The sequence below is a fragment of the Pan troglodytes genome, chromosome 16 (genome assembly GCF_028858775.2).
Source record: "Pan troglodytes isolate AG18354 chromosome 16, NHGRI_mPanTro3-v2.0_pri, whole genome shotgun sequence".
Taxonomy (NCBI): domain Eukaryota; kingdom Metazoa; phylum Chordata; class Mammalia; order Primates; family Hominidae; genus Pan; species Pan troglodytes.
The window spans coordinates 44,176,278-44,284,601 of NC_072414.2; the positions used below are offsets into that span (position 1 = coordinate 44,176,278).

General features: G+C 45.0%; 1 protein-coding gene and 1 non-coding gene across 8 annotated transcripts; both read right to left on the reverse strand.

The window, feature by feature from the left end:
• Positions 1-5,138: 5,138 nt before the first annotated feature.
• On the reverse strand, positions 5,139-106,571 carry MYO5C (myosin VC). 7 transcript variants are annotated; one of them, XM_063794951.1, is made up of 41 exons: positions 106,375-106,571; positions 95,158-95,260; positions 91,885-92,050; positions 91,250-91,394; positions 87,939-88,095; positions 84,970-85,113; positions 84,153-84,234; positions 82,127-82,234; positions 76,570-76,676; positions 73,242-73,507; positions 69,007-69,088; positions 65,676-65,816; positions 63,754-63,879; positions 61,061-61,144; positions 59,817-59,951; positions 59,275-59,372; positions 58,312-58,398; positions 57,710-57,821; positions 56,712-56,923; positions 54,404-54,569; positions 52,110-52,256; positions 49,865-50,029; positions 48,054-48,147; positions 45,341-45,404; positions 41,921-42,101; positions 38,225-38,318; positions 37,883-37,946; positions 37,709-37,789; positions 36,352-36,532; positions 33,967-34,060; positions 32,565-32,628; positions 31,325-31,493; positions 27,410-27,497; positions 25,993-26,091; positions 24,535-24,689; positions 21,359-21,448; positions 18,615-18,765; positions 17,664-17,946; positions 9,113-9,287; positions 8,190-8,270; positions 5,139-6,866 (listed from the first exon to the last, which is right to left on the reverse strand). In XM_063794951.1, the coding sequence occupies exons 4-41, from the start codon at positions 91,375-91,377 to the stop codon at positions 6,714-6,716; spliced, it is 4,908 nt and encodes a 1,635-aa protein (XP_063651021.1). In that variant the 5' UTR covers positions 91,378-91,394; positions 91,885-92,050; positions 95,158-95,260; positions 106,375-106,571; the 3' UTR covers positions 5,139-6,713. The 7 variants fall into 7 exon arrangements, 6 of the variants coding, with proteins under 6 accessions (XP_063651021.1, XP_009427412.3, XP_510411.5 ...); XM_009429137.5 differs by having other exon boundaries at positions 54,404-54,485; positions 95,158-95,268; positions 106,375-106,569; XM_510411.8 differs by having other exon boundaries at positions 95,158-95,268; positions 106,375-106,569.
• Positions 89,497-89,579, reverse strand: MIR1266 (microRNA mir-1266). The gene has a single exon (NR_035620.1). It is a non-coding gene; the product is annotated as a microRNA mir-1266 (primary transcript).
• Positions 106,572-108,324: the final 1,753 nt, after the last annotated feature.

Sequence of the window (108,324 nt, forward strand, 5' to 3'; positions counted from 1 at the left end):
GCCCTCCAGAGCCTGGCCCATGGTGGGGCTTGGTAACTATTGCATCCCACTCCCCAGCCCTGTAAAGGCAGCCAGTAACAAGGTTGGGCTGAACACTCCCAGTAATAGCATTAGGACGGTGAGCCACAGGCTGTTAAGCAAGGGAGCAGTGTCATCCACGTGGATTATTCCAGCATTTGTGCTTCCAGAAGTAGGTCAGAGAGAGAGAGAGAAGGGACGGCAGGAAAACAAACTAGGTTAAGAGATTGCTATGTTCTGGAGAAGAGGAAATGAGCTGTGGACAGAGGAGCAGCTATGGGAATGGAAGGCGAGAGGAACCTATGGCACCAAGTGGAGGAGGAATAGAAGGATGGCTGGGAGGCACGGGAGAGAAAGACAAGTTGAAAAGATAGCCGATATTCCATATCTAGATAGAGGCAATGTTTTTCTTCTCAAACTAAATTTTGAATTTTTTCAAATTATAAAAGATGCTGATAATGTTCATTATAAATAACTGGAAACAGGGCCAGGCGTGGTGGCTCATGCCTGTAATCCCAGCACTTTGGGAGGCCAAGGCGGGTGGATCACTTGAGGCCAGGAATTTGAGACCAGCCTGGCCAACATAAGGAAACCTCATCTCTACTAAAAATACAAAAATTAGCCTGGCGTTGTGGTGCGCACCTGTAATCCCAGCTACTCGGGAGGCTGAGGCAGGAGAATCACTTGAAGCCAGGAAGCAGAAGTTGCAGTAAGCTGAGATCACGCCACTGCACTCCAGCCTGGGTGACAGAGTGAGACTCCATCTCAAAGAAAATAAAAAATAAAAAATAAATAAATAAATAAGTGGAAACAGAAGGACACAAAAAGGGGAAAGTAAATCGCCCACATGCCCTACACCAACAACTCACCTGTTGGCATTTTATGTTTTCCGCTAGTATCTTTATAAGTACATATGTGTGTACTTTTTAACAAATTGGAATTATATGCCATACACTACTTTATATAATAGCATTTTCATCTTCACGTCATTGCATATTACTGGAAAACACCATTTTTTAATGGAGACTCCAATTTTTGAGTCATATGGGCCTTAAGTCATATCACATAGCTAGCATTTTAGACCTCACTGGTTAAACATGGGCAAGCTACAAACTAAATTTAAAGCATTTTTAAACTGTAAATATTATACATATGCATTGTAGAAAGTTTGGGGGAAAAAAGATATAAGGAAGAAGATAATCACCTATAATCCCACCACTCAGAGAAACTTCTTTTTACATTTTGGTGTAGCAAGAATAGATTTGAGACCACTGAGGTCATACTGTTCATGTATACTGATTACATTTCTATATCTTGATGTTTTTCACTTAGTATTTATATCAGCTAAATTTTAGTACTTTGTTGTACTTATTGTCAATATCCTTTTTATGATGACAGAATTTTTCACAGCTAGAGCCAATGTTTCGATGAGCATTTTGACAAGAAAGACAAAAATGCCCCATTTAACAAATTTTGACATGAAGTTGCTCTGCAGTAGTTCATAGAACTTCTCAAACCTTCCCCTAATAACTTTATGCCAAGCACAAACTTTCTTTGATATGTTTTACCTAAATATGTGACTTTAAAAATTACCACAGAAATACGTGTTTATTTTAAAAAGAACCAGTACCAAAGATGAAAAAGTAAAACTTGAATCCCCCATCACATGCCCTGCATTTTCACTGCCCTTAGTTTGTTGTTTATTCTTCCAGACTTTTCTGGCACAAACACATAGATACAGCTTTGGTAGTCATGCAAATAGGGCTACTTGCTTTCTTCATCTAACTTATTCTGTTAACACTTATAGATCTACCTTGTTTGGTAATAGGTTCAGCATTATTCTATACTGTGGAGTGTCATAATTTATTAAACCAACTTCCGTGTTTGGATACATAGGGTATATCCAGTTTTTACTTTTAAAATACTGCTTCATTAACTCAATTAAAAATGGACAAAAGGACCTTCATACATTGCTGGTGGGAAGGTAAAGTGGGGTAGCCATTTTCCAATGGTGCAGCTGTGGAAAACGGTTTGGCAGTTATTCAAAACTTAAATATACAGCTGTTACCATAAGACCCCGCAATCCTACTTCTAGATATATATCCAGGATACTTGAAAATGTATGTTCACTGGCTGGACGTGGTGGCTCACGCCTGTAATTCCAGTACTTTGGAAGGCCCAGGCGGGTAGATCACCTGAGGTCAGCCTGGGCAATATGGTGAAACCCCATATCTACTATACAAAAATTAGCCAGGCGTGGTGGCAGGTGCCTGTAATCCCAGCTACTTGGGAGGCTGAGACATGAGAACTGCTTGAACTTGGGGGATGGAGGTTGCAGTGAGCCAAGATCGCGCCACTGAAATCCAGCCTGGGCAATGCAGTGAGACTTCGTCTCAGAACAAAAAAAAAAAAGAAAATATATGTTCACATAAAAATGTACATACTAATTTTCATGGCAGCATTATTAGCCAAAAGTGAAAGCAACCCAAGTGTCCACCAACCAACAAATGAAAAACAAAATGTCTATCCCTCCAGTAGACTGCTATTCAGCAATAAAAAAGAATGACGTTCTGACACATGCTACAACATGGTCAAACCTTAAAAACGCTATCCTATGACAGAAGCCAGACACAAAAGGCCACATATTGTATGATTTATTTATATGAAGTGTACAGGATCAGCAAATCCATAGAGACATGAAGCAGATGAGTAGTTGCGAGGTGGAGGGAAGAGAGAATAAGGGGGAAGGAGGGAGCTGAGAGTGGCTGCTTAAGGGGTATGGGATTTCTTTTTCGGGGTGATGAAAATACTCTGGAGTTAGTGGCAATGGTTGCAAATCCTTGTAAATAAACTTAAAAAACACTGAAATATATGTTTTAAAATGATGGGTTTTAAAACATGAAACAAAACGTGGACATCATATCTCAATAAAGTTTTTTTTTTTTTTTAGACAGTCTTGCTCTGTCACCCAGGTTGGAGTGCAGTGGAACAATCTCGGCTCACTGCAAGCTCCGCCTCCCAGGTTCATGCCATTCTCCTGCCTCAGCCTCCCAAATATCTGGGAATACAGGCGCCCACCACCTCACCCGGCTAATTTCTTGTATTTTTAGTAGAGATGGGGTTTCACCGTGTTAACCAGGATGCTCTCGATATCCTGACCTCATGATCTGCCCGCCTCGGCCTCCCAAAGTGCTGGGATTACAGGCATGAGCCACCGCGCCCAGCCCAAAGATTATTTTTAAAATGGACAAAAGGCTTGTGTAGTCACTTCACAAATGAGGATACTTATATGGTCAATAAACATATAAAAAGGTGCTCATTATCATTAGTCATCATAGAAATACAAAGTAAAACTACGATGTGATACAACTACTTACCCATCAGAAAACCTAAAAAGCCTGACAACACAAAGTGTGGGCAAGGATGCAGAGACTGGAACTGCCTTTCTCTGCTAGTGGGAGTATAAGTCGGTATAACCACTGTAGAAAACTGGTTGGTAGGAGCTACTAAAGTGAAACGGATATAGTCTATGACCAAGCAATTCTACTCGTGCATACATACACCACAGAAAATAATGCTTATTTCCTTAAAAAAAACAAAAACAAAAACAAAAACATAAATGTCATAGCAGCTATTCATAGAAGGCCTAAACTTGAAAGACCCAAATGTTCACCAGTCACAGACGAAACTGTGAAATGAGCATAGAATAAAAAATAACTGATACACACAACAATGTGGATGTATCTCAGACTTACAACTAAAAACCTCTTTCTAACCCCATAAGCTGTACCCAGAGGCTCATGTTGCCATGTGTCACCTGGATCAAATTTTAAAACTGACTTAGTGATTTTAAGTATGCTTAATCTCTTTCCTGATGCCAATATTAATGTAAAAAATATTGAAATATTTCAATTTGAAATATTTGAAATTTACTATTTCAAAATAAATTCATGTGTATTGTAGAAAAATTAGATTCTACAGATTAACAACAACAAAACCCCTCACCCATGCTCCCACCGCACAGAAAGACCTGCTAACACTGTGCCCTGTACTCATCTGGATGCTTTTCTGAGCATTTCAAAAGCTGGAGTATTTTAACCGAATGTCAGCATGCACATACCTTCCAGAGTCAGCACTGGGAGCCACAGAGCAGATGGTGAGAGGTGAGGACCAGCGCGCAGCTTGAGGTGTGAAGCACGTCTCCCACTGGCTAATCTCCTTATCTTCTCTGGAGTGCTGCTCAGCTTGCTTCCTTCCTCCACAGCACTTCCATGCTCCCTGCTGGGCACGCACTGCCATCTGCATCCCTCACTCACCCCTGGAACCTGCCCAGCCCCTCTGTGGAGGGAGACCTTGGCAGGTTTGACCTCTGTGTCTGCGCCCACTCACTGAGCAGCCCTCACATTCACCTGGGCCGCATGTTCTTAACATTTCTCTATTTTGGTCTCCTTGCCACTGTCAGCTCTGTAGAACTGATCAAGACTGTGGGATGAGTGCCTCCCTTTCCCCATTTTTCCACACATAAACTCCTCAGCCTCCACAGGTCTCCCTGTCCCCAAACATGACCTACTTTTTCCCATGGTTGACTCCCCACCACACACACACAGTCCTCCAACGGGACTTTGCTCCTTCAGTTCTCTTCCCACCTCATCAGCAGTAGGATGAAGGCAGGGATGAGGAGGATGTGGCACCTGCCCTCTGGGGCTCACAGGCCTACAGAGGAAATGGGCAGCATTTCTGGATTCCAGTCCAGGGTAAGTGCTATAAAACAGGCATAAATCCTGAGTTATGGAAGCTGAAAACCAACAGTGATGGCTCCTCATGGTGTGGGGAAGGTCTAGAAAGGGCATGGAGGCCGCAGCTCAGGATCAGAAACCCTGCCACTTCTCTGCCAAGTAGCCCCTCATTCTGACAGTGTGGAAGCGTCCTGGAGACACAGCCTAAGCCAGCACTTATGACATATTTACTTCTTCTCTAAACATTTTAATATACTTTAAATGAGATATTATGAATCTATAAAGATTCTAGCATCTTTCAGTATGACCGTAAAGAAAGGCATAAAACTTGTACACTTAAGAGACATGTCATCTCCTCGCAATGAAAGAATCTGACCCAATTCATTTGGTAATTAATTTTATTGATTAAAGTATTACAAAGTTCTACTTTTCATTTTTTCATGTACAATGTATTGAAATGAACTAAACTCAATCACTTATAATATAAAAAGACATTGTTATGTATTAGCAGGGTGATGCTTCATAATCATGTATTATTCCTACCTCTAAGACACCAGTCTGTATTATAGAATCACAGCTGTCACCTGTGACTGTCAGAAACAGAAGGTGCAATTGGGATTCTTAGGTTGGTGACAGAATAGCACTGGATCCACAGGCCAGAGACTAGGAGTGCTTATCAAATGAGGTTTTAGGCTCTGAAAGGAAGGAATGAGAAGGTGTGCCGGGACAAGGAATAGCCAGTTCCCATAAAACTTGGGAAACATAGATTTCTCAAAAGGAGGGTCCGACACAATTTTTTAGTTACTTTTTGAGAAAATTTAAAAATAAATACATTGAAATGCTGATTAGAGAGCGAAAGTAATTTAGGTTGCTTTTTCAATCTGAGGTTTTTTAAAAAAAGTTATTGTATGAAAGGTATTAAAAAATAAAAAAATTATGGTGAATATGTTGGCAGGTAAGATTTGAAGTTCTTTCAGAGAAGATAAACGGCATGGCAATTAAGCTTTAATAATATATTAGTTTTAAATAGATATACATATAAAAATACTTCAAATGATTCATCTCGGATTGAACACTCTTAAAAATTAAAAGGGTCAGCCGGGCACGGTGGCACACGCCTGTAATCCTAGCACTTTGGGAGGCTGAGGTGGGCGGATCACGAGGTCAAGAGATCGAGGCCATCCTGGCCAACATGGTGAAACCTGTCTCCACTAAAAATACAAAAATTAGCTGGGCGTGGTGGCAGGTGCCTGTAGTCCCAGCTACTCAGGAGGCTGAGGCAGGAGAATTGTTTGAACCCAGGAAGCGGAGGTTGCAATAAGCCGAGATCATGCCACTGCACTCCAGCCTGGCGATAGAGCCAGACTCCGGAGTCTCAAAGAAAAAAAAAAAATTTAGAAGGGTCTAAAATAAACATTTTTAAATGCAGGGCATTTTCAGTAAAAAGAGTTCATGAAAACCTTCTGTCCCCAGCAGGCAGGGGGCAAGAGAACTTTTGGCAGGCCACGGTGGCCAAACGGGATTTTTTCCTGGAAGACTCAGCACTAGAATCCACTTGCAGCTTTGTAAATGTACTCAGGTTTCACATGAACCTTAGAAAACTTGGAAGCCACTGTGTCCCCAGATCTCACTCCCTCCTGGTAGAGCCCTGCCACAAGACAGAACAGATCAAGAGGCACGTGGAAGAAAATATGAGCCCTCCAGGAATTTCAGTGAAAACCAGCTGAGATTCGAGAGTGAGACATGGCTTTTCCAAATACAGCTGGTGTGTGTGAATTCTTACAAAATTACAGCAGCGGCATTGTCACTGTGAGTGAGAGATGATGTGGTCCATTTGAGAAAAGTCTGTTTTCTACCTTAAATCACATTCCAATTTCCATTGCCAATTAATAAAACACATCCCTCATATTGAACCTTCACTTAGCTTTTGAAGAAAAAGTGCACTGACTTTTTCTCCTGCTATAACCTGTTCAGAAAGCCTAGCTTGAAACTGCTGGGGATCTGAATCATTTCCAGAGCATGTGGAGAGGGGGTAAAAGGAAATGTGACTTGAAAGAGATATTTGGTATCCAACATAAGCTGTGATGAATCCTCCCGGCTATTTAGGAGAACCTGAAATTAGAATCAGAGGAAAAATGAGTAAGGAAACTAACATGTTCTGCTTTACTGCTACCTGAAAGTCAAGGCAAAACACAGCTATCTCTAGTGGAGAGCTCCTTGCACCATCACATGAAATGACATACATGAGAACTTTTTAACAACAGCACAATTCCAAAGTCTATCCAGGGCTTCCAGATCAGCTCTCAGGAACAATTAACTTGTCCTGTTTCACTTCAGAAGTTAATTTCCCATGGGATGAGTTGACCATAAATCTGTTTTCTATTCTAATCTATTCTCATGGCATAATTCTAAGGTCAAACATGAGTAGATTTCAAGTATTACATTTTTATTGAACCCATCTTTCTTCTTCATTCATGGGTTTGCAACCTTTTTGGTCTCAGGACCGCTTTATACTAAAACATGACTGAGGCCCCAAAAGCTTTTGTGTATATGGGTATATTGGTATTTGCCATATTAGTAATTAAATATACATTGTGTATATGTGTATATCGGTATTTGCCATATTAGTAATTAAAATGATTTATTAATTCATTAAAATAAGCTCTACACATGTTAAACATAAGTTTCCAAAACAAAGAAAATTTAGTGAGAAGTGGTATTTTCTATTTTTGCAAATCTCTTTCATGTCTGACTTAATATATTATCATATATAACCATATATTATATACGCCATATTTTAATATATATGCTATATTATCATATATATGATATATCATATATATCTGCTTCTGCATTCAATCTGTTGTGATATGTTATTTTGGTTGAAGTACACGAAGAAAATCCACAGATAACTATTGAGAAAATCCACAGATACCTATTTAGAAAATCCACAGGTACATATTTAGAAAAAGGAAGAGTTTTGCAGACCCTCTTGAAAGTGTCTCAAGGACTCCCAGGGATCCTTGAGCCAAACTTGGAGAACTGCTGCCCTAGAGTTCCTTAGGGGAGAAACTTTAGGGATTATATAAGAAAAAATGGTTATACAAATGATTATAAAAGAAAAATGGTCTCTGTTTCCATTCAGCCTCTGCCCACTTGCACAGTATTCAACGATCAGTAAGAAATAAGATATATTGACAGAATACAGCACGGGAGACATGATTTTGGTGCTTTCATTCCCTTCCCACCTGGACTAAGGTGGATTCTGAAAATTTCACAGGAAGATTTCCTGCTTACCTTTGAGCTGGGTGCCTTTCATTTGTATATGTGGGTAAATGTACTTTAATCCTGGATTTCTATAATGTTAATTAAGTATCAACATCTTATACCATAGTTAGGAAGTAAAATTAAAAGGCACATCCTTAAGAATCTCACCTGTACTTTGCGAACAAAGGATGGAGTCACTCTCTTCTCAAAGTCATCTATAGGTGTGTATGAATTAAGGATCTTTATGATCTGCAAACGGTACATAACATGGTGTTAGACCATGCAAAATAATAACTCTGTTCATAAAATAATGGTTCTGGTTATTGGGAACCATTGGGAAGCACAGGTGGTTCTTTTAGCCTATAATTTGGTTCAGGAACTGTATGTTACCTATTTCCAAGAAAAGAAAACAAGGGGAGAAAAGTGCCATAGGGAGCAAAGGCAAATCAGATAATCAGAAAACAGTAAGAGGAGCCCCCTTCTAGCCTCCCCACCTCCCACATGGCCACCCCTCCACATACACATTTGTAAGTTTAATGGGCAGGGAATGAATGCATCATAGACATTTGTGTGTATGTGTGTGTGTGATTATTATTATTTTTGAGATAGGGTCTCCCTTTATTGCCCAGGCTGGGGTGCAGTGGCATGATCATGGCTCACTGCAGCCTCGAACCCCTGGACTCATGCAATCCTCCCGCTTCAGCCTCCCAAGTAGCTGGGACCAAAGGTGTGTGCCATCACACCCAGCTTTTTTTTTTTTTTTTTTTTTTTTTTTTTGGTAGAGCATCTTGTTATGTTGCCCAGACTAGTCTCAAACTCCTGGGCTCAGGCAATCCTCCCACCTTGGCCTCTCAAAGTGCTGGATTACAGCTGTGAGCCACCTCGCCCAGCCCATTTCTATGTTTTTAAGACCTAGTGTTAGTATTTAATAAATATTTATTAGATAAAAGGGTGGGCCATGGGTGATAGGTATGCTCCCGAGAGTACACACAGAATCAGGGTGCCCACAGCTGGCTAAACCAAGAAAGGCAATGCCCACTGCACTGATGTGTCAGGGAAGAGCCAGGGAGACACTAAGCAAGCCTGGTCACCTGCACAGCAGACAGTGAGGTGCAGCGTTCGTAGATCTCCTTGGCATCACTGTCTGTGGTCTTCTTGACCTGAAGCAACCAGGCTGCCTGAGAGAGGGGCTCCAAAGTTTCCTTTGCTAAGCTGTTCTGCAAGTTCTTATCTTTAAGCCATTCTTCTAAGTAGCTGATATTGCACCTGGAGGGAAAGGCAGAAGAACAGAGAATACTTTAGGGAAGGGTGCCAGATACTCCTGTGTGTCCCGAGAGGGTACCAGAGTTCGCTGAGATCCTTAAGACCACAGCTCAGCAGTTACTCATCTGCAAAATGAGGGAGTTGGATTGATGATCAGCTCTCCTAATCCAGAGTTCTAAGACTCATGGTGGTCTAGGCTGAGGGGCCGGAACAGCTACAGACTTTGGGGAAAATCTGAGCAAAGAACAGTGATTGCAATCACTTACGAAATACAATTTTGAAAATTGATTAAAGGAAAGAAACAGTGATATCTGAAGAGAAGACTTCCATAAGTATAAAAAACTGTTTTCTTTTTCCTGAATTGGCAGAAATCTTTCAATTAGTGAAGGCTTTCGGTCGACTGCAGTTTTTATTCTTATTTCTGTCACTAATTGCCACATGGGTTTATGAGTTAAGAGGCATGGGTTTTAGTCCTGCCAATCCACTGTGTGAGCCTGGGAAGTTAATCGACCTCTCTGGGCACAATGAGAGTGTTGAGAACCCTCAAACATTGCTAGTGGGAACGTAAAATGGTACAGCTGTTGTGGAAGACAGTTTGGTGGTTTCTCAAAATTGAATACAGACTTACCATATGACACAGCAATTCCACTCCTAGACATGTACTCAAGAGAAGTGAAAGCATGTCCAAACAAAACTCTGTACACAAATGTTCACAGCAGCATTATTCATAATAGCCCGAAAGTGAAAACCACCCAAAATATCCATCAACTGATGAATGAATGAACAAACTGTGGCATTATCCATGCAATGGGGTATTATTCAGCAATAAAAAGGAATGAGGTGCTGATATTTGCTACATGGATGAACCTCCCAAACATTACGTAAGTGAAAGAAGCCATCCACAAAAGATAACATTTTATGATTTCATTTATTTTTAAATGTCCAGAATAGGCAAAATCTGTAGAGAAAGAAAACATATTAATGGTTTCCTAGGCTGGGCAGGGTAGGGAGTTGGGGTGGGGGATGAGAGTGGCTGCTAATGAGTATAAGGTTTCGTTCTGGAGGGATGAAAATGTTCTAAAATTACATTACAGTGATAGTTGCACAACTACGTAAATATATCAAAAACGATTGAACTATACACTTTATTTACTCATTTATTTATTTTTGAGATGGAGTCTCCCTCTATCACCCAGGCAGGAGTACAGTGGCCCAATCTCAGCTCACTGCAACTTCCACCTCTCAGGTTCAAGCGATTCTCCTGCCTTAGCCTCCTGAGTAGCTGGGATTACAGGCACCTGCCACTACACCCGGCTAATTTTTGTATTTTTAGTAGAGACAGGGTTTCACCATGTTGGCCAGGCTGGTCTTGAACACCTGGCCTCAAGCAATCTGCCTGCCTCAGCCTCCCAAAGCACTGGGATTACAGGTGTGAGTGACTGTGCCTGGCCTGAACTATATACTTTAAACAGGTAAACTGTATGGTATATAAATTACATACCAATGAAACTGCTAAAAAAAATTGAGTGTTGAATAAAGTGATCTCTAAAGTCAGTTCCAGCTCTGGGCCAGGCATGGTGGCTCACGCCTATAATCCCAGCACTTTGGGAGACTGAGGCAGGCTGATCGCTTGAGGTCAGGAGTTCAAGACCAGCCTGGCCAACATGGCAAAACCCTGTCTCCACTAAAAATACAAAAAAATTAGCTGGGTATGGTGGTGGACGCCTATAATCCCAGCTACTCGGGAGGCTGAGACAGGAGAATCACTTGAACCCGGGAGGCGGAGGTTGCAGTGACCTGAGATTGCACCACTGTAGTTCAGCCTGGGCGACAGAGTGAGACTTTCTCAAAATAAATAAAGTCAGTCCCAGCTGTGACCTTAAGGATTAGCAATGCCCCATGTGGGTCTTCTTTCTGGCTGTAACATTTGGACAGTGATGCTGAATTAATGTTATTCCATAGGATAGTGGGTGTGAGATGATATATCTTGGGTTGGTTCTCACTATCCCTCATTTTTGCATTGCTACCTTTGTCCTACTAGTTTGAGTTCTTATTACTTTTGCTTAGTTTTTGTTGTTGTTGTTGTTGCTTTTTGTTTGTTTGTTTGAGACAGAGTCTCACTCTGTTGCCCAGGCTGGAGAGTAGTGGTGCGATCTCAGCTCACTGCAACCTCCATGTCCTGGGTTCAAGAGATTCTCCTGCTTCAGCCTCCCGAGTAGGTGAGACTACAGGCGCCTGCCACCACGCCTGGCTAATTTTTGTATTTTTAGTAGAGATGGGGTTTCACCATATTGGCCAGACTGGTCTCGAACTCCTGACCTTGTGATCTGCCCACCTCAGCCTCCCAAAGTGCTGGGATTACAGGTGTGAGCCACCGCGCCTGGCCTACTTTTAGTTTTTTGTTTTTGTTTTTGTTTTGAGACGGAGTCTCGCTCTGTTGCCCAGGCTGGAGTGCAGTGGCACGATCTCGGTTCACTGCAAGCTCTGCCTCCCCGGTTGACGCCATTCTCCCGCCTCAGCCTGCCAAGTAGCTGGGACTACTGCCACTGCCACCAAACCTGGCTAATTTTTTTGTATTTTTAGTAGAGACGGGGTTTCACTGTGTTAGCCAGGATGGTCTTGATCTCCTGACCTCGTGATCCGCCCACCTCGGCCTCCCAAAGTGCTGGGATTACAGGCGTGAGCCACCACGCCCGGCCCTACTTTTAGTTTTTATTACAGGTTTCTAATGGGGCTCCCATCTCAGCCCTTCTAATTCACCCTATTCAAATACTGCCACAGTCCTTTCTAAAATCTGAATTTTGAGCACATTAATTCTCCCACTCAAAGATGTGTGGTGGGTTTCCAGTTCCCGGTGAGATGGAGTAACCACACTCCATCTTGTCTGTCCCACTGAATGCAGCTATAAAGCCTGAATGGAATGCATTCGGCAGCTATTTGAGGACTTGGAAAAGTAAATAGTAGCAGGTGTATTGGGGAAGATGACCAGAATTTGAAGTCCTTCCAAGTCAAAAGTGAGATCATCACTTTTCCCCTCTGCTATTCACTGGCCTCTACTCGCCACAGTTTGAAACTCAGAGGTGGGCATCAATGCCAACAAAGACCTCCAGGGGAGCTCTCTGATTCTAGCTCAAGGAGCTGAAAAGGGGCCTCCTAATGCTCAATGCCCTACCTTTTCCCTCTCCTTTTTCTCTATTCTCTCATGCTCAAGTTCCAATCCCATGTCGACAGCAGTGGTGGCGAAGGAGGCCAGAAGGAACCTAAAACTCGAAGAGAAGGGAAACTTCCCTTCCAATTGGAGGATCTGTGGTTCAAGGTTCTCTCTTTGCCCTCACCATTTGGCCCCAGATAGAGACATCTGCAGTAAGTACACTGCAGAGCAAGTTAAGGAAAGCTCCAGTTTTCTAGCTGAAGCACCAAAAAGGGGGCAGAAAGTAATAGGAATGCCACAGAAAGGGAGGAGCCTGGGAAAGTTGGGAAAAGCAGTTTGTTAAGTTCTTTATTAACTCCTGGGTTTATCCCTGAGCCCATGCATGAATCTGACCCTAAACAGCATATACAGAATTTAAGAACTGAACTATGAAACATACCATTACCCAAGTTCCAAGCTGGCCACCATTTTTCACACATATGAAACGGACCCAAAGAGCACCACAAAACCCTTACACATGGAAATGGCATGAGAACCACAAAGCATAGAGGGTGGTCAGAACTTGCAGTATGACCCAAGTGCATTGTCCACCTGATGAAAATATTGACATTCTCCATATGATTTAAAGACTTAGAGTCTTGGCCAGGGATGGTGGCTCACACCTGTAATCCCAGCACTTTGGGAGGCTGAGGCGAGTGCATCACTTGAGATCAGGAGTTCGAGACCAGCTTGGCCAACATGGTGAAACCCCGTCTCTACTAAAAATGCAAAAATTAGCCAGGTATGGTAGTGGGTGCTTGTAATCCCAGCTACTTGGGAGGCTGAGGCACGAGAATCACTTGAACCCAGGCAGAGGTTGCAGTGAGCCAAGATTGTGCTGCTGCACTCAAGCTTGGGTAACTAAATAATAATAATAATAATAATAATAATAACATAAACTAAAAAATGAAGACCTAGAGTCTCATAATACAGTATTTAAAAATATCCAATATTCAATTCAAAATTGGCACATGAAGAACCAGAAAGATCTCAACTCACATTAAACAAAACAACTAATAGAAGTCAACACTGAGATGACACAGATATTCAAATTATCTGACCAAGACTTTAAAGAAGTCATCATAAAAATGCTCTAAAAAGTAAAGCCAAACTCTCTTGTAATGAATCAAAAGATATAAAGTCTCAGAAAAGAAACAGAAGATATAAAGAAAAACCAAATGGAAATTTTAGAATTGAAAAATACAATAATAGAAATAAAAGAACTCACTGAATGGGCTTACTAGCAGAATAGAGATGACAGAGGAGAGTCAGTGAACTTGAAAGGATTAACAGAGATTATCCAATCTGAACAGCACAGAAGAAAAGAACTAAGAAAAAGGAGCAGAATTTTATGGACCTGTGGGACAATAACAAAAAGTCTTTAACAGCTGGTTCACTGAAGTTCTGGAAAGAGAAGACAAAGAGTATGATGCAGACAAAATATCTGAAAAAACAGTGGCTGAAAATGTACCAAATTTGGTGAATGGCCAGATTCAAGAAGCTCAGGAAATTCCAAACAGGCTAAACCAAAGAAATCCACACCCAGACACATCACAAACTATGGAAAACTAAAGACAAAGAAAAAAAAAATCTTAAAAGTAATCAGAGAAAAATTATGCATTATTTATGGGGAATAATTCAAATGACTATGGATTTCTTATCTGAAACCACAGTAGCTAGAAAAAAGTAAAACATTTTTAAAGTGGTGAAAGAAAACAACTGTCAATCCAGAATTCTACATCCTACAAACATACCCTTTAGGAATAAAGGTAAAGTGAAGACATTTTCAACTGAAAGAAAACTAATAATTTATTGCCAACAAAACTGCTCTAAAAGGAATACTAAAATACTTTCTTCAGGCAGAAGGAAAATTATATCAAAATGAGACTTGGAAAAAAATGAGACTTGGAACATTAGGAATGAAGAAACAACAGAAATGGTAAATACCTGGTTGACTATAATAGACTATTCTTCTCTTATTGAGTTCTTTAAAATATGTTTGATGGTTGAAAACTAAAATTATAATATTGTATGGTACAGTTTTTGATGTATGTAGATCTAATATATAAGACCACTGCAACATAAAGTAGGGAGGCTAAAGGGGCCTACATGATGGTAAGATTTCTGCATTCCACTTGATGTGGTAAGATATTGATTCTAAATAGACTGAAAAGTTAAGTATATGTACTGGAATCCCTAGAGCAACAACTGAGAAAAAAGATCAAAGGGATAATACTAAAAAAAAAAAAAAAAAAAAAAAAGATAATTTAGAAAGGGATACTAAAAAATTTCAAATAACCCAAAAGAAGCAGATAAAGAAAATGGAGAAATGAAAACCAGAAGCAACAAGCAGAAATTAATAAAATGGTAATCCTAAATATAAATATTATATTACATTAAAATGATCTAAACGTCCCCATTTGGAAGCATAGATTCCAGCCTGAGCAACATAGTGAGACTCTGTTTCTACAAAAATGGCATATGCCTGTAGGAGTTCAAGACCAGCCTGGCCAACATGGTGAAACCCCGTCTCTATTAAAAATACAAAAATTAGCCGGGCATGGTGGCGCATGCCTGTAGCCACAGCTACTCAGGAGGCTGAGGCAGGAGAATTGTTTGAACCCGGGAGGCGAAGGTTGCAGTGAGCCAAGATCGTGCCACTGTACTCCAGCCTGGGTGACAGAGTGAGACCCCCATCTCAAAAAAGAAAACGAAAAGGATGGCCACTTCCACCTGGTGGAAGGGAAAAAGTACTGGGTACCTGGGGGGCAGGTGTTTGCCTGTCCTCAAAGAAGTTGTTCTAAGACCTGGAGTCATGTGTCTCCCTCATGATCCTTTTCATTCATGTCTCTACTCAGTCTTGGGGGATCCACTGAGGGAGTGAGAACTGAGTTTAGCAAAGGCTCTGATGTGGCTTTACTTTAGGGCTGAAACCTACTACAGAGGACTACAGGATCTGCTTGGAGCTTGTGAAATAAACATAACTCATTTCTCAATGAAGACATAAAGATCTGCAAAGACTAGTCCTTCTGAATACCCCTTTCTATCTGAAAACCATGCCCTGCTGTCATGAGAATTTGTGGGAATGGTCTATGGGGATTGACTCCAACTCCAAAGTTTCACTAATGCTAAAAAGGTGTAAGGGATACCTCTCACATGTATTTTTTGACTTAAGATACTCAATTTTTAAAAAATTTTTCTGGGTACATAGTAGGTATATATATTTATGGGGTACATGAAATTTTTTGTTTTTTTTTTTTTTTGAGACGGAGTTTCGCTTTGTCCTCCAGGCTGGAGTGCTGAGGCGCGATCTTGGCTCACTGCAACGTCTGCCTCCCCAGTTCTAGTGATTCTCTTGTCTCAGCCTCATGAGTAGCTGAGATTACAGGTGTGCACCACCAGGCCTGGCTAATTTTTTTGTATTTTTAGTACAGACAGAGGTTTCACCATGTTGCTCAGGCTGGTCTCGAACTCCTGACCCCAAATGATCCACCCGCCTCAACCTCCCAAAGTCCTGGGATTACAGGCGTGAGCCACTGTGCCTGGCCCATGAAATGTTTTGATACAGGCATGCAATGTGAAATAAGCACATCAAGGAGAATAGGGTATCCATTTCCTCAAGCATTTATTGAGTTACAAACAATCCATTACACTCCAAGTTATTTTATCTTTTTTATTATTTATTTTTTTGAGGCAGAGTCTTGCTCTGTCGCCCAGGTTGGAGTGCAATGGTGTGATCTTGGCTCACTGCAACCTCTGCCTCTGGGGTTCAAGCGATTCTCCTGCCTCGGCCTCCCGAGTAGCTAGGATTACAGGCATGTGCCACCACGCCCAGCTAATTTTTGTATTTTTAGTAAAGACGGGGTTTTGCCATGTTGGCCAGGCTGGTCTCAAACTCCTGACCTCAGGTGATCCACCCACCTCGGCCTCCCAAAATGCTGGGATTACAGGCATGAGCCACCCTGCCCGGCCTCTAAGTTATTTAAAAATACACAATTAAGTTATTATTGACTATAGTCACCCTGTTGTGCTATCAAATAGTAGGTCTTATTCATTCTTTCTCTCTTTTTTTTTGTACCCATTAACCATTTCCACCTCTACTCAGCCCCCCACTACTCTTCCCAGCCTCTGGTAACCATCCTTCTACTCTCCATCTTTATGAATTCAATTGTTTTAATTTCTAGGTCCCACAAATAAGTGAGAACATCTGATGTTTGTCTTTCTATGCCTGGCTTATTTCACTTAGCATAATGATAGATACTTTCTTTGTCACCTTCCCTTACGTCATTACCATCATCACTACCCCAGGTTCTCATAACAGATACAGGTATCAAATTTCTGCACACACTATAAGAAACTTAAATATCCTATATTATGTGTTTTCCAATCACTTGATCAGTGTTAATTCAAATAGTGGCTCAGGGTCCATGGTGTCTCAATTAAGAGATAGTAGACACACCTCAAAACTAGATTCCCAAGTCTTCAGGATGAACTCCAAATGCCTTAGCCTGGTATTCCAGACCCTCCCAGTGTGGATCCAACCTAGCTCTTTACCTTGGTCCTGCTGCTCCCCACACCAGCCTCTGCTTACTCCACATGCAGCCTGAGCAGAGGTCCTCACTCACTCCCCGCAATGCCTCTGACCGTTTCTCCTGCTTGGAACGTTCTTCTCCGTTTCCTTTATCACTCAAGGCACAACTCTCTGGCTTCCCCAACTGTTCCGTCTGCAATGTCTCTCCTCTCTGATACATTTCCTGCACCACTTGTTTGTGATTTAATCATAGTTGCCTTTAATTATTTAGCTATTCTGAGCTTCTCAAAGGCAGGGATCAGATCGACTTTTCCTTGTTTCCTGTGTTCTCCCCCTGGCAGTGCTATTCAGAGAAGGTAGTCACTACTGGTTGAGTGCATGACCACCCTAGAGGGCCAGAATTTAAGATGAACATTTACTGGTTCTGGGTTAAAGCGGCTAGGCCAGTCCATCTAGTTGGCAGGGTGTGGCGTGAGGGGAGTAGGCCCTGGGCGCCAGCATCCCGGGGCTCCTAGGGTGACTCGAATATCCCTACAGCAGTAGGGCCTAAACAGGGGTTTGACGCCACAGCAGGGAGGGTCAGGCGCGTGGGGCCTCGGACTTCAAGAGCATCCTTTCTGCAGGCCTCTCCGCGTGAGCGGAGGTTTCTGGGTTTTACCTGATCTGCATCCCTTTTCTGCAGGAGCACATGTCCTTGCGCAGGAAGAGGCTGTTCAGCGTGACCGCCCCGATCAAGAAGAAGAGCTGCTTCACCGCCTGCCTCACAAGCTCGGGGTCCAGGCCGTTCTGGCACATGGTGGTGTAAAAGTAGCTCAGCTGTTGCAGGACGGAGGTCATGGTGTAGCCGTCCGTGTCGTCTATGCTGGAGGAGCGCTTCCGGAAGCCTGTGGGCTTCAGGCCGGAAATGCCCTGCAGGCTCTCATACTCCAGCATTCCCGGAACTGCGGAGAGACAGGGAGGCTGTGCTGACACGCGAGGAGACACACGCAGAACGTTCCCGACGCTCTTCGGTTTGTTTCAGGAGATGGGACATTTTTCTACAAGAGTCAGTGGATGTACTTATGATAGAGAAAGCAAAAGAATCAAGGGTTTGGGACACCAGGGTGTGTGTCAGGGTTAGGGATGGACGGCTGTTTCCAGCGGGGCTGCAGCTCCTCTTGTAGGTTTGAAGCAGCACGTTTTTCAGCTTCACAGGAAAGAAAGCTGCTTAGCATGACAAATCATGGCCTGGGCATTAAAGCCTAAAGTATTTAAATTTCAGGAAATTAAGGAAAGTATACAAGAATTCGAATGGGGCTTTAGGATTTCAAAAATACTTGGCTACGCCAAGAAGTAGAAGTACCACATAAATAGCAGTAGTAGAAGTTTCCCCAAGTTTTTTCCTTCAGGATAAATCATCCTTATAGAAAGAAAACTACCAACAGCGTACTATTATTTATGGAATCATTATAAGCAAGCAAAGAATTAAAAGGCAGATATCTACATGATTATATTTCCTTGGCTTTTTAAACAATGTTACACATAATCACACATTACACATACCAAGTTTATGTTTTAAAATGTCTTAATGTTACTATAAATATTTTTTGGTCATCCATTCTCTTCTTACCTATTATCGGTTGGATATTCTTTTCCATTATGATAATAAATTGATGATATATTCGTATAGCCACATCACTGAGAATCTGTCTGTATTCTGAAAGGTCAAAATTGTTCAAGCAATTCTTATTCTGCTGTGGACTACTATGCTTCATGAATTCCTAAAAGTAATTTTAAACATAAAATATTAGAATAATACAAACATGTAGGAAATTAATAATCAGCTACTATAACTCTTTTACCTTAAAACTTAATGTCTGATTTATATCAAATGAGTTCATGATGCTTGGGGTAGCATGTACCTTCTATAAGAAAAAAATTGCACTGATTTCCTGTATGATCACAGTCTATCATACTATCATTGTCCCACCCACTTCCCTACAAACATTGTCCCTGGAACCTATAGACTAAATAGAAAAGCTCATAGAAGGCCCATGGAAGCGCATAGGAAAATGAAACAAAACTGCAGAGCATTCAAGGAAACAAACTGCTATGAAGAGGTAAGTGGATACAATAAATGAGATTCATAACCTTATAATTTACAGGGTACAGACAAAGTTGAAATATTTTAAAGTGTGTGTTATGGATTTTATGTGTCTTCCTAAAAATCATACATTGAAGCCCTAACCCCCTAGTGTGGCTGTATTTGGAGATGGGGCCTTTAGGGAGGTAATGAGGTTAAATGAGGTCATGAGGATAGGGCCGTGATCTAATAATAAGATTGGTGTCCTTATAAGAAGAGACACCAGAGAGAGCTTGCCCTCTCTCTCCCTCTTCCTGACCCATGCACCCAGGAAAGGTCCTGTGAGGACACAGGGATGGAGAAAGTGGCTGTCAGCAAGCCAGGAAGAGAGCCCTCACCAGGAAGTGACCATGCTGGCACCCTGATCTCAGATGTTTAGCCTCCAGAACTGTGAGGAAACAAATCTCTTGTTTAAGCCACCCAGCCTGCGGTATTTTGTTATAGTAGCCTGAGTGAACTAATGGAATATGTTTAACATGTTCAAAGAGACTAAAGAAAAAGAAAAAATTAAGAATAGAACATTATAGGGCTGGGCGTGGTGGCTTACGCCTGTAATCCAGCACTTTGCGAGGCCGAGGCAGGCGGATCACTTGAAGTCAGGAGTTCAAGACCAGCCTGGCCAACATGGTGAAACCCCATCTCTATTAAAAATACAAAAATTAACCGGGCATGGTGACGCATGCCTGTAGCCACAGCTACTCAGGAGGCTGAGGCAGGAGAATTGCTTGAACCTGGGAGGCGAAGGTTGCAGTGAGCCAAGATCGTGCCACTGTACTCCAGCCTGGGTGACAGAGTGAGACCCCCATCTCAAAAAAGAAAAAGAAAAAAAAAAAGAACAGGACATTGTGGTAAGAGACAGAGGTGAAAAGGAACAAGAGAAATTTTAGAAATAAAAATATGGTAACTGAAAAAGCAGTCAGACAGGGAAAAGAATATTCTATACATGGCTGAAGGGGGCAAAGAAAGGATCATAAAACAGTGCTGAATAATACATTCTTCCACTGATGTCTCACAGATGCCAGTTTGTTGTAAACGGACTAGTCTGTGCCTCCTCCTGTTTTGGTATTCCTTTTAGTCAGAGGTTGGATTTTCTTTACTTCTCCTTTTGTTCTATAGTACTAGTCAGATTGCTGTTATATTTTATTTTAACTTCCTTCCATTGGGACAACTGGTTATCTATATGGAAGAGGATATTAGATCATTACCTTACATACCAATTTTGGATAGGTAAAAACATAATTAATTGTGAACTCTAAATGTGAACTACAAAAGTTTAGAAGAGGATCTTCATGATCTCAGGGCAGAGAAGAATTTCTTAAGACACAAATCATAAAAGAATAGGATTGACAGATTTAAGCATATCAAAATTCAAAAACTGTGTGACAAGGGACTTCATAAGGAAAATTAGAAGCTAAGCTACAGTCTATCCATATGATATAAAGACCTCCTACAAATCAGTAACAAAAAAACCAACCCTAAGAAAAAGAAAGGAAGGATGTGACTAGGCAATTCAAAAGGAAACCCAAATGACCAATAAACATATAAAATTATGCTTGACTTCACTAGTGACCAAATAAATGCAATTTAAGTCAACAAGATATAATTTTATACCCTGACACTGGTAAAGGATAAAAATGTCTGTCAATACCAAGTGTTGGTGAAGAAGGTATGAGACACTGGAAACATCATACACTGCCGGTGGGGCTGTGCAATGGTACAGCCATTTTGGAGAGCACTGAAAACCCTGAAAGCCACTTTGTTATTTTAGTTCAATGAAATTTTTCTCTGTGAGTACTTGAAGGTGGAGAATTCTTTTATGACATCAGCCTCCTGGAAGCAGAGTCGGAATGGCAAAGGAAACATATTTATAGATTATGGAGGAACAGTCAGGGTCCTGTAGAGAGAACAGCTGTGAAGAAACAGGCATTTTAAACCAAAGCCTGTATTTTAGAGTCATAATGCTAAACATCTTACAGCCAGAAGGAAACTTAAAAGTCATCTTATCTACCTATTGATTTAAAAGTAATGGAGACCTAGGAGGCCTAGTACCATGCCCAAAATCTAAGCTGCTTCCAGAAGTCTCCTGCCTGTGGTGTATGCCCAAGAGTCCAACAGATAATGTGCTGCTGGCCTCCTGGTGGAGAGGATAGAGGCTCTATTGAGCTCTGGCTCAGGAGGAGGTTATAGACTGGCTGTCAGCACAAAACAACAAGCAGGTGGGCGCCCCCTACCTCTTCTCCGCTGTACTGCTTCAGGCAATTGAGAAAATGACAAGTGTTGGAAAGCCAAAAGGACAGCATTTCAAAGTCTTCTAAATGTTCCTTAGAAAAATAAGAAAAGACAAAATTGGTCTTGATGATTACTTGTACCTCTGAGCATTTACCTGTTTGGTTATTTGTAGCTTTTGACCAAAATTAGTTTTTCTTTTATTCACTAAAGCCTTTATCCAATTCATATTATACTTATAAGAACTTATATTTATTTAATAGGTCACAGTTTGTAACATGTTTCTGTACAGGTTGTGTCACTCATTATGAAGTGTGAAGTGGGTCCTGAAGGAATGCATGAGAAATGCAAGTTTCACTTCTTGCTCTCCTAAGTTCACACTCTCACTGGGAAGATAGAACAGAGTTTTAGTAGGTGGTCAAGAGCCCATACGATGGCTGTAGACTGTGCTACCAAAGCTCAGAGGACGAGGAGAGAGGATAGGGAGGCAGAGCAGCCAGGGAAACCTCAGAGAGGCAGGAGGTCTAGCCTTTGAGGGAAATGGGTGGAGAGACAAGAGCTCAGGACTAGGACTGTTGGGGAGAAGGCCTCCACTTACAGGGCAGGAAGAAGAGGAACAAGCAGTGAAGGCAGAGCTACAGTGATCAGAGGGGAAAACAGAGAAAATCCTGGGATTTAAAAGACAAGGGAGGAAGCTTTCAAGGAGATGGTGCTAATGCTTTGGTCAATTTAGAGAGAATAAAAAGTAAAGAAACACCACTGGTTTTAGTAAGAGGAGTTACTGGTGATCTCTCTGTAGAGTGATGGGTTAGAAGCCAGATTGCAAGGAGTGACAAAGAGAATTGGTGGAGAACGCTAGTTTAAGCACTTTGGCAGTCCGGGGTGGAGGGAAAGGAATAGTGGCTGAAGAGGGTATGTGGGCACATTGCTGTAACTGCTGTGTGCTGGAGGTGGGGAGAGGCAGGTCCTGGGCACATGCAAAGGCAGAGGGAGGGGGACACAGAGAAGTTGAGACTGAAGATGCTGGTGAGAAAGGGGTCTTATAGTCCTCATACCACACATCTCTTGATTTATGAATATTTGGCGAAACATTCCAGAGCATCAAGGGGAGGCAAATACTGTGTGTCCTGGGCTGGAACACAATGCCAGCTTGTCTTAAGAAAACCCAATTTATGCAAATATGGACAGGGAAAACATCAATTTATGGGAGCCCCTTCCAAAAACACTCTGGTGGCTCCTGTGAAGATGGTGACTATAAAGTATCCAGCACCAAACAAATGTGAATTTTCTATTCCTAACTCCAGATAAATAATGAATTCATGATATTTTTGGAAGGAGAGGAGAATTACCATACTCTGATCTCTCACAAATCTAGTTTTTATGTTTCTTTCTTCCTAGAGTTTATTAATTAATTAATTTATTTATTTATTTTTGAGACAAGGTCTGGCTCTATCACCCAGGCTGGAGTGCAGTGGTGTGATCTTGGCTTACTGCAACCTCTGCCTTCCGGGCTCAAGTGATCTTCCCACCTCAGCTTCCTGAGTAGCTGGGACTACAGGCACACACCATCGCACCTGGCCAATTTTTGTCTTTTTTGTAGAAACAGGGTTTTGCCATGTTGCCCAGGCTGGTCTTGAACTTGTGAGCTCAAGCGATCTACCTGCCTCAGCCTCCCAAAGTGCTGGGATTACAGGCGTGAGCCACCACACCTGGCCTTCCCTAGAGTATTTAAAATAGAATTTAATTCCCCATTACTCTTTAGAACACATATTTTACTAAAAATGAGGTAGGGTCTCCCTAACTAAAAATTCAAATATATCCTAATATCAAACATCACTTCTCTTTTGGAGGGGCATGGAAAACACTGTTATTTTAGTGTTATTTATGTCTTATTGCCCCCTTCCAATATGGATCAGTACATTGTAATTCCCAGAAACGGGTACTTTTTAACATAACTGTAAACTGGTCATTTCCTAGAAAAACAGAGAGAGAGAAGGTTTTTGTACTAACTCCACTGTGGCTAATGGAATTTCCACACTCAGGGTAGCACCAGGTCTGGCTTAGAACTAAGTCAACCACCCTACCCACACCCAAGATTCCAGAATGCGCCAAGCATTACCAGAGAACTGTTTTTACAAAGCAACTATCCCTGTAAGCAAGGATCCAGGTCTGTTTAAAAAAATCTTCAATGCTTAGATACAGTTATTTACTCATTGATCACTTATGGAGTTTCCAGGAAAAATAATCAGTATGCTAAGAATGATTTTAGGATTACGTTTCAGTTGGAAAGGAAATTAGCAATAAACTTTATGTTACTGTTAGCCTTCACAAAATCCCGCCCTTTGTCATTGTCACTTTTGATCATTATCCACTTGTCACACCATGAAGAGATGATTGCTCATAAAGAGTTCAGTTGGTGACTTCTGATATGTATACCATACACACATGGTCTGTGTCCTATGGTAGGTTCCCTCTTGCCCAGTGGTAAACTGCTGGCTGCCTGCTTGTCCAATCATTCCAATAAGGACACCGACTTAGGGAATGGCCAACAGCAAGTTGGAAGGAACCTGGGTCCCTTCATGATCACCTAGAACAGAGCCACCTTCCAACCTAGATGGCTCATTATGGAACCGCTATCAGCAAAGAAAAGTCCTCCATCTTCTTTAAGACACTGTATATTGGGCAAAGGGAGGTGGCAGGTGTCTCATAGCTACAATAGCTTAACTTTACTAAGTAACTAACCTAACTAATACACAGTTGATCTTCATTTGTGGACTGGGAATAAAAATACACAATGTGCTTTTAGGAAGAAGAATTATATAATTGCCAAGGGAAGAGATGAATAATTTTTCACTCCATTTCATTTCTCATGATTTACCCTTGTTACAGAGATAGAACCTATACCCCTCACAGCTGATAACTTTACACCCTAAGGGGATAGCAGTGGTGGGGCAGTGGCTACCAGGTTGCAGTCTCGCCGGTAAGGCTTTGAGGCCTATGGCAGATGCTCATCCATTTATCTTTCCCTAACAGCGTGGCTCCCTTCACTAGTTGGGCCTCAAACTTGTTTGAGGAATCATGTGGCTCACCACACAATGGAGGCTCAGGATGGGCAAAGACTGGGCATCTGGTCATTCCCACAGATGTGATACCAGGGGCCAATGTCAAAGGCATTTCCTACCTTAACCACCTGCTTGATGCCATTAATGGTGCTGTTCATGAGGGACTTCAGCATGTTGGCATCATTCAGAGAGTCTGCGTAGCGCACACACATGAACAGGATATGAGCCGGCAGCCCGGGGATCATGTTCACCACCACGCCACGGGGCTTCAAGTCTGAAGCAGAGAGAGCCAATGAGGATTACAGCTGACAGGTCAGCTCTTCTCCTAAGGAACCTGTGACTAGGGGCAGGGGCTTGTTTGCTTTTCTGTGCTTGACACAGTGCCTGAATGTATATGGATTTATTTCCTCTTTGAGGAATTCCATCTGGCTCCTTTCTTGGCACAAGATACACAGGTGTCACTTGTTCCTCTTCTTGTTTACAAAGGACTTTCTCTTTCTTAAAAGGTTGAATAAGAGACAGAATCTTTATTTTTCCCTGGTGTGGAAACCCTGGATTTCAGACCCCCATTGTAAGAAAGAAACTCCATTCCATGCACCCCTACTCCAAGCGCTTTGATGAGGATGGCGTACAGTGTCCACAGTCACATGAAGCTGCCTTGAATAGGGAAAGCAGGCACACCCAGTGCAGCAGAGGATGTCTGGCTGGCCTTGAGGAGAACAGAATGGTGGAAACGCTCAGTGAGGATGAAGGGGAGAGAGAAATCTTACAAAAAAAGTTAAGATAAGCAAACAAGGATGTCCCCTGGCTGCAGGAAGACAGAAGAACAAAGAAGAGGCTCACACTGCATGACACCAGTGATGAGGGGAAAGAAAAGGGTAGAAGTGCTCATATGAGCCAAGGGGGTCACTCGCAGAAGAGGAAGGAAGGCTACACGTTGGCTTTCTGTTTTGAGATCTTGGGGCCAGCTGACAGGGAGGCAGATTTTTCTCCCTATGCCAGAAAACCACGTGGAAGGTCACAGTGAAGACAGTGCAGTAAGATTGGTTCTATGACCACCAACTCTTGAGCATGCACATGGGACATTCCTGTAACTGAGGCATGGCTGGGAAGCCCCATCACATTGCCCGCAGAGAAATTTCTCAGAAGTCAAATGGAGCACAGAGCCACAATTACTTCCATGATGGCTCCTGTGCTGAGACACAAAAATGAGGTGATGTTTCTCTTCTACCCTGGTCCTACAATTTGGAAAAGGTCAGGGCAGTGGTTCTCAACTGAGGACAGTTTTGGCCCCCACAGGACATTCGGCAATACCTGGAGATATCTTTTATTGTCATCACTAGGGGTTGCTGCTGCCTTCTAGTGAGTAGAAGTCAAGGATGCTGCTCCATCCTTTGTTACTCCCCATTCACAGAGTTAACAGGTCAACAGTGCTGAGGTTGAGAAACTCTGGGCTGGGGGAAGCAGCAGTGGAAGAAAAAGTAGAAAAAGGACCACCCCTGCCCAGGACTTTGGCACTGACTGATGTGCAAGTTCTCAAAGAGAAAGCAAAAATCCAGAGTTCCAGGTTTCACTACCAAGAATGAGGTTCTGAATGAGCTTGGCCTCGTCTTCTCTCTTGTACTGCAGCATTCCAAGGTACTCCTTGGGTCCTGAGGACGAGTGCACATCATTGGCTGTAGACAGAGGCAAACAATCAGCTAAATACACAAAAGCAGCTTTCACAGGTCTCACAATGTGACTACTCTCCTACCCCATTCTGGCTGGTTTGCACGTAAATGTCTGTGGCTTTCAGATACATTAAAACTGTACTGTATTGTATCCTGAAGAATTTCTCCAAGTAGTGATTCCTCTTTATGAGTACATCAGTGAGTACAGCTGCTGCTGAAAAGGCCCAATTATCCTTTGAAGAGCCTTATGAGTGCCTGATATGTATCCAGCACATGGTAACAGGAAAGAAATCCAAGATGTTGCCTTGTCTTCAAGATGCCAATGCTACTGTGAAAGAAGACTTGTGAAACATTTGGTGTGCAAAGTACCAATGTGCATGATCCTTACTGAGACAGCTGTATTAGTTTCCTATGGCTGCTGTAAAAAGTTATCACAAACATAGAGGCTTAAAACAACACAAATGTTTAATCGTACAGTTCTGGAAGTCAGAAGTCTGAAAGGTGAGCCAGGGTGGTGAATGGTGGTTCATTCATTCATCCCAGCAGTGGGGATGCAGCGGGGGCTGGGAAGCACAGACCTGGGCCCTGCTCTCATGGGGCAGACTGCCATTTGTCATTTATTACTGAAGGAAAAGGATCCTCAGTTTGCTTGTGGACGTTTCAAATTTGAGGTGAGAGTTGGATAAGTAAGAATAAAGCTGCTCTTCAAAGAGATGAATATAGAAAAAGAAACAAGATACAGCCTTGGCAGTAAGGCTGGGAGGAAGGGGAAAAGGTAATAAAGAATGAAAGAGTGAGAAATGTGAGCAGGAGCTGAACACAGAAAAGTTCAGTGACAGAAGCGGAAGGAGGGAAGAAGGGAGGAGGGTCCCTTTCACAGAGGCTCACGAGGATGCTTTATGTGTGCCGTGCAGTCCATGTTCAGGATGTCTGCTTCTTAGCTCTCTACTTTTCTAATAGAAATTTGGATACTTACTGATCCTACATATGTAACAGGGAGAGAAGGTGAATTTCAAAGCAGTTAATTGAAAACTTGTTCACAATTTCATTTTTTAAAAAAGGGAGCTAACAGAGGAAGAGGTTAATGTGTTAATTATAGGATGTCTCTTGCGAGTACATGAATGTATCTGGTATCATCTGAGTGGGAGGGAGCTGTCTTCCTGACCCAAAGGATCTTTTCGTTAGCCCAGCACTAGGTCACAAACCTCACCACTTGAGAATCATTCCTTTGGGTTTCATAAGCTTTGGACCAGAAAGAAAATAAACACTTGAGTGCATGTTAGCCTTAGCTCAAAAGAATAAGAAAACAAGTATTGTTTCTTACCTTTTCCAATTGTCTTGCTTAGTGTCTTGACTTGATCTTGTAGCTTTTTAATCACTCTGTCTTTCATGTCTAATTCTTCTTCAAGATCCTACAGCAATAAAAAGAAACCAGGATTTAGCTTAGAAGCACTTTAATCTATTTTTTTTTTGGGGTAACAGCTTTATTGACATACAATTTGCATACCGTACAACTCACCCATTTAAAGTGTAAACTCAAAGGTTTTTTAGTGTAGTCAGAGTTGTGCTACAATCATCATTATTTAATTCCAGAACATTTTATTACTCCAAAAATAAAACTAACCTTTAGTGTCACTCTCTAGTTCCTCATTACCTTCCAGCACCTGGCAACCACTCATCTACTTTCTGTCTCTATGGATTTGCCTATTCTGGATATCTCATATAAATAAATTCATAGAATAGGTTTTTTGTGTGTGTGTCTGGCTTCTTTCACTTAGCATAAGGTTTTCAAAATTCATCCATGTCGTAGCATGTATCAGCATTTCATATATTCGTATGGCTGAATAATATCCTATTGTATGCATATACTACATTTATCTTGCTCTTATTACATAGGAGTGCCCATCATAGAGAATTTAAAAATATGAATGTGGGAAAATGGGCTTTCTAGATTTCAGAAGCTGGAGCTAGAGAAATGTTCAGAGATTTGGGCCTGGTTTTGCCTTTCTTTCCTGATAAGGAGGTGGCCTTGCCCATGCTGAATTTGGCTCAAGAACCAGAAGAGTCCTTGGATACCTAGAAATATTTCCTATAAAGGACATAGTGTTTAAGTTCTTCCACATCTGAGCATTTGACACATATAGAATTCAGGCTTCTCTGACCCAGAAAGACCCACCATGCAGGGTCACTGCAGCTGTGTGCCCTCTAGGGACTCTTGGGGCCGAGGGACATTGTGCTGTTTCTACTCTGTGCGGCCACCTCTCTCCCTGCCACCATTCTGTGTCCCTGGCTAGACATGTTAGGAACTCTATTGACCTCAGAAGTGGAGGTGTCAGTATAGCTTCTTCCCTCCAATTCAAGCCCATCTTATAATATATCTAATCAAATGGGTCACCCATCAACCCATAACCCAGAAAAAAACCACTCTTCACATTTTGATTTCATTCCTTTTTTCCCAATATGGTAAATGTACATTTTATAAAATTGGGATCATATTACATGCAAAATTTCAAATCCTACATTTTTCTCTAGTTATACTGCAGACGTTTTCCCATGTCATTGATAATATACTCAAACCATCATTTTAACAGCCAAGTCATATTATATCATACAATAATTTAACCTTTGCTCTATTGTTAGGTATGCATTTGTCTCCTTTGGGTTGCTTTTTTTCTCTATGATTAATAACACTATGATGATCACTCTGAACAAAAATCTTGTCCACATGTTCAAGTATTTACTTAGGATAGAACCTTACAAGTTGTGTTACTGAGTCAAAGGGAATGTACTTTCCAAAGGTTCATGATCCGTACCTTCAAATAAGCCCTCAAGAAAGTTTATACCAATTTATATTCCCAGCAACCATGTATGACAGTGCCCATTTCAAGATGTTCTCTCCAGCAGCATAAGATCTCTATTAATTATTATTATTATTAGTAGTAGTATTTTTAGAGACAGGATTTTGCTCTGTCATCCAGGCTGGAGTGCAGTAGTGTGATCATAGCTCACTGCAGCCTCAATCTCCTGGGCTCAAGCAGTCCTCTTGCCTCAGCCTCCTGAGTAGCCAGAGCTATAGGCATGCACCACTATATATATATTTTTAAAGTTTTCCTTGTAGAGATGGGGTCTCACTACGTTGCCCTGGCTGGTTGAACTCCTGGCCTCAAGTCATACTTCTGCCATGACATCTTAAAGTGCTGGGATTACAGGCATGAGCCACTGTGCCAGGCCCAGGTCTCTGTTAATTTGACAGGCAAAAATAGTACCTAGTTTTGATTTTGAATTTCTTTGATAAATAGTGAAATGATTACTAAAAGTTTTTTTTTTTATCTCTTAATAAGAATTTCTTTTCAGTGACAAAAGAGTCTGGAAAAAAAAAAGAAATTTCTTTGACTCAAAGCATCACATAGTGGTTTGAACAGTGTCACCTTGAAATTCATGTCCAACCCAAACTCCAGAATGTGACTTTATATGGAAATAGGGTCTTTGCAGCTGTGGTAAGCTAAGGGTCAGTATGAGAGGTGGCTACTACAATTTAGGGTGGGCTGTAAATCCAATGCAGGTGTCCTTATAACAGATGGAAAAGAACACAGAGACAGGGAGAAGGCCAGGTGCAGAGAGGCAGAGGCTGGAGTTACACTGTTCCAAACCAAGGAATGCCTGGAGCCCTCTAGAAGCTGGGAGAAGCAAGGAAGGGTCTTCCTTAGAGACTTCGGAGGAGTGTGCCCTGCTGACACCTTGACTTCAGACTTCTGACCTCCATAATTGAGAGAACACATTTCTGTTGTTTTAAAGCACCTGGTTTGTGGTCATTTGTTACAGCAGCCCTGGCAAACTAATACAGATCAGGTCTCATTTGTGGGTAGAATCCGCCGGCTAATGTATAGAGATGATACTCTTGTTGCGTGTCCGTCTGCTTCTATGTAACAGTGAGGCTACTCCAGGTTCAGAAAGAGCTATTGAAATGAGCATGTCAGGCCTGCCAGCTCCCTAGCTCAGCGCACCTGTGGGGAGCAGAGCCAGACACTTGGAGGAGCTCCAGAAGAGGGCGCCAGGACCGAGCTGTGCTCCAGGGCACCAGGAACGAACTCATAAATCCGTCACAATGCACAGGGACAGTCAGAGTAAAGGATCACATGGGATGACATGCGCAGCACACACATGACCCACCCATGTAGCTTCTCCCTGACCGCTGACTCCACTGAGATCCCAGGGGCCCACAGGAGGCAAGGCAAGGCAGCCTCACACATGGACAACAGGCGGTTGCTTCTCTGTTGTAACACGAGGATTCCAGTCTCTGAGAAAGTTGTATCCACCTCAGAAAAGGCAGCTGTCATGTAGGTGTCACTGATTGGAATTTGTTACTTCCTATTAAATGTTAAACTCCTGGAATTTCTCTTTTTGGATGTAACCACTCTTCAAAGTTAAACCCTGACACTCAAAATATGTTTTTCCTCTATCAAGGTTTTCCTGTGAGATTGGAAATGGGGGCCCTGTCAGCAGGGAGAAGGGTACGTGGGCATGTCCACACTGACCCACTGGACTCGTCAGCCCTCCTGCGTTACCCTCTTGGAAGCTGGAAGCTCTCAGGTCTCGAAGGGGCCCGAGAGGGTCCCAGCTCCTAGGAAAGTGGCCTGTCACTTCAGCACTTCTCAGTCTTCTGGGTTCCACACAGCATCACAATTTCAAAATAATTGCTGGGAATTGATGTAAGGTTACACGATTTCATTTTGGTAAGGGCATTTAAAACTCAGAAAAGACCTTAAACACTTTTTAAAAGTTTTTAAGCCTTCCATCGACATCATGATCATTTCATACAAGAACATTTTGACTCTAAAAATTATAGGAAGGCCATACCCCCAGAAGAAAGCATGGGCACTTATATGGGGTGAGTTTTGCTGGGTAAAGCACTCACACGTAGGCCTTGCTATCCTCAGTGTGTTCCAGAGCACAGTGACTCCATCCTGGATGGTGCCATGCACTGATAGTGCTGGGGAACTACGGCCTGCACCTCTCTGTCTCTCCTCCTTCACCCTCCCCAGGCGGGCCTGTAAGTCCCCAAGGCCTTCCCAAAGCCAACCTCAGAGACCACCTGTCTTTTGGGATAAGAAAACAGACTGCTCTGATGGAAGGACTTTTGGTCTATAGATGTTAATCATATGCTCTAGGTGGCATGTCCCCCCTTTCAGCAACATCTGCACACAGACAGTCTTTATCACCAAGTTAGAAGACTTCTCACCCTGTTTTCCAAAGTGAGCCGGGATGCTTCCTGCCGGAAGTTACACTTGACTTCACTTTCAGTTTCAAATTGTTTCTTCAAGTGGTCACTGGCCTCCTGCATTTCTTGAATCTTATCAATCAGCTTCTCCTTCTCTTTGGTATGTATTTCATTTTGGGCTTCCAAGGCCCTGAGAAAGGGAGGGAGGAATGGCTGGTATCAGTATGACGGTCATGGAGAAGTCACTCACTGTCATAGCAAGTGCTGATATTTCCAAAGATGGAAGAACACCTTGGCCAATTTCTGTGTAAAGCAAATAGTATTCGAATAGGGGTGTCCTTCCAGGGGAAGGAAAAGAGACCAGGACTGGCTGGGATAGAAAACTGTCCATGGACTGCTCTGGTCTCCTTCACCCAATAAGAGTTCCATTCTCCACCCAACCTCAGCCCCACTTACTGTTCCCATGGGACATCCACGCCCACCATACGCTGTGACAGCTAAGCAGTCATCCCCTTTGTGACCAGCCTGGGGACCAGACACTCACAAAGCCAGGGATCAGACAGAAGAGAGGAGGAGAGACCATGAGAAGAGTTCCAAAATGGTGCCTCGCTCCTTTTCCACTACTTTGGGTCCTCATCCTACTGATAAAGTCACATGACTAAAGATGCTCTTGGGGATGTCAAGTGCCCATTTATTATTTTGGAAAAATAAGTGTCTCAACAAGTTGGCAACAAAACAGAACATTCTCCCCACAAGGCTCTGCCAGGGCACGAGGCCCTTTATTGGTCTCGTGATGGAAATTTAGGGGGATTAGCAATGAAGATTTTCAATCAACATGGGCTTTTAATTCTTACCCTAAATAGTCTGCTAATAGAAACCGTCCTCTCTCACACACTCTTATCTGTTGTTTGAACAGATAATTCAAGTGCATGGTATAGCATTTCAAGGGTACAAAAGTGTACGCATATAGTGAAAAGTACATGTCCTCCCCTCCTCTGTGTATCAGTCACCAAGCCTGAAGGCAACTAACTGCCTGGAGGCAACCAATGTTTTGTTCCTTAACAATCTCCCAGAGATGCTGCTGCTGCTTAGTGTGTTGTACATACACATATTTCTTTCCTTCCCATCAGAATGGCAATATGTCATATATATTAATTAGCATCTTGCTTTTTGGCATTAATAACACATCTTGGTATATTCTGCAGTTTCAGAAAAGCATTACACGAGCATGAACTTGAGGTACACACATATTTACACTTACTTTCTTTGTGTTCCTTCCTCCTCTTGACTGCGATGTAACTGATTAGACAATTCTTCTAGTTTTCCTATAATGAGAAGAACTGTCAGTACTTTGGGGGGGCACATATCACTGCATTCTGATTTGGGTTTGGTATTATTTTCAATTTTTAGAGGTCCTAAACTAGGGGTGTCCGATCTTTTGGCTTCTCTGGCCCATATTGGAAGAAGAATTGTCTTGGGCCACATATAAAATACACTAACACTAACAATAGCTGATGAGCTGAAAAACAAAACTGCAAAAAAAATCTCATGTTTTAAGAAAGTTTACGAATTTGTATTGGGCCTCCCTGAAAGCTGTCATGGGCTGCATGTGGCCTATAGGCTGCAGCTTGAACAAGCTTGTCTTAAACTGTATCCAGACAGAGATTAACTTTTATTTGGTCTGAACAATGTTTAAACATTTTTAAACCATCATTTAAAAATTGTAATATTCCACATAAAAATCTGGATTCCTGGGTTTTCTTTAAAAATAGGAATCTCTAGCAATACTGGGCCCACATTCCCACTGGGCAACAATCAGTGGAGCTTGGAGGCAGCAGCCTGTTTATTTTTTTGTTTTTTTTTCAGAGACAGGATCTCACTCTGTCACCCAGGCTGGAATGCAGTGGCACAACCACGGCTCACTTCAGCCATCACCTCCCGGGCTCAAGTAATCCTTCCACTTCAGTCTCCCACATAGCTGGGACTACAGGCGCATACTGCCAAGCCTGACTTATTTTAAAAAAATTTTTGGGCTGGGTTCAGTAGCTCATGGCTGTAATCCCAGAACTTCGGGAAGCCAAGGTAGGCGGATCACCTGAGGCCAGGAGCTCAAGACCAACCTGGCCAACATGGCGAAACCCCATCTCTACTAAAAATACAAAAAAAAAAAAAAATTAGCTGGGTGTGGTGGTGGGTGCCTGTAATTTGATATACTCAGGAGGCTGAGGCAGGAGAATCGCTTGAACCCGGGAGGCGGAGGCTCCAGTGAGCCGAAATCGCACCATTGCACTCTAGCCTGGGCAAGGGCGAAACTCAGTCTCAAAAAAAAAAAAAAAAAAAAAAATTTTTTTGTAGAGATGAGGTTTCATCATATTGCCCAGACTGGTCTCAAACTCGAACTCCTGGCCTTAAATGATCCACCCATCACCGCTTCCCAAAGTGCTGGGATTACAGGTGTAAGCCACTGCACTCAGCCTGCACCTCCTTTAAATGTCCTACATACCTTCCCATATCTTTCAACTAGCCCCCTTCTCACATTTGTTACCTGCCCAGCCCCCTAGAGAACCAGAGTTTAAAACCCCTGAGTACAAGGACATTTCAATGTCATTTCCGGGGTACAGGAAACCGTTTTCTAAAAGCAGGTTAATGAGGGTTTCAGTTACCTTTCATTTTCTCAGCTTGTTCATTCAGGCGGATTTCAAGATCTTGCTTCTGTTTCTCCAATTTTGAAATTTGCTGTTTAAAGTCTGGGATCATCTTTAGAGAAGAATTAGAAATATTAGAATATAAAATACTTTGATCTATGAACTTTAAAATCTTAGAAGCAAACTGAACTATCTTGGTGTTCAGCCTGCAGAACAGATAGCTGTGTAAAAGAGCTAGCCATGACATTAGACTGGATTAACATTTTTTTTTAACCTCAAAACCTATATAGTCTCAGGAAACACCAGTATGCTCAGAGGAAGCAGTTCTCACACAGCTACGACAGGGAGAGAAGGATGTGTACATGTATAGAAATCCTATGCTGAGTTGAGGGAGGAATTAGGTGAAGAAATGGCAGCCAGTGTCTTTGGTCCAAGCCCAGAGCCATCGTCTCCTCATCTAGGAACAGGAAAAGCCATCTCAAAGGGTCCCACTGCAACTTTTGAATTCAAGGACATGCACTGCTCTGTTAGTGGAGGTCTGGAATCACCCGGTAAGTTTCTCAATCCTTTGTCCCTATCTGTATATTTCTTTACATGTCCATCGCCTCCACCCCTAGTTAGGTTAAAACAGGGTCTTTTTCCTTCCCCAAGTTTATAAACACGCTCATTTTAAAACTGAGTGGCTGAGATCCAGGCCTCTGAAGTCTAAATGAAGAATACAGACAGCCCCTGATTTACGATGGCTCAACTTACTGTTTTTCGAGTTTGTGATGGTGTGAAAGTGATATGCATTTAGTAGAAACCATACTTCAAGTACCCATTCAACTATTCTGTGTTTCACTTTCAGTATAGTATTTGATAAATTACATGAGACACTCAACACTTTATTATAAAAATAGGCTTTGTGTTAGATGATTTTGCCCAAGTACAGGCTAATGTAAGCATTCTGAGCACATTTAAGGCAGGCTGGGCTAAGCTACGATGCTTGGTAGGTTAGGTGTATTATATGCATTTTCAACTTACAATACAATACTTCCAGCATACGATGGGTTTATTGGGACGTAGCCCCATGGTAAGCTGAGGAGCATCTGTACTTGTTTGAATGTGCAATTGGGTCTCACTGCAAATTCCTCATTAAAGTTTCATCCAAGGAATAAACAAAGATGTAAAGGTCCCCCACTACCGTTCCCTGTGTCCACCCCTGGTCCTCAACTGCTGCTACAGCCCCGAGATTTCCTAACACTCTCAGTTTAGGGAGAGGAGGGGGTAGTAAGGAAGTAGGGGAGCAGCAGCCAGTGAGGTGGGACAAGAATGCTGGGAGAGCGGGGCGTCCTGGAAGCCAAGAGAACAAGGCGGAGAGGGCAAGATTAGTATCGCCAGAGGCTGCTGAGACACTGAGTAAGATGAGGGTGCAAAGGAACCCTTAGTGCTCAGCTCTGTGCAGGCAGAGTCAGCCAGTGGTGGGGACACACGACAGAATGGGGTGGTGGGCAGTGAATGGGAGGTGTGCGGAGGAAGTATGCCTAGAGGGTCTTTGTAAGTGTGACTAAGTCCCCAAAGAAATGGGTGATGGCCACAGCAGTGTGGGGTTAAGACAGAGATGGCTTTTTGAATGAGGAGATTCCTAAAGCATTTCTCCAGGCCAGTAGGCATGAGTTGGAAGAAAGAATGAGACAAATGCAGTGGCTAGGAATGCACGTCATGGAAGAGGAAGCCCTTGAAAAGGTGAGATTTGAAGGCCGGGCACGGTGGCTTATGCCACTTTGGGAGGCTGAGGCAGGCGGATCACGAGGTCAGGAGTTCGAGACTAGCCTTGCCCACATAGTGAAACCCTGTCTCTACTAAAAATGCAAAATTAGCTGAGCGTGGTGGTGGGCGCCTGTAATCCCAGCTACTCGGGAGGCTGAGGCAGGAGAATTGCTTGAACCTGGAAGGCGGAGGTTGCAGTGAGCTGAGATCATGCCATTGCAATCCAGCCTGGGCAATAGAGTGAGACTTCATCTCAAAAAAAAAAAAAAAAAAGGTGAGATTTCAGGCATGAGCAGGACTGGCCTTCTGACACACTCCTGTCTCAAGAGCTACCCTTCAATTTTGTGGTCACTTTCCAAGGGCTAAGTTAGGGCTTGATTTAAATATACAGGCTTTAAAACATACACACTTACGTGCACACACAGACAATCACAGCACCTGCAGCCATCCTGTGGTGAACACACACACTCTTGTATCAGAGTGCTCTCTGGTCTGCAGTCATTTTATAGTTTAATCACCAGACCAAGTTATTTCACTTCTGGAAAAAGTAATTTATATCCACTCTTTTACTGCCAAGAAACTGAATTTGACTCCACTGACAAAGAACAACTCTAGTATGATGGCCACGACTGGGGCCCCTGGCTGAGACCATACCATGTTCTCTGATGTTAGCCTGGTAACTTCATGACGGATGCTTTCATTGATGTCATTTTCTTCTCTGAATAACTTCTGCAGGTGGTTGATTTCCTGACTGAGATGCACCACTTTGAAGTTCAAAGCTTCAATCTCCTTTTCATAGCAATCCTTCTGAGACTGGAAATGGCTCTCCAAAACACTATTAAAGGAGGGGTCAAGAAATAAACCACATGGCCTTTGTTCTGTTTTATGGACTGCTGGGAGGCAGTTATGAAGACCCACAACAAGAGCCGTGCACGAAGTACATCAAGTTTACTTATGCACTCACGGTTACAGGCTACAGAATCAGGAATGCCTAATTATAAAATCTTCTAGCTAGTTAGGAAGCATTATGTGGGGGTTAATATGTAGTTAACAATGAAGAAAATTTTAGAAGTTATTATATTTTTACATTCTTAATAGTTTAAAAAATACTGGCCAGACGCAGTGGCTCACGCCTGTAATCCCAGGATTTTGGGAGGCCGAGGTGGGCGGATCAGTTGAGGTCAGGAGTTTGAGACCAGCCTAGACAACATGGTGAAACCCCGTCTCTACTAAAAATACAAAAATTAGCCAGGTGTGGTAGCGCATGCCTGTAGTTCCAGCTACTTGGGAGGCTGAGGCATGCAAATCGCTTGAAACCTGGAGGTGGAGGTTGCGGTGAGCCAAGATCTTGCCACTGCACTCCAGCCTGGGTAACAGAGCGAGACTCCATCTCAAAAACAAAACAAAACAAAACATGTTCTGTATGATACTACAGTTGTGGATACGAGTCATTATACATTTGTCAAAACCTACAGAACGTACACCAAGAGTGAACTCTAATGTAAACTATAGACTTGAGGTGACAGTGGCGTGTCAGTGTTGGTTCACCAGTCATAGTAAACACATCACTGTGGTTTGGGAAGTTGATAGTGGGGGAGGTTGTGTGTGTGTGGTGACAGGGATATATGGGAACTCTCTGTATTTCTGCTCAACTTTGATGTGAACCTAAAACTGCTGTGAAAAATAAAGTTTATTAATTTAAATAAATGCAGCACATGCCTTAAATTTAAATGTATCTACATATCTCTGGCAACATTAACTAACTTATTTGATAATCAGTTTTCACTGTATGGGTTATGGGGTTTTTTACTAGGCATTTTATCCCACAAAGAGATTGCTCTTCATGAATAAGCTAATTACTTACTTCTCAGAGAAATATTTCTAGTGGTTATTCAGTCATTCTACTATAAGGAATTTGTGTATCAATCTATGTAAGGTAAACTTTGGACTTTCCAATAGTCTATTTATTATCTCTGAAAAATAAAGAAGATCCCTGAGGAGAATTTCTAACCGTGTTGCTTTCTTTAGTCCTTCATAAGCAAACCAAAGTTCTCCATCCTCATTTAAATGTTCCAGATCTTCCACAGAGAGCCTGCAAAATAAGGAAGATAAGAAAATCTATCATCTCTGTCACGTTTTACATGTTTACATGTCTTAAAATGTTTGATAATGCAAAAATGATTACCTGCTTCTTACATCTTCAATGTCATAGCTTTCGAGAAGTTGTTTGGTGATCTCTGACATCTTTTCTGAAAGGGAAAGGCAGAGTTGTATACATTACATTTGTGGATGATTTATCTTTTCCCATTCCCTTTCCAGGGCCCAGTTTTCTAGCTTCACAGTCTCCAGCTAAATAACTCACCAGCTATCCAATCAACCAACTAACCAATCTTCCAGGTATTCAACCAACTAGCTATTCAACCTATCAAATAAGCAATCTACCATATGTCCAACCAAATTCATACCAAAGGACACGTTTCCTTAGCAGCGACACAGCTATGGACTAAGAGACTCATATTTTTATTACCTCTCATTTCCCGTTTTTGTGACTGCACATGTTTCTCCACATCTATCTTCTGTGCCTGAAGTAGTTCTATCTCTTTTTCGAACTCAGAGATTGTCTGAATCACAGCAATGACGGAATCAGGTAAAGAAAAAACAACGATTATGCTTTATATAAGACAAAGGGAACACAATTACGGCGTTGCGTGTCTATGCAAGACGTCCTCACTGCAGTTTCTTTCTTAGCTAAAATCTTGTTAAACCATCACTGCCTACACAGCTTGGCCTTGAAGCATGCTTAACTACTCAAAATGCCAGATCTAATGGGTTGTATCAGTAGAATTAACTTCCCTGGGCCAGGCATGGTGGCTCACACCTGTAATCCCAGCACTTTGGGAGGCTGAGGCAGGTGGATCACCTGAGTTCAGGAGTTTGAGACCAGCCTGACCAACATGGTAAAATCCCATCTCTACTAAAAATACAAAAATTAGCCAGGCATGGTGGCAGATGCCTGTAATCCTAGCTACTTGGGAGGCTGAGGCAGGAGAATCACTTGAACCCGGGAGGCAGAGGTTTTAGTGAGCTGAGACTGCACCATTGCACTCCAGCCTGGGGAACAAGAGCAAAACTCCACCTCGAAAAAAAAAAAAATAACTTCCCTGTTACATAAAGAAAAAAAAAATACCTACTATAAGCTTGGGGTGGGGTGGAACAGGGGGAAGACTGAGAAAGGTAAAATCACAGGGGCTAAAATTCTCTTTTAATGGATAATAAAATATTGAGTGCAAGGACATGGGCAAAGTTGCCACCTTCATAACTGTGGGTTTTGGCTTCAGCTCAGCTTAGATGTGGAGCAGTGGCAGAGACTGGTGAGTCCAGGAGGTCTGGGAGTTAGCTGGCTGTTGGGAAGGAGGTGGCCTGGGCAGCTCTGGTTGTGGGGAAGAGGCAGTATTCTGCCTTTATTCTCCCTTGTGAGCTCAGCTTGAATAAGAATCACAGGTCTGTGCTTTTGCTTTTGTATCTGAGGGAGATATAAGGACTTTCAGGGACAGCAGAGGTGAATAAACTCTCCTTGATATTTTTTCAGTTACCCTGAGTATTTAAGGGCTCCAGCCCCTGTTTCTACAGAGAGTAAGCAGGAGAATCAAACTGATATGTGCTGAGCACTTTACCTAGAAGACCTAATCCTCCTAACAGGCCTATGAGGTAAGTAGAGTGATCTTTTCTCAATTAGCAAACAGCAGCTACATTTAACTGAAGGCTGACTGGCACGTTCAGGGTCACATGCCAGGTTTATGGGGGACTCAGGACTATCCAAATCCTGAAGGCCATGCTTTTCTTTGTAATGTTTCAGTAAATGTTCCAAGTCAGATTTGCATTTACTTAGGCTTTTAAGACTGACTATAACACATATAACTTGATGATCATGAGTTATTTTCTTTGAAGACCAGAGTAGGCTGGGCACGGTGGCTCACGCCTGTAATCTCAGCACTTTGGGAGGCTAGTGCGGGTGGATCACCTGAGGTCAGGACTTCAGGACCAGCCTGGCCAACATGGTGAAACCCTGTCTCTACTAAAAATACAAAAAAAAATTAGCCAGGTGTGGTGGCAGATGCCTGTAATCCCAGCTACCTGGGAGGCTGAGGCATGAGAATCGCTTGAACCTGGGAGGCAGGTTGCAGTGAGCCAAGATGGTGCCATTGCACTCCAGCCTGGGTGACAAGAGCAAAACTCTGTCTCAAAAAAAACCCAAAAAACAAAACACAAAAACCCAGAGTAATTTTTTTTTTTTTTTTGAGACAGAGTCTCGCTCTGTCACCCAGGCTGGAGTTCAGTGGTGCAATCTCGGCTCACTGCAACCTCCACCTCCCAGGTTCAAGCGACTCTCCTGCCTCAGCCTCCCGAGTAGCTGGGACTGCAGGTGTGTGCTACCTCGCCCGGCTAATTTTTTTTTTTTTTTTTCTAGTAGAGACGGGGTTTCACCGTGTTAACTAGGATGGTCTTGATCTCCTGACCTCGTGATCCGCCCACCTCAGTCTCCCAAAGTGCTGGGATTACAGGCCTGAGCCACCGCGCCCAGCCCCAAGTAATCTTAATAGATCACATTGGAGAGTGAACCAGTCTTAGCTACCAAAGAGGAAGTGAGTGACACCTACTGGTACCTCTCTGCAAGCGCAGTCTCACAAGTTCCTACATTTAAGATACAGACCTCAGACCTCAGCCAGATGACAGGACTCCCACAGACTGACTGACATCAGGCTCATGTGGCTGCTAAGAGTGAAGCAGTCACAGGAATGAAAGTGACCCTTCCTGATCATGTGGTCTGACCTCCTACTTTTAAACAATAGGGGACGGGGCCCAGAAAAGACAGACACTTCAGTTGTGGAATTCAGTGGCCACCCGGATGCAATTCCAAAAGCTCTTCTAAACCACGCATGGCTAGTTCATGACAATTACAGAGACTATTTCCATAATCCTACAAATACTCTACTAATATGTATTTCACATATTTAGTAGAAGCTTAAAAGCTTTCCAACTTAATGATGAAATGTCTTACATTTAAGAACATAGGTACACTCAGGTTTAACTTTTCTGGTAGGGAAACAATTCACTTAAGCCTTGATTGTCCAAGCATGGATCATTACTTCATCCATTCATTCATTTTTCTCAAGAGCATTTTATTAAATTGCCCAGGAATATTTATATATTTTTAATGATAAATACAGGTAACAATTTTTTTTTTTTTTTTTTTTTGAGACGGAGTCTCGGTCTGTCACCCAGGCTGGAGTGCAGTGGCGCGATCTCGGCTCACTGCAACCTCCCCCTCCCAGGTTCAAGCAATTCTCCTGCCTCAGCCTCCTGAGTAGCTGGGATTACAGGCACCTGCCACCACGCCCAGCCAATTTTTGTATTTTTAGTAGAGACAGGGTTTCACCATGTTGGTCAGGCTGGTCTAGAACCCCTGACCTCATGATCCACCTGCCTTGGCCTCCCAAAGTGCTGGGATTACAGGCGTGAGCCACCGTGCCTGGCAGGTAACAATATTTTTATATATGATTATGCAGTTTTAAAAATTCTATGTGATTTTTCCTTCTCAGCTTTATAAAAATTTACTTAAAAATTTCTACCATTGAAAATTTATAGCTTTATTGATGTTATAATTTATGAATATATTGTGGAATAATTCAAGCTGATTAACATGTTATCACCTCAAATACTTGTCATTTTTTGTGGTGAGAACATTTAAGATTTACTCATAGCAATTTTGAATGTACAATATGCTCTTATTAACTACATTCACCACACTGTGCATTGGATAATTGTTTTAGTAAATTTTCTAATAACAGTTTAAATGAAAGATTTTGATAATAAGGTAACAACTTTAATGCAGGTGTTTATAGATTTATAGTGATGGATTATATAATAAGGATTCACCTCAATTTACAGTCTAATTTGGGAGTATTCTCTACATCGACATATTTAAATAACTTTACATAAATGTAATTTCAAAAAAGTTAGAAAGTTGACTTAAAATATGGAATACAATGATTGCTAAATCAAAGGCAGCCTGGAGGTGCACAGTTGGAAGGACTGAAGGAATCAGGCTCCAGTTGCCTGTGGCCTTTACACAGATGCTTTTAGCTGTCTAATCTGTGGGAACTTGGAATTGCAATCAAATGACGTAACCAGAGGGCGGGGCTGAACGTGAGAGCCGCTCTACCTTGACCTGCTTGCTCAGGTGGGCCACTTCCGCCTTCAAGCCATCAGAAGTGACGTGCTCCTCCTCCACCAGGTGTTGGAGTTGCATCTTCTCATCCTTGAGAGCTTTAATTTCTTCTTTCAAAGACTGAATCTGCTTCTCATAGTCTTGTGTTTTCAGTTCAAAACTTTTTTCAAGAAGCCTAGGCAGCAAAAGAAGAAAATAATTTAGAGCTGAGCATGGTGGCTGAAACCTGTAATCCCAGCACTTTGGGAGGCCAAGGCAGGCGGATCCCTTGAGCCCAGGAGTTCGAGACTAGCCTGGGCAACAAGAGAGACCCCGTCCCCACTAAAAATACAAAAATTAGTCAGGTGTGGTGGAGCACGCCTGTAGTCCCAGCTACCCAGGAGGCTGAGGTGGATGAATCGCTTGAGCCCAGGAGGTCCAGGCTGCAGTGAGCTGAGATCGTGCCACTGCACTTCAATCTGGGTGACAGAGTGAGACCCTCCCCATAACACCCCCTAAAAAAGAAGAAAATAATTTAGAATTGTCTCTACAGTCTTTACTTTGAATTAGAATACATCATTTTGAAAACAACAAGAGGAGACAAGTTAATTAGAACCTACTGTGACAGTTCCAGCAGGTAATGGCCTTATTTTTAGCAAACTGTTTCCTCTTCCCTTAGGTTAAAGACAACTTCTTACACCTCCTGATTTGAAAGGTGTGGCTTTACAGTGATCACGCACAGGGCACACTGGCTAGGGAGGCTGAACTTAAAAGACACACTGGGTTTTGGGGCACTGTATTCCCAACCCCCCGGGTTCCATGCAGTCCCCTGGAAGGGCCAGTTTCCTTCAGCGAATACCTTGGCGTGCTCTGCTAAGTCCTGGCTCCTTCCTCGTTCCAAGGATCCTGCTGGAGGTTTGTCTGATCCTAAACAACAGAGCTATCTGCTATGTCCAGGGGTCTAGCCCTTCAAAAATTCTAGAATAAATGGCAGCAAATCCACGTGCCCAAAAGTGCATGTAAATCCAACTGCTCTAGAAGGTTGCTCAATTAAAAATTTGATGATTAACTAAGAAAATAATTGAAAAGAGATACATAACCTAGACAAGCCCAACACAGCCCACAGGGGCCCTTGAAGCAGTGCCAGGAGCTCTATGAGTTTACTAAATGATTCTACCTGCTGAGCTGTCATTTCAGTTCCTTTTATAACTTGCTTTTATAGCACAAAGGGAAAAACTCTGAGAAAGAGAGCCACATTCCTAATAAATTTGTTTGATTTCTTTTTTATAATTTTTTTTTTTTTGAGATGGAGTTTTGCTCTTTTACCCAGGCTGGAGTGAACTTCAGTGGCATGATCTCAGCTCACTGCAACCTCCGCCCCCCGGGTTCAAGTGATTCTCCTGCCTCAGCCTCCCGAGTAGCTGGGATTATAAGGTGCCCATCACCACACCCAGCTAATGTTTGTATTTTTAGTAGAGATGGGGTTTTGCCATGTTGGCCAGACTGGTCTCAAACTCCTGACCTCAGGTGATCTGCCCGCCTTGGCCTCCCAAAGTGCTGGGATTACAGGCGTGAGCACTGCACATAACCTCTTTTTTCTACAGATATTAACGAACTTTGTTTCCAGGTTTTTAAAAAAAAAAAACTGCAGTGCTCCCAAGAGACCAGTAAAATGCCTTTGAAAAAGGAAAAGGCAACCAGAAGTCTTCCTTTTTTTTTTTTTTTTTTTTTTTGGAGACAGGGTCTCACTCTGTCGCCCAGGCAGGAGTGCGGTGGTGCAATCTCAGCTCATTGAAACCTCCGCCTCCCAGTTTCAAGTGATTCTCCTGCCTCAGCCTCCCAAGTAGCTGGGATTACAGGCATCTGCCACCACGCCCAGCCAATTTTTGTATTTTTAGTAGACACGGGGTTTCACCATGTTGGCCAGCCTGGTCTCAAACTCCTGACTGACCTCAGGTGATCTGCCCACCTTGGCCTCCCAAAGTGCTGGGATTACAGGTGTGAGCCAGTACGCCTGGCCCAGAAGTCTTATGTAAAAAGAATCTTAGACCCACAGCCTGAGCTGGTCAGGAGGGTGCCCACAAACTGCAGGCCTCTTGGAGCCTCCTGAGAATTTTGACAGGGGCCAGGAATTCCCCCCTTGGCTGACCAGGGACTAAACCAAGCTACAGATGAGTGCTAATGAGGAGGCAGAACACGGGCCTAGAGAGGGTGAAGAGTTTTACTCCCTTCACTGGCCTGCCTCGCCCTGACCCAGTTAGGATTGCAAACAGCCCAAAATGACCTGGCCTCAGCCTGGCTCTCCAAGACCCCTGCTTGAAATGATCACTCCCAAGTGGTCCCTGCACGTGGACAGATGCCGAGAGCCGAGCTCTTCTCCTCACATTAAAAACTCATCGACAATTATATTTTTCTAGGTAAATGAGTTAATTAGACATATTTAAAAACTGATGGAGGATCATGAAACACTTCATATATTTGTTAACTCCTGGAGCGATTCTGTGATATTCCCTCCTCTCTTTAGAATCCTGCTTCCTCACCCAGACGCAGGCTGTCCTGCTCACTGCATGGGGAAGTTTTGTATCCTACCACCACAGGCAGCCCTGAGCTTCCTAGCCCCCAAAAGAGATGTGCCAAGCATGTTCTATCTCTTTCCGGGACCCTGCCATGTACCCCAACTTTGAGATCTAAAAACCTTTGACTCCTTAAGAGAAGGGAAGCCCAGATTGGAGTCCTTGGAGGTTAGCAAAGGGTTTGCTATTGAGATAGGAAAGGTGGGCTGGTACAGTACAAGGTCAGGCACCTGCCTTAATTTCTGTGAGGTCCATTACTTACCTTATCTTTTGGGATAAAAGACAAACTAACAAGGACAATAGGTGGGGAAGGAAAGGAGGGAGGTTTATTTCCTAGGCAAGAATCTTAATTCTTGGATTTGGTAGAAGTTGAAGGTGGTGGTAGTCTCTGAATTTTGCACTGTCTTAGCAATAAAGTAAAAAAAAAGAAAAGAAAGAGAAAAGAAAGAAAAGAAGGAGAGGAAGGAAAGGAAGGGAAGGAAGGGAAGGAAGGGAGGAAGGAAGGGAGGAAGGAAGGAAAAGAAAGAAAGAAAATGAAAGAAAGAAGAAAGAAAGAAGGAAGGAGAGAAGGAAGGAAAGAGAGAAAGAAAGAAAGAAAGGAAAAGAAAAGAAAAGAAAAAAATTCCTGGTGGTCCACTGTACCCACCCAGCAGAAGCTTTATGGACTACTCTAGAATGTGTTCAGTATCTGACAGTACACATTGTGGAACTTAGCTCTCATAAATCTCTAATCTCACTTCCTAAAAACAGTCACACCCCACTTTCTTGTATCTGTGTCTGCTATATGCAAACTGAGATGGAAAACATAAAACAGCACAGACAGAAGAAAGAAAGTAGCTTTAAGGCAAACTAGATTCCATACATTCTTTGCCGTTCTTCCTTTTGTACATCATCAAAGAGCTGCTTGGTGAGGTTGTCCATTTTTTCTGTAAAAAGAGAATGCTTTTTGAGATATGTCTGCCAAATCAATGCCTTGATTGTTTCATGTTATGTTTAAGAAAGTGAGAATGTCAGGACAATCATGTGATGTTTATTATTAACAGGACTTACAATGAGAGTATAGCTCATTTTTTATGAACAAGAAATAAAGATGAGGGGGTTTCAAAATAATAATTCTCACAAATTTGTCAGATTGGAATTATCAATAAATAGTTTCATTTATAGTACTTTTGTTGGTCTGTTATTTATTAAAGTAGATATTGGCTTTGAGACAATGAATATTATTAAAAATAAATAGAAACCCTTTGGGAAGAAAATGATCCATTTGTGACAAGGTTTCTCAGTCTTGGCACTATTGCTACTTTGGGCTGGATAATTCTTTGCTGTGGAGAGGGGGCTGTCCCATGCATTGCAGGATTTTGAGCAGCATCCCTGGCTTCTACCCTCTAGAAGCCAGTAGCACCTCTGCTCCAGTTGTGACAACCCAAATTGTTTCCAGACATTGGCAAATGTCTGGGGGGTGAGGTGGCAGCAAAGCTGAGAACCACTCATCTGTGATAACCAAGAAAATAATCAAGTGTCTGTCTTTATCTGGGAAAGAGGAAGTACAAAAAAGGCAGCTGTTAACACTGAAATACAAGAGTCGCAAACACAAAGTCTGCAGGCCGAAGGGCAGGACGTTCCATGGCTATGACAACCCCACATTCCCAACACACCCATATGCCACAGGGGCCATCAAAATGGGAGAATGGCAGTGCAGCCCCTCAAACGGTGATGTCCCTATTTGCACTAAGCTGATATCTCATCCTTGAGCTCTACCTCACCTCTGAGCCCCGCCCCAGAAGGAGTCCTCAGGGTGCAGTGTCGATAGCAATTCTCCAAATTACTTTTTTTTTTTAAGCCAACGGTTTAATAGTTTGTCTAACATAGTGCCAAATGTTTCTGAATCAAAATGACTGCTTCAGAACATTGTAAGGCAGCCAGGAAATACTGGGGGAAATGCTCAAGCTTTAATTTAGAAGCCAACACATTTTATATAACTTCAATTTTCAATTAACCAAAAGCATTGGCTTTAATTCTGGTGCTTACCATCTTAGGCCATTTGCAGATGCGCTAAAGAAGCTGCTCGAATGTGATTTACTTCTCAAGAGGAATGGGATTATGTCCATGTTAAGTTAGAATCTCAAAAAGGGGAAACAGCATTTGATAGCATCCCTGGGTCTTAGGTCACAAGCATAGGTAAAGGTTGGTGCTATTCACAAAACACTGTTTGCCATGTCGGGGGAGGCGTACAGGATAAGCAGTTTATAAATATTACATTGAAAGTTTTCATGGACTTTTTGGAAGAGGATGTAAAATTATTCACCCAAACATGACATGGTCTCAGAAACATAATTTTCAGGTTATATTCCTGAGAATTTAAACGCCCTTGTGGGAAATTCTATTTGAAATTAGGGGGGAAAAAGCCAAAACAACCACCCAAGAGGAGTGTGCTGTAATAAAAAGGGTGGAGATGAGGAAACCCTTTCCTAACTCAGGTTCAAGGTTTACTCCCGGACCTCTGACATGCTCCTGTTCATCTCTGACATTCACATGGCTTCTGTGCCCACACCATCAGCCCTACAGAGACAGGGTGGAGGGCACGCAGCACCTAGAACAGGAGGGCATGGCCTGCTCCTCGTCAGCACCTGCACAGCCTTTCCTGCCCCAGTGCCCTGGTGTCAGGCTGTTTACTCCCTCTTCACCAACATTCGCTCCTCCCACTCTCCGCCCTGAACTCCCAGGGCTCTGCACTCCTCTGGGTCCCATCATATCCACCATTTGCTGGGCTGGAGGTGCGTGTAGAATCCCCAGGCCTGAACCCTTGTGTTCCTGCTGCCCCCACGTTGGAGCTCAAGGAAGAGATCCCTAGGCAAGATCACTGAGAGTGGTGATTTAAACTATCTGGTCAGGGACCACCAGGCTCTGTTGCCTGTTGCCTTTTCTGGGGTACAACAAGTATTGTCAAGTTGAATTTGAGCTGAAAAGCTCAAATGTATAGAGCTAGGCTAAGCGTAGCTGTTCCACAGCCCTAAAGGAAGTGATACCTACTGGTTCCAGGGTCTGCCCTTCATTCAGGGCAGGACAGTAGCAGAGGACATGGGTGTCACTTAGGCTAAGTAACTCCGACAGATCAGAATTTTTTCTGCAAATCTTTGGTGAGCACCAAACATGACTGCAGCATTACTCTGACTGTACATCAGGATTACCGTAAAGGTTTTCTAAAATTACAGATGTCTGAACCACCTCTGACACCACCACACACGAATGCGCACACACAGACACACACACACCCATTTCCTGATGCAAAAGCTCCGGGCTCATGGTCTGACCATCTGTACTTTGCAAAGGGCCCAGGAGGTTCTGAGGCACAGAGAGGAAATGCTGTGCTGTCTGACAAAAGACAGAAATAAAATAGACGAATCTGTGGGGCAAAGTTACCACGACTTAAATATGGCTATTCCTTGTGAGCAAAAATTGCCTCACTAAACTAAGAGTACACCAGAGACCCCTGGTTCTAAAACTGGTCAACCCCAGTATTGTTTACTGAGTGACTAAATCAGTGAATGTCTGGATTTGTGCCCCCTGAGCTTTACCTTTCAACTCTTCAGTCTTCTCTTGAAGCTTCAGCTGTATTTGTTCTTTCTGTGTTTCCAGTTCTGAATTATGCTTCTGAAGCTTTGCCAATTTCTAGCAGAGGGAAGGGGGAAAAACAAACTTTTTTGAAAACCTCACTTCAAGTTGTCACCATTGCCTTTCTTCACAAAAAGATGTATATTCTTAGTTTATTTTTTCTTAGCTCCTGTCTATAGATAACAGCGAGCACCAGCCACTGTAAGACGCTGCCATTTGTTTCACATGCAAGAGCTCAACGTGACTTCAAAGGTGACACTATTCCCGACCTGGCCAGCAATGACTGAAACAAGGAGAAAGGACACATTCAAGGGCTCCTCAATGTCAAGGACGTACTTCTTCCTTTTGTCGAGCTTCTCAATAGCCAGGGGACTTTATATGTCGAATATGCTATATTACACAGTTGATGGCGTAAAGGGGATTCACACTTTGCAACTGTTATGACTCAGGAAGGATGTGTGAGCACAGCAGGATTCCTATCATTTCAACTTCTCCTGGTAAAGTGTCTGCTGGGCTGGCAGCAGGCCCCGTGGTGCTGACTGATGGTGACTGGCAGCTGGCGATGCCCACGGCAGCAGTGTTGGTGCACCCAGCACCGGGTCACAGGGAGGGCAAAGGGATGTCTTCTGGGCCTCCAAGCCACCAACCCTGGGTGCTAGGACTTTGAAAATGCAGCAGAGGCTGGGCACGGTGGCTCACGCCTGTAATCCCTGCACTTTGGGAGGCCAAGCGGGGGTGGATCACTGGAGGTCAGGAGTTCGAGACCAGTTTGGCCAACATGGTGAAACCCCACCTCTACCAAAAATACAAAAAATTAGCCGGGCGTCATGGCGCATGCCTGTAATCCCAGCTACTCGGGAGGCTGAGGAAGGAGAATTGCTTGAACCCGGGAGGTGGAGGTTGCAGTGAGCCGAGATTGCGCCACCGCACTCCAGCCCGGGTGACAGAGCAAGACGCCGTCTAAAAAAAAACAAACAAAAAAAACCAAAATGCAGCAGAGTGGATGATAATAAAGATCACCTTCTTAGAACACACTAGCTCATACTTTTGCAGGGACTCACCGTAGGCATTTGGCTACATTATTTCATCTGACCATTTTATTCTCACAACAATTCTGTCAATCTCTTTTTGTTATTCTCATTTTATATAGGAGGAAACTAAAATTCATTATGGTAGGCATTTGGCTAACGTATTTCATCTGATGATTTTATTCTCACAACAATTCTGTCAGTCCTTTTTTGTTATTCTCATTTTTCTATATGAGGAAACTAAAATTCAGAGAGGGTAAGGGACTTTAGCCAAGGCTGCCCAGCCAGACAAAGGCAAGATTTGAATCTAGGGCATCTGGTTTTTATGCTGACTGCTCTTTTCACCACACCAGAGATGAAAACCCTACCCTAGCTTTGCATCGCTGTTCAGGGGAAGACATTTCCAGGGCATAGACCTTAAGGACAAGTGATAGGAGACCAAGGTCATCCTGGAAGAAAGGGAAGCAGCCAGCCAGGGCTCTTTGGGCCTGTCATCATTTTGCAAAACTTGAAAGAAAGAGAAAACCTATGTTGCATTTCTCTCATTATTAACCTCCTCCCTTCCCCTAGACTCTAATCCTCTGATCTCGCTTTTCCTAAAAGGTAGGCTCCCTTTGGTAATGGAAGTTGATAGCAAAATCTGATTTGCTCTGCAGAAATCCACTTCATAGGAAAAGCTGGCAGCGCTCATCTTTTCCACAGAGAGTCCGCATATTTCCATCCCGTCTCACACGCCCGCAGCTGACCTCTTCCACAGCATCCCTGTATCTCTTCCCCTTCTCCTCGTAATTTCGCCTGTGAGTGGCTGCTTTTTCTAGTTCTGCTTCCAGCTTCTGAATCTTTTCCACATCCCCAGCTCGAAGAGCAGCCAGGCTAGTCAGCTTCTCCACCAGCCCATGGTTTTCTTTGTTCTAGAGAAAAGAAAATTCAGATGTTTAGAGGTTTATCCAAACAAAGATGCTGTTCCATTTAATTCTCATAGCCTTTGACACAGCATCCAAATTTGAGAGGTTGCTGTACGCTGATCACACTTATCACTGCACTGACATTTGTTAGCATCTTCTTTGTGGTGAAACAGTATGGCAGATCTTGCTGGGTACACATCTTCCCAAACTGGTGGCTATTTTAATGTGGGAAGTTTCCAATTCTGGCAAACCAGGACAACCCTAGTGTTATGAACTGTGCCCCCCCAAAATTCATTTGTTGAAGTCCTAACCCCTGAATTTAGGAATATCGCTGTTTTGAAGACAGGGTCTTTAGAGAGGGAATTAAGGTAAAACCAGCCCTCAGGGTGAGCCCTAGTCCAATAAGATTGGCGTCCTTAGAAGGAAAGGGGATTAAGACACAGACACAGGCACGGAGGGAAGATCATGTGAAGACAGAGGGAGGTGGCAGCCATCTACAAGCTAAGGAGAGAGGCCTCAGAAGAAACCAACCCTGCCAAAACCTTGATATGGGACCTCCAGCCTCCAAAACTGTAAGACACTAAATTTCTGTTGTTTAAGCCACCCAGTCAGTGATACTTTGCTATAACAGTCCTAGCAAACTAACACACCTAGGACAGAGCTCAGGCAGCGTCGGGACTCCCACCAGGCATTGCTCCTGGCTGGCTGTGGCTATTTTTAAGTGCTATTCTGCACAAGCTGTGTAGCAAGCATGCAGGCTTGTTACACAACAGCACAATGAGCGAAACCCCACCAGACACCAAGTCTATTTGTTCACCCACTCACCCTTTCATTCAGGACCCCTATGATATAGCTTAAGGCTAAGTTTAAAGCTCACCTTAGGAGAGCCTCAGAATTAGTGGAGACAGGCCTGAGAGTGAGTTTTACGGATCTAGACACTGTGTGTTCCATAGCCCTCCCCACCAGCTGAGAGCATATGGATGTTTCTTTTCTTTTCTTTTCTTTTTTGTCTGTTTTTTGAGATGGAGTCTCGTTCTCTGTTGCCCAGGCTGGAGTGCAGTGGCGTGATCTCGGCTCGCTGCAAGCTCCGCCTCCCAGGTTCATGCCATTCTCCTGCCTCAGCCTCCTGAGTAGCTGGGACTACAGGCGCCCGCCACCACACCCGGCTAATTTTTTGTATTTTTAGTAGAGACGGGGTTTCACCATGTTAGCCAGGACGGTCTCGATCTCCTGACCTCGTGATCCACCCGCCTCAGCCTCCCAAAGTGCTGGGATTACAGGCGTGAGCCACCACACCCAGCTGGATGTTTCTTTTCTTTTGTTTTTTTCTGAGATGGAGTTTTGCTCTCGTTGCCCAGGCTGGAGTGCAGTGGCGCCATCTTGGCCTACTGCAACCTCTGCCTCCCAGGTTCAAGCGATTCTCTTGCCTCAGCCTCCAGAGTAGCTGGGATTACAGGCATGCATCACCACGCCCGGTTAATTTTGTATTTTTAGTAGAGACGGGATTTCGCAATGTTGGTCACGCTGGTCTCGAAGTCCCAACCTCAGGTGATCCGCCCCGCATGGCCTCCCAAAGTGCTGGGATTACAGGTGTGAGCCACCACGCCCGGCCTTGGATGTTTCTTTTCATACCAGTGGGAATGGTATGGGGAATCTTCCCAAACTAGGCAGGGCTGCAGCTAGACCCTAAGGCACCTGTGGGAAAATTAGAAATGGCAGCTCCTCTGAGCTGATGTCATCCCAAGGCAGCACGCTTGGCATGCGGACAGCATCTTTGAGCAAATTAGGAGGTACCTTTGCCTCAAGGCAACACAGCTTCACACAGGAACACCTGCCTTGGCAAGCGGAGCCAGGCTGGATCTCAGCCCCACCTGCCCTCTGAGGTAGGCACACTTGTGCAGTATACAACCTACACCACCATAGCAACCCTTTACAGTGTACTTCTGTTTCCTAGCTCAGGTGGTCCACGTAAACTGAACCTCCTAACATGGCATAAATTTTAATAGCACAGCTAAGGAACTGCTCCAGAACAAACTACAGCCATGTAAGAAAAAGTAAATGTAAAAGATGCACTATGAGCACCTACCTGATCTTCCAGCTTTTTCTGCAAACGCTGGACCCTGTAAGTAAGCTGAATATTAAGCACGAATCGTCGGATACTCTGGAATCTGCGTCTGGCCAGCCACGCCCGTGCGTATTTCTGTAGGATCACAGCCTTATGTTCCTCCAGCATCTTTAAAACAAGATTTTGTGAAACATAAACTGGATCCCAAGTGCTTCTCTAACCAACTCCTTCAACACTGGAAGATGCAACTACCACGGTGTAGAAAATGAGTTTCTTCTTGTCAACCTGCACAGCCGTATTACACCTAGACTTTTCAAACAATAACCAAATCCTACCTGTAGCAGGTGTATATGAACAGACACTCTCATTCTAGAATCCCCTGTCTCCAGGAAGGTCTTTATGCAGAAAAACAGTCTTACTATTGTTGGTAAAAAATGGCATGAGAAACCCATGTCCCAAGAAATTGGTCTCTGCCATAACTTTCTTTTTTTCTTTTCTTTTTCTTTCTTTTTTTTTTGGAGAGACTAGTTATTTCAAAAAGATACTTGTCATATTCAACATCAAAACAGTTGCACTAGGGCTGGGCCTATGGCTCACACTGTAATCCCAGTGCTTTGGGAAGCCCAGGAGGGAAGATCGCTTGAGGCCAGGAGTTCAAGACCAGCCTAGGCAACATAGCAATACCTCATCTCTACAAAAAAATTTTAAAAATTAGCCAGGTGTGGTGGCACGTACCTGTAGTCCTAGCTACTCAGGAGGCTGAGGCATGAGGATCCCTTTAGTCTAGGAGCTCAAGACCAGCCTTGGCAATATAGAGACTCATTCTCTACAAAAAAAAAAGAAAAAAAGAAAAAAAAGAAAAATTAGCTGGGCATGGTGGCTCACGCCTGTGGTCCCAGCTACTCAGGAGGCCGAGATGGGAGGATTGCTTGAACCTGGGAGGCTGAGGCTGCAGTGAGCCATGATTGTGCCACTGCACTCCAGCCTGGGCAACTGAGTGAGACCTTGTCTCAAAAATAAATAAATAAATAAATTTTTTTAAAAAGGTGATTCCAGGAGTTAGCCAGAATGAAATCCCCCAAAATATAATGTTCAGGTTTTCAGCTTTAAAGTATCTTTGGACAACTTTACTTTTTCATCAGAAGTGACCGAATTAAGATTGTGAAATCTCTGAGACCAAACTTTTGTCCTATCTCAACCCCTTTCCCATCCACTCACAGGATGGATCAGGCACCCCTTGTGTTGAAGTGAACACTTATTGCTCTCCTGCCTCCTTGAAAGAAAGAAAATTATTTTTTTGCCGTATGAAACTCATCTCATCACCCTTTTCTGAGTCTAAAGCTGCTGCCTCTAAAAGAGCCATCTCATTGTGCTTTGTATTAGTCAGTGCTGGAGAAATCTTGAATAGCTTATGTAGAAAACTTGTTCAATTTTATATTACTTTGAATTCGTTTCTTTGGAGTTGGACACCCTGGACATCCCATCTGGCTGTGAGAGCTCTCTACAGTCTGTGGGGTGGCAGTGGGCTAATCTTTTTTTTTTTTTTTTTTTTTGAGACGGAGTCTCACTCTGTCGCCCAGGCTGGAGTGCAGTGGTGCAATCTCGGCTCACTGCAAGCTCCGCCTCCCGGGTTCACGCCATTCTCCTGCCTCAGCCTCCCGAGCAGCTGGGACTACAGGTGCCCGTCACCACACCCGGCTAATTTTTTGTATTTTTAGTAGACACAGGGTTTCACTGTGTTAGCCAGGATGGTCTCGATCTCCTGACCTCATGATCCACTCACCTCGGCCTCCCAAAGTGCTGGGATTACAGGTGTGAGCCACTGTGCCCAGCCAGTGTGCTGATCTTTTAAAGTTTCTTTCCCCAACCCAGTCTCTGCTTTAGGTGAGGTTTGTTAGGTGTATATCCTGTCTGTTAGGTGCACATTATTGGCTTAAAATGTACTTTCCTTTGGTGTGGTCTCTTTGGGGCCAACTGGGAGAAAGAGAAACCAACAGTGCAACTGGTGTGTGTGTCTGTGTGTGAGAGAGACAGGGTCTCCCTCTGTCACCCACGCAGGCTGGAGTGTACTGGCATGATCATAGCTCACTGCAGCCTCGAACTCCTGGGCTCAAGGAACCCTCCCATTTCAGCTCCCTGAGTAGTTGGGACTACAGGCATGAGCCACAGCACCTGGAAGAATCTCCTTTCTGGCTTGGCTGACACTTTGTACAAAGTGAGGTTGCCCATAGTGAAGTCTTTCCCTGGGCCCTGTTTTGTTCTCAGTAAGGAAGGCCCGTACACCCTCCCTTCCTCTAGACAGAGGTTGGCCTTACCTTTCGATACCTCCTCCTTGCCAGGAATCCTCGGGTGTAGGCCTGCATTGTGATGGTGGCCATGCGAATCAGCTGATACAGGCTGCGAACAAGATACCCGCGGCAGTGCTTCTGAATGATTATGGCTGCCCAGGCTTCTTTTAAGGCCACTGCAGTAATAGCTTTCCTTGGTTAACAAGGATGAAGAGTGAGTCTGTTATCCACAGAGCATCAACTTCCATAATAGAGCTGCAAGCTTGGCTAGCATGTGTTTATAAGGAAGGTTCAAATATTTTGCACCTCTCCACATTAAACTCTGTGGGCAGTTTATTCTAATGCCTACTTGAGGCCAGTCCCCAGTTCCCTGTCCTTGAGGAACCACATGGGAACTTTCACTCTTTTCATTCAGGCCAGTCGATTCACCTCCACTCAGGTACCCACAGAGACGATGATGAGACTGTGCACTGGTGCTGCACTTGCTCAATCACGTACTATTTACATATCCCCCGCGGCTGCTTTCATGACACAGCAGCAGGAGAGACTGCAAGCCCCCAATGCCTTAAATAGTTATCATCTCATCCTTTACAGAAAAAGTTTGCTGCCCCTGTCTAAATGACTAGAGGTGAAGATAATGTCCTTATCTTTAGAGTTTACAACCTCATGTACAGAAAGACTAACAAATGGCCAAGAAAGAGGAAAAATAAAATACCACCTAACTAGATCTGTAAGTGAGAGGGGAAAAAAACAGTTATTCTGCTTGGGGAAAGTGGGTATGTGAGCCAGCCCCCAATGCAGTAGGATGTCTGTACACAGTGAAGGCTGGAAAAGGCTTTCAGGATAAGGGACCAGCATGAGTAAAGGCATGGAGGCTCTACAGTGCCTGAAATACTCAGAAAAGGAGTTTGTTTGGAATCACTAGAATAAGATGGATGAAGAAAATTAGATGTCAATGAGGTTAGAAAAATAGATGTGCACCATTTGTTATTTTAAAAACATATTTGTTGAACACCTTCTATGACAGCCACCATGCTAGGTCTGGGTATGAATGACTAGACAAGTGTGGCCCCCGCCCTCATGGAGCTTCCATTCTTATGAATGCACCCAGGCTATGGAGGGCTTTGAATATCACGTCAGAGACTGAATGCTATTCTGTAGGAAACACGGGCCTTAAAGGCAGGTGCAGGGCAGTGGCTCAATCAGGCTCTGATGTAGGAAGATGGGAAGGAGGTGGGAGGTGGAGCATGGTGCCATCAGAGTGCAAGGCAGGTGATGCCGTGAGCCTAAACTGGGGGCAGGAGTGGGATGAAATGAATGGGATAGGCAAGAGGCGAGCAGGGCAGGATGATCAGGCTCTGGTGAGCCCCAAATGGGAAGGGAGCGTGGCCTTGGCGGGTAAGATAACTGTGATTTCCTTCCCCAAAGACTGCTGTTATCAACTGGGCCCAGAAGCACAGGAGGGCAAGCCAGCCCAGCTGTGTGATCCATGCCACACCATGCTGGTCATGCAGAGAAGGCCAGATGCTGCCACAGTTCAGCCTCCAGCTCAGGAAGAAGTCAGGCTTGCAGACGCAGCCTGACCCTAAACGCCGGCCTTCTCAAGCATCCTCACAGCATCCCAAAGAAGGGGCAGAGCAGGCAGAGAGAAACACAAAGTTTATCTAGGGGCACCCTGGTCTTGTGCTTTCCAGCAGGTACACCAAAGCCCTGGAAGTCCCAGAATGACCGTGGTCCTTCAGTGGGCTGGCAGGGTTGTGTGGACTCTCAGGACCCCTCGAGGCAGGTAGGATCAGCGCAGCTGGTGGACCACCCTCCCCTCAGCCCTTGGCTTGGCTGGGGCTGCTGTGGTCTTCCTGCTCAGGGGTTCTGTGATTGGTTTGCTGCCAGGCCTTGCAGGGACCCCCTCTGCCATGGTGCACCCCACCGGTTGCTGGCAGGCTGGTCGCTGGCTATTCTTGACATCTGTCCTTTGGATCTTCACTAGGGCCTTGCTGATCTTACGCATTTTCAGTTCCCATAGGAAAGGGGCCCCGGGCCTCTCCCTGAGCTTCCGGAACCCTGACTCTCCTTAGTAACACTCTCACCAGCGCTTCCTCCCTGCAGGGCCCTGGGTGTCGGCTCACCACACAGACACCAGGCAGAGCCAGCACTACCTGCCCCTGAGAGACGGACCTTTCTTGCCCTAATGCTCATGACCACAAAGGGGACCCATGCACGTCTGCACCCTGGGTCACAGGAGAAAGGTCCCTTGTCCTTGATGAGTCCTCCCCGCCAGAGATGATCAGCACAGAAAGCCCCACAGTTCCACATGTGTTCCTTGATTCTAACATACCTCACAGTTTGCTGACCCCGGAAGTACTGCTGGATTATCAGGGCGGCTCGTCTCTCTCGGAGGAATTTTTTCCTCTGGAGCCAGCCACGCATGTGCTTTTGTACCATAACACAACTCTGCCTCAGTTTATCCAATCGAAGTTTCTCTAAATAAGCCACTTGTCCTGCTCTGAAGAAAATTTTGGTTTTACCAAACTGGTACTGATTAGAATCCTGGAAGAGAAAAATGATATAGTTAGAATTAAAATCTGTCAGATTTTCTATAATACAGTATTTGGAAAAGAGCTTTAGGGATTCAAAGGTGCCAGAAATATTGTGATTTTGACATTTAAGGCAGAAAACTCACATCATGATCTAGAAATGTATACTTTGAGTTGTTTGTTTAAAATTACCCTGGAGGAAGAAATGGGACTTAGGCTGAGGAATCCATCTGTGGGTGAGAAGGGGAGTGAGTGTCATTTGCGGCGATTCTCAGTTGGGCTGCCAGAGAACCTCAGCCACTCTCTCGTGGTCTCCACATTGGAGTAGAAGAAACTGGGGAAGTTTGGTTTTCTGTCTCCATTTTGGGTTCTCTTCACCATCCCCTTTGCTGGACCTTATAACTCCCCATCTCTTTCCCATCACAACTCATCGCTGCAGCAATGATGTCAATCCACACAAGGCACCATGCCTGGAGCCCATGTGGCTTGGTGACAACCCCAGTTGACCATATCCTATAAGCCTGGTCCACAGAGGACTGGGTTAGATCGTGGGAGAGCTAAACAGGATACGAGGACACTGGGGAGGCCGGAGTTCGGATGTGGGTCCCTAACGGGGACTCATGGCCCAGTGAGTGCTCTGCTATGGTCTCTTCAGCAGACAAATGCTCGGGGCACATTTTCTTTCCTTGCAGGTGTTCATGATTACAGTCCTGAGCATCCAAGACAAAGATGAAACAGCATGTTTGGGAGATGTGCTTCCAGGAAGGAGACCATGATCCCAGGAGGTGGGGAAACTGACCTGGATGAGTCTGTGTAAAACCACCTTGCACACCTCCTTTTTATCGCTGAAGGAAAGCTCTTGCTTGGTCATGAGAATGCCGTAGCGACTGTAGAACTCAATGTATGTCCACCTGGAAAATCAAAGGGGATCAAAGCCAGGAGTGTCAGAGGAAGCACATTGTGTCTGGGGACTCCGCTGCCTTACCTGCCACTGTTGTCATAGGGCGGGGGTGGTGCAATCTGTCCTGAGGATAAAGGCACTGATCTTTGATACCCTGCCTGCCTGGGACACTACCAAGACCACCCTGAGCACTCCTGTCTGCCCCAGCAATTGTGCTCTTTCTCCCACTCAGCGTCTTCCCTAGTACACGGGGGAGGCAGTGGGGCTGCCACCAGCAGCCGAGATGCAGTGATGGGGTGAGGAGGTGGTGGTGGCCTCCGTTCCCCACAAAGCCTATTTCTTACCCTCTTCTGGACTTCCACAGGGCAGTGGGAAAATCTTGGGGGCACTTTACAGAAGCCAAAAGTATGTGACAAAAATCATGGCAGCCATGTCCTTGGTTCTCAGCATAGCTCTGATGTCAGGTACTTTTCCCTCCAAGACAAGGACGGACAACATACCTGGAAGGGTAGCTCTGTGCACTAATGCGAATCGTTTCTAAAACACCGCAGGCTCGCAGCTGCTGAACAATTCTTTTGGAGTCAAATCTTTAAAAAGACAATGATATTATGTGTTAAGGCATCGTAATTGCTCAACATGCCCATAAACAGGCACAGCAGACCTGGCTAGACTGTGACCCTATGCCAGGTACCCAGCAGATACTTAATAAGTTTCTATTGCATGACCAAGAAAAATAGCACCTCTGCAAAACAGTCCATAAAGGTGCAGTGGGATATAGAGAAAGGAGCAGCTGACTCTGATGGAGGTGGCATTGAGAAGGCCATGGGGGAACTGGCCTTTGAGGTGAGCTTCAAACGACAACCAGGTGGAAAGAAATATGCTAGCTCGCCTGGCCCAAGCACCCACTGATGCTTGAATTTCCTCTACAGAACACCCAACAGGTAGCTCTGCAGCTTAGGTCTCACCCATCTGGTGACCCACACACACACTCACCACCTCCATAGACAGCTCATCCCCCTTTAGGCACCTCTTTCAGCTCTAGCAAGCTACAAGGGACTCGTTACACCTTATATTCACAAGCTTTGGGTCTCCTCCATGGGTCCCAGAGAACAAGAATAATGCCTCATGCCATCATGTCTGAGGACAAATGTTCTGACCTTCTATGACCTTCTACAAACACACATACTCATTCTTCTTTTAATCAAGCAAAAGGTTCAAGTTGCAAAAACTTTAGTTGTAGAAGATTCTTTCAAATCTAGCCCTTTTGCTTAGCCCTGGAGATGAGGGGGTTTAACCAGAGGGGCTGAGCTAACATTTTATGTAAAGGGCAGCATTGTTCTGAATCATTAAAAAAAAAACCCAGAAACAGGGTAAATCTCAAGACAATTGGAAGCAAATTCTCCAACTTTATGGCAGAAACTGCCTTCCCACGTCTTCGCTGTGTGTTGCATAAGAACACTTACTCAAAGGGTAACTTCTCATCATTTGGCTTGATGCATCGAACGTAGTGGGGCGTCGTCGCATTGAGGGTCTCCATGAGCAAGTACAGAGAGCTGCGGAACTATGAAACAAAGCTAGAGGTCAAACATGGCTCTGAAATAATTTACTGCTTACATCACGGTAAAAAGCAGCCCAACCTTGTTAAGTTACTCAATAGGAAGAAAAGTTAACCTCATGCATAAACACCTATTATGAAAGGTTTCAGTCCGTAACTGTGGTTTATCAGCATGTCCTACTGTTGTGGACAGAACACCTAATACTCCCAGACAGCAGAGAGCTGAATAAACCATGTTATTGTGCAAGAGCGTGGTTTGCTCCAGTGCGTGCTGCCTTGGAGGTGGACGTATGACGACGATGAACTTTTTGCAGTGGAGTCCATGTTAGATTGGAAGAGCCCCAGCATCCGTCCATGTCCAGGCCTGGAATGCGGGTCCCCTGAGTGCCCTGGCTCCCCAGGGCCTGGCCCTGCCTTTAGACCCCTCACTCTCAAACACCTTCTCAGTACCTTGCTCCCAACTGTGGTCCGGAAATGCTTGCTGTTTGGCTTGATGACTTGCTTTGCAGATTTAACTGTAATCATTGAACCAAAAGGAGAAGGAGGAGTTGGATTTTCTTGAAAAAAGTTGGCACAGAGATGAAACTGGAAGGAACAGAGAGGATCTCAATGTCCAAAAGCAACTGCCCACAGTCCTCACTCATACAAGCCACGTAAATGGTGACAACAACTCAGCTAAACTAGTGGGCGCTTAACAACCTCACCAACATCTACAGCCAAATCTCAATTCCACAAGAGGATCGTCTTTCATAGGGATGGCCCGTGACTTCTTTCCCGAGAAGGGGAACAGAGAAGAAAAGTGTGTAAATGTCTGTATGTGGGTATCACTCTAAGTGTCAGAAAGTGGAAACATCTACTATTCTCACCTCCGTGCCTGGCTCACACTGTGTCTCCACCTGCAATCTCCTCCCTCCTACTCCACATTCTCATCCCTGCAGATCCAAACCCTACCCAGGAATCTCTTAAAATGTTTTCCAGCCCCACCCACTTCGCAATGAATGAATTAATCCCAACTTCTCTGAACCGTCTTCATCTTGTATTTGTACCTCATTTAAAACACTTACTACCTTCTGCTTTGTATCAGTTATTTCTTTAAATGTCTTATCTTCTCTCAGAGTGAATTTCATATTTTGTTTTGTTTTGTTTTGTTTTGTTTTGAGACAGGGTCTTGCTCTGCTGCCCAGACGAAGAGTGCAGTGGCGCAATCATGGCTCACTGCAGCCTCTATCTCCCAGGGCCAAGCAGTCTTCCCCACCTCAGCCTCCCAAATAGCTGGGACTACAGGCATGTCACCACTCCCTGCTAATTTTTTTTATATTTTTAGAAGAGACAGGGTCTTGCCTTTTTGGCCAGGCTGGTCTCAAACTTCTGGCCTCAAGCAATCCACCCGCCTCCGCCTCCCAAAGTGCGGGGATTACAGGCGTGAGCCACCACGTCTGGCTGGAATTGTGATTCTTTAATGGTTCTATTAGCTGTCCTTCCTGTCATCTGCATGTTTGATTTCTGATTTTGCATATAGTAGAGATTTACAGTAGTTATCTTTTTGTATCTGTGAGCTACAACTTACCACTGTCCAGAGAGTTCACACACACACACACACACACTCTCTCTCTCTCTCCTTACTCTTTCCTTATATACATCTAGATCCATGTCAATTATATAATAACTTTAGTTACCCCTAGGACTTTACAGACCTTGCTTGCTCTCAGGATTTCAACCAGCATGTCATAGACGGTGTCTCTGTTTTTCTCCAGGAAACCTTCACATTTATACTCTACCTATACAGAGAAAGCAATTAATTATTCCCAAAGAGGCCAAAGAATATAGCCTCTAAGCACAAGTTTCATCTCTTTTTTAAGAAAGATTAATAAAAAAGGCTACAGAGGCAATCTTACAAAAAGACGTCTGGCTTCTGTGCATCATGGCAGCAGCCCCATTATGTATAAGCTGGGAATGTGTCTTCTCTCCCACCACCTGGGTTTCTCACCTGCCTGCTGATCACTCTGCACTCACCTGTTGGCTCCCTCGGGCCACAGGGGTCCAGTTGCTCCCTGCGGTATGTGCAGTTCATACAAGAACACCTGACTTAGGTCTCCCTTTGCCTTTGAAGCCACCAGGAGGAGGAAAAAGCTTAGTGGTGTTCATTGGGTTCAAACAGACATCGTTTCCTAAATCAACATTAATGTGGTAGAAAGGATAGAAAAACCGACCAGCTGACCACCAAGCCTTCAAGAGCCACCAAGCCCTCAGAATCAGGTTTAGAGTGGGTCAACCTTTGCACTGCTTGAATCTAGCTTAGAAAAACTCTCCATGCTGCCCTTTCTGATGAAGAAGGCTTCTTGAATGCCTCAAACCATGGCATATCCAGGGTGGCTGCTTCAACATTCAACCTCCCCCTAGTTTATGCCTCTGGATTGCGTATCTTAATATGTGATAATTTATTTTTCATAAATTAAAAACGTATATTAAAATTAATTTTAAAAATTGACAATGAGGAAACAGGGGAGAGTGCTGGAATCCGGAAGCAGAGGGTTCCCTGGGCATGGCCTCTGCTTTGTCCCCCAGGTAAGGAAGTATCCTTGCCGGTAGGTAGGTTAAGATCCAGGAACACCGGCTGTTTGCAAACACTTCTTTGTGAATGAAGTACCTGGATTGTTGTACAAATTCTTCCAGAATGGTGGTGTGAGCCACTAGGACAGATAGACAAAGGTGGCAAATACAGAGCTTTCCTGGTCTGGGCGAGCATCTGTGGGGACAGTGTCACATGCAGCTGGTGCCTCTGTTGGGGACTCTGGGACCAAGGGAAGATGTGCTGAGTTGCTACATCTAAGCTCAACTGACTTGCATTCAATACGACCTGATTTCCCTGGCCAATGAGATTGAAAACCTAATCTAACCCCATAGTGCGTGTGGGTTCTTCCCACCAATCAATCCATAGTCCAGCCCAAACGCTGCCTAGTTCTTTTAAGGGAGACTTCTTGGAAGTGGCAGGTGAGAGAATTACATGTCCAGAAACTACATCCTATAAAGAGAGACCCTTGAAAGAAATCCCATATGTGCTTTTTATGGAGTCTGGTCTTTCCCCCTCCCTTTTCCTATGGGACCAGAACCCTGAAATTATAAGACAATAGCTAGAAAATATAATTGACATATGATCATTTCATTTCATAGGCATCTTTTCAGGAGCCCATCTGAAAAAGTCTAAGCACTAAAAACTTATCTTTTTTTTTTCCTTTTTCTTTCTTTTTTTTTTTTTTTGAGACAGGGTCTCACTCTGTCGGCCAGGCTGGAGTGCAGTGGCGTGATCTTGGCTCAATGCAACCTCCGCCTCCCAGGTTCCAGCAATTTTCCTGCCTCAGCCACCTGAGTAGCTGGGATTACAGGTGCGTGCCACCACGCCTGGCTTATTTTTGTATTTTTTAGTAAAGATGGGGTTTCACCATGTTGGCCAGGCTGGTCTCAAACTCCTGGTCTCAAGCGATCCACCCGCCTCAGCCTCCCAAAGTGCTGGGATTACAGGTGTGAGCCACTGCACCCGGCCAATCCTATATTTTAATATTTTACAGTACTCTGCTAGCACACAAAGGTGATCACAGCTTTCCAGGTTGCTGTCCCCTCCCTCCACCATCAGTCACTCGGGAGTGACCAGCTCTGACTCACAGCACCAGCCTCTGCGATAAACATAGACAAGCACAAGCCATTCCCGTGAGCCCTGGCACTGGGCTAGGCCACCAAGGCAACACCCAACCAGGACATGGGAGGAGGTAGGAGCTCCCTTAAGGAAGGAAAACAAATAAGAATGTACATTTAGGGCAGGTGGTTATGGCAATTTTTTCCTTCTGTTTTCTAAGCTTTCTATAATGCGATTTTAACAAAAATTTTTCATTTTAGACAAGTAACATTTGTTTAGTAAAAAGAAAAAGGAGACGTATAAAGAAAAAAAAGACACAAAAGATGAAAAAAAGCATGAAGATAACCCATCATCATCTTGAGTTAACCTATGTTGCCACTGTAATATAGTCCAGTTTAATTAAATAGAACTTCAGAAAAAAATATAGCTTTCATCATAAGAAAGAATTATGCTGTCTTGATTATCACAATTTCATATAGAAAATAAACTGATTAGAGGTTAATGAAATTCAGTAACTTCAGTACATCCAAAATCAGAAGTGTGGTCTTCTAACAACACATTCGTCTTTAAAGTAGTACAGTTGGAACTCATGTATCTCGCCACAAAAACAAATCAGGAACTGTTAAACACACACTCATCAAAGCTACATGTTAAGTATGACTTGAATCTGATCAGAAACATTCCTGGCCTGCCTACTCCTTCTGGAGGCTGTCCAGGTTCCGGGGTTGACAGCATTGATGGAGACCTTCACAGTACCTTATCAGCAAAGTGCTGGATGACAAAGGATGTGTTTGACATTCTAGGCTTTTCAAACAAAGGGTTCCTGTTGACAAAATTATTATACAGCTTTTGAAGCCAGTTTTCATCAGTTCCATGTGGTAACTGGAAAAGAAAAATAAACCAAATAGCAAGGAAGAAAACCAGAGATTCATACAGGTGAGGAAAAGCACTAATTCTAAGAAACCAAGGTGATTTGGCACTTAGTGAACTGCTCTCAATTAGAGGCATTTATTTATTTATTTATTTATTTATTTATTTTTGAGATGGAGTCTGGCTCTTCCACCCAGGCTGGAGTGTGATGACGCGATCTTGGCTCACTGCAACCTCTGCCTCCTGGGTTCAAGCGATTCTCCTGCCTCAGTCTCCTAAGTAGCTGGGATTACAAGTGCCTGCTACCATGCCTGGCTAATTTTTGTATTTTTAGTAGAGACGGGGTTTCACCATGTTGGCCAGGCTGGTCTCCAACTCCTAACCTCAGGTGATCCACCCACCTTGGCCTCCCCAAAGTGCTGGGGTTACAGGCAAGAGCCACTGCGCCTGGCCTTAGAGGTTTTTAAAAAAGCAACTTTAGGCATTAATTTATCCTTGATCTTAATCTTTAGGACACTTTAAAAATTATTATTAATTGACAAATAACAATTATATATATTTGTGGGGTATTTGATGTGATATTTTAATGGATACATCAATGTCTCTTTAGAAGAACAAAACTTTAAAAAGAAATGGTCACACAATGACTTTAGAATGAAGAATTTTATTTCTATAAAATAGGCAGTATTTTATTTCTTCCCAAAGAAATCTAAAGGTTCAGGAAAAAATAGTGTGGGTTCCATTACATGAACATGACCTTTATTCAAGGGTGAATGGGAAAAGACTGGCACCTGAATAGAGAGTCCTCCCCTTCCCCTGCCTCAGGAAAATAGTTTTTCTTATTTTACTTCCTAATTAACTCATTCCTTGAAATAAGGGCATATCTCCTTGTACTAAGCTAGTTGCGAAATTTGTTCTTGATACATGTGATTCTTTTTTTTTTTTTTTTTTGAGATGGAAACCCCATCTCTACTAAAAATACAAAAATTGGCCAGGCGCAGTGGCTCATGCCTGTAATCCCAGCACTTTGGGAGGCCGAGGCAGGCGGATCACGAGGTCAGGAGATCCAGACCATCCTGGCTAACATGGTGAAACCCCGTCTCTACTAAAAATACAAAAAATTAGCTGGGCATGGTGGTGTGCGCCTATAATTCCAGCTACTCCGGAGGCTGAAACAGGAGAATCACTTGAACTCAGGAAGCGGAGGTTGCAGTGAGCCGAGATGGCACCACTGCACTCCAGCCTGGGTGATAGAGCAAGACTCCGTCTCAAAAAAAAAAAAAAATCCTTTAACCCCGAAACCTTATTAATCCTCACTTTGGGATTATTTGTTCTTGTGCCCCCATGAGAGACACTGCCAGGCTGGCCTACTTCAGAGTTTCCCAGAGGGAAATGGTAAGAAGAAAACTCTAGAAAGCTCTTCTGGTGAATCATACGATGTTGATTTTTCTTGATGACTCACAAGAATCAGGATGTAAAAGAAAATTCTTATTAGTCACCGACAACTTGAGTGGAGTCACTTGCTGTTTCCATGCACGTTTCTACATACACTTTGGGACAGCCTCCATGCTGGACGTCAGCTAAAAGAGGTGGTGCAGCTCCCCAAGCGTGGTCTACACAGGCTGAGGGCAAAAGGCCCAGCGGGCCCTCTGGGGTCCCTGCTGTGGATGCTGTCCCAGCATTAATATCCATCCAACCAATTGGATAAACATCAGGACTTCACAAGCACACTTCAAAAAAACTGCTTTGCAAAATGCTCATCTGTTACTACTTAAAAGCTGAAAAAAACAATTATGCTTAAAAGTTACCAAACATTCTTCATCCAGTAACTCCAGAATTCCCATTTTTGCTTCAATCAGGTCAATAACTGGTTGATTGTCATAAAAATCTATCAGCGTCCAAGGTATATCTTCCTTCACGTATTCTTCTTGTTCCAGTTTGAAGACATGCTGGGAATCCAAAGTTAATACAGAAAGTAAAACAGAATATTAAAATATGTTTCCAAAGAGCAGGATGTAAGCATTTGGAAAATGTAAATGGTTGATCTGTAATATTTATGTTTAAAAAGAAGGACCCTGAAGTATAGACAAGGCCCATACCGTGATCAATACCGCCGAGTTCCTAAAGCGAGTCTAGCTGTCATCCTCCCACCTAGTCTGAGTGGGTCTCTACCTCCTAGGACATGGCTTGGGCCAGCCTGTGTCACCACCAGCACCACATGGTACTCAGTGTGGTCCTACAGCCCCTTCCTGCTAGCAGCTATCCAAGGACAGATCCAGCCTCTTTGGCCTAATGCAGCCTGGCTGGGTGGAGCCAGCTACCTGAGAATGCTAGCTGCGGGGCCGGTGGGAGAAGCCCACTGCTTAGAGATCTTTGTGCACTACTCACTTGGGCTGTAAGGGTATCAAGGAGGCTTCCCAGAGGATGTACTCAGGCTTACCATGGAGGATGAAAGAAAGTTTGGCTGGCAGGTGGTGAGGTGGGGTAGGGTGGGGTGGGGTGGGGCATCAAGAAAACCCTCCTATGGAGGAATCCCAGTGGGAACCACATGAAAGCTCAATGGGTGCTTGAGAAACGCACCTCAAGCAGGTTAGAAATTACAGGAGGACAGCAGGCAATGTGGTGGCAAAGAATGGTACAGTCAAATCACCCGAGACCTTCACACCCTCCTTAGAGAATTCTGGGCCTATGGCCTTTTTCTAGGAGCAGTGAGGACCCGCTGGAGGGCGGAGGGGTTATGATGAGACCTGGAGGATGGCTCAGAGGAGGGAAGAACCGGAGGCAGTGAGACCAATGAGGACTCAGCCCGATGCTCTTGATGACTGGGACTCAGGGAGGAGGAAGAGGAGGGAAGAGGTCAGGATGAATGTCAGGCTCAGGACATGGGGTCCATGGTGTGACTTGACCACAGAAAGTCACGTGGAGGGTAAGCGGGCTGAGAGGAGAAGGTGGCACCAGCACTTCTACACTTGCTACTGCTGAGCTCCCTGGGGGCACCAGGTGCAAGGCCCAGTGGCAGCCAGAAGAGGGGGACTGGAGATCAGGAGAGTCCTACCCAAAGCTTTCTGTGCCGACAATTGAAGATACTACCCCTCCTGGGAGGATCTACACATTGATGTATGACTCAGAAAAAGGAGAAGAGGAAAAAGGAAGAGAAGGAGGAGGAAGTGGAAGAGGAAGAAGAACAGGAGAGGAGAACAAAAGCAAAAAAAAAAAAATAGAATTACAGCCTCTGATTTGTGATTTTTGGCAAGACATCTGGTATAAGTGTCACTTTGAGGTTAAGGTGGACATGTTGGGGAGCAGCACGCCATTGCAGCCAGGGAACAGGGTAGCAGCCACAGAGAGTTTGACTTCAGGTGAGTTATACTGAATATGCACTTGGAATAAACCTCAGCCGTAGTTATTAATGTTAAACTTCCAGGAAAGCCTTGCAAATGCTAAAGAAATGAAATTTACAATGGAATGAAATTTAATGGTTATACATGAATTAATTCTGGGCCAAAAAAAAAAAAAAAAAGAAACTTCTACTGAGTAGGATTCAATGTTAGGTCTTCTCACAATATTAGACAGTTATTATTGACTCTTTTTAAATTGATACATAATAGTTGTACATAGTTTTGTGGTACATGTGATATTCTGACACATACATACAATGTGTAATGATGACTCATTTTTAAAACAAGGAAACAGAGGCTCAGAGAGCCCAAGGTCCCAGAGGGAGGTGGTAGAGCTGAGATTCAAACCCAATTTAGTTTGAGCCAAAGCCCACGCTCTCCAAGACGTCATGCTATGTTTTCCTCAGGGGTTCTGAGGGAGCATAAGACTGGACACTAACAAAGGTATAACCTTTCCTTGGAGTAACTGTTAGGGTATTAAAGTGTGATTTCTATTATGAACTGGAATCACCATTCTTCCCATGAACATGTAGCCAAAGTTTAGGATGTAAGCTAAAAGGAAAATGTGAGTTAGTAAAGCATTTTAGCTTTCATGGCTTTTCAGAAACAGAGCCAAATATAAATGTTAAGGAGGCAATTATAAAAAAAATATGAGAGTAGTTTCATGGTAGGGCCAATGTAGAAAGATGTCCAATCAACTTTTAATTTCATCGACTTCTGTTAGGAGCAGAAAGGCGTCAGTACTGTTGGGAATTCAAAAGTGAATTCAATAAAGTTCTTGCATCTAGGGAACTGATTTAAGAGGTTGAAATTGTATTCAATACACATAGCAATAATAAATGCCCAAACAGCCACAAGTAGCATTTAGTCAACATTTTTTAAATTGTCTTATTCATCTTTCTACCTCAGCACTTAACTTGGTACCTGGTATACACAGTATACACTCAAAAACGTCTTTTGAATAAACAAATCTTCCCAGTGGAAAAAAAAAATTGGAATCCATCTCCTGCCTGTTTCCATGGGAGGATACATTTGATCTTATTGTTAGTTAGGAAGGTACCATATATGTCTTGTTCTAAATTAAGGTTGGAGAAACTCATTCCCATAATCCATTGGCCATCTGCTGTTTAGTGCTGCATGTGCCGAGATAAGCACTGGGCTGAGAGAGACAAAGAATGCCAGTCCTGGCCTCTCCAGGTGACCAAGTCTATTTGGAAACTTGCATGCAAATGATGATAATTCCATGTGACAGGCCTGCGATAAGGAAGCACATAGGAAGAGGCCAGGAGGTATCGCAGGAGGCTCTCAGGGAAGCTGGATCTCAAAACACAAGCTGGAGTTGACCACGTGAAGATAAAGCAATGGGGAAATAACAGGATCACGTGGGTTAAGGCAGAGAAAGCCGCAGGTGCAAAGACAGAGAGGCTCGAAAGAAAGTGGAGGCCTCAGGCAACCAACTAAATAGTTTTGCCTGGCTGCACAGAGGGTCTGTATCCAAGAAGGGCAGTGAGGCTCACACATTGGCAGGTGATTCAAAAAAGATGAAATAGATGAGAGGGTGTGATTTCAAGATTTGGCCACAAGGTGGTGCAGTGACCCAGCGTGAGGCTCCTTGCATAAAAATTTGCAACCTCAAGAAAGAAGAATGCCTCTTTCCACGAACACACACACACACACACACACACACACACACACACACGCGCGGCTGAGAACTAGTCAAGAAGGCAGAAAGGTCACCTACCATGTTAAACTGTTGTTGCAGTTTTTCATTAGCGTAATTGATGCAAAATTGTTCAAAGCTGTTCACATCAAAGGTTTCAAAACTGAAATACAATTTAAACAAGTTAAAATATAACCTGAAGCAAGACATATGCATTTGTTTATAGATATTTTTTGACACTTAAAAGCTTAAACGTTTGCTATGTCTTCTACAAGTTTTAAATACCCCTCAAAGCTTCTGGTTTTAATGATATCCTAGTAGTCAGTTTATAAATAACCCTTTTCCTGGTTGTCCCCTGGAAGAAATCTGGTAGGTATAAAACACCTACCTCAAGCCAGGCATTAAAATAAGCATGTCACCATATGGTGTAGTCCGCACAACAACAGTGATATTGGCAATTATTATTCTGACTTTATAGGTCAGAAAATAAGCCCGAAAGGTTAAGAAACTTGCCAAAGGTCACACAGCTTGTGTCAGAACTTAGCTGCGAAGCTGCCTGACTGTGATGCCTGTGCCTCCAATGAGAAGGCAATGTGGTTTCCTATTCTCTCCTTGTCTGTTGAGGGGAGGAGCAGCACAATTGCAGCACAATTTTGCCTCCCTAAGGGGTGCTTTCATAGTTCCTAGAGGAAAAGGGCAAAGTCATTTCATATCCTACAGCCCAGCACACCCCATCAGGGACGAGACAGACATGGCTGGCTTCCATATTCAGACTTTCATCAGCTGCCTCTGCAGTTGCCTTGGAGTTGCAAGCTCAAGAACTGAGAGGAGCCCTTGGGGAGGCAGCTGCTACTCAGCTCCTGCCGGATGTAGCCATGCATGAATGCGGCCCAGGATGTTAGATTAATTGATTCTTAAGAAAAGTCAGAAAACTGGGACTTTTAAGTGAATAATCCCACTCTGCAAAACATGGCGTGGGCCGAACAAAACAGAGGCACCAAATTTACCACCTGGCCAGATGAGCTCCTGCTGGAAGGCAGCTTGCTGAGCACTTTTAAGGTGTCAGCATTTATGCACGTCACCTCCTATAACCCTAACACAGCCCTATGTGAAGGGCTCCTGTGACTCCACTGTCACACACGAGGGTCAGAGAAGGAGTGACCATGGTGAGGACCAACAGCCAGCAAGTGGTGCCAGAAATGCAATTCGACCCCAGTGCTTGGTGCCTCCAAAGCTTTGTTCTTAATCGCTCTAATCCTGAGAGGTTCCTGCCAGCTCCTACCACAGGTCCCCTGGGAGTCTCACTTGACTGAGCTGGTTTGGCTCAATCTGGAATTCCTGGGCAGGGTAAGAACCTGGACTGTCCTCTAGACAGCTCCAGGGTGATTCATAGCAGCTCTGACAGCCCCATTCCACACGTAGCCTTGGTGGCTCAGAGATTCGGAGGCTGGTCTGCTCATGGAAGCAAGGCCAGGGCTGGGCCTGGGGGAAGATTCAAAAGGGTCTCATTGAGCTCTGCAGCTCACAGCTGGGGCCAAGGGCAGGGCTTTCTAGATCCTGGCAAAATGTCAAACATCAATGCATTATTTTGGGGCACAAAAATCTGAAGTTTAGGACCCATGGAAAGACCTAGATCTGTGACTTAAAATGCTAGAGGCACATTGGCTATGAAAACACTTCACACTGGAACCATGCTTATGGTTTTCAAGGTACCTGCATAATTTCTTCCATCGTATGTTCAAAATCACCCTGCAAGAGAGGCCCCATCTTGTAGATGCAGAAACTAAGGCTTGGAGAGGTTCTGTGACTTTCTTGAGGTCACGTAACGGTATGCTACGGAGCTCATTCCCAGGGGTCTGACCCCCAGACCCGGGTTTTTCCAACTCTGGGTCCAAAGAACATAAATACACGACAGGCTGGGGAGTCACCAGCCTTCATTCACTCTCAGCTTAGACCTTGAAGCTCACAGCTTCAGCTTTACTTGCTTTCAAAGATGCTAAGTCTTCCTTTGAGGCTTCCTTATTTCCAAGTCAAAAAGAGCTTTCTCAAAAGTTGCAGGTATGCCTAGGCGAGGGTTAGCCTAGAAGCGAGGCTGCTGGAGGGGGCAGGAAAGGCTTGGCCCCTGGCTGCAGCCCTGCTGCCTAGAGGAAAGCTGATTTTTTTGGAGGCGTATCATGAACTTAAGGGTGGCAGCAAACAGGCTATTGTTAGAATTTTTGAGAGGAATCTTAAAATAATTTACTCTAACAAGTCTTTGTGAACTTATAAATACTCTTGTCTCAGGTTTTTCCACATAGCTGAAAAATTCAAATTCCTTATTACAGTGGTTCTGGATCCTGCCTGGGGGCCACCGTCCAGCTCACTACTCCTTGCACATGGCTGCCCTTGCTCTGTCCCCACCCTCTGCTACCCTCCAGCACACCTTCCTCCCTTCCCAGGACTCATCCTAACCTCTACTGCCGGCCTGCTGCCCTCACCAGTCTCAGTCCCACGGTGGCAGGAGCCGTACATCTATGCTGTTCAACCACTGCCTCCAACACAGTGCCTGGGACATAAACATCTGTTAGATAAAAATATGAAATAATGGCTGGGTGCAGTGGCTCACGCCTGTAATCCCAGCACTTTGGGAGGCCGAGGTGGACAGATCACAAGGTCAGGAGATCGAGACCATCCTGGCTAATACGGTGAAACCCAGTCTCTACTAAAAATAAAAAAAATCAGCCGGGCGTAGTGGCAGGTGCCTGTAGTCCCAGCTACCCAGGAGGCTGAGACAGGAGAATCGCTTGAACCTGGGAGGCAGAGGTTGCAGTGAGCCGAGATGGTGCCACTGCACTCCAGCCTGGGCAACAGAGCAAGACTCTGTCTCAAAAAACAAAAAAAAAAAAAAAAGAAAGAAAGAAATAATATACTGTTAAAATAAAGGACTGTCATTTAAAAATACATTTTAAAAACACCCAAAAGAACAGGGAATAACAGAATAATTACGTATTTCCACCACAATGAAACAGGACTATTTTTAATGAGGACTATCCATTTTTAAAAGTTCACTTAAGCTTTTAACTGGCTGCTCAAACACTTTCTGGGAAGAAGACAAGGTAAATAATTGACTAGGCTATCCCAGTAATGTATTAAGCATTTTATAACTGTTGACACGTACTATTAATTGGGAGCCATATGTATTAACTTAGGATCTAAATTAAACAAAGCAGCTCCCTTGAGGCACTGTCTCCCATTTGACAGCTATGGGAAAAGCTGCCTCTCCACCTGGGTGCAAGTCCAACAGCGTGGTGTGGCCCTGTCCCCCTCCTCCCCAGGAGGCAGCAGCAGGGCCGTGAAGGCCAGGGCTCAGCTCTCCCCTTTGCATGGGGAATGGGGTTGAGCTGCTTTTTGCCATGGTGTGGGGAAGATCCCCCAATCCAGGTGGAACACTCCAGGATGCCTTTCATGGGTCAATCTTCCCCTTCTCCTGTTAAGAAACCAGGGTGGGTCCCAGGAGAGGGGCAAGGGCTGGGCACTGGGGCCAGCTGCTAGAAAAGCCTGAAGGATAACAATCTCTGCAGAGCCCTTCATGCCAGCTTCCACTCTGGTTACTCCATAGCTGTTTCAGCATGAGCTGAGCCTGGGGTTTAGAAAAGGAGGCCCAGGCAGAGAGAATGAAAAAGAACCCAACTCCAGGGTGGGATGAAGGGTAAGACCTCCTGGAGGAGGGCTGGGGAAAATCCAAGACCTTCTCACCCAAGAACGGAAAAGGATTGGGGTAGGGGGGTGGTTGATCAGAGACCTGGGTTCAGTCCACCTCTGGCCGCTGGGCTTGGGCAAGGTGCAAGCCTAGGTGACTTGTCATCCCCTGTGATTCGAATGGGAAGGGACCTTGGGGCTCCACACCTCAGGGGCCTTTGGTGGGAAAAGCAAAAGCAGGAGCCTCACAACTGTGCTGGGTTCTCCCACCAGCGGAGCAATTGTGACGAAGTTATTGAGTCTTTCTAAGCCTTGGTTGTTGCAGCTCTACAACGGGGATAGTTATAAGGTTGTTTAAGAAATTAAGTGAGAAAGCCCATGGAAGCCAAGCAGCCTCAGAGCTGGCACACAGTAAGCTCTTGACATTGGTCATTCCTAATTCAGCATCTCTTTAATGCACTTTGAATGAATGGCACCATAGCCCAGGAGAGTGTACTTAGCATCTATAGGGGCAAAAGCAGAGAATGTTATCTTTCTAATCATGTGAAATACAAAAGAACCAGAACAAAATGATCTAAAAACCATGGGGCTCTCAACATTTAAAGGAGGAAAGACAGGCTCACTGAAGAGAATCTTACCCATAAATGTCCAAAACACCAATAAAAGTGTGCTGCTTGCCTGAAAACTGCAACGCTTGGTTAATTCTCTCCACAATGAAGTCGAACAGGTGAGCATAGATCTTTTTGGCCAGTGCATCCCTGGCATTGACAGCCTGAGGCCTGGTCATGGGTTTTACCACCGTCTCAGAGCTTGTGACGATTTTGCGATTGCACAGCCACTGAGCAACTCTGCCGCTCTCCAGGCCCAGGAGCTCACAGAACACCTTCAGGTGACTGTCATCCTCCTTCAAAAACAAGCACAAGCCCCGTCAGGTGGCCCAGCCATCCAAAGACACACAATCCCACCCGGCCAAGGCCCCCGTGCCCACACTCAGGCCTGTGCAAGAGCTGAGTAGTAGCTGGCACAAGGACGCCCAGCCTCAGGAGGTGGAGATAGACCTGGGAGTAGAGCAAGGGGGCTACAGCAGCACGGGTCCTGCACCTGGCCCTTGGCAGACCACCCCTGCAGCAATGCCAGGGAGTCCAGGGCTGCGTCCCACGTTGATTTTTCATTTTAACCAAAGAATGTCAGCGGTGACTAAGGCCATAGAGGCCACCCTCTCTAGACCCTGCCCTGTTCCTGTGGATGTGGATGCAGCCCCCTCTCTTCCCTTTGAACCATCCTGGGCCACTTGTCAGAGTGTGCACTCACCCTGCCCCACCTCGTGTGGCCAGGGGTTTGCCTGGATGGTTGGTCCAGGAGGTACCCAGGTGTTGCTGCCAGGCAGAAGCTGGTGGGAGTCCCATGGCTGAGCTAGTGCCTCAGCTGACACGAGGGCTGGGGTGGGACTTTTCCTGAATACACAAAGTGAAATCTTGCTTCTCCCCCAAGCCAGGGCATGAGAGCTGCCCCGCTGGTCAGCAGATGAAAAAAGGGAAGAGGTGCTCCCATTTCCCTTCAGCCAGTGTGGACAAAGGGTTCCTGTCCTCAGGCAAGGATGTGACTCCCAGCTCCTCTCTCAGGCAGAAGAACTCCCAAGGCAGGCTCCCCTGCGGGCACCATTCCAACCCACCAGGAAATCTACACGATTGCACTAAAAAGCCTCAGGACACAGTGTAGGAAGCCATGGAAACAGTCCTGCCCCTCCCTGCGCTCTACCCACACCCCCTGCTGACCAATATCACAGTAACACAGAGCTGGCTTTGACGTGCCTGACCTCATAAGGGAAGGGACTGGCGGTGGCATCTGGTTTCCTTCCTTCTAAGAAAGAATGAAACCTTCTGAGTCAAAAACAATTCAGCTGCAGGTGCTGCTATGGGAAAAAAATGCAAAGGGGCGGCAGCTTTTCAAAAAGTCCGATGGCTTCGTCCAAATTTAACGCGTCCAACATTTCAAGTTCCTGATACAAATGGGTGGAGATGGATCCCAAATCTAGGACCAATAATTATAGGACTGGGAATTTTCTACAAATATTCTTAGAAGACTTTCCAAAGGATTTTCAGTCAATCAATTTTAATTCCTCCTCCAAAATGCTACCTTAATAAGAAGCTTCACGGGAGAGGGCTCAGTGTGATGGCATTTGTTGGGTAGAAATCACATTTTTAATCTATGGGGGTTTGGGGAAAAAAGGGCAGAAGCCCAGCTTCTCTGAGGTAACTGAGCAAGGCAACAGAGGGGGATCTGCCACTTCAGACACACCACACTCTCCCCCAGGCCTCTCGTCACCTCTCTCCCTGCTTTCCCACTTGGGGAATTGACTCATTCTGGGAGGTCTGGACACTGCAGGCAGGATGGGATGGACGCTGAGGTGAAAGCTGGAGGAGAGGAAGGAGAATTACTTCCTGGTCATGGCAAAAGGTCTAAAACGCTAAGCCCAGGAGCTCATGCTCCACTCAGCTCTGCTCTCTCCCCAAACCGTTGGTAGCAGACAGCCAAGAACTCACCGGTTACACAAAATGATCAACTATTCCCATCAGTTATTTGAGGGACATGAAAACAGACATTGTTACAGACTGAATATTTGTGTCCCTCCAAAACTCATATGTTGAAGTCCTAACCCCCAACGTGACCATATTTGGAGATGGGGCCTTTGGGAGGTAATCAGGGTTGGCTAAAGTTGAGAAGGTGATGCCTGCCATGATGGGATTAGTGTTCTCGTAAGAGGCATCACAGTGTCTGCTCTCTCTCCACCATGAGGACACAATGAGAAGGTGGCTGTCTAGGAGCCAGGCAGAAAGTCCTCACCAGAACCGACCAGGCTGACACTCTGCTCTCAGACTTCCAGCCTCTAGAACGGTGAGGAAACAAATGTCTATTGTTTAAGCCACTCAGCCTGTGGCATTTTGATATGGCAGTCTGAGTTGACTAGGACAGACATGTTATTGTTAATGCAAAGCTTTACAGGTGTGCAGATTCTGCGTTTCATAGAAACATTTTTTACTTGTGTTTGTTTTCTTCTTTACATGGACATTGATGAGACTACTTAAACACATACCCCTCCCCCAAGAATCACTACTCATAGTATGTGTCACAGAAGAAACACATATCAAATTAACTTGTGCCCATTAAATAAAGAAATCTTTCACAAAACTTACAATACATTCCCAGGAAGCCAGCACCACTGATGCCTGATTCAAGCAGGTGTAAGGAGGTAGTGGGTGTCCTTCTGCTGAAAACTACCCAGTGCCCTTAAGGTCCTATGTGGTCTGCAATCCCCCTCCCTTCTCTGGTCTCATCCACACCCTCCCTGTCACTCACCCTCTGGATACATGGACCTTCGTGCTGTTTTTCAAATGACGTCTCCTGCCTGCGGGTTTCTGCACTTGCTGTTCTTCCCCCATCCACAGGCACAACCTGCTTCTTCATCCCCTGCAGGCCGCCGCCCACCACCTTCTCAGAAAGTCTTTCTCTGACCACCCCACATGAAAGACACAGCGCCTCTGCATGCCCCCTCTGCTTTACTTTCCTCTGTGCCAGCCGTCAGCTGCCGGAGCCCATATTTGCTTGTTGTGTCTCCTCCCTACCACTGATCATAAGCTCTCTGAAGGGCTTCTTGCTTTGTTTTGTTCACTGCTGTTTCCCCAGATGCTATGACAGTCCGTGGCACTTAGTAGGTGCTTCATACATACTTTTTGAATAAAAGAAAAGCACACAGAAGATCCATTTCCCCTTCTCTACTGTTGCAAGGGGAGGAGGCTTTACTCTTTGAAGGCAAGCCCTGGAAACCCTTGCCGCCTGCCTCCTGTTAAACCAGTCTACCCAGGAGGCCGACTATATCTGGTGCTAAAAAGCAAAGGCAGGTCAGCTGCGAGCCAGTTCCACTATGACCCTTAGACAAAGGAAAAGTAAAACAAATGAGCATCTCACACTAACTGAGGACCTCTCGTTGCCCACCGCAGTGATCTGCACGTTGCCCAGATGTAGGATGGCTGCCAGGATTTTAAAAACGTCCATCTGAAAATCCTCCTTGAAACCTAAAAACAAACATTTTCCCAGATTAGAATACTGCATCTCTTCTCTGACTAGTAAGACGGGCACCTGGATTCATTCAAGATATGCAGGTAGCATCAGTGCCAAGCTCTGGGACAGGAATGTGAAGTGGGCCCCAGGGGCATCTGGGGCACTGTTCCTTCTAGTCGACCTCTGTAGACACATACCATATGTGTCTATACACAGGTTTCCCCTTTGCCATGGCTGCTAGGAAGTCAACACAAAAATTAATATCCCAGTAATCATTTCACATTAGGTTCCTCGGAGAGTCATCTTGCCTTGATTCTGTGCTTGATTTTGAATGTTTTTCATTTTTCTTTTTGCTCACAAGCTCTCTGAATCCCTGAATTATTTTTTAGGTGGGATTGCTGGAGGGATTCCGTTTGCCCCTCCAGATTCTCTGCTCTCTGCCCCAGGGGACTTGGTATAAACCAAGGCGATGGCCTTTCATGCCCTCTGGCCTTTGATTGGGTTTGATTCATGGGGAGCCCTGGCAGGAGAGCAGAGAGAGGAGCGGAGAAGGTTCCGAGTGCGTCCTCCCCAGCCCCCTTCCCTGCGAAGCTGCCTCCAACTGGCTGCATGGCCTGACTGACAGAAGGTCACCACTCCTCTGGGGCTGACTTTACCCAACTCTCCTTCTAGGCTCCAGAAACACTTGGATGCCCACATGGGAAAGAGCAGTGAACAGTTCTGCTGCTGCCCCCCAGGTGCCCACTGCCCCTTGTATTAATAGCTTCCCTAGACTCCACTCACACCTCTGTAGTTGTAAATAATAAATAACCCCTCCCTCTTGTATTCTGTTGTGAGCCTGCCCCATGTTTCCCATTGTGACTTTGATTGCAGTAAGTAGAATATAAATTATGACTACATACCATATTCAGTCACCATGAGGGGATTAGCACATTTCCTGGAGCCAAAAAGAAAGAAAACCAGCTGCTAGAAAGGACTGTGTTCAAACCCTGTAAATCACAGTGTAGACCCACACGCTGTGAGCCCGGTTTTGCCAGGTCGGGATCCCCCCAGTGTGTGTTAATGACACTGTGGTGACTTAAGCAGCTGAGAGATGCGCTCGGGCTGGCAGGCAGGCTCATTCACACCAGGCAGGCTGCCTGGTCCACCCTGGAATGGACACTGGAATGGAAGCCTATGACCCCTCACTTGAGGATACCTGGAGTTTCCATTAGCAGGTAGGTCATGTTCTTTAACAATTTCAAAACCTACAGTTTTTTTTTGTTTTTTTTTTTTGAGACAAGGTCTCACTCTGTTGTCCAGGCTGGAGAGCAGTGGTGTGATCATGGCTCACTGCAGCCTCGACCTCCTAGGCTCAAGTAATCCTCCCACCTCCGCCTCCTGAGTAGCTGGGACTATAAATGTGCGCCACCACGCCCAGCTAATTTTTTGTAGAGACGGGGTTTTGCCATGTTGCCCAGGCTGGTCTTGAATGCCTGGGCTCAAGTGGTCCACCCTCCTTGGCCTCCCAAAGTGCTGCGATTATAGGCATGAGCCACTGCACCTGGCCCAGAGTCTCCTCTACTACAAAGATTAAATAAAATCAGTCTCAAAAGATTTCAATCCAAGAACACAGGGAAGACTCCAGCTCCAGCTGAGTCCAGGCACTTGCTGCCTTTCCATTTGGAGGTAACTCCTCCATCCGAAGGACAGATGTGTCCAACAGAAATATACCCCAGGCCTCCACCACAGTAATGACAGGTAAGTGATCATGAGCAGCAACTAAAAACGCCAAGTGCAGGAGCCTCCATTCTGGCACTCCTCCCTGCTTTCTGTGATCCATAACTAAACCCCTTAAACTACTCCAGGCCTTCCAGAAACACAAAAGGGAGATGACAACTCCAAAGCAATAATACGAAAGAAAGAACTCAAGACCTGCGTTAAGTAATCATCCTTAGTGAGCCTGTCACACAAAAGCAATGCCAGCCTGAATCAGATTTCCAGGGGGAGCTCACTGGTCAAGTTCCTAGAGCCTGAGGTCCCAGGGACAGCCTGATTCCAAGGTGTTCGTCCCATCAGAGGGCAAGGATCATAGCAACACTCAAATGGCAGAGGTCAGTGGATGAATCACACGAGAAAGACACAGCAGAAGAGCAGAAGAGCAAAGGGACTTTTTAATCTAAATGCCTCCCCTCGCGCTTCTCCAGGGGTAATCTCGCTGCTAGCTGAGGGATCTCAGCAGCAGAAACGGAGGGGAAGGCGAAGGGAACACTGCCTCAGGCACTGTCCTTGGTATTTTCCACACATCAGCTCCTCTCATGCTCACTACAACCACCCGAAGGAATCCTAGTATTGTTCCCATCTCACAGAGGAGGAAACTAAGGCATAGGAAGGTTAGGGAACTCACCCGAGGTTACACTGGGTAAGGTATATCTAAGCAGTTTAACACCAGTGCCCACCGCAATATGAGAAAAGACCCACAGCGTTCATGAGGCCATCTAGCTTCGCCCTAGCGTGTCTAAACAGAGAAGTCCCTGATGACCTCGTGCAAGGTGAAGGAAAAGTTTGAGCTGAGGTACCCTCTCTTGAAGGGAGAGTTGCAGGGAAGAGGTGCAGTGGCCCCAAACTCTTACCACCTGCCCACTTCACACAGCACAGCAGGCAGCCATCACCATTAAGAGGACACGGTACTCCACCTCTCCACAAAACTCCAGAGGGCTTTGTCTAAAACTTCTAAGTCTGTGCACAGGCTAAGTGTCCAGGGCCAACCCGGCACATGCAGGGCCCTGAGAGTGAGTGCCTGTCTTGTCTCGTCCCAGTCTTGGCCCTGGGACTGAGGAACGTGATGTGGAAATCTGTAAACATAACCTAAGTTGTGTGAAACATGGGGGCAAATGGCTGCAAATTGCTGATCTCCAACAATCAGAAAAGGTTTCATGGAAGAAGAGATGGTTTTACTCAAAGTATGGTGAGGGTTTGGACAATTGGGAATGTAGAGAGCTAGCAGGCAGGGAGTAGCAGTTACCATGCACCTGCTATGTGCTTGGCCTGGTGCTGGGGACTTTTACATATACTTCCTCACGAGTTGTCATGAAAGATAAGGTGCGTTGCCACTCACAGATCAAGACACTAAGTCTTGGCTGGACATGGTGGCTCATGCCTGTAATCCCGGCACTTTGGGAGACAGAGGCGGGTGGATCACCTGAGGTGAGGAGTTCAAGATTGGCCTGGGCAACATGGTGAAACCCCATCTCTACCAAAAATACAAAAATTAGCTGGGGGCAGTGGCATGTGCCTGTAATCCCAGCTGCTCGGGAGGCTGAGGCAGGAGAATTGCTTGAGTCCCGGAGGCAGAGGTTGCAGTGAGCCGAGACTGCACCATTGTACCCCAGCCTGGGTGACAGAGCGAGACTCCATCTCAAAAAAAGACACCAAGTCTCAGAGTGGGTAACCTTAGATTCATACCAATTAGGATTTGAATTCACATTCATTTGATCCCAAAGCCTACTCTATTTGCCCTACATTATCTTGCTGTGAGGAGGAGGACATAATAGAGGTGGGAGAGAGTAGAAGGATCAGGGAGATGAGGGTGGGCAGGGCAGGGCATATCCTTCAGCCCAGCCAGAGCTTGGCCACCTATCCCCTCCTCACGCACCAAGCCCCCTCTCCATGGAGTACATTATACAAAGATTGAAATGATGACCATAATTATTTTCAGCAAATGTAAGTCAGTGCCGAAAGTGTTTATCTTATTATTATAAAATGTTTAAACTGCCTTTCTCCTTGAAGCAGGTTTGAGGGAACAGTCTGATGGTGATTCTGCTTAGAAAACCATCTTGTTTTCATTCTCCATTATCCAGCTGTGATCGTCTTGCCTATTCCTTGGACATGTTTAACCTGAAACTCTTAGCTTTTTACATTCAGATACAGTCAACCAGGCCACAAGAATGAAAGCACTTAGTATGAATCGGCGGGAGATTTCAGCAAGAGAGATTTCAGCAAGACGTAGAAATGGCTGGCCGGGCGCGGTGGCTCATGCCTGTAATCCCAGCATTTTGGGAAGCCAAGGCGGGCGGATCACGAGGTCAGGAGATTGAGACCATCTTGGCCAACACGGTGAAACCCTGTATCTACTAAAATACAAAAAATTAGCCAGGTGTGGTGGCGTGTGCCTGTAATCCCAGCTACTTGGGAAGCTGAGGCAGGGGAACCGCTTGAATCGGGGAGGCAGAGGTTGTGCCACTGCACTCCAGGCCAGCCTGGCGACAGTGTAAGATTCTGTCTCAAAAAAAAGAAAAGAAAAAAAAAAAGAAAGAAATGGCCGATGGCCTCACCCTGATCAGAAGCTTTGACTGGCAGCTTCATGTGGATGTCTAGACTCATACAGAATGAGAGAGTGGATGCCTGTTTTTATAAACACCATCTGGTAGACAGCCTTTCTGAACATGAGCTCTGTGTGGGAAAAGTAAGGCGAGAAGGATTGGGAACAACTGGCTGTGCTGTGACAGTCGTGCCTGCTCCACCTGTGCCGGCATCTGAGCAATAGAAGATGGGGTTTTCTGTACCAAATGAGATGCTTGAAGACCCTGGAGTGCAAAAGCCAGTTCCACTCTGAATCAGCTGCCTAACCTTGGGTAAATCACTTCCCATCTCTGTGCCTTAGTTTCCCTCTTGTAAAATGGGAGAAACAGCAGCACTGACTTCCTAGGGTGGTTGTAGGGATTGAATGAGTTCACACAGAGTTATAAAGTGCTTAGGATGGTGCCCAGCACATTGTAAGCTCCAGATGAGTGCTCACTATTTTACTGTCATCATCAGGAGACCTATGAAGGCCACAGAGGGCCAACGTTCCACTTCTGAACCGAATTGGACCTTGGCTTTACCAGTCATTCTTGTACTCAGCCTAGAAGAGCTTACGGCAGTCACAGGGCTTGCAGCCCATGCCTCTAACAGCCGAGCCAGGAAGGCTGAGGAAAAAAACAAATTAATTTCTAGCTCTTTTAAGGGAAAAGCACAGTCTTGACCACTTAGTCTCCAAATATGTTCTGATGTTTTGTCCTAAAATTAGAATTGATTAGGAGCCTTCAGAATACACATTTGCTGGGAATCCCCACCTTTTAATTTTTTTTTTTTTTTTTTTTTTTTAAGAGAGAGTCTTGATCTGTTGCCAGGCTGGAGTGCAGTGGTGTGATCTCGGCTCGATGCAACCCTCTGCCTCCTGAGTTCAAGGGATTCCTCTGCCTCAGCCTCCTGAGTAGCTGGGACTACAGGCACCCGCCACCACGCCTGGCTAATTTTTCGTATTTTTAGTGGAGACAGGTTTCACCATGTTGGCCAGAATGGTCTCAATCTCCTGACTTTGTGATCCGCCCACCTCAGCCTCCCAAAGTGTTGGGATTACAGGTGTGAGCCACCACGCCTGGCCTTAATTTTTTTTTTTTTAAGAGAAAATGGCTACATACTTGGATGGGATATTTTCCCTTACCCAGAAGCGCGAAGGTCTTTTGAGTCTCTACCATTTCAGCTCGATCATTCACACCCTCAATGACAGTATTGCCTCCCATTCTTGTATAATTAAATTCTTCGGCACTCCCTGAAATCAAAAAGTAAGATTTGTTATGTCTGTAACACAGAAATTTGGACATACACATTTATCAGAAGAAGGGAAGTTCATACTCAAAGAACTGTGTCATGCACTTTACACAGTTTATTCCATTTATTCCTTAGAACTCTGCATTACAGCCAGGTGTGGAGGCTCATGCCTGTAATCCCAGCACTTTGGGAGCCTGAGGCAGGGGGCTTGCTTGAACCCAGGAGTTCAAGACTAGCCTGGGCAAAAGGGCAAAACCAAATCTCTATAAAAAATTAGCTGGACATGGTGGCACATGCCTATGGTCCCAGCTATTCAGGAGGCTGACGTGGGAGGATCACTTGAGCCCAGGAGTTCGAGGCTGCAGTGAGCCGTGCTGGCGCTACTGCACCCCAGCCTCAGTGAGCCTGTCTCAAAAAAACAAAAACAAAACAAAAAAAAAAAAAAATCCTACATAACAGACACAGAAGCTGAGACTCAGAAAAGTGAAGTGACTTTCTCAAGTTCCAATAGCTGATGGCACACAAGAATTTAAATGCAGGCCTAACTCTAAAGCTCATGGTTTTTGTTCCTGCACCTAACATTTTTATATAGCTTTACTGAGGTTTACTGAATGTACAAAAAACTGCATATGTTTAACACGTACTATTTGATGAATTTTTGACATGCATATACTCTTATAAAACCATTAGCACAATCCGGATAATGACTCTCTCTCTCTCTATATATATATATGTATATATACACACACATTTATATATGTATATATATATGTATGTGGGTATATATATATACACACACACATTTATATATGTATATACGTATGTATATATATGTATGTATGTATACACATGTGTATATATATACACATACATCTAATGTTTAAATAGTAGAGGATCTTTCAGAAAGCCCTTCTGCAGGTTTGCTATTCACATTCTGTTTGGTAGACAAGGCCAAGGATATTACCTTCATGTGAAATCTGGAGAAACTTAGATTCTAAGAGTACAAGCAACTTCTCCAAAATTAGAGAGTGTGAGTTCAACTCCAACATACTAGAAGTTATCTCCAACAATTCTCATCTACCAGCATAGCACAAATGGCTAAGGCAGGAGAGCCGTGACAGCACGGGGCTCGGGGCCTTTTGTACTGAAGGACAAACAGCCCTATGTTTTCACCATCTCTGGAATATAATTAATTATGACTACAAGTAATGAATGACCTTGAGCCATCAAGGAAGGTCAAATTATGATACAGGTGGTTTGTTTTAATAAGTGGGTTAACATGTCATGTTCAAATAAAATGGAAAGTTTGGTGACATCATATGTTCCAGCTGTCAGGAGGTCTTATTCAGGTGGTTCTAGCTGGAGGACCATAAATACCCAATGAGCTTTTTTTTTTTTTTTTTGAGACGGAGTCTTGCTCTGTTGCCCAGGCTGGAGTGCAGTGGCGTGATCTCGGCTCACTGCAACCTCCATCTCCCGGGTTCAAGCAATTCTTCTGCCTCAGCCTCCCAAGTAGCTGGGACTACAGGTGCGTGCCACCACACCCGGCTAATTTTTGTATTTTTAGTAGAGACAGGGTTTTGCCATGTTGGCCAGGCTGGTCTCTAACTCCTGACCTCAGGTGATCCACCCTCCTCAGCCTCCCAAAGTGCTGGGATTACAGGCGTGAGCCATCACGCCAGGCCCAATGAGCTTTAAAAATAACCCTCAGGCTTACGAGTGCCCCCTCTTTCTAAACTCATCCCCCCGGCCCTAATCCATCCCCTTAATTAGATGCACCAATTCTGTCCCTGAAACCAAAGAATCTTGTATCTTTGGGCAAATACTTAAAACAAATATATTACTATAAGAAGAAAGTTAACCTAGAATTTAAGCCCTCCATAAAAGAGAGACCCTTTCATACACGATCCATCACATACCCAATTTAAGATGTTTAAATTCCGACTGCTGTGCAGATGCACAAAGCTGATAGAAAATGTGGTAATTTCGTTCATTTTCCGACTGTAAGATAAAGAAATGTCCTCAAAATTACACCAAATCCTTACAAGCAAAAATGCCAGGTTTTTAACTAGAGGGTCCTAGATATCTAATCTGGATGGATAATTCTCTGTCTGGGATGTGATCTGGCCAGTTCACAAGCAGGCCCTTCCTCTCAGCTGAGAACTGGGTGGCCTGAGATGGCCTTCCAAGTAATGAGCAACCCAGAGAAAGTGTTATTAAATGAAAACGTCCTATGAAATGGGAATGGCGTAACTCATCCTAGTGAAATTTTTACAAACTTCCAGCAATACAAGGCTTACTGTTGCTCTCCTCCTGGGCCAAAACGATGAGAAATTTCTCCATTTACTGGCAGAAAAGCCTTTCTTTTAAAACCCCCTCAACAGCTCTGATCCCATTCCCTTCCTGATAGGAAAGCCAGTCTGTCAGCTTAGCCTATTTCAAACAGTTTTTGTACTCTAGAAAGAGATACTTGCTTTTTAAACTATAAGGATTTTGTAAATCCCCCAAATTAAAAAGTCATTAACCTTTTCCTGCAGACATACAACTCACCTGATATTACACCTATTCATCCATCAATTTTTAATAAACAGAAAAAAGAATCCAAACTGCAAATGAAAGACAAGAAAACCCTACTCTTCAACTCACAGCATAGTGTAGCTTGCCTGAGTATGTATAATAAGTATGTAAATGTAAATAATGCTCAAAAAGTTGGGGAAAAGGAAATTTAATACTTACTTGAAAGACAACTCTGGATTTCTCCAGGAGGTAAGTTCTCATGTTGGCTCCTATAATTTGATTTTGTTCATCAAAACTGATTTCTGTGTATTTCCCAAACCGACTACTATTGTCATTGCGGGTGGTCTTGGCATTTCCAACGGCCTAAAAAAAATAAGACTCTATTGAAATAACAACATTAAAAGATTTTTGCCTCAAAATTATTGGAGGGGTTTTTAGTAAAAGGCAATCCTGTACCCTAGGGGAAGGTCTGATTGGCAGAGGGAAGTCTGGGGAAAGAAAGCAACCCCACACTGGCAGGGAACATGACAAATCAGAACATGAGCCTGCTGCTCAAGGTTCTCCTTGGTCCCACTGGCAGATAGTGGGGAGGGCCAGAAAGAGCACAGGTTCTGATGTTTCAGGGTCCTGGGTTCTATCTTTGCTATCTGTGTAATGTCTTAAAAGTTAATTCACTGGCTAGATGCGGCGGCTCACGCCTGTAATCCCAGCACTTCAGAAGGCTGAGGCAAGAAATTCACTTGAGGCCAGGAGTTTGAGACCAGACGAGGCCACACAGTGAGACCCCGGTCTCTACAAAATATAAAAAAAAAATTAGACAGGCATGGTGGCGTGTGCCTGTAGTCCTAGCTACTCAGAAAGCTGAGATGGGAGGATTGCTGGAGCCCAGGAGTTGGAGGCTGCAGTGAGCTATGATTGCACCACCGCACTCCAGCCTGGGTAACTTAGCGAGACCCTGTCTCAAAAACAGACAAACAAAAAAGTTAATTCATCTTTCCAGGTCTTAATTTCCCTATCTGTAATATGAGAATCATAAGCAACTCACTGTTATGGACTGAATGTTTGTGTCCTCTCAAAATCTTCATGCTGAAATCCTAACCCTATGTATTGGTATCAGAAGGTGGGCCTTTGGGAAGTAATGATGTCACGAGGGTGGAGCCCCTGGGAGTGGGATTTTAATGCCTACATAATAGGGATCCCAGAGACCTCTCTTGCTCTCTTTCTGCCATGTAAGGGTACCGTGAGAAGACAGCAGTCTGCAACCCAGAAGAGAAGCCTCTCTAGAACCTGACCCCTGCTAGCACCCTGATCTTGGACTTCCAGCCTCCAGAATTGCGAGAAATAAATTTCTGTTGTTTATAAGCCACCTGGTCAATGACACTAAAGTATATTATACTAAAGTACATTATATTTATTATTATAATAGCAGCCCAGACTGACCAGAACACTTACAGAGTAGGGAGGATTAAACGAGAGAATATGAGGTGCCTCAACTCATTCAGGCCCCAAATACCTATGATGCTCAATTAGAAGTTCACATCTTTCATCCAACCTTTATTCCAATCCCTACTCCTTACTGCTTCCCTACTCAACCAAAAAACTGCTCCTTCCCATCCCTCACACTCTCTGGGCAGGATTTTTGCTTTTTACTTCTGTTCTTCAATTTCATCTCTCCTCTGCCCCTCCCCACCCTCTCCTGAGCACCCTGTTTCTAGATGGACTCCTGCCCAGGTCATCATGCTGCCTGCCAACATGTCTTTACTGAGCACCTACTATGTGCCATGCACTCGGTAAACAAAGGTAAACCAAATAGATATAGTCCCGCCTTCATGGAGTGTGCAGTCTAGCAGAGGAGACAAACCCTAAATATTTACACAAAATTATCCACTGGGCATTTAACTTGGCACTGGCTCTTGATAACTTTTATTTTGAGACGGGGTCCTGCTCTGTCATCCAGGCTGGAGTGCAGTGGTGCAATCTTGGCTCACTGCAACCTCCACCTCCTGACTCAAGCAATCTTCCTACCTCAGCCTCTTGCGTAGCTGGGACTACAGACATGTGCCACTATACCTGGCTAATTTTTTGTATTTTTGGTAGAGATGGGGTTTCATCATGTTGCCCAGGCTGGTCTGGAACTTCTGAGCTCAAGCAATCCACCCACCTCAGCCTCCCAAAGTGCAGGATTATAGATGTGAGCCACCGCACCCAGCCTTGATAACTTTTCTATTGGTATCTTGGATTGTAATTTATGTTTCTAAGTAAGCCTATGCCTCTGAATTATGAGCTTTGCAGTGTTTCTTAGTACCCCCCCCCCCGACATATGTTTCTATTTAATTTTAAAATATTCTTACATTAGGTTAGAAGAATCTTACACTTGGAGATTGGGTCTTATTCTTTTCCATCACTTCCCACATTAGCTAAGCAGTGGCTTCAACAGAGTAGATTGCCTGATAAATATTCATTGAGGATTTTGATTTGAGAAAACAGGGAGAAGAGGTCTAGTAGTCTAATGTTCTTAATTTTTTGCTTTGCTTCCAAATAAATTCAAATCAATCCTCTTCCCATTTTGCGGGGCAGCTGGAGTTGGCTTGCAGGACCCTCCTCTGTGCCTTTTGGGTGCCTCTTCTTCCTTGAGGGCTGTCTCCTCACCCCCCTGGGCACTGTCACGGTTGGCCTTGCCCACTCTCTGTCCCAGTCAGTAGTGTGCTGATGAACTGGCTCTTGGGGAGGGCAGGAGGAAGAGTCTTGACATGTGGCCTCTGCCAAGGCAGAAGGTATAAATACTTCTCCCCTGACTGATGTCAAACTACCAAAGGTTTATCAATCAGCTTGCCAAATTCCTGAATATTTTAACAATCAGCTCATGAATGCTGATGCCAGCTGGGTGGAGAACACCAGTGATTTCAGTGTACCAGTGATGTTTGGTTTCCCCTGGGATGTAAATGTAAACAGAGGACTCCTGAAGTCTGATGGTAGATTTCCAGCCCAGCAGGTAGAGCAGAAGAGAGCCTTGAAAGTAACAATTCTGCCCCCATCTCCTTCAAATCCCACCAGCCTCCCGGGTCTTTCCTGCCCTCACTTCTTTAGTCTTTAAAGGGTGGGAACTTGAATTAGCCAGGAGAGCACACAAACCAACCAACCCCCATTTCCATCACCAACACCCAGCTGCCTTCCGCAGTGGTACGCACCTCGGTGATGGGATTGGATGCCAGGACCTTGTCTTCCACATGAGCGTTGCTGCCCGATTTGCTGACGGTGGCAAAGTACCTCATGGCATAGCGAGCCGACACTGTCTTTCCAGCACCTGACTCCCCACTTACAATTATGGACTGGTTTCTGTTGTTTCTAAAGCAAATAAAAGTTTTCAAATATTAGTTTCTTCCCATTAAAGAGGCAACATGTGCTAATTAAGACAAATGTGGACAAGACAAAAGAGGGAAACTGTTTTGTCACTCAACTATTTTTAAATCTCAATCAATTTCCTTCTAGATTTTTTTTTCTATGTGATCGTGCAGAACACACAATTTTAAAAGTTCACATCTTTCATCCAATCTTATTCAAATCCTTACTCCTTACTGCTTCCCTACTCAACCTTTCCACTCAACCAAAAAACTGCTCCTTCCCATCCTTCCCACTCTCTGGGCAGGATTTTTGCTTTTAAACTCTGTTCTTGAATTTCATCTCTCATTTCATCTCTCCTCTGCCTTCCCCCCCCCCTCTCCTGAGCACCCTCTTTCTAGATGGACCCTGTGCAGGTCATCATGCTGCCTGTCAACATGTATTTATTGAGTACCATGTTGAGGGGCCCCAAGACCAACCTCAGGTTCAATGACCCAGTAAGAGGACTCTCAGGACTCAGCATATAGTCATCCTCACAGCTAAGACTGATTGCAGCAAGAGGATACACAGCAAAAGCAGCACGGGGAAAAGGCACACGGGGCAAGGTCCAGTGGAACACGGGTGCAAACTTCCAGGGGTCCTCTCCCAGTTGGGTCACACAGGACACATTCAATTCTTCCAGCAAGGAATTTGACAGCACATGTGAAATGCTGGCTGCCAGGGAAGCTCATTAGAGATGCAGTGCCCACCTTCTGCCTAGCATATGCCAATATTCCAGACTCCCAGAAGGAAAGCAAGTATTCAGCATAAAGCACATTATTTACACAAACAGCTTGAGTTTAGGTAAAATGAGCCACTTTTTCAACCAAGAAATGTCAGGAACCGTCATGAAATCAGAGGCTAGCCATGGGCCACCTTGCAAGCAGGCCTCTAAAGATAGCAGCCTCAGGCCTTATGTCAACTCCTTTCTGCACATCCCACTTAAATATAAAAACATTTCAAGGACATTATTTTGAGAGCAATTATTCAAAAGATGCTCGGGAACATATGCGCTCTGTAAGCCAACATGCTCTGTTATATAATTTAGAGATTTTTTAAAAATGCATTAAACTTTTCATGTCATAAGACTGTGATGGTGGAAGCTTCTAACATGGCTCTGTGGATGTGGCACCGCTCACATGCCAGGTGCTGGGTGAATACAGATTCTCATTTAAGCTTCACAAAAATCCCACGACATAGATATCTCTTTTACAGAAGAGTAAAATGGTGACTCAGGGGTGGAGTGACTTGACCCAGAGCACAGAGCCACAGCCTCCCATGTAAATGCTAGAGGAGACTTTGGATACAGAGCCCCGGTCCAATATTTTCATTTCAAAGAGAGAAGATGAAGACTCTGAGAAGTGAAATGACATGCTCAGTGTCCCTCAGGGCATAGAACAGGGCTTTAGTAATCCCAGCCCTGTTCTACAGCCCTGAGGGACACTACCTGTCTAGCATCAAACAAGGCCAACACGAGCCTGCTTTGGGCTCCGTTCTGTTATGGCAGTTACACAGACAGACCTCCAAGGAGAAACTGGCTCTTTAGGGCTGAAGTGAGCACAGCCCTACAGTGCCAAAGAGCTCATCCCACCCATACCCAGTCCCTAATCACCATGATACCTGGGAGACCTACAGGGAGCCAGGGAAAAATCTCAGAACCACAGGGGTTTTAGGGTTAGAAGGAATCTTGGTGCAGCAGAAGCTGCTAATTCTCTACCCAGTATGCATTTGCATTCTCCTCTTCCTTCTTAGGGACTAGGCCCCAGTGGCCAGGCAGTGCCCCTCTGTGCATTTGAAAGACTGCACATCCCAGCCTCCCTATGTGAGTGAGGTCTGCCCGACGAGCTGTGAGAAGTGCTTTGTGGGGCTTCCAGAAAGTCTCCTTAACCTGGAGGGCCATACCCTTCCCCTCATATGCCTTGTTACCTAGAATATGGAAGACAGAGGTGAGAACTGGCTTGTCCCTGAGGATGACGGCCCCACCCCAGGGACAGGGAGCTGCACGGCACCGGGTCTCTGATGACTCTGAAGAAGCTCGGTCTAGCCCCAGACTGCCCATCAGACATCTGTGCAGGAAAGCAGCACGTGTTCTACCTCATGTAAGCACCACCTGCTCCCTCATTATAAGCAGCAGAACCAGGAATGGGTGCCCTCTGAGAGTCCAGCTCACAGACAAAGACATAAAGCGGAGGGAGCTCAGGAGCTGCGGCTGGGGTTATGCAGTAAAGATTTAGCTAAAGAGTCAGCAGGTCCAGGTCCTGTGCCTCAGATTTCCCATCTGTGAAATGAGGGCAATGAAGTCAGTCAACTTCACAGGAGTGCTGTAAGACTCAAGGGAGACCACTGTATGTGAAAGTTCTTTTGCAAACTGTAAAGGCAGCTACAAAGATAGGGTGGTGTTTTTATTCTCCATACTTTACAGATGAAGACACTGAAGCCAAAAGTGATAGTTATGGGAAAAATAAACTAGAGTTTAAAAATCTGAGCACAAATCCCAGATCTGCCTTTTACTTGCTGCCTACCCTGGGTTGGTTATTCCCTGAAGCTGTTTACTGCCCAGAAATTTGCATCATGGGCTATTCTGAGGCCATCCCAGATGACATATGGGAATGTGTGCACGGTACCTCATTCACAGGAGGCTTTTCATACATGTGCACTAGTGAAACGAGAACTCCACAGGGCCCTACAAACACCTAGCAGTGAAATTAGGATAAAATTCCAAGTCTCCTGCACCTAAAACCTCCTGCAGCTAAAAACCCTGTCATCAGATCCTACTTCCTTGAATGGGTAAAAAAAAAAAGCTTAAACGTCTCATAGCAGAGAATAAATCAACACTCCTCCAACCAAACACACTGCAAGAAAAGCATCTGCTATTCCCAGACTGGTAGGACTGACTTGACTACCTTGAAGGAACAAAACCCAGGAAACTCCAGTCTTGACAGGTCAGGTACATGGAACAGTCGTTTGCTATTCATTCCAGGTAGTCGGCTCAACAAAGCACCACCTCTGGCCTATCTCTTTTAATGAGCCCAACCTAGATATCTCCCCTCCACTGTGATGGTCTGGCAAATGCAGGGAGCATTGGCAGAGCAAGGGGAAGTCCAGCTTGGCAGGAAGCTACCTGGCCATCTGCTTGTATGCCTCTTCTGCCACGGCAAATATGTGTGGGTCCATATCGCCCATGTTCTGCCCGCTGTAGGCGTGGATGATGGCATCTCCGTATATTGGCAACTGCTTGTAAGGATTCATGGCCACCAAAATGATTCCTGGGGAAAGATGTTAGATGCAGTTAAAAGACTCTTACTGCCACCTGCATCTCCAGTTTTTTTTTTTTAAGAAACCCCAGCTCTGTCGCTTATTAAACCTTCTGTGTGACTTTGGGCAAGTCACTTCATGCACTGAATTAATTCCCTGCCAGTCACCTACACCCTCGGGCTGTTCTGATGGTTGGTTGACAGGACAGGTGGAAATGCTCGCAAATGGAGAGGTTTTTGCAATTTGCAGTGTAAGTAATATCATTGCCCCAAATAAGTAATAAATGTATGAAATCTGATGAGAAACTCAAACACGAGCTTCGTTACATCTCTTTTTCTCGGTAGTCCAGTCTTAGTTCTTGTTGAAGATTCTCCCCACCCAGACACTTCTTTTTACAACAAACTCTGGGTGCTCAGTATAAACATAAAACAACCAGGAGGCTCTAGACAGCAAGCTTACATTCCAGTGCCATTCCTTACTTCCTAGAATTGCTCTCCTTACCACTGTAGGTGTAAATGAGTTTGGATTCTGCAAAGCGGATTCTGAGGTTGTGGAGCACCGCGGGCTCGTGAAGATAGCTGAGAGCCGTGAGGTCATTCTCGCCCACGAGGATGTCAGGATTCCGAAGTGGAGGCAGAGATTCTGTATTGACAGAATAATCCAGCTCCTATGGACAAAGATAAAAATTAAAGCTCTGGAAATAAAAGATTTTTGGTGTTTCTGTTGAAGCACTGTCCTTTGTCCTATCCACCCCTCCATCAGAGTCATCACTGACATTAAAAAGCAAATGTACGTATAGCAACAAGAAAATCTTCACAGCTGACTCCTGGAATAATGAAAAGTAGGAGCAGGGGACTAGGGCACTGGCTACGTGCACTGGGGCAAGTCACTCACCCTCTCTGGGCCTCACTTCTCTCATCTGCGAAGAGGAGCTAGAGCAGGGGTCCTTAGATCTACAGAGGCCTCAATAAGGGGTGTTGGGGAAGCTACAAGGGCAGAGATCCAGGTGCCCCATTCCTGAATCTCCCACAGGGGCTCTACCTATATGTGGTTTAAATGTTGAGGCCATGCAAGTTTTCATTTGAAAACAAGATGCTGCAGCTAAAATGACACAATGACCTATGGTCTCTTTAACTCTAAGGTTGTTGAGTCTCTGCTCAAAGTTGACATACTTGGTGGTGACAGATACCTAAAGGAGTCCATGCAGGTGGTGGTCTCTCCGTGAAAGGCCCCTGGTGCAGGTGTCTCCTGTCTGCAGTTGCCCACATGCCCGAGGGCTCACAGCTCCCCCAGCAGGGCTGTCTATTCCTATCATTCTCAGCCCTGGGCCAAGGAATTTTCCCAGGCTTGCTCCTCTTCTGCTAGATTTAACCTAGTATTCCTAAAGCAGCTGCCTTAGCAGAACGAAGGTGAGGAGAGCATGCCCCGTGGCATCTGTGCCACAGACGACTGGGCCTTTCCAATGTCAGAGTATTCTAATTCCTACACTCCCATTTCACCACTGGGGGAAGTGAAGCCCAACTAAAGCGACTTGAGCAGGTTACCCAGCATGCTTGTTTCTCTTCCACCTTCCTAGGCCGCCTTCCTGGTATTCAGTCAGTATCTCTGGATTCCTTCTGATCTCCGGTCCCGGACCAGCTCCACAAGGTGGCCCAGCTGCCCTTCATCAACTGCCACTGTGCAGACCCCATGCCAAGCACTCAGCATGGATTGTTTCATTTAATCCTCAAAACTGCCTTCCAGGGAGGACGTGACTACCCCAACCAAGAAAGTCAACGAGACAGGTTCAGAAAGTTGGAGTTTGTTGTCCACGGTCACACAGTTAATCTGGGCCTCACTCTGAAGCCTGTGCTCTCTCACTAGCACAGTGCTTCCTTGTCCATGGCAGGGGTTTTGCTGGCTGGTTGGTCTGTTCTGCATAAAGCGAGCAGCTCAGGGCAATCCACAACTGGACACGGATCCTCAGGACAGCTCCTGCTCCCCTGTTACCAATGCAATTGTATTGTGACCTAACCCCGACCAGAATATTCTCAACCTAAACATTTTTGAAAATAAAATCAGGAAAAATGCTTCTCATACATACTGACTTTCCTTGTCTCTGTTTTTCTGTTGTAAATCCACAACCCCCACTTCTGGTTTGGCCTCTGTGTGTGTTATGTGTGAAAGCAACAGGGAGACAGAAAGGACAGACAGTCTTTGGGGGAGGGGAGAAAATGTAATGAACATTATGTTGACAGGTGGAGGCAGAGGTGACATTTTCCTACAGCACACAGGCCTTGTCTCTTACAGTACTGACAAAGGGTTGAGCTAAAGAGCGGTCTGGCTGCCCGCCATCCTACTCACCTCTGCAGCCGGGTCAAGGCCGGGAATGTAGCCACCTGAAGCCTTGCAGATATTACCAAAGCAGCAAACTGCCACTGCAGCTGCTGCCTTGAGATTTTCCTTCCCAAACAAAGCCATCTGATCCCTAATCAGAACCTTGTGCACAGGAGACACTCAATAAAAACTGCGAGGAGCTCCTGTTGGAAAGGGAAGCCCCGGGGAGCAGGAGCCTCTTCCCAGAGCTCCTGCCTTCAAACATGCACACAGGATAGTCTCATCGCACTTCAGCAACCCTGGGACGGTGCACAGTCATTACCTCCTTTGTACATATGGGGAAACTGGGGGCCTGGGCCAAAGACTTAACAAGTGGCCATGCCAGGATCTGACGCCAGACCATCTGATTCTAGAGGGTGTGTCTTTAACCGCTGTGTTCATCTGCCTTCCCAGGATCTCAGGAAATGTCTCCCAAATCCAGGACAGTCTGATTAGAAGTAGTGTGTCCTGTGTCTGCAGAACCCATTTACATGCTTTGTCAATTAATCCTCACATGATGTTCCCCAGACCCACCTCTGGGATCTAGATGGAGCACAAATCCCCTGCCCAGTTCTCTACCCAGATACTTGATTCTAAACCCGTCCAGTCACCCTAGGCTACTAATCCAGTGGGATGTCACTACAGCAATGGTGGGCAAGGACAACTCATGAGGGACACTTAGAGCAAATGCAAAGTCTTCAGAAGCTGCGTCATCAGAAGGCACATGCAGCCTTGCAGGGAAGCTCCTCAATAGCTCATCCTACCACAGGAGCAACTGCTAAAGTTCATCCTCACCTCCCCCTCACCACACCAGCACCAACAGAGGCACCTCATAATGTCACACAAAGCTGGGTGTCCATGTCTTCTTGTCCCTGCCACACTCCCTCCCTTACACATTTCTATATATCTGTGGACCGACTCCCTCCAGTCTCCTCCCACTCCTCCCTCTCCCTGCCTGTTTTCTATCTCCCTCTTCTCATTTTCCTCCCCTTCACATCTTGATGTTTTTCTCTACCAGCGTATGCCTTGGGCTCAAACGACTTCTCACCAAGTTTTTCATCTTTGCCCAATCTCTGGGCTGAGACTCAGGAAGCCAAAATGGCGAATCACTTTTCAGCATTCTCCCAGTAATGCTGGGTGCCTGGAAACGCAGTGCCGTGGCACAGACCTGGCTCCTGCAGCTGGGCCCTCATTACAGAGAGAGGCCCGGTGGATGCAGGGCAGCACAGGGGCGGGAGGGAAGGAGTACAGACACATCAGTGAGTCCTGGCACCAGGGGGCCATTTGGGGATGGTGCTGGTGCCCACTCGTGCGCCCTCCCCTGGGTGCCTCCCACGGGGTCCACGTGCTCCCATCCTTACACACACCCCAGCTACCGCTTTACACATTGACGTAGCTGTGAACAGCAAGGACCCTCACCGTTCCATCCTCCAGCAGGAGTCGCAGGACCTTGTCACCAACTCTGTAGTCCTTGGCTATTTCAGCAGACTTCCAAACTTCTTCAGGATCGGGAATCCAGACCCTGTTGTACTGACCAACAGGATGAGAAAAGCTGAATTTCAGGACTTCCAAAATTATGGATCAATGCATGGTTAGACACAGGAAGGTTTCTTTCTGTCCACTAGGTCAGCTCCTTCATGAGGAATACGTCTACCTAATTTTGCTTATGAGGTGATCTTTCGTGCATCTGTGATGCACCAGGCCTGGCTGCCTCAGTTTACAGGCAACAGAACTCCCAAAGCCTCCTAGATAAACCTTGAACGCTGAAAGCCTGTACGTGGGAAAGAAATCCGCGAGTCCCTTAATGGAAACATCTCACGGCTGTCTACAGGGTTAGAGGAGAGGGATTTCTTTCACCACTGATTTGACTATGGAACTCTGGGCCAGACACTTAACTTCTAGTGCCTCATTTTTCTCATCCATAAAATTGGCACAACAATACCTATTTTCACCAGTTCCCTGGGAGGTTAAATTAGACTTTGTACTTGAAAGAACGTTGTAAAATGCTACGAAAGTATTGTTACAGCAATGTCATCATAATCTTATCACACTGGTGGGCTGCCAAGGATTCCCACAGTGGGAAATGCAGAAGTCCAGACACAGCCACCCAGCTCAATTCCCAGCAGGCAATGGCACGCCTGGCTCAGCGCCGATGTACAAGTCTTTAGGTAGAACCACGTTGCTGTGGGCTGAACTGTGTGTCCCCCAAATTCATATGTTGAAGCCCTAACCCCCAACTGACTGTATCTGAGAAGGATCTTCAGAAGGTAATTAAGGTTCAGTGAGGTCATGAGGGTAAGGCACTGACCCAATAGGATTTTTTTTTTTGAGATGGATTTTCATTCTTGTTGCCCAGGCTGTAGTGCAACGGCACGATCTTGGCTCATTGCAACCTCCACCTCCCAGGTTCAAGTGATTCTCCTGCCTCAGCCTCCCGAGTAGCTGGGATTACAGGCACCCGCCACCATGCCTGGCTAATTTTGTATTTTTAGTAGAGTCAGGGTCTCACCATGTTGGTCAGGCTGGTCTCAAACTCCTGACCTCAGGCGATCCACCTGCCTCAGCCTCCCAAAGTACTGGGATTACAGGCATGAGCCACCACGCCTGGCAGGATTTAAAAATTAGTGTCCTTATAAGAGACACCTGAGAGTTTGATGTATTTTTCTACAATATGCATCTATTACTTTTACAATCAGAACAACAAATATTAATCTTTAAAGGCAAATATCAAAATATAAGCCCCCCCCCCCTCAAAGAATGGTACATAAATTCTGTGATATGGGACATAGTAACTTTATTTATAGTGGCCAAAAATTGGAAACAGTCTAAATGCCCATTAATGAGAATTAAAAAAAAAAAACACCTGCAGAATACCCATACAATGAAATACAACTTACCCATAAAAGGAATGAACTACTGATGTAAGCAAAAGCATGGGTGAGTCACCAAAGCACGCTGAGTTAAAGAAGCCTTACACAAATGAGTACCTCCTATGTGAGTCCCTTCAAATCAAGTTCTGGAACAGCTAAAACTAAAGCATGCTGGGAAAAAATTCACAGCAGTAGTTGCCTCTGAGGGTGGGTGGGGCCAGGGAGTGACTCCGAAGGTGTATGAGGGGATCTTCTGGGAGTGATGGTAACATTCTGTATCTTGATGGGGCTCGGGTTACATAGGGGCTAAGCACTTTTCAAACCTCAGACAATGCAGACTTAAGATTTGTGCATTTCATTTTCTGTAAATTTTACACAAAAAATTAAATAAATATGGAACTCTAGTTAATATGCATACTAGAATATTTAGAAGGTGTATTGATATATGGCTTACTCAAAGATGCTTCAAAAAAGTGAGATGAATTGAAGGTCAGATAGAAGGACAGAAAGATGGATAGACATGGGATACAATGAATACGGTAGAATGTCCACACCAGAATCCAGGTGGTAAAACAGGTGTTCACTATAAAATTCTTTTTCTTTCTTTCTTTTTTTTTTTTTTTTAAGAGACAGGATCTAGTTTTGTGGCCCAGGCTGGAGTGCAGTGACGTGATCACAGCTCACTGGAGCCTTGAACTCCTGGGTTCAAGTGATCCTCCTATGTCAGCCTCCCAAAGTGCTAAGATTACAGGTATAAGCCATCATGCCTGACCTGTAAAGTTCTTTCAACATTGCATTATGCTTAACATGTTCATATAAAAATGCTGGAGGAAATAAAGAATAAGAATAAAACAGGCTGGGCACGGTGGCTCACACCTGTAATCCCAGCACTTTGGGAGACCCAGGTGGGTGGATCACCTGAGGTCAGGAGTTGGAGACCAGCTTGGCCAACATGGTGAAACCCTGTCTCTACTAAAAACACAAAAATTAGCTGGGCGTGGTGGTGCATGCCTGTAATCCCAACTACTCAGGAGGCTGAGGCAGGAGAATCGCTTGAACCCAGGAGGTGGAGGTTGCAGTGAGCCAAGATCGCACCACTGCACTCCAGCCTGGGAGACAAGAGTGAAACTCTGTCTCAAATGAAAAACAAACAAACAAACAAAGTTCACAGTACAAGTACTAGACTAGGACAATGCTGGATGAGGAACCTATCTATTAGTTAATATAAATCGCCTTACTTAATCAATAAAACAGAAAAGTCACTGGATGGATATCAATCATGACTACCCCTAAATCATTTGAGTTGCTTTAATCCTTAACAGCTAGCAAAAAGCAGAAGCTTGCCGAAACGTGACATGGATGTGTAAGTTTTGAGAGAACGAGAATGGAAGAATGACCTGGCAGGCAGTGACACACACTCTTGTGCAGATAGGACGATGGAGGCCTCATAAAGAAACACACAGACACGCCTGTCTCAGGCACACACACCCACACCCATCCTTGTTGCCACGGGCTACACAGCTCCTACCCCAGGTCTGCTATTGAAAATATTTATTACTAACGTCATGAAGCTTACTTCATTAAAATGGATTAGGAATGGGGTCCTCATAAGAGACACCTGAGAGTTGGATGTATTTTCTACAATATGTACCTATTACTTTCATAATCAGAACAATGAATGTTAATCTTTAAAGGCAAATATCAAAATATATGCCCCCCAAAAGAATTGTACATGAATTACCAAATTTATCAAGAATTGGCCACTACAGAGTCTCAGAACTGATTATCTACTCCAAGTTGTTTGTCAAACTCCTTTTTAGAGCTGCAGAAAGCCTACTTCAAAAGGAAGTTCTGGCCAGGCGCGGTGGCTCACGTGTGTAATCCCAGCACTTTGGGAGGCCGAGGTGGGTGGATCCCCTGAGATTGGGAGATTGAGAATAGCCTGACCAACATGGAGAAACCCCGTCTCTACTAAAAATACAAAAGTAGCTGGGCGTGGTGGCGCATGCCTCTAACCCCAGCTACTTGGGAGGCTGAGGCAGGAGAATCGCTTGAACCCGAGAGGCGGAGGTTTCTGTGAGGCAAGATCTTGCCATTGCACTGCAGCCTGGGTGACATGCGTGAAATTCCGTCTCAAAAAAAAAAAAAAAAATTAAGTTGTAACAGCTGGCTAAGCGAAGCAGGTGAAAGCGGAGGTGTTCTGATGGGAGCTGGAGCTGAGAGCCATGGGGGCCTTCCAAGGAAGCCTGGGCTCTGAGAAGTAATGTGAAAGTCACTAGGCCAATCAATCCTTTTGTTTAACAGAGCCCCTAACTGAAGCCCAGAGAGAAATAACTCACCAAACAGCAGACAGAGTCTCAAAGGACCAGGACTCCAGCAGAGCTAGGGCCTGTGACTCCTAGTTTGAACTCCATGTTAATTAAGCGAATCTGGCCCTGAAAGTAATCCTGAACTCTGAACTGCAACCATCTACTTGAGAGTCCGTGTGCTCTCCTAACTATAATTTAGGATTGGTTTCAGCTAAAAGTGGTATTAAATGGCAGGCAGTATTAGGACATACGTAACCACTGACGGCTTCTCTTCTGAAGACCAGTGACTCCTCAGCCCAGTACCCCAGGCCGCCCACACCCTGCGATCCTGGTGCTTCTGCTGGCATCAAGTGCCCTGCAGCTGAAACCCAGCCTGGTAAGTAAACAACGGTGAGTTTACTCAGCTCCGGGTAAGTTCCACCCATTCATTCCTGTCCCCTCCTCCCTCACATTCCTCTACCCACAAAGCAATGCTTCAAACTGGAGGAAGAGTTAACTTTACAGCATTCATCCAAACAGATGCAGTCCGCAGTCCATGCAAACAATGTAACCAGCTGTCAACTGACCTCCAGAATATGGGGCCTTCCCATGAGGCAGGAGTCTGTGGACTGGGATGGAACGGCTTGCCAAGCCCTTCAGCGGAGCCAAGAAAGAGAGGGCCACCTCCCAACTTCCCTGAGTGCCCTCCCCATGCCAAGGCGCCAAGCTGAGGCAGAGGCTCGGGACCACTGAACCTTATGAGCTCAAGACCATGCCAGCCACCCCCCCAAGGCACACAGGTGAGATGAGAACAGCATCTTCTCACGCCACCTGCTTTTCTGAGGGATCTTCTGGCATGAGCCACAGAAATGACTTGAAGACTTATATGGAAGATGGGACAAGATGGGACAACGTGAGTTTCCCTCCTAGAACCGCTTTCTGGACTGGGAGTGTCCACACTCCAGGTCAGCCAGGCCAGATTGTCACACCATGCCCCTCTCTTCCTCCTCCTCTTTATTCGCTCCTTATGGGCCCCTCCCCTGGCTCCCCTGCCCCTCCCACTCCCCACCATGTCCGTGTCTCCCAAGGTCCTTCCCAGCCTCTTCTCATGATAGGCTGTTTCTGGAGAGTTCCACCCAATTCCACAGCTTCTGCAACCGCCTGGCACCTGTGCATCTGAGACCTCCCACCCAGATCGTGCACTGGAGCTCTACACCACATTTCCAATTGCCTCCAAGATGTCAGCCCCTAAATGTCCTCGTAGACTCATAAATTCCAAACTCCAGTGATGCTGACGCTCCTCATTCCTAGCTCTCTTGCCCCTCATGTCAGAAGCCTGGGACAGTGCTGGGCACCCCTCTGTGTCTCCACCCCAACAGCCCAACAGTCACCAGGTGCTAGAAAAGACTGCCTTTTAAAAGCCCTCTCCTGTCCGCCCCTGCCTACCAGCCCCCTTGCCATGGCCATAAGTCAGCCCCCAACCCTACCCCCACCAATCTTCTCTTGACTGGTGCAGCAGCCCCCGGAGGCTTCCTCAGCCAGGCTGAGCACCAGGTTTCTTTGGGCAGACAGACTCTCTCATCCGTACATGATTGGAATTCCTGTGGGTGGGGCCCGGCAAGAGAAAAGCTTTGAAAATCAACCCCCACATGGGTTTTGAGGAAGAGCCAGGCCTGGGCAACCAGCATTCTGGCCAATTTTCCTACTCAGGACTCACCCTCTTTTCAATCCACCCTCTGCCTGTGGCCACCCAAAACCACTAGCACTTTCTGGAACATGGCAGGCCTTCTTTGGCTTTCTGCTGTGTACTTCTGTTCCTTCCACCCTAGCCCCACCCATCCTCTCCCCATCCAAGAGCAAACAGCTCTGAACAGTCTGGAGTAGCTGGAGACACTCCTCATCTTGGCACTCTCCTTGTCACTTGCCATCTAGCAGAGCTGGATGCTTCCCTTGAGCGCTCTCTGCCCCTCCCCCAGGTATCTAGGCTGCCTCCCATCTCCCCCACTGGCATTTGAACTTTAAGAGCCTACTCTTTGTGCTTGGAATCCAATGCAAAGACTTCCCATAACTAGCACTCCATAAACAACTTTTGAACAAAAATTCAAATTCCCAGTGGTTCAGTTGCACCAATTAAAGACTAAGTATTTCAGTCTTTTCATCCCTTTTTTTCTCTTTGAACTACCCATACATAATACAATGGATACATTTAATTTTCCAGAGTTGTTAATGGTATATAGAAGTCTAAAAACTATTTAGAATTAGCCAAATTAAAAAAAAATCGTTACACTGAACTTTGACCTCATTTTAGACAGGGGCCCTGGACTGCTAGTCAAGACATTTCTTTTGACCTTGCACATCTGAGTTTCAGCAGAACTTTGAAGATATTTGTGAGTTCCTCTTGCACAAGTGAAAGAAACAGATGGTGGAATGACTGTAGTGAACCTGTCACTACACAGTCATAACCTGAGTTCTAATTAATGGGCAAGAGCAACCTTTAGGAAAAAAAAAAAAAAAGGTCTCCAGAGGCACGCCACAGAGCTCTACCGCCTTCCCTTTCATTCAACACTTTCACCAGTATCGTAGATGAAAAAACAAAACACATGTATCAAACAAGCAGATGAAATGATTGATTAGCTAAAGATGATCAAGATTCAAAAGGTTTTTACAAGCTACAGAAACGCTGGGCACTAAATAAAACGGAAAATTTTATAGGGATAAATGTAAAGTCTGTATTTAGGTAAAAAAATATCAACTGTATTATAATAGCATCAGTATTTGAGTAATCTTTATTAAGCATTATGTGTCAGGTGCTGTGCTAAGGATTTCACACGCCATTAATCCTCATAGTGACCTCCTCAGCTGGTGAGCATGATTCAGTCCATTATACTGGTGTGGAAACTCAGGTTAAGTAACTTGCCTGGTGTCACCCAGTTAGTAAGGGGCAGGACCAGGACTTGATTTGACCCACCAGGGGCAGAGTATGTACCAGCTCTGCTTAAAGCACTAACATAATGCCAGGATACACTGAGGGATGCTCACAAGAAGTTGCACCGTACTCATGGCTGAGCAGATCAAGGCTAGAGAATAGTGCCACTAAAATGGGCGTCAGGGTGTGAAAATTCACCCAGAGGAAGGTGGCCTGGATGCTGAGGGTCTGGAATGATGCTGTCAGAGAAATGGTTGGTGGCACTGCCACTCTCCTCAAGCCGTCTGTCCTACCCACCCTTCCTGCTCAGCAGGTGTCAAGCTCTCTGGGCTTTCTTCCTTCTCTGTCAGTATCTCTGTGCCTTCAACTCCTGCCACTGTGGCCTCAGGCCCTCACTCCTTTCTGAGGTTAACCCATGCCTGGTGCCTTTCTTACGTCTTCAAACTGCAGTCCTCTGCTGGTCTCCTCCCTTTCGTGGGTCATGTCAGACTTTCCCCTTCCCCTTCACAGTTCTACCCAAACAGAAACGACGCCAGGGACCAAACCTAGCGGCCAAACCTAACAACCCATCCCCAGCATTCATCCTTGTTGACTTCTCTGCAGCTACTAGAAAGAAAGACTGTCCAATCTTTAGGCAGTGATATATGTGGTCTTTTTTCTTTGTTTGCATATTTTATGTTGTTGTTTTTTTTTTTTTTTTTTTGAGACAGAGTCTCGCTCTGTCGCCCAGGCTGGAGTGCAGCGGCGCGATCTCGGCTCACTGCAAGCTTCGCCTCCCGGGTTCACGCCATTCTCCTGCCTCAGCCTCCTGAGTAGCTGGGACTACAGGCGCCTGCCACCACGCCTGGCTAATTTTTTTGTATTTTTAGTAGAGACGGGGTTTCACCGTGTTAGCCAGGATGGTCTCGATCTCCTGACCTCGTGATCCGCCCGCCTTGGCCTCCCCAAGTGCTGGGATTACAGGCGTGAGCCACCGCACCCGGCCGCATATTTTATATTTATCCTCATACAGTATATAAACTGTTGTGCCCCATTTTTCACATAACCATGTTTTCATGTTATGAACTCTTCAGAAATAGTACTTTTAATGGCTTCATGCTGTTTTACCATGTGAGTCTTCCATAATTTACTTAACTTTACCCCTCTTGCTGGACACTGGGATTGGTTCCAATTTAGTTATTATAAGGAAAAATACAAATAAGCAGGTGTCAGGAAAGGTAGATAGAAAGTGGATGAACTTCTCACAAGCCCACTGTGTGCGGGGAAAAGGTCAGATCCCTTGAAGAAGAGGAAGATAATAAAGGCGGTTGAACCAAGGTGGTGGTAGTGAGAGACACTAAGAAGATAGGTTTTCAACTCCGGCTCCATCACTTGTATGTTACCTTAGCAACTTACCTGACCTGAGCCATTTCTAAAAGTGTGAGATCATCTAACACACAGAGTTGTTTATTCAGATTAAATGAGAGGGGGCACATGAAACTCTGAGGATGGCATCTAGCACATAGAGATAAAAATAACATCATCCATATCATCGTCTCCATGGTCCTAGCTATTTCTGTAAGCAAAAACGTTCAGTCATGCACACAGGTGCACATCAAACATTTATGAAGCCCCCACTGTCCCCCGCTCACTGAAAGCTCTTGGTCAATAGTGGAGACACAGAGTTCACGAGCTGTTACCGGGCAATATGGAAGGCACCGTGTGGAGGGGCTAGCTGCAGAGGCTTTCTCAGAAGAGGTCCTGCTCAAATTGAAGGTGGAAGGTGCAGGTGCCAATGAGCAAAGGTGACAGACAGAGGCTCAGACAGGTGGAGTTCGTGTGCCAAGGCACGCAGTGGCAACGTGCAAGCAAGGCATTGAGGGAATGGCAAGGAGTCTGGCAGAGCATGAGCCAGGTAAGAGCAGGAAGGCAGGGAGAGAGGCAGGACCTCGTGGCTGGTCAGTGAGTCTGAAAGCAATGGGAGCCTCTAGAGGTGGTAGAGCAGAGAATGCCAGACCGGCTCTTCTTAGAGAGATTTCAAATAGGGGAACTGCTGCTCTGAACATTTCTAAGGCATGGCACCTGTAGCTTTTCAAAAGAGATGGATGATTTTACACCTCACCTGGCAGCGATTTCTCCCCTCACCAAGACTTCTCCTGGAGTTCCCTCTTCCCTGTTCCCACAGGGTGCCTTCCAGCTCCCCTGTTAGCTCCTCCTCTGGATGGCTCCATCTCAGCCCTTCTGCTTCCTCTCACTCCTTGCACAGATGCATTCCCCGCTGGCCTGTCCCTCGCCCTCTTCTCTGTCTGCCTTCTCCCACCTTGGTGGGACCCTCAGTGTCTTGTTGGCTTCAGTGAGCACCTCTGGGCAGAAGACCCTCGGCAGGGCCCATCCCCTCCCTCTGACACCTCCCACCCTGCAAGGCACCTTCCCTTGGAAGCCCCCTCAGCCCTTCAACCCCTGCAAATACAGAACTTGCCTGATGACTTTCTTAAGAAATATTTCCTCCTCATGCCACATCCTTAATTCATTCAAGGGCACCACCCTGCTGTCTCTCATACAGACTCTAACCTCAAATGTCATCCTTGGCTGGTCCCTTCAACCCCCACCCCACTCCCCAGTCCAGCCTCTCAGCCTCACCTGCCTCCACCCTCCATGGCCAACACTGCAGCTCTAATTCTTTTCCAACAGCTGGAATGACCTGAGAATTCAGCTACGTGACCCCGGCCTCTCTCCTCCACAGCCCAAGGGCGCTGCTGGCATACATAGCAAATCTAACAGTCCTAACACACCACCCTTGATTCTGCCAGCCCCCACTCAAAACCCACACTGGGGAATAAAGCCCTGACCTCGCTCTCTGGCTGCCATGGCCCTCCCCTTCACACCTCTAGAACAGACAAAATGGGGGCTAACTGCCCACCAGGAAGGGAGGTGGCAGCCTAGGAACACAGGTGTCTACGTGGACACAAGGTCGGTGGGGATGGCCATCAGGCTGCGTCAGTCTCTGGGATTCTCAGATTCTCATTCCCTCCAAGCTTGTACCTTTAAACTCCTTCCTATCAGTTTTCTTACATTGTGCCTGGTACTTACTAGACATTTAATAAATATCTGAGGTTTGAGGCACCTGAAAATAGGGGTGCTTGCACCTGTGTGTTTCTGCTTCTGGAAATACTGTCACCTCAAATAGGTTCAGCAGCAGCATTTCTCTCTGTCCTCCAAAGTATCGTCGAAGACTAGTCCAAGACTTTTCTTTCACTTCCAGTAAACTGAAGGCTGAAGAAGCGCTGTTGGCTGTCTGGGGGCTCACAGTCTCACTGGTGAAAATATTCTAGAACAAAACTAGGGCAATTCAAACACTGTCCATTTAGAACTCCAGTTAATGGAGATGGAATAGAGGAGAAACTACAGTTCGGTTGCTTTGTGTCCGGACTGTTACTAAGTAATCAAAGTAGAAGAAAAACGTTTGCTTAAACCATTGAAACATGATTTTTTAAATAACTATCTTTTCTATCTACAGCAAAAGCATCTTTTAAAGTAGAAAGCTAGAGCATGTGTCCGGGGAAATGGATGGATTCTAGTTCCACTCGTCTGAATACTGAGGTCTCTAGATTTCCCCAACTGGTGTATAGGAGGATCAGGCTTTATGGCTATTCAAATGGATTTTTTTTTTCCAAAAGTGCTAACACTGTCACACTCTTTATCCAAATAATTACCCAAGCCCATCTCAGAGGGTTTGGGGCATATGTGGGAACGCTGCCCTTCCGAGGTAAGAGGTGGAGCCCCAGCCAGCAGAAAGGAAGCTTCTGAGGAATGCTCTAGTGTTTCCCAGAGTCAGGGTATATGAAAGGCGCTTTAGAAACTGTGGTGTTTGTACTGTTGCTAACAGTACAGATGTTAGGCAAAGAGCCTACGACTGCACCTCGTGGCCCCTGGGCTCCCCAAGCGCTTGGTGCCACTGCAGTGCCCTCAAGCCTGTGACCCAGGCTGCTTCAGCTTCTGATGAGCCTACATGCACGTTCACGCAGTTTGAAGACACAGAATTCTAGAAAGCAGCCCGAACACTGCGGCCATAAGCGTCTATGCCAGCTCGTTCAAGGGGGTCCCAGGAGGGGCCAGGAGACTGGCCGGCGTCTCAGCTTCCTACGTCCGCATGGGCAACTCTGATTCCACCCGTGGTGTGGTAGGAAGGGACCGAGGCGCTCCAGTCCCGGGAGATGGGGACGCACGCGCGACCCCTGGGCACTGGGGATTCTAGGCCCGGAGGCCGGAGCGGCGGAGGGGGCGGCCCCTCCCACAGGGTCTTCCCACCCACAGGGCACCCAGGCGCAGCGGAGCCAGGAGGGGGCTTACCCGCAGGCAGGGACGGAGCACGCCGGGGCCCTGGAGGGGCGACGCTCGCTCGTGTCCCCGGTCCCCGTGGCCCCTCCGCGGCGCCTCCGCGGCCCCCAGCGCGCGCCCGCCCGCCCGCCCTGCCGTGTCAGGTGCGCAGGTGTGGCCCGGGCGCCAGGTCGAGTCAGCGTTAGCAGGGCCGGCTCCCCCACAGCGCTCCCAGGAGCCCAGCGGACCCTCCTACCTGCGTGTACAGCTCGGCCACCGCCATGGGCAGGAGGGGCCGGGGCCAGGCCGGGGCTGCCGAACGTGCGAGGCTCGGGGGCTGGGCCTGCGCCGCAGAGGCCGGGCGCAGGAGAGACCGCCGCGGAAATCACCGCCGGGCCATCTTGCCCAAAGTTTTCCAACGGCCTCCTGTTCCCGTTCCCGAGTTGGCGGCGAGGGGAGGGGGCAGCGGCGGGATTGGTCCCTCCAAGCTTGGCCCGGCTAGTCGGCGCTGCCATTGGCCGGGGCCGGGCGGCTGCACCTGGCGGGAGCGCGGGTGGAGAAGGTTGGGGCCCGGGGCGCGCTGCCAGGCAGGAACAGATGCATCCGGAGGCTGCCCGGCCCGAGTGTTAGCTCCTCAGAGAGCAGAGGATACGGCCATTTAAATGGAAGACCCAAGGGAATCAACGTACTGAACACAAAGAAATGTGTTAAGAGTCCAGCAAGGTCATCGTATTCAAAATCAAATACAAAAATAAGTAATGGTCCTTTATATGAGCATTACAATACAAGATATTTACAATATTAGTGAAAATATAAAGTATCCAGAGATTACACTCGCAAAAATGCCCTTGGCCTTTGTGGAGAAAATGTTTAAAATTCTCTTAAAGAGCTTAAAAGAAGGCCCAGGTAAACGGGAGACATGCCATTTTCCTGGCTGGGAATATTTAATATGGTCAAGGTGTCACTTCTACCCAAATCAATATATATGCCTGATATATTGGCGTCAGAATCCTACAGAACTTTTGGAGAATTGTACAATGATTCTATATTTCATATAGAATAAAAGCCCTGTATAACTAAGACAATTCTCAAAGAGGAGAGATTTGTCCTGCCATATATTTAGGGACATAACAAGGCAGTAGTCATTAAAACAGTGTGACACTTGCATGAGAACGGATACGTGAGTAATGGAACCTGCTGGAGCCCCCCAGCAGGGCCCTACATTATACGGTAGCCTTAAGGACCAGATAGGGAAATAAAATAATATTTATTAGATGGGCCCGTTATATGGAAAAACAATAAAAGCAGATCCATGGCAAACACTGCATCCAAAAATAAGCTCCAGATGGATTCACGATTAAAACTTAAAACCGGGAAATTATTAGGAATAAAAGAGGGATAATATCTTTAAAATGTTGGGTTATAGTAGTTTCCATATAGAAGAATTGTTAATCGGTTAAAGAAAAGAAATCCAATTTTTAAAACTGACAAAAATTAATAGGCAATTCACAGATGGGGACACTTAAACGGCTTGTTAGCATATAAGGAGATGTCAACTTTAGCAGTAATCAGATAAATACAAATGAAAACAACAATGAGATATTGCTTTATACCCATCATACTGGCAAAAACATTTAGGTTAGACAATCTCAGATACTGCCTACGATGTGAGAAAATAAAAACTTTTTTTGCTTACATAACTGGTGGGAATATACTGCCATCCTGGAGAGCAATTTGAGAATAGTTATGAAAATAAATGTAGGCAGAAAAATTCTCACATAGTCACCCAAAGAGACAGTTAAGTAGATGTTCATCACAACATAGTTATAATATCAAAGAGTTGGAAGCATCTAAATATCAATAGGGGAATAAATAAAATAGTATATACATGGCAGACAGCAGAGAAAAATAAAAAAAGAAATAGTATATACATGTAAAACTACAGCTGTTAGTAGGAATAGACATGATCTACTTGACTCAGAAATAAAAAACAATGTTGAATAGATGTCTAGCCCAAGTCTTTAATATTTAAAAACTCACAAAAACTGCAATACTGAATATTGTTCATGGGTACAAGTATGTGTGAATAGAGGTAAGGAGGATAAATTACAAAGTCATTCATTAAATATGCAAGAGTGGATACCTATGAGGGAGAGAAATGGAATCGGAGATTTCAAAAAGGGGATCAAAAAATATAAAGAGAGGC

What these genes read in the sequence shown, in the direction of transcription:
- MYO5C (XM_510411.8), bottom strand. Translation starts at nt 106,401, where the DNA reads ATGGCGGTGGCCGAGCTGTACACGCAG. An exon ending in CATCCAATCCCATCACCGAG is followed by an intron (nt 85,114 to 87,938) that starts GTGCGTACCACT and finishes TATTTTTTTTAG; the next exon opens with GCCGTTGGAAATGCCAAGAC. An exon ending in GGACCACAGTTGGGAGCAAG is followed by an intron (nt 59,373 to 59,816) that starts GTACTGAGAAGG and finishes TTTGTTTCATAG; the next exon opens with TTCCGCAGCTCTCTGTACTT.